A 144,179-nucleotide genomic window follows, 5' to 3' on the forward strand; every position below is an offset into this window, starting at 1 on the left:
CAAACCCTGTCCTTGATAGGGCAGTGACAGTCATTGAGCAGAAGGGAAGTTCCACCTCATACCCAATGCCAGCTCTAGCCCTTCCATCTCCAACTCCATTCCATACCAAGGTGATAGCCACCAGCACAACCTAAGGAAAGACAGGACTTTGGTCCATAGCAAATCCAGCCCTCCCACCAAAGACACTGGGCACAAGCAGTATGTATAGGGATGCTCCCACATAAGAACACCCCTTCAAGACCACAATTGGTAAGTGTTTCACCTAAATTCATAGAGACAGAGAAAGTTAAGCAAAATGAAAAAGCAAAGGAGCTTGTCTCAACTGAAAGAAAACTCTGGAAAAAATAAACAATGAAACAGAAATAATTTACCAGATAAAGAATTCAAAACATTTGTAATAAAAATGTTAACTGAATTAGGGAAAATAATTGATGTAAACAATTACCACTTCAACAAGGAACTAGTAAATATAAAAGAAACCCAATCAGAAATGAAGAATTTAATATCTGAAATAAAAACCATACTAGAAGAAATGAATAGCAGACTGATACAGAAGAATGCATAAGTCATCTGGAAGATAGAATAATGGAAATCACCCAATCAGAACAACAAAAATAAAAACAAATTAAAAAAATGAAAGCAATTTAAGAGGGCTCTAGGATAACATTAAGCATATCAACATTCACATTATAGGGGTTCCAGAAGGAGAAGAGAGAGAGAAAGTGATTGAAAATCTATTTGACGAAATTATGGCTGGAAACTTCCCAAACCTGAAGAAGGAAACAGATATTGAGGTACAGGAAGCAAGATGGTCCCAAGCAAGATGAACCCAAACAGACCCACACAACACATATCATAATTAAAATGGCAAAAGTTAAAGAGAGAATTTTAAAGGCAGCAAGAGAAAAACAAAGAGTCATGTAAAAGGGAACCCTGATAAGGCTAGCAGCTGATTTCTCTACAGAATCTTTGCAGGCCAGAAGGGAGTGGCATGATATATTTAAAGCACTGAAAGGGAAAAACCTGCAACCTAGGATACTCTACCCAGCAAGATTATCCTTTAGAATAGAAGGAGAGATAAAGGACTTCTTAGACCAGCAAAAACTAAAAGATAGTTCATCAATACTAAACCCACTCTAAAAGAAAAGTTGAAGGATTTTCTCTAAGTGGAAAAGAAGTAAAAATCTATAGGAAAGGGAAAATGCCACTAGGAAAAACAAATAAAAGTAAAGGCTAAAGATCAACCACTTAAATAATCCAGTATGAAGATTAAAAGAAAAAAATTGTAAAAGCAACTATAACTAGAATAAACAGTTAAAAGATGAGCATGAAGATATAAAATATGACATGAAAAAACACAGAATGTGTGGGATGGGAGTAAAAATGTAGATATTTTAGAATGTGTTTGAACTTAAATGACTACCAGTTTAAAACAAGCAGATATAGGTCAACGTATATGAAACCTGTGGTAACCACAAATCAAAAACCTGCAATATATACACAAAAATTAAAAAGAAAAGAACATAGGCAGTTTCTTCCCTTTCATTTATTTGTCCTTTTAATTTTGCCTAATATGTCCTTTGCTATAGGTAAAATGTTGAGTTTTTTCCTTTACTGCTAAACTTTATTTTTAGAGCAGCTTTAGGTTCACAGCAAAATTGAGTGAAAGGTACAGAGTTCCCATATACCCCTGTCCCGACACATGTACAACATCTTGCACCATTATCAACATCTTGCCCCAGAATGGTACATTTGTTACAATCTATGAACCTACCTTGACACATCTTTATCACCCAAAGTCCACAGTTTACATTAGGGTTCACCCTTGGTATTGAACCTTCTGTGGGTTTTGACAAAAGTATAATGACATGTGTCCACCATTGTAGTATCATAAAGAATAATTTCACTGCCTTAAAAATCTTCTGTGCTCTGCCTATTCATCCCTCTCTCCCCCTTAACCCCTGGCAACCACTAATATTTTTAATGTTTTCATAGTTTTGCCTTGCTCAGAATGCCATATAGTTGGAATCATACAGTATGTAGCCTTCTCAAATTGTATTCCTTCACTTAGTAACATGTTCTTAATTTTCCCACGTGTTTTTCCATGGCTTGAGAGTTCATTTCTTTTTTATCTATCTATCTAGTGAATAATATTCTGGGTCAGTCCATCAAAAAGATATAACAAGTGTAAATATTTACATGCCCAACATCACAGTACCTAAATATATAAAGCAAAAACTAACAGAGCTAAAAGGAGAAATAAAAAGTAATATGATAGTTGGGGACCTTAATACCCAACTCTCAACAATGGATAGATCATCCAGACAAACAATAAGGAAGCAGCACATTTGACAGGTCAAAATACACATTCACAGTTCCTTGAGGATAAGGTCTGTATCGTTGTTCCCTCTGGCACAACAACCTGCACCAGGAGGTTAGGTTGTTATCTTCACAGCTGCTGCCAATCTGGAGTGAGGGATGACAAGCACACAATTTAAAATGCCACAGTCCTCTCACTGTAATGCAGCATCTTCTCCATTAAGCTTTCCCTTGGTTGGTATGAGTTTTTTACTAGATTCCAGAGATCCCAGAAAGTTGATTCTGAAAGTTTGATAGCTTATTAGTTGCTTTTGTGGAGGGACGGAACCCTGGAATTACCTACTCCACCATTTTTGGTGACCTCCATTTTTTAAAAAAATAAATTTTTAAGGATGGCAATTCCACTTCCAAGCTCTTAATATGCCTGAGCTAAAAACAGATGTCCATTCATTACCTTTAATGCACAAATTGTGTCATCATTGGCCAGTGGAATCCCCTTCAAACTGGCTTGTTTTCCTTTTGACAGACCCCCAGTAATTTTTGATAGCTTCCTCGCTTTTTGCTACAAGATATCTCAGGCTCATCTTGTACATTTACTGACTCAGACCTGGATATTTGTTGCTATTGAGTTGTCATTGCTTCTAGACTTTTCACTGGATAGAGTTAGGAAAAACATACAGAGTGAAGTAAGTCAGAAAGAGAAAAACAAATACCGTATGCTAATACATATTATATGGAATCTGAAAAAAAATGGTTTTGAAGAAACTATGGGCAGGACAGGAATAAAGATGCAGACGTAGAGAATGGACTTGAGGACATGGGGAGGGGGAAGGGTAAGCTGGGATGAAGTGACAAAGTGGCATGGACATATATACACTACCAAATGTAAAACAGATAGCTAGTGGGAAGCAGCCACATACCACAGCTTTGTGACCACCTAGAGGGGTGGGATAAGGAGGGTGGGAGGGAGACGCAAGAGGGAGGAGATATGGGGACATAAGTATATATATAGCTGATTCACTTTGTTATACAGCAGAAACTAACACACCACTGTAAAGCAATTATACCCCAATAAAGATGTTTAAAAAAACAAAAAATGAGTCCTTAATGGTATTTCCAATTCAAATTTAATAGTACAGGGTTTTACCTAATTTCTTTATTTTGTACTTATATCTTTTTTCTCTTACCCTGGTAATCTTGGTTTATAACTACATTAACATCATACTTATTTACTTTATTCTAAATAAGCCATTAATAAATTAAAATAACAATGCCAATATTATGATTAACAATAAGACTACTGAAAGCAGTTCAAGATTTCTTTTTCTTTTTTTTTGCCACACCATGTGGCTTGTGGGATCTTAGCTCCCCACCAGGGATCGAACCCGTGCCTCCTGCAGTGGGAGCTGGAGAATTCCCATCTTTGTGGTTCATTTTGTTCTTACACCATATATAGCTAGGGATGTACAGCCAAAATACTGTCTTTTAAAGTCACTTGACATTATTCTCTTCTTTGTGTGATTATGCCACCAACTTGATAGACAGTGAGGTTCATTTGTTTCAGTTTGTTTTCAGTTTTTAAGGGTTGATTTTTATTTTCCTTTTGATTTAATTTTATTTTTTAATTATGCTTCCAACATCAAAACTAGATAACAAGGTACATTCAGAGAAGCTTAGCTTCTATTCCTGTCACTGCACTCTTCCCTCCTTCTCCCAGTTTGGTTTCTTGTTGAAAAATATAAGCAAATACGTATAGGTATTTCTACCCTTTTTGTACACAAAAGACGGCATACTATAGAAACTATTCTCTACCTTGCTTTTTACCACTTAGTATGTTCTGGAGATCCTTCTATGTCAATACATGAAGATTATCTTCATCCCTTTTTGTAACTGTATATTATTCCATTTCGTGGATGTACTGGGTTTCTTTCAGTCTTTTGATATTACAGACAGTGTCACAATGAATACATTGGACATATGCTATTTTTGAATTTTTTTCCAATATGCCTTTGGAATAGTTTCTGGAAAGTGAGATTGCTTATGTATGCACATCTAATTTTACTAGATTGAGACAAATTCCTCTCCATAGGGGCTATACCATTTTCCATTCCCATCACCAGTGTGTGAGAGTTCAGGCCTCTTTATATCTCTCCACAGGGCCAGTGTGGATCAAATTGGTAACTCTGGCCTTCATGGCACAGGAGAGGCTTCACCTCCCTCACCACTCATCCCACAGATACATAAGAGAGCTTGCATCCTATTATTTTCTCTATTACATACCCTGTGCTAAAAACAAATGGGTTGCCTGACAGTAATGAGGAACAAAGTAACGTTGCAAGCCTTGGCTTGTTATGCGCCAGGTCACAAGCTGCCTGAGGCTGAAGTAGGTTCGGAAACATGTTAAACAGCCCTGACAGCCTGATTGCAAATAGTCCTCATTGTCCGCCGTCTATACCAATCATATGATCTTGCCTGTGACCCTGTGACTGAAGGGCATAGACCAGTACACACAAGGCAGAATGAGACATTAGATGTGCATCTTTATACTTCCCCGAAGTACTTGTTTTCTGTTCACTATTGTCAAATTTGAAATAAACCCATTGGAGGCATCCAAAAGACAAACATGTTATTGTTATTGTTGTTGATATTTCTTTCATCTGAGGCACTGTCTTCACTCCCGTTCACTGCTTCGCCAAGTGTCTCCTTGGAGCTCTTGCCATCTTATGGCAGGTCAGCAGGCTTAAGAACTGAAATATTGACTTTTCAGAAGTGTGAAGAAAGTGTTTTCTAAACTATAACAGGCTGAGGCTCCACCCCCCACCAGCTTTGGCAATACTGTGAGGTAGAAAATGTTCATTACCGAGGTTTTCTTTTCTAGACCTCCCCTTATTCTTGTGTCCCCAGCCCTTCTTCAAGGTGCCCTCTCTCTGGCCTCAATTACTCAGAACGCTGGTGGCCTCTGCACCTATCAATGGCCTCTTGTGACCATATGCCATCACACTCCTCTCCTGGAGAGTTTGTCCTCTGACTGTGAAAAGAAAGGCTCTGTCTTTGGCTAAAAGAAGTTCAGGCACCAGGGAGGGTGGCAATGGCAGAATGAAGGGAGGATACAAACTTGAGAGTGAGACCTTTTCCTGAAATCATGTCATGCAAACATCGTCTATTCAGCCGCTTCAGGGACCCTGAATTAGCAAGCTGAGAGAGGAACCGAAAGCACTTTCTGATATAATGGCAAATTTTCACAGTATCCTATCACTTATTTCTATCCATGGTACATGCTGGGTACTGCAGCTCATTAAAGCTTTTCCCCAGAGCTGACTTGATGTTTCAGTGGTAGTCTAAACGTTGTGATCTGAAGGGTTCTGGGAAGACTCCGGGGCCAAAAAGATGTTTTCCACTAGACTTTTACTCTTCTGGAAATTTTCACTTGTATGTGAAAATATGTATTTTAAATTATAAAAGCAAAACATGGTTACACTTAAATATGGCAGACTGAACATATGAATTTGGTTTTGCTCCTTCACCAAGGCCCATTTAAATGACAGTGAAAGAAAACCTCCAAGACTTGCAAAATAATAACAAAAGGATTAGTATCCAGAATATGTGTGTTTAATATGTAAAAAATGACAATGAAGGGATTTTTTAAAAAGGCATAACCCACAAGACTAATTTATTTTAAATTATAAAAGCAAAACATGGTTACACTTAAATATGGCAGATTGAACATATGAATTTGGTTTTGCTCCTTCACCAAGGCCCATTTAAATGACAGTGAAAGAAAACCTCCAAGACTTGCAAAATAATAACAAAAGGATTAGTATCCAGAATATGTGTGTTTAATATGTAAAAAATGACAATGAAGGGATTTTTTAAAAAGGCATAACCCACAAGACTAATTTATTTTAAATTATAAAAGCAAAACATGGTTACACTTAAATATGGCAGATTGAACATATGAATTTGGTTTTGCTCCTTCACCAAGGCCCATTTAAATGACAGTGAAAGAAAACCTCCAAGACTTGCAAAATAATAACAAAAGGATTAGTATCCAGAATATGTGTGTTTAATATGTAAAAAATGACAATGAAGGGATTTTTTTAAAAGGCATAACCCACAAGACTGAAGGGAATAGGAAAGAAGATAGCATAGATAGTATTTTTTTTTTGCGGTACGCGGGCATCTCACTGTTGTGGCCTCTCGTGTTGTGGAGCACAGGCTCAGCGGCCATGGCTCACGGGCCCAGCTGCTCCGCGGCATGTGGGATCTTCCCGGACTGCATCGGCAGGCGGGCTCTCAACCACTGCGCCACCAGGGAAGCCCTGTAGATAGTATTTTGAAAGCTGGAAAACAATGGTGAAATGGATAATTTACTCAGCAGATCTGACAAAGCTGAACCTTATAACAATAGCAAGAAAAAAGACCAATTTGCACTGCCCCCCAAAAGGAATCAGGAAAAAGCAAATCCCTGGAATCCTTCCTTCATTCCATGCATATAGCAACTGTCCTTTTTCCTGACAAAGGATTGAAGATTTATTTTCTGGAAAATGTAAAACAGAGAATGTCTGGACAGGAAGGATACTAGATACAATTGAGGACAAAGGTATCCAACCAGAAACAGAGAGATTAAGTGAATGTTTACATACTGAATGCTGATACTTTAGCCCTCTTCCTCACTCAGTTTCCAGAAAGCTGGTGGCCAGTTATGTATCCTCCAGATAGGAGACTGGAAGACTCTTCTCTGGAGAATCAGAAGAGCCTAAGAATAAAGACCTAAATATATTGATGCCAAGTGTTCCCCAATGAAATGGCCTAACTACCTTATCCTACAGTGTCACAATTGTAGTGTCACCAACTACAGTCTTTGAACTTCCAATTAGCTTTTTAGCTTCCCATTGTTAATTATAGTCAGATGGCCAAAGGTCAGTACACATCTGAACAAAATCTCTAATATGAAAGATAGTAGCCCACGTAAACATAGCAAAAGTGGATAATGTAAAGTTTTACAGTCTCTTTCCTCTACCCCAAAGCAGAGCTTGAGGTAAAGGCTTGCCAGCAGGTGATTTATTTTGGGAAGTAATCCCAGGAAACAAGAATGAGAGACCTGGGATAGTAAAAAAGGGAAGGAAGGAAAGGATGCATTATCAAGTAGTCACTGCTGTTGGCAACTGGTGTTCTATCTTGCTAGTACCTTCTGAGGAGCTATGTTGAACCTATCTCAGAATTTTCCTCCTGAGTTATGAAAAGGGAGAGCATTAATCCACTGGCTCCCATCCTTCATTGGTCAAGGATGTCAACTACCATGCACTTCTGGGTTATGTAGACTGCAGTGCAGAGCTGATTTCCCCAAGCATAACTTTGTAGGTCAGAAGAGCTCTAGGGCGTGAAGCAATTCTTGGTGCAGCTAAAGTGAGGCACTGTCAGATTACTCCTGCAAAAGACTGGTTGCCACAGCAATGGCTAGGCTAAACTGTGGGCTGAAAGAATGTGAAGCAATGTACACCAGGTGTCTGCTACATAGGGAGAATAAAAGATTTTTTTAAAAAAAGAACTATTGTTAGTATCCCTAGAGTTAAGAGAAACCATTAGTAAGAATGGGTTGCACTTTTTTACAAGGAAAAATCAGAATAACAAAGAGCTCTTTGGAAATAAAAATATGACAGTAGGAAAAATTCAATAGGAAAGTTGAAGATAAAGTTGAAGGAATCTCCCAGAAAGGAGAGCAAAAAGACAAAGATTGAAATAGGAGAAAGAATATTTGAAAATTAGAGGACCTGTCCAGCACGTCCAATATCAGAAGAGGAGGCATTCTATTTAGAGAGAAGAGAAAATGAAGGGAATAAAATGTTTAATATAGTCCAGAAATTTCCCCCAAACTGAAGGTCATGAGTTTCCAGGTTGAAATATCCTTGACTGATGAAAATGGACCCACACCAAAACACAGCTTCATAAAATTTCTCAACGTTGGGTTAAAAAGAAGACTTTACAAGCTCCCAGAGATAAAAACAGGTCACATATAATGGATCAGGAATCACAATGGCTTTGGATTTTTCAATATCAACATTGGAAACTAGGAGATGAGCAAAAATGCCTTCAAAATTCTGAAGAATAATTATTTTTAACCTAGAGTTCTGTACCCAGCCAAGCTGTCAATCAAGTGTGAGGATAGAACAAATACAATTTCTGATAAGCAAGGTCTCAAAAATTTACCCCTCATACACCTCTTGAAACCAAGAAAGAAATCTCTTTAAACCTCTTTCTTTAAAAAAATTTTTTTATTGAAGTAGAGTTGATTTACAATGTTGTGCCAATCTCTCCTGTACAGTAAAGTGACTCAGTTATACACATGTATACATTTTTTATATTCTTTTCCATTATGGTTTATTACAGGATATTCAGTATAGTTCCCTGTTTGAAACCGCTTTAAGCCAAGAAAGCAGAAGGACTTGGGTTAGTGGGGAGATGATCCAGCACAAGAAAGAGGCAAAAGGGAAGCTCCAGAAGAGGGTGAAGGTAGGTTCCAGGATGACAGCTGCACACAAAGAAGGAATAGAGGTCAACTAGCTTATACAGGTCAGAAGACTTCAGGAGAGATATCTTCAAGATACCTGATACACCAAAACACATGGAGAGGAGCTGGAGGTAACTGATCAAGAGTTTAAAGTTGAATTCTTGCTAAGTACATAGAAAATTATTTAAAGAAAAAACAAAATAATTATGAGCTCCAGGAAACACAAAACGTTGTGCAAGTAAGGAAAAGTATTTGTGACTTCGTGGCTGTGAATAAAGTTTCCTTGGTCACCATCCTGTAAACATTGAATAGTGGTCTAACCAAAATTATGATATGCCTATATTGGAAAAATGTAGGGATAAAAAGGGTCTTTGGGTGAATTGGGAGGGCAGGGTGAGTGTAGGTAATGCCAATAGACAATGTCAAAAACTTAAAATTCAAGAAGTAGCAATAAAATAATGTTATTTAGAGAACCAAGGTAAATACCAAAAGAATCAGCTAAAAGAGTTGAAAACTCTTGCCTCTGGAGAGTGGGAAATTATGGGGAAGGGAAAAGGGCACTGTTTTTCATAACAAAACTTGTAGAACTTTTAAACTCTGTAAACTATGATAATGCATAACTTTGATAAAAAATTTAAAAATTAAAATATAAAAGCAGTGATGCACATTATAAAAACGTAGAAAATTCAGAAAATCAAAAAAAATCACAAAGAAACTCATTACTTATCAATTGCCACATTTAATATTTTGCTATATTTCCTTTCAGGCTTTTTACATGCCAGATTATACAGTGTTGTGATTATTCTGATATCTTGGTTTTTCTCTCCATTAACTTCAAATCATACACATTTTCCTGTTACATTCATTTAAATAGTTGTGTAGTGTTCCACTGTGTAGATATGCTATAATTGATTTGACTATTCTGTTATTGAGCATTTAGCTTATTTCCTTTTTGTTGACCACTACAGATAATGCTGCAATGAACATCTTTATTCATAAGCTTTTTCTGTACTTCAAATTATGTCCCTAATATATTTTGAAGAATGGTAATCTTATGGACTATATTGTGCGTCCCCAAAATTCATATGTTGAAGCGCTAACCCCTAATGAGGCTGTATTGGAGATAAGGCATATAAGTAGGTGATAAAGGTTGAGGTCATAAGGAAGGGGCCTTAATATGATAAGGCTGGTGTCCCAGTCTCCCTGTCTCCCTCCCATTCTCCTTCTCTTTGTCTCTCCCTCTTTCCCTCTCTCCATGTACACAGAGGAAATGCCATGTGAGGACACAGCGAGACGATCGCTATCTACAAGCCAGGAAGAGAGCTCTCACTAGAAACCAACTTGATGGTGACCTTGATCTTGGACTTCCAGCCTCCAGGACTGTGAGAAAATTAATTTCTGTTGTTTAAGCCACGCGCTCTGTGCTATTTTGTTAAGGTAGCATGAACAAACTAATACACATAGTTACTTTGTATTTTAAAGCACCCATATGAAAATATCAATGTCCCTGGGGAAGGCTCACACAAGGGGCTGTTGTCAGTCATTCCCTCCCGCCCTTGTACTAGTCATTCATGCTGCTTTCTCCTTTACAATGAGGTGAAATACTGGCACCTGGAGGTGGGACTTAGCTGCAGCTAATGAAAGATTGGCAGAGCTTCTGAAAGTCAAAGAGATTCAGTAGTACTGACTTAATGAATGTCAAAACAAGAGTTAAGAATTATTTAGATTTGTAGCAATGTTTTCTTTTTGCTTAATGAGTTGTATACGTTGTTTATCAATATGAACGAACATTACTGGTCTTCTTCCTCTTCAAAGTATTTACTAAATCCACCCTTCCTACCTCCACTGCTCCAACCCTAGACCAAGCCTCTCTGGTCACATCCACCTCTCCCCTGATCTGTTCTTTGCACAACTACCAGAGTATACATATAAAAAATGAAAACCAGATCACATCTCTTCCCTGCTCAAAACAGCTTTCTATCACATTTAAAATAAAATCCAAACTCCTCGCCATGTTATATTGTATGTGTGCAATGTTTTATATTGCCTATAATTTACTTCAAAACACTTCAGTATCAGCTGTGTAATATACCTTGTTTTTTCTAAGATGCATATTTTCCCACTTTTCATCACCTCTGAAATTGGGATGAATTTTACCATTAATGGTACAGCATAGTTTAATTAAGAGCAATTTTTCTTTCTTGGTGCGTAAGAGAATGATGGGTTTTACAACCTATGGTCATCTTGGATTCATAGAATCAATTATTTAATGAAACGGTGTGTTGTCTAAAAAATAATCTTTTGAAATATTGGTCTAGGGTGGGGACAGTGGAGGTAGGAAGAAGGGTGGGGTGGGTTTTGTATATATTTTGAAGTGGAGAAAGAACAGGCAATGATTATTCATATTGATAAACAATTTAGTCAACTCATTGTAAATTAGTTTTAATCCACACTCTGGGAGTGGTTAGTTAACATTTGAATTATCCTAATCAGGAATATAGACTCAGGAGTGGTTGGTTAGCATTTGAAAGATCCTACTCAGGTGTCCTTACCCCAAAGGTAGTTACACGCCCCACCCCCATGTTCACATTTCCCTATCTGAACCTGTGCTAAAGCAGGAGTTCTTACACTTTCTTTGTGCCATGGGCCCCTTTGGCCAACTGGTGAACCCGATTCAGAGTCATTTTTTTAATGCACAACAAGATAAAACACATAAGATTACAATTAAAACCAATTGTGTTGAAATGCAATTATCAAAATATTAAAGATACAGGGTGGGGTGGGGTGGGAGGAATTGGGAGACTGGGATTGACATATATACATTACTGATACTATGTATAAAATAGACAACTGATGGGAACGTACTGTATAGCACAGGGAGCTCTACCTAATGCCCTGCACTATGGTAACCTAAATGGGAGGGAAGTCCAAAAGGGAGGGGATATCCGTACGTGTATGGCTGATTCATTTTGTTGTGCAGTGGAGGCTAACACAACATTGTAAAGCAACCATACTCCAATGAAAATTAATAATAATAAAAAAGAAATAGGAAAAAAATATTAAAGATACAATTTTGACATATTAATATATATATATTTCTTTACTATCCCAGCAAATAACAAGATCTAGCAGCAGGTCTAATAATCACCATAATTTTGAAATAGTAATGAATTTAATGATCTTTTAAGATATTGGCAATAGCTATAATGTGATATGAAAATATGTTTGATATGTGCTGGTGACAAAGTCACTGGTACTACTAATAAGACTGTGGTTTGTTGACTACATTCAGTAACAACAAAAAAAAATAAAGGCATAATTTTTTCCCATCAAGGTCCCAGAACCCCCTGGATTCTATCCCCAGGACCCAAGGTTAGGAAACCTTGCACCACAGACTCCACTTATCAGCATAAAAGATGTAAGAAATATATTTCATTGGTGAAATGAATTGCTTTCAAAATACGTGAAGTGGCTAGAAATATTGTCCAGGTGCTTCCATCCTTGCATGATCAGAATATAAAAATCTGGCAAGCAAACCCAACAGCTCAGTACTCTTTGGAGTGGCATTCTAGGCCTCAGACTCTGTGTGGTTCTGTATCCCACTACATGATAGCCAGCCTGCCAGATGGTCCCCAGTGATTCTTTCCTTGTGTAGTTACTCCCTTCCCACACTGAATAGGGAAGAATGTAACCACTGTAACGTAACTGGTAGAATATTATGGAAATGACCTAATGTGACTCCCAAGGCTGGGTCAGAAAAGACATTACAGCTTCTGTCTTGCTCTGTCTTGGATCATTGCTCTGAGCTTGCACGTTATGAGAAATGGAGGGCCATGTGTTGAGGAACTGAGATCTGCCAACAACTAACACTAGCTTGCTAGGCATATGAGTGAACCACCTTGGAAGAAGATCCCCGGGCCCATTCAAGCCTTTAGATGACTGCAACCCTAGCCAACATCTTGACTGCAACCTCACGAGAGACTCCCAGCCAGAAGCAGCCAACAAAGCTGATCCTGGATTCCTGACACACAGAAACTATATGATATAATCAATGTTTGTTGTTAAGGCACTAATTTTGGGGTTAATTTGTAGCACAGCAATAGATAACTAATATATATCACTTAATGGAAGATTTTCCTGCTCCACCCAGAAGATAGGTTGATCCCGTTACCATATTATTAGGCCATCTGTTTCAGGTAAATCTTTCATGCAAGCAGCTTGCTGGAGTTCCTAAAGGTCAGACAGAGAGTATGTATTGATACTTCACCCAATTTACAAGAAGAGGCTATGTGACTGTTTTGACCCCTGATTGCTAATAACTGCATGTGTCAGAATTTAGTCTGACAGTTACCTTCACTGTAATGTTCTACCTAGTAAGGAGGTTGTGGGAGAGGCGACCTATAGCCCTCACTTACCTCTAATCTTTAGAGGCTCCCTAAATCTACCAAAAACAATGGGTTTAGGTCTATTTGCATCACATTTGCAAAGGCCTGCAAGACCCTAGATAATCTGACTTTTACCTACCTCTCTGAACTCATTTCTTACCCCATCCTCTCACTTGTCTCTAGAAACACTGGCTGTATTCATTTGTTAGGGCTGCCATAACAAATTACCACACACTGAGTGGCTTCAACAGAAAGAAGTTTGTTGTCTCACACTTCCGGAGGCTAGAAGTCCCAGTTCAAGATGTTGACAGGGACTTTTCCTTCTCAGAGCTGTGAAGAATCTGTTCCATGCCTGTCCGCTAGCTTCTGATGGTTTGCTAGCAATCTTGGGTATTCCTTGGCTTATAGAACCATCACCCTGATCTCTGCTTTCATCTTCACATGGTGTTCTCCCTGTGTGCATGTATGTGTTCAAATTTCCTCCCTTTATAATGACACTAGTCATATTAAAAGCCCACCCTACTCCAGTATGACTTCATCTTAATGAATTACATCCAAATAAGGTTGCTTTCTAGGGTACTGGGGGTTCTGCATACAATTTTTTTTTTTGGCCACGCCACAGGGCTTGTGGGATCTTAGTTCCCTGACCAGGGATTGAACCTGGGCCCTCGGCAGTGAAAGTGCTGAGTCCTAACCACTGGACCGCCAGGGAATTCCCCTGCATATGAATTTTAGAGGAGACACAATTCAACCCATAACACTGGGCTTCTTGCTGTTCCTCTAGCACACCAAGCTCATTTCCACCTCAGGTCCTTTATATGTATTAGTTCTCCCTCTAGAACGCCAAAGAAGCATGACTGTTCCCTTCTCAGAATACAAGTGTCATATGTCAACTACTCAAAGAAGTCTTCCCTGATCATCCTATCTAAAATAGCCCCTCCACCACACACATCATGGTCTATTCCCTTCCCTGTTTCAATTTTCTTCATAGCACTCCTCATTACCTGAAGTATATTTCTTTTTATTTGTTTTTAATCTGTCTCTCCCACCAAAATATAAGTTCCATAAGGACAGGGAGCTTGTATATCTTATTTACTGCCGTATCATCAGCTCCTAACACAGTGCCTGTTAGAGAGTAAGTATTTAATAAATGTTTGTTGAGTGAACGTTGAATGAGCAAATGCTTACTTTGTTGATTCCCTGATTTAGTCTCTGGAAAGCCCAGTAGAATCAAGTTTTCCCTGAGAAAATGGAACTTACCCCAAACTCCTCAAGATATTCATTTTCCCCCTTGGAAATGAACTAATTTATAATCCAATTATAAAACAGTAAAATAATATTCCTCGTCTCCCCCAAAGTTACCTGTTTTTCCTCTCTTTATACTACCAGGAAGCCACCTGAGGGTAGCAAAAAATCAGAGTGAAGAGAGGTCAGTTCCAAGGCAGAGGCACATTTTCAATCTTTCCTCAAAGCTTGTCTGCCACCTGCTCTGTCTCCAGCCTGGCTAGTTTTTTTCCCTTCTGGTAGGCGCACATTAACGGGCCTAGCTGGACTACCTATTAGGAAAAATAGGGGATCCCTTTTCATTGAATCAGCTTGCTCAGAAAAGGCCAAGGACCTAAGCTGAGTTCCAATTGAGATTTCTAAATGTAAGAGCCTTAAGTTGGAGCAATGACTATATTTTGTTCTTTTTTTTTTTTTAAGAGCAGTCCGCTTTGAGATCTAACCTGCCACCTACCTCCCAGCTCTCAGGTGCTAAGATAAAGTGGTAGCTAAACAAAGTCTCTAGGCGTTTTATGATTTTTGTTTGTTTTCATATTTCCTTAACAATCAAAAGAAGGGCTCCAACCCGGAATCTTGATGTTTATTTCACCTAAACTGAGGCTTTTCCTGTAATAAAAAAAAAGGAGGATTGTGTGTGGTTTGCGATCCGGGAAGATTCAAGCAAGGGGGGAAGGAAGGAAGTTTAGTTTCTAAACCATTTCTTAAAGGACAAATCTTTGTTAAATAAAGGAATCTAATTAAACCATTTTGTGAGATCAATTCCCAACTTTTTTTCCATTTAATCTTTCTCCCAACCTGCTTAAGTGTTTGAGCCCTTGTGAGTTGCAGACTCTGTAAGAGCAACACTTCTCAAATTTAATGTGCACATGAATCACCTGGTGATCCTGTTAAATGAAAATTCTGATTCAGTAGGTATGGAGAGGGCATTATAGGCGGATCAAGTGGGTCTTCTGGCATTCACTTTGGCTTCAGTCCACCTCCAAACACCCAATGCACCCCTGTTTTCCAAAGTCCTCTGCTACAGTACCCCATTCTAACTACTCCTTATTGCCAGATGCCCCAGGAATCTGTTATAGGTCCCCTTCTCTCTGGATCCTGCCTTCTGTGAAAATATGAGTTACAGGTCATAGTGGGTTGTTTTGTCACTTCCCTCTCTCTCCTTAGAGCAGAGGCCTCATCCCCCACCCCCACCCCTCCATCAGTACAAGATAACAATGGAATTTAATTATAGCCTCTGGGAGCATAGCTTTTTAATTCCAATGGTAAGAATTTCCTACCCTATGACAGACTAATGAAAAGGCTGTTTTTTAGTGGGGTGGGGAAGAGGAATGTCATTTTGAATTTCTCAAAAAATTATACAACATAGGAGACTGCCTGCCTGACTTACTTATACTTTCTCCTCTACCTCTCATCTGCCTTGGTCTCATTAAAGGCAACATTTTCTTATTTTAGAAGTGGAACCATGAATCTGTCATATTTCCATCCATTTCATATTTATGTACAAAGAGTTGCAATTCCATAGCAAGACAAGCAACAGAGATCTGAGTGAAGGTTTCCCTGTTGATGACAGTACATTATTTGGTGTGTACAGAAGGTAAAAGGATCCTGATACTATTTGACCAATATTTCACCCAATAATTTTTCTATAATTTCCTCATTTAGGTAGAATTGAAACTAGTTAGGTAAAACTACTTATTTAAGCTTTCAACCCACAGCACAAAATACTTTATAGGGCAGCCTATTCTCATGCTCATTTTTTAACGTCTTTATTGGAGTATAATTGCTTTACAATGGTGTGTTAGTTTCTGCTTTATTACAAAGTGAATCAGTTATACATATATTGCCTCCTCCCATGGACACACCAAAATTACAATTATTTACAGAGAAATTATTGATTAGAAGAACAAAAGACTAGCAGAAAAGATCTTCTACAATTAAAGATATAGAGAAGGAACCATAATGAGATGGGACAAAAGATGAAACATCAAGAAAAAGAAAGAGAAGAAAAAATGAAAGAAACAAGTTCATACTATCACCTTTCCAAGAGGGGCTGAAGCCAGGTTGAAATTTTGATTTCCAAAACTTAGTCTTTTGGTGTAAGGTGGCCAAACAAGGATGCAGACGTCTTTCCCACCATGTCAAAACTCCTGAAACCAATCTCCACATCCTCTGTAACCACACAATAAAGACTTGGGAAATCACACCAGAAAGAAAGGAAGGAAGGAAGGCCAGAAACTAGACTAGGCACCTCTCAAAGAAGAAAACTCACTCAAATGGCCAACAGTTGAATTAAAAGATGCTCAACTGGGAGTTCCCTGGTGGCCTAGTGGTTAGGATTCCAGGCTTTCAATGCCATGGCCCGGGTTCAATCCCTGCTCTGGGAACTGAGATCCCGCAAACTGTGGGAACTACATGTGCCAACATGTATGAATCTCAGAGACACAATGTTGAGTGAAAGAAGCAAATCACAGAAGCATATATACATACAAACAGTTAGATTCCATTTACTTAGAGGTTCAACAACAGGAAAAACTAAACAATATGTTGTTTAGGAATGCATTTAGTTAGTAAAACTGTAGAGAAAAACAGGGCAATGATTACTCCAAATTTCAGGATAGTAGTTACATCTGATGGGGGAGAGACTGGGGAAGAAGGGAAATCGTGATCACAGAGGGACACAGAGAGGACTTTAAGATACTGGAAGTAAATATTCAATTTTTTAAACCTGGCTACTGAGTACATAGTTATTCATTCCTTAAAATTATTTTTTAAATTACATATATATGTTTTATATATTCTTCTGTGTATATTTCACCATTTTAGAAAAGGAAAAATATCAGTGCTCAGAACTGAACACACAACTCTAGCTAATCCATCATACTAGAATACAATCACCTCTCTCGTTTGGAATACTTTGCCTCTGTTTTTTTTGAACCGAGGTGTTCATTTGTACCTGCTAAATTTTCTTTTATTTTATGTGGCCATTCTTTTCACTTGTCCTTCCAACCAGTCAAGCGCTCCCCAGAGCCAGATCATCTTCCAGGAGAACTGGTAAACAAAGTTTCTGAGCTAGCCAGGCTGAGGTCCAAATTGCAGCAGGCAGCTGCAGCAGCTCTTCTGAAAGCCCACCTTAAAGCAGCTTCCTTAACATGCGTGTGTTCTGCCCTGCTTTTCCTGAGATCATCTGTTTATAGCCTCAGCCTAAAATCTTCCTTATGAGAAACCTTAGCGAATGTCTTATCAAGGAAGACAATGCCCCACATTAAATCATGTTGATAAGTTGATGGGAGAGAACATTCTCACCCAAGAAGATTGTTATTTCCTGAAGGGATAAAACCCCACCAGGGAAAACACCTGTGGTACTTATAGGTAGGGCTGGTCTACCAAAGCTGATAACATAGTTCTGACCAGAGGAGGAAGGCAGAGTGCATGTATTCATTCCTGAAAGCTTTGTGGGTAGGTGTGCATCTTTCACATATTAAAGATTCACAGTCCCTGAGCTGGACAGAGGTGCCAATCCTGAAGAATCTCTCCAGAATCCAAGTTGCTGAATCTTCGCTGCTGCCTACAGAGGCTCCAAACCACCACTTGACAATGGGAAACTGGGTGGTTAACCATTGGTTCTCAGTTTTGTTTCTGGTAAGTGATGTTTCACTTTCTAATAATTACTCTTAGAGTAAGGAGACATTATGTTTTTTAATATTTGTGAAGTTACTTGAAAGGGAAAGATTCCATGCCAATATTGAGCTCATCAAGGCCAGTTATCAGCTGAAAGGTCCAACTCTAGGATTACATATATGTTTTATATACTTTTCTGTGTATGATATATTTCAGCATTTTAGAAAAGGAAAAAAGTCCAACTCCAGAAATTGATTGGTAAAGAGACAAAAATATAAACCACAAGTATATGGAATTTCAATCTGTTTTCATTTTTTGTCTTCTCTTTTTCTCTTCCATTTCACCTCTAACTAGTGCCATGGAGCATTCATTTCTCTCCATTCTTCTTATATTGCTCACATTAAGAAATAATAAAATTGAATGTTTGAGATATAAGTGATCTTAGAGATTATGGTCCAGTGCTGTCCACTAGAAATATAATGTAACGTCACATATGTAATTTAAAAATTGTCTAATACCTAGACAATTGAAAAAGGTAAGAAATAGGTGAAATTAATTTCCAGTAATATATCTTGTTTAACCCAATATATCAAAAGTTATCCTTTCAACCTGTAATCAATATGAAAATATTAATGAGATAATTTATATTCTTTTATTTTTACTAAGTCTTTGAAATCCGATGTGTATTTAATACTTACAGCACATCTCAATTAAAACTAGGCATATTTCATGTGCTTAGTAGCCGCATGTGCTTAGTGGCTACAGCTTTGTGTAGTGCAGAACCAAACCAACTCTTTGACTTTATAAGGGAAAATAAGACCTAGACGTCACACAGTGAATTGATTGCAGAGCCATCACTCAAAGCTAGCTCCCCAGGGTTCAAGCCAGAATGCCTTTACCACACCACATATGCACAATCCCCTTCTAATGCACTCTCTAACTGAACTCTAGTTTCAGTTCTGCTATTAATTGAGTGACCTTGATCAAATTATTTGTCCTCTCTAGCCTTCAGGTCACCTGTGTGTGTGGGGGGGATTGATGAAAACTAGATTAGATATAAGTGTGTTTCTAAGTCTAAAATCCTCTGCATTTTTTATCCCTCTCTTAGGTTTTGCTTGGAGAGTTCATCACCCCTGGTGGTGATGATGATGTAACTAGCTTTGATTTTTCACCTTGCACCAATCCCACTGGCAGGCTCAGACTTCTTGTTATCTCTGACATACACTCCTTTGAACTATTATTTTAATGAAAAATAAATTACCCCCAAAATATTTTTACTCTTCCTGCCAGGTCTTCTACTCTTTCTTTTCCATTCATAGTGGAGGAAATTATTGTCAAGGTGGGGAATGGAATTCCTTACTCTCAGATGTCACTGTATTTCATCATTCATCTTACCTACAATTGATGATGGGCTGTCACAGAGGTCTTTGCCTCTGTGTCCCTCTCAGATTCTGAAATATTTCTGCTCCCTCTAAATAAGCTTCTCTCCTTTGTCTTCTGAACTCTTGAAGTATCTGTGGCTTTCACCTCTCTTTTTCCATTAAGGTCAAATGATCTCTGGAAGACACACAACTCTGGAAAGGGTGTGTGGGCAAAGAATGCAGGAAGAAATTGATTGGTAAGCCAGTCTGGTGATGACACAGGCAGAATTTATTGAGCTTCTACTATGCACCAAGCACTGTATTAATCACTTCACATGTAAGCCTCACAGCATTGCTGTGGGGTAGATATAGTTATTGTCCGCATTTTATAGGTGAAGAAATTGAGGTTCAGAAAAGTTAAATCACAGATCTAAGATTACAGAGCTAGAAAGTGGTGGAGCTAGAATTTGAGCCCAAGGAGTTTGACTCCAATATCACACTTCGAATCACTATGTTATGATGCCAGAGGTGTGTGAGTGGTCCAGATCTAGGGAATCTGAATAGGCCATGTTCTAGGCTAAAGGCCCTCTACCTGTGGGGCTGAGATGGTTCTGGACCATCCTGGGGCCATGGATATATATCAGAGGCATCCCAGTGCCCTAGAGTCCTGATCAATTACAGACTAGCACCTTCAAGCTTGGGCTAAAGCCCACCTGGTTGTTCTCCAAGGAGAGGGACGGTAGGTTCCAAATTTCCCTCTTTGCCAATGTAGAGACAGATCTTGGGACAGACCAAAGAAGTCTTAAGAGCTCAAATGAGTCCAAAGCAATGATAGGTTAATTTGAAAAAAGAATCACAATCCAGAAACAGGAAAGTGCATGTCAGGAAAGTGTATTAAAGAGGCAGGCCCATCTGGAATGGTTTAGTCCCTTCAGATGGGTATTGTCACAGATGTTAAATTTATTTTCTATTTCTTTAGAAATCCATTTATTCACGTATTGCCTTCTTATAGGTGCAATAGTTGGAACGCTCCAATCCAGAAGTTGGCAAATGTTTTCTGTAAAGAGCTAGGTAGTACATATTTTAGGCTTTGCAGTCCATATGTTCTCTGTCACAACTACTCAACACTTCCATTGAATCACAAAAGCAGTTATAAACAATACAGAAATAAGTAGGTGTGGCTAAGTTCCAATACCACTGTATTTATAGATACTGAAATTTCATATAATTTTCACGTCATGAAATATATTCTTCTTTTGATTTTTTCCAACCATTTAAAAATGTGAAAACAACAAAATATAAAAACCATTCTTAGCTTGTAGGCTGTACAAAACGGGTGGTGAGATAGATTTGGTCTATGAGCCTTGATGTGCTGACCCTGGTCATTAGCATCTGATGCATGTCTTGAAGTCCTAACTGACTCAGAGTAAGTTGACTCATTTAAAATGAAAACAGATATGGGAATTCCCTGGCGGTCCAGTGGTTAGGACTCTGCACTTCCACTGCAGGGGACAGGGGTTCTATCCCTGGTCGGGGAACTAAGATCCCACATGTTGTGTGGCACACCCACCACTCCCAAAATGAAAACAGATAAACACAAAATAGCCAAATGGTAACACTATTTTCTACCCCTTATCTACTCTTTCCTGTACCCAAATTTCACTTTATCCCTTGCTTAATTTTTCTTCCTCTAGGCTGCTTGGTTGGGGCTGAATGTTTTCCTGTTTGTGCATGCCTTCCTGTCATTTGAGAAGGTAACAAGTACTACTACACAAGACAAATCCTGGGGGTGAGTATCACAGTTGTGATGTGGGGAATCTCTGTTTTTTCTTATCTCTGACGCTGGCTTCTTTGAGACCCAATGCCCTCATTTCGCCTAGAGTTAGAGTTGCCAGAAAAAAAATACAGGATGCCCAGGTAAATTTGAATTCCAGAAAAGTAACAAATATTTTTTTGGGGGGTATAAGTTATTCTACATATTGCATGAGACAGGGGCATATTAGAAAATTATTCACTTTTTAAAAATCTGAAGTTCAAATTTAGCTAGGCATCTGTATTTTTGTTCATTAAATCTGACAGACCTATCCAGGGCACACTCCCCAGAATCAATAATGAAAATACACAGTAAAGAAATATTGAGCAATTTTCAAACTGGTTTCCACAGAAATTCAGGTATCCCTACAGGGTGTGAGGGGAAGGCTAACTGGGCAGTGTCTCTACTTCAACCAAAGCAGCCTTCATCTGTCTTATGGATTCCTGCTTATGATTTTAAGAAAGAGTTTGGTTGAAAACAAATAAATGAACAAGTTGAAAACCACCACTGTGGACTGATCTCACAGAAAAATACCTCTCAAACAAGAGGGATACTTGGGGTGGGGGGTTTTGTGAAGTGGGTGGTGTTGCCAAATTCAAGGCCTGTATAAAAGGTGGGGTCAGGTCAGAGTAACAGGTTGGAGAAGGCTGGGGAAGGAGCAGATCAAGGACAGAAGAGGAAGGGTGGGGGTGGGTATGGCACGTTGGTGTATGGAGGTTCCTTAAAAACTAAAAATAGAGCTACCATACGACCCAGCAATCCCACTACTGGGCATATACCCTGAGAAAACCATAATTCAAAAAGACTCATGTACCACAATGTTCATTGCAGCTCTATTTACAGTAGCCAGGACATGGAAGCAACCTAGGTGTCCATCGACAGATGAATGGATAAAGAAGATGTGGCACATATACAATGGAATATTACCCAGCCATAAAAAAGAATGAAATAATGCCATTTGCAGCAACGTGGATGGACCTACAGATTATCATACTAAGTGAAGTAAGTCAGAAAAAGAAAGACAAATACCATATGCTAACACATATATATGGAATCTAAAAAGAATGGTTCTGAAGAACCTAGGGGCAGGACAAGAATAAAGACGCAGCTGTAGAGAATTGACTTGAGGACATGGGGAGGGGGAAGGGTAAGCTGGGACAAAGTGAGAGAGTGGCATGGACATATATACACTACCAAACGTAAAATAGATAGCTAGTGGGAAGCAGCCCCATAGCACAGGGAGATCAGCTGGGTGCTTTGTGGCCACCTAGAGGGGTGGGATAGGGAGGGTGGGAGGGAGACGCAAGAGGGAGGGGATATGGGGATATATGTATATGTATAGCTGATTCACTTTGTTATAAAGCAGAAACTAACACAATATTGTAAAGCAATTATACTCTAATAAAGATGTGTTAAAAAAAAAAAGAATTCATCCCATACAGATAGCCTCCACAGAATATGTAGCTGTGAAATTGTAGTCCTATGTTCTTCAATTCACTTGTCAATTTTAGCTTTAAGGAACCTCTGTGACCCAAATAAGCAAGCAGTGGGAACCAATGTGGAAATGCAGGATATTTGAGATGAGCAGAGAAAATTTACTCAGAAATAGAACAGGCCGTCTCTACCAAAAACAGTTGGAGTGTGACTCAGCAGAGGGAGAAAACACAGGTCATGTGGAAGAGTCAGAAATGGAAAACAGTAGGGCAGCTCATGTTCATTGCACTGCCTGGCATTGTAAGCCATTATGGATGGTAGGCAGATCTTGACCTGGCTTATTAAACCAGTGTCACGTTGTCCCGGGTTTAGGTTGTATGGAAGAATAGTTTTTGTGCCGAAAAGATAATTAGAAAAAGGCCGAGAAATTGTTAACTCTATCTCATATTCTTTTAGCAAGTCATTGACAGGCGTACATGTAAGGCTGACCAGTCAGCTGAAGTGAACAAAAATTTCCTGGCTGCTGCCACCACCTTCACTGCTGCTGTGAAATTGTCACGCTCCACTGCCTGCAATCCCAAGGAGCTGACTCAGAGACCAGTTGTACAGCTGAGGAGAGAAGTCGGAGTTAGCTACCACAGACAGAGTTGAATATATTCTGTCTAGCCTATACTAATCAAGCCTATTTCTGGGCTCAATACTTCTTTGAAGCACTGATTCCTTGTCTCCTTTTCTAGCAGCTTCTACTGTTGGATCAGATTGATCTTGATGTATGCTGCCTGGCCACCCAAGGAAATCAGTTTGAAATTTTGTTCTTAGAAGTTCTCCCTTCTCAAATCTCTACCTAAGTTTAAAATTTTTGCTCTGAGGGGTTCATTCGTTTTGCCCGTTTTATTCAATTATTAAAGAGATCTTAAATATAAATGGTTAATTTTTTATTGTTTTTATTACATGATTATTACATGCATATAATTGCAACATTAGAAAATATAGAAAAGAGGAAAAATAGTTACCATCTGTAATTATAACTCAAAATATCTAAGCTTTATTTAAAGTGCAAATAAAATATATATGATCTTCAAGATTGTTTTACAAGTGACAAACTAAAATCATAATTGAGTGTATTAAGCTAAAAACCTTGTAAAGTATTATATTCACATAATTTAGTTGTTAACATTAAATCTTGTTCTCTTTCATATTGATAAATATATAGTCAAACATGTCCAAACCACTGTCATGAGGATTTCTCAATTCAATGTTAAGTTCAGCAAATTTTCTGTCATTTGTAAACAGAGATTTTGGACTGATTGTCCAGGTCTCAGGCAAGTGGACTGGGCCCATGCTCACCTGCAAGATGAGGAGATGAAGCAGATATTGGTTTCTTCTCTCCTCTGTTCTAGTTGGCATTGGCCTGGGCCCAAGCCTCTGCTTGCAGCTTGCATTTTAACAGCATGCTGATCCTGCTTCCCGTGTGTCAAAATGTGCTGTCCTTCCTGAGAGGCACCTGCTCACTGAGTCCCAGCCAACTGTAGGTCAACTTTCACATTAAAGACAAGAGACTCTTGACATCTCAGTAGGACAGCTCAACACCAAGCCCCTAGGAATGGAAGCCAGAGGTCTCCTTTGGTAACCAAGGGGGTGAGCAAGAGTGGGTGTGTATTGGCACACTCTATGTAAGACGTGTTGGTTATGGGTTAGCGAATTTCATAAAGCTGCCTGGATACACCCTATCTTGATCATTTTACATTTGTTGTTTTGTAGGCGCACCCTGGGAAAGCAACTGGATCACAACCTCACCTTCCACAAGCTGGTGGCATATATAATCTGCCTACTGGGTAACTGGGGCAAACGATGAAACTGCAGGCTCCTGGACATTCACAATCTAGTTTCATTCATCCACGCATATAAACATTCAAAATATATTTATTGAACACGTGGCATTATTTGCCAGGCACTCTTCTAAACCTGCTTTCATGGAATTTACATTCTATTCCTTTGGGGACAGAGTGAGTATAAAAAAGATCTTGATTCTCTCTGTAATCATTATTGGGCACCTTCTGTGGACTCACCATTCTGCTTGGCACTATATATAGGATCCTCCTCTTCTAGTGGGGCATGCCTGCCATGATGTTTCTGAGACAACTCTCACATTCCTTTCCATCTTTTCATTTAGCTATTCACATCACCACACACCTGTTTAACTTTGAACGATATAGCAGAAGCCGACAGGCCACAGATGGATCCCTTGCTTCCATTCTCTCCAACCTATCTCATCAGGAGAAAGATTCTTGGCTAAATCCCATCCAGTCCTCAAACACGGTGAGTTGACTCAAGGGCAAAGCATCTGGAATCTGGTCATGAGCAGGAAAGGCATGGTGTCCCTGTTGGGCATTGTGTCAGGCTGAAATTTCTACTTTCATAGACAATGGAGTATGTGACATTCACCCACATTGCTGGTGTCACTGGAGTGATCATCACAATAGCTCTAGTTCTCATGGTGACTTTAGCTATGGAATTTATCCACAAGAGTTATTCTGAGGTCTTCTGGTATACACACCATATTTTTATCATGTACTTCATTGGCTTAGGGATTCATGGCCTTGGGTAAGGTCCTCAAACTCCCATTTTCATGCCCCAGTTCCTGACCTTGTGTAATTCTTTGCCACATATTGTATTTTTGTCTGTCTCAGTGGACTTGTCCGGGATCAAACAGAAAAGAACATGGATGAGAATCATCCTCACAAGTGTGCAGAGTTTTCTGAGAAGTGGAACGATCCTGACTCCCACTGCAAGGCTCCCCAATTTGAAGGGCTCCCTGCTGAGGTAAGACCAGGACAAGGATAGTAGATTCTTGTTAGGAGCTGTTATTGTTATTATTGTTATTATTACTCTTCTTATGATAACCATTATTAGCTCAGCCTGGTGCTGGCTCCTATGGAGGACATATGCTATACGTTATTCATCTTCTGACTGAAGGCTTGTACCCTTTGACCAGCATCTCCCCATTTCCCCCACCTTCCAGCCCCTTACTACTTTCTGTTTCTGAGTTCAACTTTTTTTCTTTTTTTTAAAATTGAAGTATAATTGACTTACAATATTATATTAGTTTCAAGTGTACAACAGAGTGATTTGGTATTTTTATACATTACAACATGATCACCATAATACGTTACCATCCGTCACCATACAAAGTTATTAAAATATTATTGACTATATTCCCCATTCTGTACATTACACCCCTTTGACTTATTTTATAACTGAAAGTTTGTACCTTTTAATCTCTCTCACCTATTTCACTCATTGCCCCCCTCCATCTCCCCTCTGACACCACCAGTCTCTTCTCTGTATCTACGAGTCTCTTTCTGTTTTGTTATGTTTATTCATTTGTTTTGTTTTTTAGATTCCACGTGTAAGTGAAATCATAAGGTATTTGTCTTTCTCTGACTTATTGCACTTTGCATAATACCCTCAGGATCTGTCCATGTTGTTACAGATGGCAAGATTCATTCTATTTTATGGCTGAGTAATATTCTATTATGTATGTACATATATATAATATTCCATTTTATATATATATATATATATATATATATGTCACATTTTCTTTATCCATTCATCTATCAATGGATACTTGGTTGCTTCCATATCTTGGTTATTGTAAATAATGATGCAATGGACATAGGGATGCATATATCTTTTCAAATTAGTGTTTTTGTTTACTTTGGAAAAATACAGTTGACCCTTGAACAACTCAGGGGTTAGGAGTGACAATCCTGGAAAGACAAAAATCTGTGTATAACTTTACAGCTGGCCTTTGTATCCACGTTTTGGCATCAGCAGACTCAATGAGCCACAGATCTTGTAGTACTATAGTATGTATTTATTGAAAAAAATCTGAATATAAATGGACATGTGCAGTTCAAACTCATGTTGTTCAAGGGTCAGCTGTACCCAGAAGTGGAATTGCTAGCTCCTATGATAGTTCTATTTTTAATTTTTTGAGGAACTGCCATACTGTTTTACATAATGGCTGCACCAATTTACACTCCCTCCAACAGTACACAAGGATTCCCCTTTCTCCACATTCTCACCAACACTTAATTGTTGTCTTTTTTATAATAGCCATTCTGAAAAGTGTAAGGTGATATCTCATTTTGGTTTTGATTTGCATTTCTCTGATGATTTAGTGATATTGTGCATCATTTCATGTGTCTGTTGGCCATCTGTATGTCATATTTTTTTGAAAAATGTCTATTCAGGTCCTCTGCCCATTTTTTAATTGAGTTGTTTGTTTGATGTTGAGTTATATGAGTTCTTTGTATATTTTGGATATTAACCCTTTATTGGATATATCATTTGCAAATATCTTTTCCCATTCAGTAGGCTGTCTTTTCGTTTTGTTGATAGTTCCCTTCACTGTGCAAAAGCTTCTTATTTGATATAGTCCTATTAGTTTATTTTTGCTTTTGTTTCCCTTGCCTGAGGAGACATATCAAAAAAATATTGCTAAGACTGATGTCAAAGAGCATACTGCCTGTTTTCTACTAGGAATTTTACGGTCTCAGGTCTTACATTGAAGTCTTTAATTCATTTCGAGTTTATTTTTATTTATAGTGTAAGAGAATAGTCCAATTTGATTCTTTTCCCTGTAGCTGTCTGGTTTTCCCAACACCATTTATTAGAAAGGCTATCTTTTCCCCATTGTATGATCTTGCCTCCTCTGTCATAGATTAATTGACCATCTAAGTTTGGGTTTATTTCTGGGCTCTCTATTCTGCTCCATTCACCTATGTGTCTGTTTTCATGCCAGTATCATACTTTTTTGATTACTGTAGCTTTATAGTGTAGTTTGAAACCTGGGAGCTCTAGCTTTGTTCTTGTTTCTCAAGACTGTTTTGGTTGTCCAGGGTCTTTTGTGTTTCCATACATATTTTAGAATTACTTGTTCTAGTTCTGCAAAAAATGCCGTTAGTATTTTGGTGTAGGGATTGCATTGAATCTGTAGATTGCCTTGGGTAGTATGGTCTTTTTAGCAATAATAATTCTTCCAATCCATAAGCACGGTATATCTTCCCATGTATTGTGTCCTCTTGAATTTCTTTCATCAATGTCTTATAGTTTTCTGAGTATAGGTTTTTATACCTCTTTGTTTAGATTTATTCCTAGGTGTTTTATTCTTTTTGATTCCATTGTAAATGGGATTGTTTCTTCATTTCTCTCTCTGATAGTTCATTTTTAGTGTATGGAAACACAACAGATTTCTGTATATTAATTTCATACCCTGAAACTTTACTCAATTAATTTATTAGTTCTAATATTTTTTTGGTGGTGTCTTTAGAGTTTTCTCTATATATTATTATGTCATCTACAAACAGTGACAGCTTTACTTCTTTCTTTCCAATTTGGATACCTTTTATTTATTTCTCTTGTCTGCTGTGGCTAACAATTCCAATACTATGTTGAATAAAAGTGACGAGAGTGGGCATCCTCATCTTGTTCCCAATCTTAGAGAAAATACTTTAAGGCTTTCACCAGTGAGTATGATGCTGGCTGTAGATTTGTCATATATGGCATTTATTTTGTTGAGGCATGTTCCTTCTATACACATTTTGTTAAGAGTTTTTATCATAAATGGATGTTGAATTTTATCAAAAGCTCTTTTGCATCTATTGAGATAATCATACAATTTTTATTCTTCAGTTTGTTAATGTGGTGTATCACATTGATTGATTTGCGGGTATTGAACCATTCTTGCATCCCTAGGATGAGTCCCACTTAACCATGGTGTATGATCCTTTTAATGTGTTGTTGGATTCTGTTTGCTAGTATTTTGTTGAAGATTTTTGCATCTATGTTTATCAGTGATATTGGCTTGTAACTTTCTTTTTTTGTGGTGCCTGGTTTTGGTATTAGGGTGATGCTGGCCTTACAGAATGCATTCAGAATTGTTCCTTCTTCTGTGATTTTTTGGAATAATTTGAGAAGGTAGGTGCTAACTCTTCTTCAGGTGTTTAGTAGAATTCACCTATGAAGCCATCTGGTCCTAGACTTTTGTTTGTTTGGAGGTTTTTTTTTTTTTACTACTGATTCAATTTCATTACTGGTAATCAGTCTGTTCATATTTTCTATTTCTTCCTGATTCAGTCCTGGGAGATTGTATGTTTCTAGGAATTTATCCATTTCTTCTAGATTGTCCATTTTATTAGCATATAATAATTTTTTGTAGTAATCTCTTATGATCTTTTATATTTCTATGGTATCAGTTGTAACTTTTCTTCTTTCATTTCTGATTTCATTTACTTAGGCCCACTCTTTTTTTCTTGATGAGTGTGGTTAAAGGTTTATCAGTTTTGTTTATCTGTTCAAAGAACCAGCTCTCAGTTTCATTGATTTTTCTTCAGTCTCTATTTCATTTGTTTCCACTCTGATCTTTACTGGTGCTAGGCTCTTTTAGCTTTTGCATGACTGTAAAACTCTTTATCTCTTCTTCAAATCTGAATGATAGCCTTGTCAGGTAGAGTATTCTTGGTTGTAGGTTTTTTCTTTTCATCACTTTGAATATATAGTGCCACTTCCTTCTGGCCTGCAAAGTTTTTGCTGAAAAGTTAGCTGCTAGTCTTATGGAAGTTCCCTTGTACATAACTAGTTCCTTTTCTCTTGCTGCTTTTAAGATTCTCTCTTTATCTTTAATTTTTCCATGTTAATTATAATGTGTCTTGGTGTGGATGTCTTTGAGTTCATCTTGTTTGGGACTCTCTGTGCCTCCTGGACCTGGATGTCTGCTTCCTTCCCCAGGTTAGGGAAGTTTTCAGCTATTATTTCTTCAGATAAGTTCTCTGCCCCTTTCTCTCTCTCTACTTCTCTGAGACCCCTATATTGCAAATGTTAGCATGCTTGAAGTGGTCCCAGAAGTCTCTTAAGCTTTCCTCTTTTTTTTATTCTTATAGGCTTTTTAATATACATACATATTCAGACATATGTATCTAGTTTTTTGTTGTTTTTAATAATGGAACAATTCTGTAGTACTTGTTTGATTCCTGATTTTCAAGAAAACCATATATCTTGAGCATCTTTTCAGGTCAATATAGACATATCATTTTTTTTCTCCTCATTTAAAAATTTTTTTTTTCTGTTTAGCTTCAGTGATTTCCATTACTCTGTCTTCCAGTGTGCTGATCTGTTCCTCTGTATCATCTAATCTACTGTTGATTCCTTCTGGTGTATTTTTTATTTCAGTTATTTTATTTTATTTCTTTGGTTCTACTTTATATTTTCTAACTCTTTGCTAAAACTTCTCAGTGTTCATTTTTTATTTTCCTGAGTGTGTTGAGCATCTTTGTGATCATTACCTTGAACTCTTTATCAGGTAGATTACTTATCTCCACTTTGCCTAGTTCTTCTGGGGTTTTGTCTTGTTCATTTGTCTGGAAGATATTCCTTTGTCTCCCCATTTTGCTTAATTGTCTGTTTATTTCTATGTATTAGATAGGTCAGTTACATTTCCCGATCTTGGAGAAGTGGCCTTATGTAGGAGACATCCTATGGGGCCCAGTAGCACACTCCCCTCTGATCACCAGAGCTATATGCTGTATGGGTGCTGCCTATGTGAGCTGCATGGGCTCTTCTGTTGTGATGAGGCTGACTACTATGGGCATACTGGTAAGCATGACTGGCCTCTGGCCACATTGGCTGCCAGGCCCTGCCTCTTGTAGTGGCTGCCAACCTGCTGGGTGACTGGGTCCCTATGTGGCTGCCTTCATAGTCTGGGGGTCCTAGGGCTGGTGCCAGCTTGCTGTTGGGTGGGACCATGTCCCAGTGTGACTGTCTTTGCAGCTGGGGGAGCTCCAATGCCAGCCCACTGGTGGGTGGGTAAGCTCCCAGCACTAATAGGCTAGAGGGAGGACTCCAAAATGGCACTTGCCAACACCAGTGTTCTAGTGGTAGAACGAGCTCCCCCAAATGGTTGCCACCAGTATCTATATCCCAGAGGTTGGGCTCCAATGACCTCCTGCCTCTCCAGGAGGCTCTCCAAGATCAGCAGGTGGTCTGACCCGGGCTCCTTTCAAACAACTGTTTCTGCCCTGGGTCCTTTAAGAGTGGAGACTCTATTTCTCACAGCCCTCTGGGCCTCCCAAAAGTAAGCCCCAGTGGCCTTCAAAGTCAAAATTTCAGGGGCTTGTGCAAAACCCCAGGCTGGGGAGCCCAATGTGGGCCTCAGACCCTTCCCTCCTTCAGGAGAACCTCTGCAATTGTAATCATCCTCCCGTTTGTGGGTCACCCACCTGGGGGCATGGGTCTTGACTATAACACAACTCCACCCCTCCTAGCCATCTCGTTTTGGTTATTTCTTTATATTTTTAGCTGTGGAAAATCTTTTCTGCTGGTCTTTAGGTCATTCTCATAGATAGTTGCTCTGTAAATATTTGTAATGTTTGTTTGCATGTGGGAGGAGGCAAGCTCAGGGTTTCACTACTCCACCATCTTGGCCACAGCCCGCTGCCTTGTGATTTCATAAAATACCAACAAGAAGCCTCTGAAGGAAGGTCTGCTCCTCAACTCCTGGATGGGGAACCTGAGGCTTGGGGAGCCCTATTTTGCCATATGTCATTGACAGAGGCCACACGGGAAGCCCCCTCAATTTATTTTTTAAACCATTCTTGAAGTTGACTTTCTTTGGTATTGTAAGAACATGCCTGGAAATTATTGTTAGATAGTGGATGATCAATAAACTGGATTCCAGGGAACTTAAGGTGTGCCTCAAAGTAAGTACCATGGATATTATGCTTTACCTTTACTTGTTCATAAAATATGTTAGATTGAGGAAGAAATGGAAGGGAAAGGTTGACTTGTGGTGTCTTAAAGTGCTCTGAGGATGATTAAAGCCTTTAAATCATATGCAGAATTAAGAGCAATAGCTCTGTCCTCATGTAGAAAGAGAAAAATGTTTTTTGAAAATCCCCTGTGACTTCCTTGGTGGTGCAATGGTTAAGAATCCGCCTGCCAATGCAGGGGACATGGGTTCAAGCCTTGGTCCGGGAAGATCCCACGTGCCGCAGAGCAATTAAGCCCATGCACCACAACTACTGAGCCCACGTGCCACAACTACTGATGCCCACGTGCCTAGAGCCTGTGTTCTGCAACAAGAGAAGCCACCACAATGAAAAGCCCGCGCACCACAACTAAGAGTAGCCCCAACTTGCTGCAACTAGAGAAAGCCCACGCACAGCAATGAAGACCCAACACAGCCAAAAATTAATTTTTAAAAAAAGAAAGAAAGAAAGAAAATCCCCTAAAGTTGACATTTCAAATCAGTTGGGAAAAAAGATACATTATTCAATACTTTTCTTTACAATAATAGGATAGACATCTAGGAAAAAAAGCTGTCTCTTTATTCCACACTTTACAGTAAAATATGGTCAAGGATGCATGGATCAAGGATTTAAATGTTGAAAAAAATGAAAGAAATCATAAAAGCACCCTAAGACCACATGGGATTTTTTTTTCTAATACTGGAGTTTTAGTAAAAATATTCTAAATAATGTTTTTAAAAAGCTCGAAGCCAGAAAAGGAAGGAAAATACATATTTTTATTCAAATTTATTTATTCTCTCCCTGTCTCTCTCCATCCATCCATCCATATATATTTTTTTTATGGCAAAAAAATCCATCATAAATAAAGACAGGTAACAAATTACTGAGTAGGAAAAGTATTTACAGTTCACAGACCATGAATTAATTTCCTAATATACAAATATAGAAATCAATAAGAAAAAGCCTAGCAACCTGATTAAAAAAAAAGATGTAGAAGATATGAACAGAGTGATCACAGTAGTAAACCTAACAGATTAGCAAAGATCAAAGAGTTTGCTCATGTGCTGTGTTGGTAATGCTCTCAAGCATTGCTGATGAGCATCTAAAATATGCTTGCAAATGTGTTAAATTACATGTATTAGGTTATTCATTGTAACATTGCTTGGTAGAACAAAAGATTGGAAATAAGTGCTCATCAATAGGGGACTAGTTAAATTACGGGACTTTCCTACAATGGCATACTCTGTAACCATTGAAAATAAAAAGGTAGCTTTCTAGATATGAATATGGACCAGTCTCTAAGATGTTAAATGAAAAAAAGTCAGGGCAGTATGTATGCTCTGCTACCATTTGTACTTAATGTAATATTATCATTTAAATGCATATTCTCCAAAAGGATTCACAAAATAATAATATTGACTGCCTTGGGGAGCTGAGGGGAGCAGTGGAAGGGAGATTTACTTTTTATTGTATACCCTTTTGTACTTTTGAATTTTGTGACATGTACGTGTATTACCTATTTTAAAAATAATTTTAAAAGGACATACCTGATATATGTTAATAGCACATTTCATTTCTAAAGTCAGTGGAACTTGTAGGCTATGACCAGACACCTTTTATATTATTTGACCAGTAAGAGGTCCTTAAAGACAAGAAGTTATAACGCTTGACGAGTCCCTTACTAGCTAAGGCAGTTAATTCCCTGTCTTACCTTGCACATCAGCTTCTATCCCTTTCCCATCTATTACCTGAGATAAAGGTATAGTTGGCCTATTTGGAGGTATACTGAGAACTCAGGGGTTGCTTTGAATAGTCATGTAATACCACAAGGGAGAGAATACCGGTTTTGCCATCTGTTTGAATGTATTGGTTTGTTTCTTCCATAAACACACACAAAAATACTCTCTCCACATTCTCCCCATTTAAAAATTATAAAAATAATACATGCTGGGGCTTCCCTGGTGGCGCAGTGGTTGAGAGTCCGCCTGCCGATGCAGGGGACACGGTTTTGTGCCCCGGTCCGGGAGGATCCCACGTGCCGTGGAGCGGCTGGGCCCGTGAGCCATGGCTGCTGAGCCTGTGCGTCCAGATCCTGTGCTCTGCAACGGGAGAGGCCACGGCAGTGAGAGGCCCGCATACCGCAGAAAATAAATAAATAAATAATAATAATAATAAATAAAAAATAAAAATAATACATGCTTATTGTAGAAAGTTTGGAAAACACAGAAAAATATTTAGAAGAAAATTAAAATTTCACAGAATTTTATCACCTAGAAGTAATAACTTTTTTCCTTTAGTCTATATCATGGATCTTTTCCTATATTATCAAGTATTCTACTGAAACTTTTTTTTTTTTGCTGCACCACACAGCGTGAGAGAACTTCAATCCTGACCAGTGATTGAACCCATGCCCCCTGCATCGGGAGTGTGGAGTCCTAACCACTGGACCACCATGGAAGTCCCTGAAGAATTTGTTTTAAAAATGCCATATGTTATACCATTTTTGTCATTTTTTCCTACATGATCATTTTTAATGACCTTGAGGGTATTATGCTAAATGAAATAAGTCAGACAGAAAAAGGCAAATACTGTATGATCTCACTTATATATGGACTCTAAAAAAAAAATAGCTCATAGATACAGAGAACAGATTGGCGGTTACCAGAAGCAGGGGTTGGGGTATAGGCGAAATGGGTGAAGGTAGTGAAAAGGTACAAACTGCCAGTTATAAAATGTCCTGAGGATCTAATGTACAGCATGGTGACTATAATTAATAATACTCTACTGCATATTTGAAAGGTGCCAAGAAAGTAGATCTTAAAATTTCTCACCACAAGAAAAAAAATTTTTTGTAACCATGCATGGTGAGAAAGGTTAACTAGAATTATTGTGGTGATCATTTTGCAATATATACAAATATTGAATCATTATGTTGTGCACATGAAACTAATATGTTATATGTTATATCTCAATACAAAAAAATAAATAAAAATTAAGAAAAGACAGTTTGGTATTAGCCAAAAAAGGTCTGTATGATATGCCACTTTTTTCTTTTTAAATAAATTTATTTATTTATTCATGGCTGCATTGGGTCTTTGTTGCTGCACGCGGGCTTTCTCTAGTGGCGGCGAGCAGCAGCTACTTTTCGTTGCGGTGCGCGGTCTTCTCACTGCTGTGGCTTCTCTCGCTGCAGAGCACGGGCTCTAGGCACGTGGGCTTCAGTAGTTGTGGCACAAGGGGTCAGTAGTTGTGGCTCGCGGGCTCTAGAGCGCAGGCTAAGTAGTTGTGGCGCACGGGCTTAATTGTTCCACGGCATGTGGGATCGTCCCAGACCAGGGCTCGAACCCGTGTCCCCTGCATTGGTAGGTGGATTCTTAGCCACTGTGCCACCAGAGGAGTCCGATATGCCATTTTTGTCATTTTTTCTTAGTAAATAAGTGGTCATGACTATACTCATATACTTTGTGCACACTTTAATTATTATTTTATGCTCCATTTCCTAGAAGTAAAATTCCTGTGTCAAAGAGAAGGAATGCTTTCAAGGCTGTTGAGATGTTTTGCCAAATTGCTCTCTGGGAAGATGCTACTTATTTGTACTTCCCCCAGGTGCACATGTGAATGTGTCTATTTCCCTGCATCCCACTTAATGGTGGGAATTATTGTTTGAAACTGCTTTCCAATTTGAGACGCTAAAATACTATTTTGTTTTAATATTCATTTTCTCTGATTACTTTCAAAGCTAACATTTTTTTCCCACATTGGTGATTAGCCACTTTTCTTTTAAAATTTACTTTTGGCCACACCCCACAGCATGTGGAACTTCCCCGACCAGGGATCAAACCTGTGCCCCCTGCACTGGAAGCATGGAGTCCAAACCACTGGACCACCAGGGAAGTCCTAGCCACTTCTTAAATATATTTTTTTCATGTCTTCTGAATTCAGCTGGGGATTTTTTCCAAATAAGAAGTAGCATCAAATTGTATTATACCCACTCTCCGATTTACTGTCCCCGTCTCTGCCCCTTTCCTCCCCAGAGATACCCAAGAAAGTATCTTGCCTGAAACAGCATAAGAAACCTCATTCCACACAGTTCCAATGTATTGTGATTGAGCAGTTGGGCAAAAAAGAACATGACTTAGCACTGCTAGGAAATACATTTTTAGTAGCTCCTGTGCATATAGAAGCAAACTGCTGCCTTTGAGAAGATCTCAGGGATAGAGAGACTGCTTTTTAAAAAAAGTAGACAAGATAAAAAATGTTTTACTATGTTAGATGTTTTGAGCACCTGAAAAAAGAGGTGATGGATAAATACCAAGTATGTATTACTGTTACCAGTAGTGTCAGCCACACACTTTCCCTTTTTGTTTTGTTTTGTTTTTCGTCATCTGCTGCTATTTCACATCTACCTTCTCTGTTGGTTTTTCACATTGGACAAGTTGTCCTGGAAGATGGTCTTAGATTCTTAAAATTAAACTTTAAATATTATTTAAGAATATATATAATTACCGTGTATTTTATTTCTGTGCTTTTCTCTTGCTTCCTGGTGAGACCTGTAAAATTTCAGGAAATGATCTGCTTTATGAGTAACAGATTAGCAAACAAAACCGTTGTGGATTACTCCTTTCCATTTCCTTCTTCAAACTTTGGCGAAATTAGCAGCTTAGTAATGATACACGTCAGAGAACTCAGTAAATATTTATTGAATGAAGGAATGAACTGCTACACAAACAAATCCTAGAGAAGAGATTAATGTGTAACCTCACTTTTTATTGTCTCTGTGTGCAGTCTTGGAAGTGGATCCTTATACCAGTCATTATTTACATCTTTGAAAGGATCCTCTGATTTTATCGCTCCCAGCAGAAGGTTGTGATTACCAAGGTAAAGAATATGCACTTTCTTCTTGCTCTGCTAAGAGTTGTGTTCTTCCTGATTATAGAAATAAATTGCCACATTGTCACCTTGACAGGAAAAAAAAAGAATTTGAGGGCAATATATTTGAGTTCCTCCAGAGCTGGACAGAGCTGGAAAGAGAGGTTTGGCAGAAATCATCAGCTTGGGTCTATGTCAGAAGCTGCAAATAGGCATTCTGCGCCATATCTGGCCCACAGACATATTTTGTTTGGCACACGCCCTGATTGTTTAGAAAGTCAAATTGGTTGCTAACATTTAGAAATCTGGATGGAGGCTTTCACATTGAAAAAGTGGCATTTCTTGTTGCTTTTCCAACCTACCCAGTTACAGCACAGGGAATTACATTCAATATCTTGCAATAACCTATAATGGAATATAATCTGAAAATAATAACTGAATCACTATGCTGTACACCTGAAACTAACACAGTATTGTAAATCAACCATCCTTCAGTTTTTTAAAGTGGCATTTCTGGTTTCTCTTGAAGAATCAGGCAACCTGACAATGCTGAGTCTTGGCTCCGTAGTATGACCATTGTCTGGACTTGGTAACTGCTGCCCCCTTTAGAAAAGACTTGTGTTCGCAATTTACGGCCATCACCAGCTCTCCAGCTTTACTTATTTACCTTATCTGCCTGCTCCTGTCGCCATTTGAATTTGCCTCCTTTGGCCTCTGTGCTTTATTCATAGGATGGGTCATGTACCCATCCAAAGTTTTGGAATTGCAGATGCACAAAAATGGCTTCAGCATGGAAGTGGGACAGTATATTTTTGTTAGTTGCCCCTCAATCTCTTACCTGGAGTGGCATCCCTTTACCCTGACCTCTGCTCCAGAAGAAGACTTATTTTCCATTCATATCTGAGCAGTGGGGGACTGGACAGAAAATCTCATAAGGGCTTTTGAACAACAGAATTCACCAGTTCCCAGGTAGGTCCTTAAGAGCAGCAGAGACCCAGACCAGAAAGCAGACAAGCAGAAAAGAGAAAGCAATTCCGCATTGAAACTTAAGTCTGGTACAATGGAGTATGATTAAAATAAACAGGTAGCAATCAGCTGTGGAACAGCTCTGCCTCTGGGAGGATTTTTGAGGTTGTGGGTGGAGGTGAGACTTCACTTCCCCTTTGTTTTTTGCCTTCTGCCAGGACCAAGGTGGATGGTCCCTTTGGCACTGTCAGTGAGGATGTCTTCCAGTATGAAGTGGCTGTGTTGGTCGGAGCAGGAATTGGGGTCACCCCCTTTGCTTCCATCTTGAAATCCATCTGGTACAAATTCTGGAATGCAAATCACAACCTCAAAACACAAACGGTATGCGCCCGAATACCACTTTTCATCTGGTCTGGGCCTGATAGGTCCATTGCTTTCATGGGCTAAGCTCTTTACAACTGGTAAGAGAGTAACCCCTCCCTGGAGTTATGCGAGTGAGTGATCACTTCTCCCTGCCAAGGCATCTGCTTCTACAGACTTACCATAAGAACTGGGTCTTCATTTTCAATTGGAGTTTAAAATCACTTTGAACTAAAGCTGACGTTGGAGTTCTCTTTGCATAAGGGAAGTTGTTAGGACTCTGGACATTAATGCCACCTGAGGTCTGCTGTACTGTAGAGGTGATTTTTTCAGGTCACTCTTAGACTGGATCAACAAATATAGTGTATACGTACATAATCATGTCACCATAGTGCACATTGTAAAGGGCACTTAATAAGGCTATATTCTCTTTTGCTGATTCCAGATCTATTTCTACTGGATCTACAGGGAGACAGGTGCGTTTGCTTGGTTCAGTGACCTATTGGTTTCCCTGGAACAGGAGATGGAGGAATTAGGCAAAGTGGGTTTCCTAAACTACCGTCTCTTCCTCACCAGATGGGACGGCAACTTTGTGAGTTCAAACAACAGTCTAATTCCCAAGATGCAAGATGAATGTCAGACGAAACATAATATATGCTGATTAGAAATAATCATTTCTTATGATTTCCTACCTGTTCTCACCTTCACACCCAAGTTTAAAAGTGGCTGAAGGAAGAGGCAGCTATCAGGACCTGCTTTTTCTAACTTCCTATTTCTCTGACTCCAGGCTGGTCATGCAGCATTAAGCTTTGACAAGGCCACTGATATCCTGACAGGTCTGAAACAGAAAACCTCCTTTGGGAGACCTATGTGGGACAATGAGTTTTCTACAATAGCTACCACCCACCCCAAGTAAGTGTATTCTCCTCTAGTTACAGAATTGATTTTGCAGAACTGATTCATTTTGCAGATTTAGGTTTAAGACAAGTATTACAGCATGTTGAACACTCTTGGGAAAGATCTCTGGGGCCAAAACTATTTGCACCAATCTTAGATTCTTGCTTAAAAGTGAGGAAATTTCCTGTGGCGTTTCAGCGAAATAAGGGTCTTGATCTTGTAATTGACGAGAAGACATTTGTTGTCCCCACATGCATTCAAACAGTGAGGCAAAGAGACTCAGTTCTGGTTGTCTTACCAAACAAAATAGAGAACGGGAACAATTCAAATGCACTGTTTTGGGCCAAAGCAATTCTGAGGAAAAAGAACAAAGCTGGAGGCATAGCCCTCCCAGACTTTAGATAATACTACAAAGCTGCGGTAATCAAAACAGCTTGGTACTGGGACAAAAGCAGATATATAGATCAGTGGAACAGAATAGAGAGCCCAGAAATAAACCCACACACTTACAGCCAATTAATCTTCAATAAAGTAGGCAAGAATATACAGTGGAGATAAGACAGTCTTTTCAGCAAGTGGTGTTGGGAAAGCTGGACAGCCTCATGTAAATCAATAAAATTAGAACACTCCCTTACACTATACACAAAAATAAACTCAAAATGGCTTAAAGACTTAAATATAAGACATGACACCATAAAACTAGAAGGGAACCTAGGCAAAACATTCTCAGACATAAACTGTAGTAATATTTTCTTAGATCAGTCTCCCAAGGCAAAAGAAATAAAAGCAAAAATAAACAAATGGGACCTAATCAAACTTAAAAGCTTTTGCACAGTAAAGGAAACCATAAACAAAATGAAAAGACAACCTACAGACTGGGAGAAAATATTTTCAAGCAATGCAGCTGACAAGGGCTTACTTTTCAAAATATACAGACAGCTCATACCACTCAATATCAAAAAAGAAAAACACAACCCTATCAAAAAATGGGCAGAAGACCTAAACAGACATTTCTCCAGAGAAGACATACAGGTGGCCACCAGGCACATGAAAAGATGCTCAACATCGCTAATTGTTAGAGAAATGCATATCAAAACTACAATGTGAAGTTTCACCTCACACCAGTCAGAATGGCCATCATCAAAAAGTCTACAAGTAGTACATGCTGGAGAGGGTGTGGAGTAAAGGGAACCCTCCTACAGTGTTGGTGGGAATGTAAATTGGTGCAGCCACTATGGAAAACAGTATGGAGGTTTCTTTAAAAAACTAAAAATAGGGCTTCCCTGGTGGCGCAGTGGTTGAGAGTCCGCCTGCTGATGCAGGGGACACGGGTTCGTGCCCCGGTCCGGGAAGATCCCACATGCCGCGGAGTGGCTGGGCCCCTGAGCCATGGCCGCTGAGCCTGCGCTTCCGGAGCCTGTGCTCCGCAACGGGAGAGGCCACAACAGTGAGAGGCCTGCGTACCACAAAAAAAAAAAACAAACCCTAAAAATAGAGTTACCATATGATCCAGCAATCCCACTCCTGGGCACATATCCAGAGGAAACTCTAATTCGAAAAGATACATGCACCCCAATGTTCATAGCAGCATTATTTACATGGAAGCAACCTAAATGTCCATTGACAGATGAATAGATAAAGAGGATGTGATACACACACACACACACACACACACACACACAATGGAATACTACTCAGGGACTTCCCTGGTGGTCCAGTGGTTAAGAATCCACCTTCCAATGCAGGGGACGTGGGTTCAATCCCTGGTTGGGAAACTGGGATCCCACATGCCGTGGGGCAACTAAGCCCGTGTGCTGCAACTACTGAGCACACGGGCCACAACTAGAGACAAGCCTGAGTACGGCAATGAGGAGCCCCCACGCGCCGCAGTGGAGGATCCCGCAAGCCGCAACGAAGATCCTGCATGCCGCAACCAAGACCTGACACAGCCAAAAAATAAATAATAAAATAAGTAAAAAATAATAAATTTCTTTCAAAAAAAAAGGAATATTACTCAGATAATGCCATTTGCAGCAACATGGATGGACCTAGAGATTATCATACCAAGTGAAGTAAGTCAGACAAAGACAACTATTATATAATATCACTTATATGTGGAATCTAAAAAAATGGTACAAATGAACTTATTTACAAAACAGAAACGGAGTCACAGACATAGAAAACAAACTTATGGTTACCAAAGGGGAAAGGGGAGGGGGAGGGATAAATTGGGAGTATTGAATTAACAGACACACACCACTGTATATAAAACAGATAACAAGGATTGTACCATATACCACAGGGAAGTAATAACCTATAATGGAAAAGAATCTGAAGCTGTACACCTGAAACTAACACAATATTGTAAAAGTCAACTACAATTAAATTTTAAAAAATGCATTGTTTTGGGCCTTAATGACCTCTACTTAAAGTAACAAGGGTTTGGAGTGTATTAACTAGTTAACTGATGACCTGACCTCAGTTTTCTGAGGGGTCCTGAGACATGCTAGAGCATGAAAATCAGCCATAAAATCAGCCATTCCAATGGGAAGATTAAGCTGATCGTATTAGATAAATCCTTGGAACAAGTTGGCAGGTGAAGATCAGTTCAATTCCACAAACATTATTGGTTACCTTCTATAGGGTACAGCACACACTATTCTAAAAGATTTGGAGGTTGAAAGAAAAATAGGATATGGTTCTTGCCTTCAAGGAGCACACATTTTAACAAGAGATGCATATAATCGACTCAAGCAGAATGATGCACTCCATGAAGCAGGTACATGGACACGGAGGAAAAGTCTATGCCCACATGGGGTGATCAGGAAAGGCTTCAGGAAGGCAGTGGAGAGAACACTTAGTGACTCAGATTCAGATGATCCTGGGTCCTACTGCTAGTTCTGACACTTTCTAGTTCTGGGACCTTGAGCTACAAAGCCCTCTGATCTTCAGATTCCTCATATGTAAAATGGGGGTTTATATTAGTAAGCGCCTGCTCTACTCACTTGCAGGATTGTCGTGAATAATAAGCAAGACAATATATTAAAAATGTTCTGTAAACTGTAAAACAGCATATAAACAAAAGAGATTATGTTAATTATTGTGTCGGGTTGATGATAGTTGAAGTTGTATTAAGGAATGCATACATTGTGTGGGAAGGGAGAAAGATGAGCCAGGGAAGAAGTAGGAGAATGTGTAGAAGCAGTATCACAGAAGCCAAGGGAGGAAATATTAGAGGAGTATTGTCAACAGGGTTGGAGGAGTGGCAGGGTCCAGGAAATACTTATTTAGTTTAAGGATGATCTAAGCATATCTATAGACAGATCAGGAGACAGTAGATAGGAATAAAATAAACATACAAAAGGGGAGACAGGGCTAGGATGGCCATAATAAAAGGGCAATAACAAGAGTTGGCGAGGAAATGGGGAAACTGTAGGCAGGTTCCTCCCACGTTGCTTATGGGAATGTGAAACAGTGCAGCACTTTAGGAAAACTCTGGCATTTCCTCAAAATGTTAAACATAGAATCACCACATGACCCAGCAATTTCACTCCTAAGTACATACCCAAGAGAAATGAAAACATATGTCCACACAAAAACTTGTATGTGAATGTATGTAAAATAGCCAAAAAGTGGTAACAACCCAAGTGTCCACCAACAGATGAATGGATAAACAAAATGTGGTATATTCACACAAAGGAATATTATTCAGCTGTAAAAAGGAATGAAGTATATTACATGCTACAACATGAAGGAACCTTGAAAACAGTATGCTAAGTGCAAGAAACCAGACACAAAAGGCCACATATTGTATGATTCCATTTATATGAAATGTTCAGAATAGGCAAATCTAGAGACAGAAAGTATACTTGATTGTCTAGGGCAGGGAGTGGGGGCGGTTGGGAGGAAATGGGGAGTGACTGCTAATGTGTATGGGCTTTCTTTTTGGGAAGATGGAAATGTTCTCGGATTAGATAGTGGTGATGGTTGCACAACTTTGCGGTTATACTAAAAAGCACTACCTGCACACTCTAAAAGGGTGAATGTTAAGTCATGTGAATTATGTCTCAAGTAAAAAAGAGAGGAGAGGAAGGTATGAGGGAAGGAAGGACAGGGTGAGACCCAGAGCCTAGTTAGAAAGATTATCCTTGGCAATAAGAACCAACACCTCTTCAGTGTGAGAAAACACTGGATGGATTTAATGGCAGCTAACATATGCACTTGCTATATGCCAGGCATTTTTCTAATTGCTTTACATATGTTATTTTTGTTTAAACCTTCAAACAACCCTGTGAGGTGGATACTATCCCATTTTACAGGGGGGAATATTGAAACACAGAGAGGTTAAGAAACTTGCCTAAAGTCACACAGCTGGGACAAATGTCAGAACAGGGATTGGAACCTAGACAGCCTGGCTTCAGAGTCTAGTACTTCATTAGTGCACTGCACTCCATCTCCTGAGTGTCTGTGCTCAATAGAGTAGGCAAGGCTGAGTGCTGAGAGGGTTAAGAGTTGGGAGCATATTTGGGGCTTGCAAGTGGAAAAGGTGAGAAGACGAACATGAAGAACATGAAAAAGTCAATAACTGAATTTTTATGTAAGGTTGTTGGGAGTAGTAGAGGCCTAGCAGAGGCAGAAACTATTCCCTCAAACATTGTCAGCAGCCTTTGCTGCATTCTAACTCTGGCTACCATTCTATTCTTGCAGGTCGGCGGTGGGAGTCTTCCTATGTGGTCCTCAGACTTTGGCAAAGAGCCTGTGCAAATGCTGTCATCAGTACTCCAGCCTGGATCCTAGGAAGGTTCAATTCTACTTCAACAATGAAAATTTCTGAATTATAAGAATAAGGATGGTAATCTGCATTTAGCCTCTGTATCTTCAACAATTTACTTGGCCTGGTCAGGTTTGGGCAACCACTTAAGGACAATAACATGTTTCTTTCAAGCCTTGACTCTCTGGTATTCTTTTTTGATTGGACTCAACTTCGTCATCACTGAGCTTCATGGACCTAAGAACTTCAGAAGTCACAATAATTGCAAAGCCCATGGATCCTTTCTCGGGAAAACAACTGTAAATCCTTCTGGAATGCCATGATTGAAGCAAGGCTTGATAGGAGACGTGGTTGACAGTTACACAATTTAACTCCAGGTGATTTTGTTGATTCCAAGTGTTACTGTCTCCTGGACTCTGGGTCACATTCTCCTCTCCCTCCCACCCACAAAGAAGATTTCTAAGTAGGGTGATTTTTTAAATAAAAATTTATTAAAGAATTAATGACAAAACATAATAATAAGCATAAATAGTAAAACAACGAACATAGAATTACCAAGAACCCAATACCTATATAACACTATGTACATTCTTACTGTTAAACATGGTCTTATCCAGTGTGAACAGCAATTTATGCTTTACTTATTTTTGCTTGTCAAAAAATGAAGGATTTTCTTCTTTGCTTAATGAATAAATCTTTTGTTACTTTACCTAGGCTCTCCATTTGGGAAAGAAAATCTTGGAAGTATGCTAATCATAATTGAAATTGTATTATAATTGAAAGTCAGTTATGTTGTCATTAGCTTGCATTGTTCTGTTGGAAATAATTGTGAAAACTTGAACTCCATCTTAGGATGATTATTTAGTCAACAAGGATTCTTTATTGCCATTTTTATCAAGGGGTTTTATTAATGTCTAGTCTTAAAAAAAAGATAATTTAAAATTTTGACAACACATTTTTTGGCTCATACGTAACTATTCATTAAGGAATCATTCACCTAATGACATCAGCAAAATGCCTTTTCTTTCTCCTATTGAAATGCTTTTTATTTCTTCCATTCACCTGGCTCTGGGATGTCAGTAGTCACTGTGAAACAGAAGAAGGAAAGATCGGGGCCCTTAAAAGAGGAAAAATAATCCACATTTCTTTGTGCCCAAAGACAATTCAAGTCACTGGATTTACAAGAATGTTTTTACTGAATCAACATTATAGCACCTATTTATCTACCATTAAGTGAGCAAAAATGAATAAATGATTGTTTCTAATTATCCAGAAACCTACATGACTTGAAAGATTAGTAAAACCAATCTTTTCAGTCACTAGTTTGAACAAAATAAAGGTAGGTCATGAACTCATGGTAGCTAATTGTGTTTCATTTATTAACTGGACATCAGGAAAAAATACTAATGGATGTTTCCATGGGAATAGATTGGGATACCCCTGCTGTTACCAATTTCCCGGATTTCAGCTAATTTAAATTTAATAAGGCTTTAGGAACATGCACAATGGAACCTTGATGATATGGTTCCTACTAGACAACTGTTGACCAAATTATAATTTGATCTTCAGTGAGTTTGATTTGGAATCTTAGTGTTCTTGAAACTTATAATGAGTTCCTAAGGAGAAAGGCTGTACTCTTGGTCTTAATGTCTAAATATATTGACACTTCAAGATATGACTGCTGCTAAAATCAACATATCAAGGCCTAGAATGTTCATGGAAGTAGGCAGAAAAGGTAATGATAATAAATCCTACACATAATCAACATCTAAGCCTGAACTGGGGATGAGCAAGATACCTAGAAAGCTCCTCAGCAGTTTTGAGCAAGTTTTTCTTCCTAGGTTGTAATATCAAGTATCTTATTCAGCAAATTTTTGTTGCAGTAAATGTTTACATATCAGAGTAGAAAATCCCTCAATTTTAATGTCTCTCATAAAGTTGATTATCTTTGCATTCTTTTGCTTCACAGGTAAGCAATATGCTATTACATTCTCTAAGCCTATGGCAGGCTTTTAATTCACTTGACCATAATCCTAACCCAGAGGCTAGGACTCTGTGAACATAAATAGGCTCAGGAGTAGTTCCAGTGGAACTTTACTAATTATTAAGGCACCTCTTAACCTCTTGAGGTTGGCCTGATGGAGAGAAATCATGTTTCTCCTTAATGCCACTATGAGAGAGAATACTAGGCTGGAAGAGCAATAGGTTAGAGCCAGTGGCACTGATTATGTTCACACCTATTTGAAAGGAAGCAGGCAGGGGCAGGCCTAATGGGCAATCTGACAGCTTATGCTCTACATTTGGTCCTCTTAAAATAAATGAGAAAAATGTAAAAGTTTTAGAGTTTCTATGTTTTAGTTTCCCAGAATAAATTTGGTCACTGGGTAGGGCTGTAGGTTAGTAATTATTTAGAAGGCAGGATGAAATGTATTTTGTTTGTTTGATTTCTGTTCAGTGTTTATTTCACCTTGAACATGTGAAAAATTAGTGGCTTTCTTAACTTTTAAGGTTGACTACCCAGACTTAAGAGTTTTAAAACAGACAAGAAAATGTCAACAGTCTCTTGTGTTGTTGACGACACACTCAAACCAGTGATCATACATCATCTTTGTCGTAACTCTGAACTATGCATGTGAATAGACTTGGTACTGACCAAAAAATACATTTTGATATTTGGATTTTTCTAAACTAAATACACTGCTCTCCTAGGTAGGCTCTTTGCATTGTTGGCCTTCTGACCATTTTACAGCTCTAAGCACATGCTATTGTCTCCCAGTAGACTCAGAAGTTCTAGCAAGCTCTCAAAGGGCAAATATTATTCCTGTTGGAAGCAAACTAAGCAGAAACTAAGTTCCAGAAAACACTGTTTCTGAGAAATTCTCAAATATCATCAAGAAGAATAAATGGTTAACTTAAAAGGAAAAACAGAGCTATGGCAACATAATATTAAAGTACAATACTGCAGTAAGGGTAGAAAACACATGTAAGGTTTCACCCTTGGTGTTCAGCCTTTTAAAAGCAAAAAGGTCATGTATATCAATTTGCAGTATACTAAAATTGTGTTCAAAGTTTATTTCAAGTCACAGAAAACATACAAACTAAGACAACAGAATGAACTGATTTTTGTTCTGAGAGAAGGTGATGGGAGTCCTCCACCTGGCACCAGTTCGAGTCATTCAAGGGTTAGGATGCAGAATTCTTCTTTTTGCAACATTTCAACAAAGTTATGGAATTAATTTCCAGATCTGTTGCCAGGTAGTTTTGAAAACCTGTAAGGAAAAGTTGGGAGAAAGCCATCAGAAGTGGAGACAAAGTTCTCTTCCCCAAACATCAGGAAAAAAAATTTAAAGGTGGGGGAGGGAGGCTACACATATGAGCAAATCACCAGGGAAAGATCCCTAAGGTATCTGCCTCTTGCTTCCCCAAAGTAATCATCCCTTACAGCGGAGTTTCTCAACCTCAACACTACTGACGTTTAGGGCCAGAGAACTCCTTGTTATTGGGGGATGTCCTGTGCATTACAGGATGTTTAGCAGTATCTGGGGTCTCCACCCACTGAAGGCCAGTAGCACACCATACCCCCTAAAGCTGTGATAACCAAAAACGTCTCCAGACATTTCCAAATGTCGTGTAGGGGGCAAAACTGCCTCTGGTTGAGAACCACTGACCTGATGGTAGTGGTACATAAGCCTGTCAGTGACAGCAGAGCTGGATCACAATGAGCAAGGTATAGGACGGAGGAAGAGACAACATCTCGGCTACAGTATGCACAAATACCAGCAAATACACATTAAAACCTTCCCTGCATAGAACTACATACACAGAACTACGTGTGCGTACACACACACACACATTAATGCAGGTTTAGTAAAAATGGTAAAAGGTGAATAAGGTCTGTAGTCTAGTTAACGGTAAGGTACCAAAGTCAATTTCTTCCTTTTGCACTATAAACCAAAAAGGTATGTGTACAACAGCTTCCCAGGATGTTATCATTGCAGGAAGCTAGGGGAAGGGTACACGAGGCTCTTTGTAGTACTTTCCCAACTTCTTGTGAATTTTTAATTATTTCAAAATAAAAGTTAAAACAAAAAACCTTGCCCTGTGGTTTATGTGCAAGGCTTTAAAATGAGATATCTTACAAGCAAGAATACACAATGAAAGTACTTTCAGAAACATTTTTACCTCTACTATCCCAAAACATAATTTCCTCACATTGTAGGGAATGCCTTCTCTGGCATAAATAAATTAGAAAAAGTAGAAGAGAGGAATAATTTTTTTAATATATCTATTCCTCTGAATATAACAGGTCTGTACTTTTATAGATCTATAATAGTCTATACTTTTACTGAAGAAAATAGAATGCCTTGGGTATCTGGACTAAAAGTGCTGGTCATACTGAAAGTCTACTCCATCCATCTATGACAGCTTCCCATTAAAGTTCAGTCATTTAAAGTGTAGATATAGATATAATGCACATTTCCAGTTTGGATGTTTTAACATTACAGATATGGATTAAAATACAATATATTTAGTAAAGACTGCTAGTTAGTGTAAATGAGTTCACTGTCATATGATAATACATGGATGGGAATTATAATAAAGATGGAATAAAAAGCAGAAATTCAAAATGTGATATTCCAACTGATATTGGGACAATGTACATTTTAAACTGTTCTTAGAAAGCAGAATTGTTTATGAAATACAAGATGTTGGGGAAAAGTTTTTAAAAATGAAACGCCAATACATGTAATCAAGTTAGGTCACATGACTATGTTCCTTTTTACCTGACTGATGAGCAAGAAAAATAAGGGCAGCAGTGTACAGCAACCTCTAAAATGTACAGGGACTGATGGCGATGGTGGACATTCACTACCTTAAATTATGTGCTGTAATAGTTTAACCTCAAAGTATTCAATGTAAAATAAATACTGGAAACTGAATGCTTATACGTTTTATTGAAATGGTTTGTATTTTCTTCATTTTGATGGGGAAATATTTTATTTTATTTATGTTATTTTATTTTGGAATAAAATAACAACCGATTCTGGAGGAATATATGATCAAACCATATCAAATTATATTATATCTAGGGAATGAGATTGAGAGGGCAGAGATTTTACCCTGAACTTTCTACATTTCTATATTTGATTAATTTGGTTAAATTGATCATATGTCACTTTTGTCATTAGGAAAGAAAGGTTAAATTAGATTACAATCCATTCAATAACTGAACAAATGCCTACAGCCTTCCCCTGTCATGATAGGGACTGAGCTACTGAAGGGTGAAGGGTCTAGCCAAGAGGCGTGCAGGTCTTGGAGGGTCTTGTTGGTTAAGCTTGAAAGTATATATCCCAAATGCATGAGGAGCTTGTCTGACTCAGGCAGGGTAAGTCTGCTCACCTTTTAAGGCGCTCCAGTAGATTTCTGTATTTGTTCCTTTAAGATCAGGATACTCTGCCTCTGCTCAGGAGGCAGCATGGCGATCTGGTCTGCAGTTAGTTGAAGAACCTGCATGATCAAAGCAGCCTGTGCAGAGGAAAAAAAGGTAGTGAGTTTTAATGATGGCAGCTAAAAAAACACCACCAGCTTCTGTCCAAAAAGGAAGGACAGAGAAAGGATAGTTCACACACAAAAAACAGCAGGCCAAAAAAAAAAAATCAAACAAAACCAGAGAAAAAACCAAAACCAGCTGGTGAGAAAAGGCACAATGAAAAACACAAGTACAATGCCTAAGATCAGAAGACTCAAAACAGACACCTTCATGAACCCCAAATTCTTACAGACTAAGGTGACACCTGTGAGCCCTGGGAAGTCTACAATTTTTAATCCTGCTTTAAAAGTTTCTCCTGGGACTTCCCTGGTGGTGCAGTGGTTAAGAATCCGCCTGCCAATGCAGGGACCATGGGTTCGAGCCCTGGTCCAGGAAGATCCCACATACTGCAGAGCAACTAAGCCCATGTGCCACAACTACTGAGCCTGTGCTCTAGAGCCCGTGAGCCACAACTACTGAGCCTGCGTGCCACAACTACTGAAGCCCACGCGCCTAGAGCCCATGCTCCGCAACAAGAGAAGCCACTGCTATGAGAAGCCTGCGCACCACAACAAAGAGTAGCCCTTGCTCGCGCAACTAGAGAAAGCTCGCACACGGCAACGAAGTCCCAATGCAGCCAAAAATAAAATAAATTTTAAAAAAAAGTTTCTCCTTTTCACAAGTTTTAGCCTTTCCATCAGATATGAACTCCCTACAATGGTCAAATATAGAAACAGAAAGATATGCTCATGGGGAATCTGCTATTGTTTTTAGGGATAAGGTAAAAAAGGGAGGAAGAAAGGGATTTGGATTTCCAGGTCAATCAGGCCTGCACACAAAAAATCTACTGGTAGATGAGTTGAAATGTAAGATAAGCTGCCATTCACATACATCCATTTAAGAATTTTAGGACCAAGCCCACAGATTTTCAGGTGACAAGATCATAAAGCGTTCTAAGAGTAAAAACATCACTTCCTGAAGACCCAGGACCTCCACATGGTGACTGTGAAAAGAGGACTCCAAAAGACTCGTGCATATGGAGGCAGCTGGACAGCATTACTTACCTTCTCATGGTCCTGTGGAGTGACTTGGTTCTGGCCAGGACTAAAGCCACCAGGCTGGCCTCCACCCTGAATGCTCGCTCCTTGCATGCCCGCTGCCTGCATGACTGGGACCTATGTGCACAGAGAGAGATGAAGAGAGATTTTCGGTACTTCTCATTTAGGTAACCAGAAGCCAGTAATAACAGCAATGTGAAAAAATATCTGATTGTGGATATGAGTTAAAAAAGCAAATTAATGACTGAATATCATTTCCTACTGTTAGCATCAGCAGAAGGCAGGGTTTAGCCAGAGATCAACTAGCAAGTTGACAGATTTCTTACAACAGCTCCAGCATCATCAACAAGTATCACACAGCACAAGTGGATACCGTCAAATCAAGCAAAATTCAGCCACATAAGCACAGGGGAAACTGAGGGCATTCTAGAAACTAGCACTCAGTGGAAACAGAAACGAAAGCTGACAGATTCTAGAATAATGTATGCTGGTCCACTGGGGAAGCTACATTCACAGGGATACCACCTACCTCTAGTTCAATCAGACACAGGCCCTATCCCACAAGGCAGAGATGATCATAATGGCAGAGGCAGAAAGGAGATGGGAAGGCCTCCAGGGAAAGGACTACTATTAGCCCAACATTTGCTTTTTATAACTTTCCTCAGAGAATATGCAGCAGTTGCTTTCTGTTAAATACAGACCAAGAAACACGACTGACCTGAGTTTAACAAAGTGCAGTTATATCATGCTTACCGGTACTTAAGATCTTCGATGGGTTCAATGTTTTGGAAGACAACCAGAACCCAAGGAAAAGGCCTCAGAGCACCTAGAATAACTGTTAAAAGGTCCCTATACTGGATTTATGTTCACACTCAGGCATTTACCCAGAGCTTAGGTGGTACTCTTATTAAATACAAATTGTTAACAAACATGTTACCTGCTTCCTCAGCAGATGAGAAGCAGCAAAGCATGAAAGAAATGTGGATGAACCATTAGGAGCAGATATCATGACAGCAATGTGAAGAGCCAGGTGACAACCTGACAGTGAAGGATACCAGAAACCAAAACAGGAGATGCTATGTTTTCTATTATAGCCTATACAATAATGGGTACGTTTAATGATGACCTTGAGTAATCAAAAATGATCAAAATAATTTTTTGTATCCTGTTTAAGAAGAGAAGGAAGCATAGTATACTTCATAAATGATTTTTCATTAAAACAGTTTAAAAACTTGGTTGAATAATTCTATTATGTGGAACATTCATTTGGATGCATTAACTAATTTCCCAAAGACACCAGAGACATGAAGCATTAGTACAGCTTTGTACAGATTGCCAGAAATGATCACTTTCTGTTCTTTACCAATACTGAATCCGGAGACCAGTCTGAACCTTAATGAGCTGTTACAGATCTGAAAAATCTATGAGAGTAACCTTTTTGAAGCTTCAGTCAATACTAATTTGAGGTACTGTAATGTGATCTAACCATTTAATAATGGCCATTTAAAGTTTCCAGAAGAGCCTGTTCTAGGCTCTCAAGTAATTATACAGCTGACCACATATCCAGGTTTGCTAAGACAGTCCCAGTTTAAGCTTCTGCCCCACAGTAATTACTAACAGCACTCTCAAATGTGTCCCTGTTTGTGGACAGTAAGTTATATAATCACCCTAGTAATAATAAGCCTTTTACCAACAAGTTTCCAACTAGGTGGACTGAAGTTAATTTTAAAATTTGATTTAAAATTATGAGTGAGGGACATATTGTTAGGTTAAAAAACAAGGTGCAGAACAGTGAAAGGAGGAAAAAGTAAGAATACATATATATTCATATTTGCAAAAATAAGAATATATATTCTTATTTGCTAGAAAGATACATTATAAAAAAAGTGATTATCTATAGGAGATGGGGGTCACAAGGGAGACAGGTACGAGGAGGAAGTGAGGTTCTTACTGTATATCTTTTGTACATGAGTGAATGTATTTTATATATTTATTTATAAGTAAACATAGTAAACAATTTTTTTAAAGTTTGAAGATAAAGTTTTTATTTTCTCTACCTCAGATCTAATTGGCTTTATAGAATCTACTAATGAAAATTATAATAAACGTAATAATAGAGTAATAAGTTCAAGTACTAGCAGATAAAGGAGCAAGAAATTATTGATAAATGGTCTTCCAACCATTATTTTCGACATCTTTCTCCAAAGAATTATTGACAGAACTATATAAGGACATCATGTAGTTATTTGTTATTTATCTCCCCACTAGAATATAAGCTCCATGGGGGCAGGACTTCGTTTTGTTCACACTGCTATATCCCCAGTACCTATAGCTCTGCCTGGTATATAGTAGGTGCTCAATAAATATTTGTTGAATGACTGACTGAAAGCATAAAACCCATTTTTACTATGAGGCTACTGACCATAGAGGGTATGATAAAAATCAAAGCCCACGAACACATTTGTTTTAAAGTGAAACTTGAAAAACAATAGAAAAGTTTTTTTCTACACATACCAGAAAACAACATATTCATATTTCATATTAGAGAGGAGGGATAGACACACATATACAACGTGCAGATAACAAGACAGAGTAGCATAGTGGAAAAAATAGTGGGTTCTATTCCTTGCTCTGCCACTTTTTAGTTGTGTGAATTTGGATAAGCCACCTGAATTCTTGGGTCTCAGTTTCCAAACCTATAAAATGAGAGAACTGGGTGACTGACATGTTCCATTCCAGCTCTGACAATACAGTTCTCTCTCTTGTGCATACACACACACACAAGGGGGAGTAAGGCACAGAAGCATATGGAAGAGAGAAGAGATAAAGAAGTACATAGAGGAATGAGGAAGTCACGTTGAGGAAAAATGAAGGTGGAAGGGCTAGAGTGAAACGAAGGTGTTAGCCGAAAAACAAAACAAAACAAAGCAAACTCAGAGGGAAGATACAGATGTACTACCTCCCCACAACCAACTGGAGGGTAAAAAGGATGGAGATAAGAACACATAGACAATCACAGACCACCATTACACATAGCTGGAGAAAGCCAAATAAAGAGAAAGAAGAGATAAGAATTTAGTTGCACAGCTTTTAAGACAAGCATTAGTAAATTGCCTTTCAACTCCACTGTTCACTTTAGGCTATGTGATGAAAGTAAATTAAAATAGATTTCTGCAAACCTAAGATCAGCTAAATGACCACTAATAGCTCTTCATATGCTCTAATGCAGCGGTTCTTAGGGTTATACATTAGAATCATTTGGGGGAGATTTTTCAAATTATCCATGCCTAGATTCTACTGACGTGCTCTCTATCCCCTAAAATCAGGGATTCTGCTCTGAATGGAATTTGAAATTGTGGGACAAGGTTACACTTTTGGACTATAATCCTGGTAGTCAGAAAACCACCACCCTAAGGAACAGAGAAACTAAAGGAAGGGAGATTCTAATCTTCCCCAAAAAGCTGAGAAAACAACCCAAATCAGAAAGCAGTAATAATCAGTCTCAATAATCAATTCCCGAATAGATCAAGATTTCACATAGAAGTGACAGTTACATATACCTGTCTGGATCCCTGGGGGCCAACTGTCCCCATGTTAATTGGACTGGGACCCTGGATTCCACTAGGTATAGGGCCTCTAGGGCCTGGGACTGGGCCCCTTGTATCCATGCTTCTGGCCTCCATTCCTCTGACTTCCATTGCACGGGCCTCCATTGCACGGGCCTCCATTGCACGAGCCTCCATTGCACGGGCCTCCATCGCACGGGCTTCCAATCCTCTAGCATCTAATCCTCTTGCCTCCATGGCTCGTGCCTCCATCCCTCGTGCATCTATGCCTCGGGGATCTCTTCCACCTATAAAAAGTTGCAAGAAAACCATTGGGTAGCTACCCACCTTTACTGCAATAATAACCAACAATCAAATAAACATTCTGTATCCCAGATTGGAGCCTAAGACAGCATGTTCATCATGAGCCCACAACTACCAGTCAGCCCTGTGACGTGGTTTCCCCTCACCTCTGCCATCCAATGGTGGACCCCTCTGATCTAGCATGGGTCCTCTTGGCTCTGCCATTAGCGGTCTGGGCTCAGCTAATGGCCCTCCTCGCATCTCATGTGGGGGTGGGCCACGGCTGTCATGGCCAGGGACATGGTGCATGGGCGGACCCTGATGAGGTGGTCCCAGGTAACCTCTAGAGATGGAGAAAAAAATGTTATATTTTAAAACAGAACAAAACAATAAGGAAAAAGTGTCAACCAGAAGATCAGTAAAATTAGATAAAGAGCTGATGCAAACATCAGTCTACAAATGCTAAGAGAATATCACAAAACAGGTCAAAGAAAAGCTATCGAGATGTAAATCCATGTATTCTAGAATTTCGTATTTGGTCAGGGCACTCAAATTAAGGAGGAATGAATGGATATCCATTATATATAATGAATACGCAGTAGGGTGCTTAAGAACATGGGTTACTGTATGGGTTCAAATCTAGGCTCTATCATTTATTAGCTGTGTGATCTTGGGCACATTTGCTTAACTTCTCTAAGCCTTAGTTTCTTCATCTGTAACACGGGACTGATATTAGTATCAATCTCACAGGGCTGTTGTGTGGATTTAGTGAGATGATCTCAGTAAAGTACTCAGAGCAGATTGAGAGGCATAATCCCCACTAATACCAATTATTATTATTATTGCTATTATTAGTATTACTACTAACAATAAGCAATATAATTTTTTCCTGTTTAGATATGTGTGCTAGAATTTCCAATTTCTGAGGATGGAGTAGCAATGGTTAGTTCAAAATGACACACTCAACTACATAGTTCTGCCCAGGAAGTGCTTCATCTTGGACAGTGGCCATGAATATTTATTTGTCTTTTGAAGTAAGCAAACAGGCACAACTGGTATGAAAAGACTTTGTTCTCAAAGCAAGGGGAAATTCTGATTCCTTCAATCTTTTCCTTCTGTGTCAGTGCTTACCTAGGCTCTACCTCTCCAGTTACAGAAAGTAAAGTGCCTCCACGTGGGTCATTTGGAGCGTCTCCCAACAGACCTCGAGGAGTTGGGACGTTGGCAGGCAAGGGCCCACGCTGCATAGCTGCTCTGGGGTCTTGCATCGGCACTGACAGGGAAACAAACGGGGAGGTACTGCTGTGAAGGACATGTAAGGCAAGAAGAAATGACTCTATATGCCACTGACAACATAGTTCAGACCCCTTAGAGTGGGTGAAACCTCACCACAAACAGACTTCTCTTGCAGCTCAAGAACAGAAGCAGGGTATAGGCAGAATTTGTTCCATGTCAGAGGTATGGATGGAATTATGTAAAGAACAAACTGGGGAGCAACCTGCCAAGGCCTAGCACTGCAACCTGAAGAAACTTAGGCTCCTGGTTTTGCTTATAATCAATCTTAGTTCAAGGACCAGAGTCACAAAAGAGAGGTAGGGCCTTGGCATATGTGAACACTGCCATGGCTCTGCAAGAACATGCTGTCTCCTTACAGACTGCTATTCCATCCAAGCCTCCTGACACCAGTAGGGAGGGAGTACAGCCTCAGACAGTTGTCCGTATCATCCATGTTCTCTGCCCTGTGTGAAGAGGTCAATCTTAGGCTTGTGGCCCCAAAAGGAAAAAAATGAAAAAACAAAAAACCCAAAACACTACCCTTTTGGGTTCCGAATGTGAGGATGACTGCCAAGCAGCCCTTTACCTCTCAACGTCCCACCCTGAACACCACAAGCAAAAGGAAACCCGCAGATACAATGGGTACCTTGGACTCGCTCAATTGATGCAGGCCCGGTGGGTCCCACGGGCGAGTGCTGTAGGGTTCCTAGGTGAGCAGTAAGTTCAAAAGGAGAAAGAACAGACACTTAAAATAGCTTGCACACACACGCAGAGGCACACAGACAGTGGAGATTTACACATATAAGTTAAAGAGCCAAGAGTTCATTAGCTTGCCCTGGGCTACAAAATCTTCCTAAACTATATGAGATTCTTTAGGATCTGAAACTGTTCTGCTTTGATGAGATTGCTTCCTAAGGTAAAACCTGTGGGCCACTGATTTTATTTGGGCAGGAATAACCAGCCACTTTCAATCTACACCTCTCCTACTGGGATTCCCCTTAAATCTTATGATACTATGAAAAAGAGAAACAAAATATAAAAAGGATGCTTCTGAAACTCCAGTTAGGCAAAGAAGGTAAATGTATTTTCATAAGCAAAAAATGAAAGAAATTGCACTGAATCTGGAAGGCAAGATTTATTCTGGAAAAGCCCATTAACAGAAGTGGCACAGTATTATTTTTGTCATAATTTAAAGCACAAAAATTTCTGCTATCAAATGGGGAAATGCAGTGAATGAACTTTAGACAAAGAAAGAGAATATTACTCCTCAAGAAGTACTCTGCCTCTGTAAGTTTTTGATAAACAAACATCATGACATCAGCAAATAAAGACTAATAAGACGACAAGGGTGCCAACACTAAACAAAGGTGGCAGAAGGCAAGAAGAAGTCTCTTCTTAAACATCTCATTGTCTCTTTTCAACATTACAAATGTGTAAAAGAAGCATGGATTGCAGGAAAAGAATGACAAACTGGGTACAAATGAAAGATTCTTGCTTTCTCTGCTGGGTACTAAAGGAAAAGTATAAAAGAAAAGTCTCATTTTGTCTCTTCATGAAGACATCCTTGATATACCTTCAAAACTCAAGTCATTTCCCTTTGTTAACTTTTGACCAGAAAGGTGAAAATAACTGTATCAAGGAAGATGTCTTGTGGAAGTGTGTATTAAACAAAGTTTGATTTATTGATGGCTGGGGGAGAGGTAGAGGTATGACTGAAACTTCTAATTCCTTCTCACTACTGCAAAAATACTTTGGGGCACATACACGATCTACTGATAGCAGCTGAGGGGGGTGGGGCACAATAGCATAAAAGCATGGTCTGCTCAGACAAGGTGTCTGGACAAAGAGCTTGTTCCATTGTCAATTGCCTGACAAGATTATTAGCTCTGTCACTTTAGCAACCAATATCAGTATACAAACCATAAACAAGGAGTACAGTGCATAGGCCTGTATCTTAGTATTTTGCTTAAAAAAAAAAGGGTTTTGGGGAATTCCCTGGCAGTCCAGTGGTTAGGACTCAGCACTTTCATTGCCATGGCACAGGTTCAATCCCTGGTTGGGGAACTAAGATCCTGCAAGCCACATGGTGTGGCCAAAAAAAACCAATTAAAAAAATTTTTTTAATGGGTTTTACTTATAGACCATATGCTAATAAGAAGTAACTTAAGCTTCCCTACACTTGTCCAAAGCAGTTCTTTCTCATCACAAGGACACAATGAATAAGAACAGAAGACACTGGAAGGAAACAGAAGCAGTGTGATTGACAGAAAGAGGATAGATTTCAGAGTCAGAGACTTTGGAATCTTAGCTCTGCCACTTATTAGCTGGAAAAGAAGACGAATGCACCAAGCCCAGGCCACGTTACTCAGATACCAGTATTTACTTACCATGTCCCCTTGAGGAAGTAACTCAGAACTCTGAGCTTCCAGCTCTTCACCTGAAAACTGAGGTGCTGCCACCTAACTCACAAGGTTGTTTATGAAAATTAAAGTGCATGGCCTATAGGATGCGCTCAGTTTTATTGTTAGTTCCTTCTGTTTTCTCACTCTCTCTCTTCCTGATGTTGGTTTCAACCGAATCACTGCATTTTCTTTTCTTCAAACTCCAGTAACATAGAGAAATAACGTGGACATTTTGGAGTGCCTGCCACTGTGGTATCCAGTGTTACTGCCACAGTATAACATTCACTTACCAAGCAGGCTTCACAGACCTTTGACCCCCTCCCAGTTTTCTCTGGGGTTTAAATTTAGTCTTACACATACCCAGTCACATATTACATGGTCATAATTAAAATTCCTTACTCAGATCTCCATAGAGGGAGTGAGAACATGTAAGTAGAGGCATTAAACTATCAGGAAAAGGCGACATAAATTAAATAGAAACAAAGGATCAATTTGCTTCATCATCAATTCTTGTAGAGCTGGGCTCTGAATCACTAGATAGAAGTCGAGACAGTGCTGCCCAACAGAATTTTCTGCAATGATGGAAGTGTTCTATATCTGCAATATCCAGTATGGTATTCACTAGCCACATGCAGCTACTGAGCACTCAGAATGTGGCTACTGTGAATGAGGAACTGAGTTTTACATTTTACCTAATTTCAATTTAATTAATTTAATATTTGAATAGCCACATGTGGTTAGTGGCTGCCATATCAGATAGTGCAGATATAGAACATTTCCATGTCTAGTCCACATTAATCAGACATTAATATTTATTTACCTTGTCCCCGCTCCATGGACACTGGTCCACTTCCTGGCATTCCAACCTGGGCCTGCATTCCTCCTAGAAGATAAAGGGCAGGAAAGAAAAACAAATTGGGACAGTGGGGAAAAAATTTGGACAGTGGCTGAGTTAACAAATTTCCTCTTTCTGCCCCACAAGCAGAAACCTATACAGGAAGATCATAAGTACCACTAAACAATGCAGTTATCCAGAAGATGGAGTTTGTTACTGTACTTTAGCCGTTGGTGACAGAAAAGTGAGTTAAAGAAGAATTCGTAATCTCACTGGTTACCAAAACTTTGGCAGGGGGCTTCCCTGGTGGCGCAGTGGTTGAGAGTCCGCCTGCCGATGCAGAGGACACGGGTTCGTGCCCCGGTCCGGGAAGATCCCACATGTCGCGGAGCGGCTGGGCCCGTGAGCCATGGCTGCTGAGCCTGCGTGTCCGGAGCCTGTGCTCCGCAATGGGAGAGGCCACAACAGTGAGAGGCCCGCGTACCACAAAAACAAACAAACAAAAAAAAAACAAACAAAAAAACTTTGGCAGCGAGTTCTGTAATACAGAACGATGGCACTTATCCATGTACCTCCTCCCACAGGAGGCACTACTGTTCCCAGCGTACTTTGTAAATGGGGGGGGTATACTGTTGCAGTTGTGACAAAGATTTGTGGGGGCACGCCTGGCATTTTATGAGAAGCCAACAGGGATACTACATGTCCTGCAACGTATGAGACAATTCTGCAAAATCAAGGATTACCCTGTCTTGCAAAACTTTCAAACGTCTTGCTAAACATTCACACAAATGAAAACCTTTTTATAGTCATCTAAACTTAAAACTTGTCTGTTTTATTTGTAAACAAAGCGCTTCTTTGTCCAGTTTTTACACACACACACACACATTGAATTTTCCAGAAATGCAATTATTGAGTAAATTATGGGTATTGTATCTTGTTTTGTTAAGAACTTTACCAAGAGTTTTCATTTTCACCGTTCAGAAAATCACATCATCAATGTCAACAGTCCTTGTGGTATCTGAATTGCCAAAACAACATACCTGGGTCTCTCTTTTACTTTTATAGTATTGGTGCAAGCATCTGACTGCTATTTATTGTTTTCAAGTGTAGCTGTGCTTGAATACTTGCATATTTATAATATTCTTTTACTATAAATTAATTTCCTTTTACTTCTCCTTTATATTATAGTTACGGTAACTATACTGATTTTTTGGAAGCCATGTTAAGTATGCTATGTCACCCGTGCATTTCATTTCAGGATAGTAAAGGGTCACTGCAAGATATGTTACAAAAAGGAGCCACTGGGTCTAATAGTGTTGAGAATGACAGGTCTGCTCTAACCAGCAGGGCTATGATTGCTATACAAAGACTAAACATGTACCATAAGTCCTTGTCTGGTCCTTCCCACGTAGCAATAATTCTGTTTTCCTCAAAGGAACAATATATGCTGCGAGTGGGGAGAAAAGACAAGCTGAACTGTTTGCAGTTCATTAATACTCACCTAAAATATCCAAGTACAATACATGTCACATTCTCTTATCCCATTTAACATGCCAGGCACCAAAGAGCCATGAATTAAGAACCTGAGTCTGTGCTAGCCCTACCAATGCTACTAAGTAATTGTCATTTTGAACAACTGATTTGATCAAATTAACATACCCTCAGGCTTCCTCATCTGTAAAGTGAACTAGTTTATTTAAACAGTGTTTTCTCAGAATGTGGTCCCCAGACCAGCAGCGTCAGCATCACCAGAGACTTGTCAGAACTGCAAAGCTTAGAGCCCTACCTCAGACCTGCTGAAATGCAAACTCTGGGTGTGGAGACCAGCAATTTGTGTTTTCATAAGCCCTTCAGGTGATGCTAATGCACACTAACATTTGAGGTCTAAATGATTTCAAAGCTCTCTTCTAGCCATAACATTCTATGATTTATTCAGACCACTCATCAAAACAATACAAAAATTTAGGATCTGAGGAAAGCAATGGCAGAAGGCAATATGGGTAATTTATCATACTACACTATCACATAATGGCACTTTTATCTATATGGACTAGCTTCCCAGAAGTGGAATTGGTGGGTCAAAGTGTATATGAATTTTTAATATGAGACTACTTTCTTAAAAGGCTTAAAAAGTTCACATTTCCACCAGCAATGTATACTACCACTCTCCCCACCAATATTAAGTGTCATCTCTGAAACTTTTGCTAGTAGGACGGGTTTAAGTAAAGTGAAATCACGTTATTTAATTTGAAATCCCCTGAATATAAATGAATGTTTTTATTGCCATTTGGATTTGCTCTTCTATGATGTGCTCTTCTACGAAGTACCTACTCATTTTCTTTGCCTACTTTTCTACTAGTTTGTCCCCTCTTCTCATCAACTGCCAAAGAGCTTCGTACAGGGTATCTCAAAAATTGTAGTGAAGTTTTAAGTTTCAATAACTTCAGAACTATAAATGCTACAAATGCATAAAAAATATCACTTGAAAATTCAATTATTTAAGTTTCTTTTACACTTACTTTAAACTTTTGTATTTATTAATTCCCTCTTCTTGGTACCTTGGGTTTTTTAAAAATTATTTTTCTAATACTTTAGAACTAGCAGAGTTCCTTTATTCTTTAATAAGGCACTTAAGGGTATTCATTTTCGTTTAAGTACTGCTTTCACTATTTCCTGCACTTTTTTGTATGAAGTGTACTACTTTTTGTTGTCTTTTAGATAATTTATAAATTTCTTTTTATTTTCTCTTTAATTCAAGGGTTACCAAGAATATGTTCCTTAACTTTACAAGTAAAGGTTTTTTCCAGTCACCTTTTAATTATTTATTTCTAACTTTATTGGCTTATAATCAGAGAATGCAGCCTGTAAAATCTCTACATTTTAAAATTTGTTTTTATTTTATGGCTAAGTACATGGTCATTTTTTTAATGGGGGGAGTATATTTTCCAATCAAAAGATATAAGGCTCCCTCTCTATATTAAATCAAGCTTATTGATTCCATTATTTTATTTCTCAACATCCTTACTTATTTTTTGTCTACAGATTTTTTTGTCAAAGTGTGGTCTACAAATGACAATGATACACACTGTATGTTAACAGTTCGTGATTGTTAACTACAGAAATGGAGAGTAGACACTTTTATAGCAACTTGACATTGCTGTGACATCCAAGTGCATGACATGTACTTGTCTCACTGAACAGGGTATAGACCAGTTTGGGTGTTTTCCAACTCATGTAATGAGCTGCATATGTCATGGGTTGCACACTTGTTATGTGTAGTAGGACCACATTACAACTTGTGATATTTTAAGGTAAGCTAGGTACCTATAACACAAAAAAATGTATAAAACACAGAATCTATTTCTTTCAATAAAAGATAATTTAAGTTTAATGGTAACTCTATAGGATAAGTGAAAATCGTGAGTTTGCTGAAATTTATTTGAAAATCCCTTCTCCCATTCCCTGTCAACTTAGCTCTTTAGACTGGTTTCTCTATAAACCAGAACAATTTAAGGCCAAATTATTGCCCATTAGTTGTGTTGTAGTCAATCTAACCCAGATTAGATAAATTAACAAGAAGTGAGTTTGTTGTGCAAAAAACTTTAAATGCTGATACACATCATATGTTCATACTGGTGTTTTATATGAGGAATCACCTATTTCACCCATAACTTTTTAAGTTATGATTGTTAAATGACGAAAAGCTACAAGCGTAATATTAATTCCTATATACACAATTTTAGTGAACATACTAGTTTTTAGAATTCTTTTTTCCTTTTGTTGTTTGGTCTAATTATATTTCATGAAATCCAATGTTATGTTTGTTACATATAATAACAAATGCAACCAGGCATTTTGCTTCTCTTTTTTTTCCCGCATGTACTTTTTAACCTAATCTGACAGTCTGGCTTTTAGTGGGAGAATTCAGTCCATTCACATTTAGCAGAATAATGACTATATGAGATTTTATTCCTTCTACCTTAACTCTATGTTTATTATTACTTACTTCACAATGTAATTTCCTTTTCTCTATATTCGCTGGCTTGGTGTAGTTTCCATTCATTCTATTTTTCCCCTCATTAACTTGGAATTTTACTGTACTTTTCCAATTTACTGTTCTTTCCTCTGCTCTCATGATCAGACATATAGGATGTGTATATAAGAAATCAACTACTTCTTCCACCTAGGATATATACTGCCTAGCTATACATTAATTTAATATCAAGATCTTGTTGCCACATAATAATTTGGCTACACTATGCCATTTGCTATAACAAAACTCTAGCAAAATACTAAAATGGTGAAAATTCTAAATGAAAACGTACCTCCAGGAGCTAAGGAACCAGGCCCAGGTCCTGTTACAGTGGCTGGTATCTGCCCTGGTGCTGCAACTCCAGCCTGTAGAGAAGCTTGCATCAGAGGAGGTGCGCCATTGACATGCATTCCACTCTGACCAAGAGAAAAACCAGAGTATGTATATGCCTCTGTGAAGACTCAACACACAAAGTCTATGACCTTAAAGAACTCTTCAAATTGACACCCCCAAATAGTCTACCAAATACCCTTTTCTGACAGCACGTCTCATGCAGCATTAGATTTATAACACACTTTGAACAGAAGCTGCAATACATGCAATGAGCCTTGTTACACAGAACACAATTACGACAGACCGTATTATAAAAGCAGAGGTTGACAAGTCTTATCTGTGTGGTGAGGCCATATATAGCACCTATTTGTTGACTTAGAGACGAGGGCCTGGCAGTAAAAGTTTTAAAAAAAAAAGTGCCTTGAATGCAGGAAGAAATGAGGACTTTAAAAAAAAAAAACAGAACTGCTGTTAGTCTACATTTTTAAGATGAAAAATTTTCTTTGACCAATCTTTTCTCATTGCTGTCCTCAGAAATAATTCTACTTGGGAGGGGGATGTAAAATTTTTCTAATGCTACATTAAAGCTCCGGAGGAAAAGGGAATGTTATGTTTTCATTTGTGTATTCCCAAAAGAACTCAGAAGCCCCTTGGAATAGAAAAATAAAAACTAAGATATATATAAATATTTAAAAAATCACATATATTCTCAGAGAACACAAACAAAACTCTAGAATAGAAAAGAGGACACTGTATAGTGAGGTGGTTAAGAGAAAACAGGTTATGATGTCAGACAGAACCAGATTCAGATCCTGGATTTGCCACTTAGATTGTTATTTTTGGAGCAGTTAACCTCTCTGGACCTTAATTTATTTCATTTCTATTTCTGAAAAAGTATTTATTGAATCAGAGCAGGGGATAGTAAACTATGACCCATGGGCCAAATCTGGCTCACTGCTTGGTTTCATAAATAGTTTCATTGGAACACAATCATGCACATTTGTTTATGTACTGTCTGTGGTTCATTTCACACTCCAATGGCAGAGCTGAGTAGTTAAGACAAATTCCACGACCTGCAAAGCCAAAAAATATTTACTATTTGGCCATTTAGAAGATGTTTGTTGACCCTCACCATAACTTTTGTATGAGCCATCCAAATTGTTTACCTCTGCCCATCTAACAGGTGAAAAATGATAGCTTATTGTACTTCATTCACATTTATCTTATTCTGAGGCTGAATACTTTTCATACATTTAATATATATTTGTATTTCCATTCTTATGAACTGTTCATGTCCATTGCATAGTTTTCTACTGGGTTATTGGTAATTTTCTTACTAATTTATAGGAGGTGTTTTTTAATATGAAAAATTTCAGACATATAAGTTGTATAGAGAATAAAATAACCACACAGCTTAGGAAACAAATCACATACATAATTGAAATCTCCTGTGTGGTCTTCCCCATTGCATCCTGTATCCCCTTCTTAGACAACCACTTAAGAATTCTTATAGATGTTTTGAAATTTTATGTAAACCATTACATACTAAACACATTCTTTGCAACTCACTCAACATGTTCTCGGGATATGTACAGACACATACATCCTGTATTTTGGAAATATTTCCACATTCACTTATTTTCACTTCTGTATGGCATTATGTTTTTGAGTTACCTGTGTTGATACCATGTATCCTAGTTCATCCTAACTGCTATATGAAACTACATTTTTGAAAGTCATTCACGGTGACACATGTAGTTTATTTAACTGTTGTAGAGTATTTCATTGGATAAATATACCACATTTGCTCCATTCTTCCATTGCTGTACATTTAGGATGTTTCCAATTTTTCACTATTAAAATGTGGCAATAAACATTCTTGAATATGACTAATGGCCCTTAGGTAATCAGCCTGCTGTCCATCACGTGTGTGGCAAATACTTTTTCCCAATTTGTCATTTGTGTTTGGTGTTTATTTCTTTTTCTCTGTTCAGAAGTTTTTCAGTTTTCAAATGTACCAATTTTTCATGGCTTCAGGGTTTTGTGTCACACTTGGAAAATAAACTTTACTTTTTTCATCAGTGAGAATGGAGATAAGAAGAGTGCCGACCTCATACAACCGCTCTAAGTATTAAATGAGACAATGTATATGGAATAACAAAGTGCCAACCACAGTGCCACACATGCACATATACACAAAATCAGCTTATAAAAAAAGGGCATAAAGGAAGGATCTCTGTTTTACAAACTTGGCACTAAATCTGTATTCATTCAGATGTCATGTACTCTGCAACCCTGTTAACTGCTTTTATGCCTGGAAACTGAAATTATCATCTCTGGCTGCTCACCATTCTTCTTCCAATATATCCTCCTAAAATGAAAATGACATTTTCAAGGCAGTTCAAAAATGTTAAGGGATAAAGTCCTACCAAAGACTGGGCCTGAGGGGCCTGAGGATTTTGCTGGTTCATCGACACATTGGATCCTGAGCCAGGTCCGGCGCTGTGGACTGTCTGAGGGTTGCCTGCAATCAGTGTTGGGATATTTGTCTGGCGATGCAGAATTTTCTAAAAAGTGAAAAGACAAATCTATGAGCTGTCTGTTTCTACCCCACTCAAGGTTTACCCTAGTATTTCCATAAAAGAACCAGAAGCACTCACCAAGGCAATTTCTGGATCCACAATTCTCATCACTACCTGGGCTTGTAGCAAAGCATAAGCCAGTTGAGGGTTCTGAAGCAACATGTTCCGTGCTTCCTGAGGACTATTCTGGACACAGAGCTGTGATGATGAAAACAGATTCATCATCAGGTTCAAAACTTATTACTCAGAAATTGACAGTGATTTAGAGCTATTCCCATCTGAGAAATGTAATATTCAAGAGGCTTTTAAAGCTATTATCAGTTTTTACATAGCACACAAAATCTTGGTCATGGCAGGCAAGAGAAGGAAGAGGCATTTCAAATACCATAATACCACCATTTAGGAAAAAAGCCACATTTTAACATCTACATTTGATATCTATGGGCCACAAAAACCCTGCCAGATTGTGTAGATGTGTTTGTGTACAAAAAATGGAAAGCTCTTTGTATGAAATATACAACACACTGTGCACATATGGAATACTGAAGGTGCAAGAAATGTTGGTCAACAGGTACACTTTCTATTTGAGCTCAGGAAATCATTTCCATTAACTCAATGTTAATTTCCATTAACATCAATGACTTCTTGAAGAGTTGATATGCTATGATTTTCCATAACCTAATGCCTCCTCTTACCTTCATTTGTTTCATCAGCTCAAACATCTGCTCTGGTGGAAGACTGGCAACTGCTTTGCTAATGGACTCAGGGGCATCCTCAGGACTGATGGTCTCTCCATAAGGTGACTCAATGACAGGGGCACCAGTGCCAAGGCCTGATTGGGAAGAAAGTACAAAAACATTAAGGAGGCAAATTAAAGAGCTAAATCATTTCAAGTATCTACTTTCCAGGGTTGCTGTAAGGACCTGTTGATAACTTTAAATTTTCTGGAGCTTAGAAATAAGTGACTTGCAGGACTTCCCTGGTGGTGCAGTGGTTAAGAATCCGCCTGCCAATGCAGGAGACACGGGTTCAATCCCTGGTCTGGGAAGATCCCACATGCCACAGAGCAGCTAAGCCCGTGTGCCACAACTACTGAGCCCACGTGCCACAACTACTGAAGCCCATGTGCCCCTGAAGCCTGTGCTCCACAACAAGAGAAGCCACCACAATTAGAAGCCTGTGCACTGGAACGAAGAGTAGCCCCCGCTCAATGCAACTGGAGAAAGCCCATGCGCAGCAACGAAGACCCAACGTGACTAAAAATAAATAAATAAATAAATATTTTTTTAAAAAGAAAAGAAATAAGTGACTTGCAAGTCTTTTATTTCTGTGGAGGAAAGTGACAAAGTATATTTTCTACTCTCAAAGGAAAGCTGAGACCAGGATTGTATAGGTGAACAATGTTAACATAAATTAGGGACTAGGGATATCCATTTCCTTTCACAAGTCATTTCAGAAGCAAAAGTTTCAAATAGAAAAAAATTCTAATTTCAAAATGGAATTTCTGGATCTATTACCTCATGAAAAAAGCCATGAGAATGCCTCGGTATCCCCATCAGTTACACATCTGGCAACATAATTACAGGAGTGGCAAACACTAATGACAGACATAGTTAACATAACTTATGGTGTGGTAAACCTGTAATTCATCTACAACTGGAAATCAACTCCTTGGCAATGGAAGGACTTAAGTCAACTTTACCTTATTTCTCAAAGATACACACTTCCCTAATACAGGTACCTCAGGTGGGTCAGGTAAAGAAGCTGTGTGGCTGACAACCATTTCAGCAGATGCTAAAACATATCATTAAGTGGAAAATCTTCATTGTTACATCTTTACTAACTCATGTTGCACACAGCTTGGGTTTATACTCACTCTTCAGCTCTTCTTTGTTCTTTTCGCTGGCAGCATTGTCCACTCGAAGTGCTCTCCCACTGAATTCGCGCCCATTTAGGTTTCGCATGGCACTAAGTGCTGTCTCCTGGTCTTGGTATTCACAGAAGCCATAACCTTTTGGCTTTCCTGTCTCCCTATCATATACCAACCTGGAGAGCAGAACCAAGTGTCAGGCACAAATGTTACATACACACAGGGTTCCCACTAACATTGCCATGTTCTAATTTGATCTACCGTAAGACAAATAACCTTATCGCTCTGTCTCACTGAAATACTTTTTACACATCTTTTTAAGTGAAAAAAATGTATCTTTTAGTAAAAATGAATGTGAGTTGTATGATATGTGAATTACATCTCAATAAAGCTGTTACAAACAAACAAGAAGAATGCATGTGAAAACTCACCAGTAAAAGGCTTGCCATTATTACTAAGGGTCAAATTTGTGGTGATTTTAAAGAAACTTCCACCAAGTGGTAAAAGGGGATCTCACCTGAAACTAACAACAGGTCCAACCTCAGAAAAGATGTCCTTTAATTGCTCTTCAGTAGCCTCATATGGAATGTTCCCCACTAAGGAAGAAAATAGATAACATATCAAAACTCTGAGTTTGTAACCTAGATCTTTAGTGAGAAAGTATCTACATATATCACTGAAAACGTAACAACTTAGCACAGGGAGATCAGCTAGGTGGTTTGTGACCACCTATAGGGGTGGGATAGGGAGGATGGGAGGGAGGGAGACGTAAGAGGGAAGAGATATGGGAACATATGTATATGTATAACTGATTCACTTTGTTATAAAGCAGAAACTAACACGCCATTGTAAAGCAATTATACTCCAATAAAGATGTTAAAAAAAAAAAGAAAATGTAACAACTGGTTCAAACACAGTGTTCCTCCAATCCTGGTTCCACCGTACTCCCTTAGACAAGATTTCAATCCTGTCTGCTGACTTTATTTACAAGAGAAATAAACCAGTTAGACTAAACACAAAAGGTGTAGGCACTCCTAAGTATCAGTTCTCAGACTTAACTGACATGTGTTAGATTTTCCTTAACTATGGTGAAAATAAATACTTAGGCATTAGTATTTACCTGCAGGTGTTTAAGTCTTATCAATAACTACTAAAAATGTCAATATTATAATTTTTAAAGCCGGCTCATATGTCCGTATTTCTATATATACACGCACTCAAAGGAGAATGACCATGAATGTACTGGAGGATGTTTAAAAATTGTTGTAAATCAACTATACTTCCGTAAAAAAAAATATATATATATATATATATATATTCTGCACTGTTTTGTCATGTTCCTTTCAAAAGATGCTTTAAAATCACCACACATACTTTAAAATAAACAACTTATTTTGGCTGAAAAGATTACTCAGAATAGACTCCACCCTCTTTAAAATTTCTTCGATGAGGTCGTAGTCGTTCATTCATTCATTTATTTACAATCCACCTTAAGACGCCGGGTAGTCGCTACCACTAACGACGAACTAAAATGTAACGGGGAAGAAGCAGAGGATGAAAGCCCTTATGAGAGGGCGGGAAGTGGACACAAGGATCTATACCCTCAGCACACAACCTGTATTCTGGGACTGGGGGTGAGAAGTAGTACGGGACAGTTGCCATGAGCCCTCGCTTCTGGATAATAATTGAAGCTCATGAAAAGAGAAACGCATATAAGCTGAACGCTGGTGTAACTTCCTCAGCCACATCGTGAAAAGGCTGCGAAACCTCGGGGGAAGGGGAGCATCACTTTGCCCACGAGTCCACCAGGCTGGCCGCCTGGGATAGGCAGGTCGAACTGCAAGCCCCGCGGCGATCTGTGAGGTGCAGGGGGGCATTCCTTGCCGATCCCTGTCTTTTTCTGTCCCTCCCCGATGCTTGGCTCCACCGAATTCCTCTCACCGAACACCGAACGTAGAGAACGATCCACCGCAGGGTCTCTCACAGTCAAACCCGCCATCGCTCTCTTCCAACGGCTTCCGGTGCGCCAGAGCACACTTCCGTACGGCGCGTGAGCCCAGCGCCGAACACGCTTCCGTACGGCGCGTGAGCCGGAAACTCCTGGGCCAGAGGGACGCAGGGTCCCTCCCCCCGCGTTATGCCGTCAGCAGCCGGCACGCGTTACGTCCGCGAGAGTGCTACTCCCCCAGCTTCCCCGGCCCTGGACTCCCGCCTGAGAATAACTTGGTTCTGAGCTGGAGCTTGGCTGATTTGAAGGCTTTTAGTATGTAGAATTCCTTATTACTCATTTTTTTCTTGGGCTAACGCAAGTAATTGTCGACCACAATAATGAGGCGGCGGCGGCTTTACCATGGAAACAGGGAAGTCCTATGGTAAACAACCCTGGCATTTTCATTTTAGTTCCGCCCTGTTACGGGAGGGAAACGACTTGGCCACGCCCCAGCGGCGTGCGTTTTATTCTTTTGCAAAAGCTGTGAACCTTCAGGGGACATGAGGAAAGACAGTCGCGGCAGCCTAGAGAATGAGGGGCGCTCAACGTCAAGGCGCCCACATAGCTGAGGAGATGGGGAGGTAAACGCAGAAGAGACCCCTACCTGCTCTCGTGCAGCCTCTGGGCTCCAAGTGTTTCGTGGTGGTGAGGGGGCGGGGCGGCGGAGGACGTTGGCAGGCAGGGTATCTGAAAACTTCGGAACGGAAAATGTCTTTGACTAGTTGTACGCCGGAAGCAGCTAAGATGATTTTAACTCGGGTTGCTTTGGCTCCAGAGGCTGCATGTTTAAGTGCTGTATCTACTGCCTACCAGTATAACTCAGAATTTTTAATGGCGTAAGTTTTTTTTTTAAAACCGTTTTTGGAAAAGAACTTAGAGCATAGGGCCTGGTGATGGTGGATCACTGTCTCATAATAATGAACCACCGAAGAATAGGTTGAGGCGCTTAGCCAGGGCTTGTTCTGCCATCAGCCATTTGTGGAGAATGGATTGTTGGTTCTATCACTTCATCAACCACCCCTACTGGTTATAAAAGAAGACATGTGTACAAGGGGTATTTCCTAAGCTTTTGTTTTTTATATTTGTGTTTCAGTTATAGACCATGTGCCTGTGACCCCATGCCTCATTGCTGTTGTCCATGAGGGTCTTTTCCCTTCATTGCTACGCTCCCAGAGTGACACATTTCTTTTGCCTCCAGGTTGTAGCAAAATGAAGACAGAAGGTGTTGTCTGATGCTGTTGTAGGTATTATGACTGAACCTCAGTTAACACAAGGAAATAGGTGCTGTATGAAGAGGTAGGGGAAAAACTAGGAAAGATGCATTTCTACACAAATGGGACTAAGTGTTATTTGGGGGCTTTGAGCAGAAGAGAAAGGGTATGTAGTAGAGAATCAAAGAATTCGGGAAACCACAGGCAAGATTTGTGGGGCATTGGCAGAAAGTTTTGTGGTAAAGTCCTGAGTTCTTATCCAATTTTGTTAATGGCACTAAGAATATTGGATAAGGTACCAGTGAAGCAAACAAAGACATTCAATATTGTGAGGGCACAGAGACTTGGGTTATTTATCCTGGCCATGAAAGGTCATACTTCCAAGGCTGGAGTAAGTGTTGCTTATGTTTGGTCCACATTTAAATTTCCTCAGACAGTCATGGAATGAAATCTCCCTTTGGAAGGCAGAAACCTATGGATAGACAACATTTCACAAAAAAGATTCCAAATAGAACTGTAGCATTACCCAAGTTAGGAGGAATCCTCAGTGGTGCCTGCAAGACATAAGGTAACTTGGGGCCCTCAGAAAGCACGTGAATGTTGACACAGATCCTGGTCAGTATCTGGCTATAGGTACCAATTGGCTAGCTTTCCAGAAAGAAACATCATTCCTAGGTTTTGCACTACTGCATTATTAACAGTGGTTCTGCACCAATATTTATACTTTCTGAGAATGTTTGAGGGTTCAGGTTTGAGGCTACTCTACAGATAATTGTCTAACCCATCAAAGCTGGTTATTCTGGTCTTTCAGCTTTAGCATTTTCATTTATATTTCTTATGTAACTACTTCTCAGTTCATGCTCAGTGAATATATTTCCTGTATTCCTTTCCCAGAATCCTGTTCCTTCAAAGGAGGTTCAGGATTGTTCACCTGCTCAAAGTCTGCCTCATTAAATATGTTGCTTGGTAGCAGGCCAGGGAGTTGGGTGGTCAGTTGAATTGGAGGATTTCCTTTGTTCTTGGCAGTGGCATGCTGACCTCTTGTTACTGAATGAGGACTGTTTCCAAACCAAGCATTGGGAAAAACAGTAAGAGGGGAAGAAGTCTTTTGAGTTTTTTCTCTAGGAACCACCAGGCTTGTCTGAAACTTTTGTCTGTTTGGGGGCTTGTTCTGTTTCAGAACCAGAACTCTGGGAGACCATTGCCTTGGCACATGGAATTCAGGGCCTAGCAAGATGAAGGTGGATAGCACTGGATAGCACTTAAACTCCAACAGTATGCTGCTAGGTGAGCATGGCTCGGTTGAGCATGTGGATAATGGCATCAGGCTGGGGTAAACAGGGTGGTGATTAAAAAGAGCTAATATTTGTGAAGGGCCATATAGATTACAAAGCTTTTTTACATAGATCTCACTTGATTCTCACAAAACCTGGGAGATGGTTTTAGTGTGCTATCTTTTTGTGGTAAAATATACATAACAAAATTTACAGTTTTAACCTCTTTTTTTTTTTTTTGCGGTACATGGGCCTCTCACTGTTGTGGCCTCTCCTGTTGCGGAGCACAGGCTCCGGACGCGCAGGCCCAGTGGCCATGGCTCACGGGCCCAGCCACTCTGCGGCACGTGGGATCTTCCCGGACCGGGGCACGAACCCGTGTCCCCTGCATTGGCAGGCGGACTCTCAACCACTGTGCCACCAGGGAAGCCCAGTTTTAACCATTTTTAAGTGCATAGTTCGGTGGCATTAAGAATATTCACATGGTGCAACTATCATCATTCTCCATCTCCAGAACTTTCGTATTTTCACAAACTGAAACTCCATACCCATCAAACACTAATTCCCCATTCTCTCCTCCCCCCAGCCCCTGGCAACCACCATTCTACTTTGTCTCTATGAATTTGACTACGCTACATACCTCATACAAGTGGAATCATAACACTGTTTTTCTTTTTGTGATTTATTTCAGTTAGCATAATGTCTTCAAGGTTCATTTATGTTGTAGCATGTATCAGAATTTCCTTCCTTTTTAAGGCTGAATAATATTCCATTGTGTGTATATACCACATTTTGTTTATCCATTCATGCATTGATGAATACTTGGATTGTTTCCACCTTTTGACTATTGTGAATAATGCTGCTATGAACATGGGTGTACAAATATCTGTTTGAGTCCCTGCTTTTAATTCTTTTGGATATATACTCAGAAGTGGAATTGCTAGATCTTGTGGTAATTCTATGTTTAATTTTTTGAGAAACCATCATACTGTTTTCCACAGTGGCTGCACCATTTTACATTCCCACCAGGAATGCACAGGGGTTCCCATTTCATCCTCACCAACATTTGTTATTTTCTGGTTTGTTTGTTTTTTTGATAATAGCCACCCTAAAAAGTATGAAGTGGTATTACATTGTGGTTTTGATTTGCATTTCTGTACTATATTGGAAAAACCTACTGTTCTCCTCTCCTGTGTGTCTCCTTTACTTTCACATAGAACACTTTACTTTTGACACTTCTGGTCACCAAATGTGTGGTGGGGGATTTTCCTCACAGCAAGCAATTCTCTGCGACACCAGCTGGGTGTCGTACAGTTTAACTCAATTCTGACACTGTCTACCTGGAGATAGCATCAGATTCACAGGTTAAGGGCTCAGTCCCACAAGACTGCTTTCCACCCCCACTTATGCCAGTCACAAGCCCAGGTTATCACCTGTGTTTTTGACCAATTGGCTATAAATCAGAGGTTCCAGCGACTTCCTCCTTGGGTTCAGTTAATTTGCTAGAGTGGCTCATAGAACTCGGGAGAACAGTTACTTTTATCAGTTTACTAAAGGATATGACAAAGGATACAGTTGAACAGCCATTTGAAGAGATATATAGGGTGAGTTCTTCAAGGGTCCCAAGTGCAGGAGCTTCTGTCTCTGAAGAGTTGGGGGTGCATCATTTTCCTGGTATGTGGATGTGTTCATCCACCTGGAAGCTCTTTGAACCCCCTACTTTGGGGATTTTTATGAAGGCTTTGTCACATAGGCATGATCAATTATTACTCCATTTCCAGCTTCTCTCCCCTCTCTGGAGGAGGGGGAGGGGGCAGAGCCAAAAATTCCAAGCTTCTGATCATGGCTTGGTTATTCTGGTGACCAGCCCCCATCCAGGAGCTCACCCAGAGTTGCCTCATTAGAACAAAAAATGCTGCTAGTGCTCTTATCATTTAGGAATTTATGAGGCTTTTAGGAGTCCTGTGTAAGGGATGGGGTCAAAGACCAAATATTAGAACAAGAGATGCTCCTAGTGCTCTTAGGAAAAGGTTTTAGGAGCTCTGTGCCAGGAACCGGGGACATAACCAAATATATATATTTTCTGTTATCTAACACCTAAGGATTAATGAGGTTGAATGTCTTTTCATGTGCTTATTGGCCATTTGTAGATCTTCTTTGGAGAAATATCTATTTAAGTCCTTCTCCCATTTTTTAATCTGGTTGTTTGGTTTTTTTTGTTGTCGTTGTAGGAGTTTTAAAAAATATATTCTGGATCCTAATCCCATATCTGATATATGATTTCCAAATATTTTTCCCATTCTGTGGGTTGTCTTTTTACTGTGTTGGTAATGTCCTTTGGATACACAAAAGTTTTAAATTTTGATGAAGTTCAACTTATCTATTTTTTTATTTGTTACCTGTGCATTTGGTATCATTTCCAAGAAATCTTTGCCAAAACCAGTGTCATAAAACTTTTCTCCTATGTTTTCTTCTGAGAGTTTTATAGGTTTAGCTCTTACATTTAGATCTTTGGTCCAGTTTGAGTTAATTTTTGTATATGGTTTAAGGTAAAGGTCCAACTTTATCCTTTAGCATGTGGATATCCAATATTCCCAGCGCCATTTGTTCAAAAGACTGCCCTTTCCCCATTGAATGGTCTTGCCACCCTTGTTGAAAATCATTTGACCATTGACCATATATGTGAGCATTTATTTCTGGACTCCCTATTCTATTCCATTGATCTATAAGTCTGTCTTATGCCAGTGCCACACTGTTTTGATTATCGTACAATAGATTTGTAGTAAGTTTTGAAATCAGGAAGTGTGAGACCTCCAACTTTGTTCTTTTTCAAGATTGTTTTAACTTCAAAATCCCTTGGGATTCCATGTGACTTCTAGGCTAGATTTTTTTAAAAATTTCTTCCAAAATGTCATTGGGATTTTAATAGGGATTGCTTTGAATTTGTAGATTGCTTTTGGTGGTATTGACATCATAACAACATTGCATCTTCCAACTCATGAACATGGATGTCTTTCTATTTATTTGTGTGTTCCTTAATTTCTTTCAGTAACCTTTTGTAATTTTCAGCATAAAAGTCACCTTCTTGGTTAAGTTTAATCCTGAGTATTTTATTGTTTTACATATATATATATATATTTGACATATAACATTATATTATTTTCAGGTGTACAACATAATGATTCAATATTTGTATATATTGCAAAATGATCACCACAGTAAGTCTAGTTAACAGTCATCACCACACATAATTACAACTTTCTTGTCTTGTGATGAGAACTTTTAATATCTACTCTCTTAGCAACTTTCAGGTACACAATGCAGTATTACTAACTATATTCACCATGCTTTACATTACATCCCAGGTCATATTTATTTTATAACTGGAAGTTTGTATCTTTTGACCACCTTCACCCTCTGGCAACCACCAGTCTGTTCTAACTATGAGGTGTCTTTTTTTTTTTTTTTGGATTCCACATGTAAGAGAGCTCATATGGTATTTCTCTGACTTATGTCACGTAGCATAGTGCCCTCAAGGTCCATCCGTGTTGTCACAAATGGCAAGATTTACTTCTTTTTAATGGCTGAATAATGTTCCATTGTATATGTATACTACATTTTCTTTATCCATTCATCCATCCATGGACACTTAGGTTGCTTCCATATCTTGGCTATTGTAAATAATGCTGCAATGAATATTGGGGTGCATATATTTTTTCAAGTTAGTGTTTTTGTTTCCTTCAGATAAATACCCAAAAGTGGAATTGCTGGATCATGTAGTAGTTCTATTTTTAATTTTTTGAGGAAACTCCATACTGGCTTTCCATAGTGGAAAAGCCACTTTCCATAGTGGCTGTACCAATTTACATTTCCATCAACAGTGCACAACAGTTCCCTTTTCTCCACACCCTCACCAACACTTGTTATGTCTTGTCTTTTTGATAATAGCCATTCCGACAGATGTGAGGTGATATCTCATTGTGGTTTTTGATTTGCATTTCCCAGAAGACTAGTTGTGTTGAGCACCTTTTCATGTATGTTGACCACGTGTATGTCTTCTTTGGAAAAAAGTCCATTCAGATCCTCTGCCCATTTTTTAATCGGATTGTTTGCTTTTTTCCCTTTTGAGTGTTATGAGTTCTTTATATATTTTGGATATTAACCCCTTATCAGATACATGATCTGCAGATGTTTTCTCCCATGTGGTAGGTTACCTTTTCATTTTGTTGATGATTTCCTTTGCTGTACAGAAGCTTTTTGGTTTGATGTAGTCCCACTTGTTTATTTTTGGTTTTGTTCCTTTACTTACTCTTTTTGATGCTATTATAAATGGAATTGTTTTCTTAATTTCTTATACAGCTTGTTCATTCTTAGTGTATAGAAATGCAACTGGCTTTTGTATGTTATTTTTTACACCTTAAATATATATATTTTTTAATTAAAAATGTGTAAAAACATTACTACAGAAACATTACCTAAGTTCAGAAATGAACTGAGTTATTATTTGTAAGTGGGCCCTTCAATATGATTTTAATATTTGGGAAAATATAAATATATTTTAGTAATTCTGATGAAATTTAGAATTCCATTACTTTGGGGTTTTTTTTAAAAATTTTTATTGGGGTATAATTGATTTACAATGTTGTGTTAGTTTCAGGTGTACAGCAAAGTGAATCTGTTATACAAATACATATATCCACGCTTTTTTAGATTCTTTTCCCATATAGACCATTACAGAGTGTTGAGTAGAGATCCCTGTGCTGTACAGTAGATGCTCATTAGTTACCTTTTTTATATATATATATATATATATATATACACACACACATATATATATATATATAGTGTGTATGTGTCAATCCCAATCTTCCAATTTATCTCTTCTCCCCCCTTACCCCCCAGTAACCATAAGTTTATTTTCTACATCTGTAACTCTGTTTTGGTTTTGTATATAAGTTCATTTGTAGGCTTTTTAAATTTTAATTAATTTATTTTTTTAACATTTTTATTGGAGTATAATTGTGTAGGCTTTTTTTAGATTCCACATATAAGCGATATCATATGATATTTGTCTCTCTCTGTCTGAGTTACTTCACTCAGTATGAGAATCTCTAGGTCCATCCATGTTGCTGCAAGTGGCATTATTTTGTTCATTTTTATGGCTGAGTAATATTCCACTGTGTATATATATATATATATATATATATATATATATATACCATATCTTCTTTACCCATTCCTCTTTTGATGGACATTTAGGTTGCTTCCATGTCCTGACTATTGTGAGTAGTGCTGCAATGAATATTGCGGTGCAAGTAACTTTTCAAATTATGGTTTTCTCTGGATATATGCCCAGGAGTGGGATTGCTGGATCAAATGATAGCTCTGTTTTTAGTTTCTTAAGGAACCTATACTGTTGTCCATAGTGGATGTACCAGTTTGCATTCCCACCAACAGTGTAGGAGGGTTCCCTTTTCTCCACACCCTCTTCAGCATTTATTGTTTGTAGGTTTTTTGATGATGGCCATTTTGACCGGTGTGAAGTAATACCTCATTGTAGCTTTGATTTGCATTTCTCTAATAATTAGTGATGTTGAGCATCTTTTCATGTGCTTTTTAACCATCTGTATGTCTTCTTTGGGGAAATGTCTGTTTAGATCCTCTGCCCATTTTTTGATTGGATTGTTTGTTTTTTTGATATTGAGCTTCATGAGTTGTTTGTATATTTTGGAGACTAAAACCTTGTCGGTTGCTTCGTTTGCAAACATTTTCTCCCATTCTGAGGGTTTTCTTTTTGTTTTGTTTATGGTTTCATTTGTGTGCAAAAACTTTTAAGTTTAATTAGGTCCCATTTGTTTACTTTTGTTATTTTGCAGCAAACTCTGCAAGTTTGCTGAGTTCATTTATTAGTTCTAATGAGTTTTTTCAGGGGGAGGAATATTTAGGCTGTTCTCCATGTGAGATCATGTCATCTGCAAACAGGTAATTTTAGTTCTTCCTTTCCAATTTGGATGCCTTTTATTTAATTTTCTTACCTAATTTCTATGGCTAAAACTTCCTTTTCGATGTTGAATATTATTCATCTGAGAGTGTCTTAATTTCTCTCTCATTTCTGAAGGACAGTTTTGCCAGATACAGAATTCTCAGTTGACATTTATTCTTTCAGCCCTATAAATATATTATCTCACTTCTTTTGGTCTCTGAGGTTTCCACTGATAAATTTGCTGATCATCTTATTGAGGATCCCTTGCACATAAGAGTAGCTTTTTCATGGTCCTTTCAAGATTCTCACTATAGCTGTTGACAGTTTGATTATAATGTATCTTGGCGTAGGCCTCTTTCAGTTTATCTTACTTAGAGTTCATTGAGATTCTTGGACTTGTGAATCCATGTTTCTCCTCAAATTTGAGAAGTTTTCAGCCATTATTTCTTCAAATAACCTCTCTGCTCTTTTCTTTCTTTCAACCTCTGGGACTCATAATGCATATGTTGCTTGATTATGTCCCATTAGTCTTTTAATCTCTGTCCACTTCATTCTTTTTTGCTCCTCAGACTTGATAATTTCAAATGATAACTTCAGCTTCACTGATTGTTTCTCTTGTTTCAGTCTATTGTTGAACCCCTCTAGTGAATATTTTAGTTGTTACTATATTTTCAGCTCTAGAATTTCTTTTTTGTTCCTTTTTATAATTTTTGTTTCTTTTTTGGTATTCTCATTTAAAAAATATATTCCTTTCCTCATTCCTTTGGTTCTTTGTGTTTTCCTTTAGTTCTCTGAACATATTTAAGATAATTGTTTTAGTCTTTGTTTGGTACTTCTAGTGCCTGTGCTTTTTCAGGGACAATTTCTGCCACTTTATTTTCTTCCTTTGAATGTGGCATATTTTCCTATTTCTTTGTATGCTTTGTGATTTTTTAAATTGAAAATTGGGTATTTGAAAAAAACAGCCTTGCAGGTAGGCTGTGTGCTGGGGAAGACATTTACTAATTAGCAAGGCTTGCTCTGGGCCTTGGGATCAGCCTCTTGTCAAGGCTTAAAGTCTTCTTGGACCTTTTCTAGGCGTACATCTTGCCTAGGCCACTGTGTGTGCTTTTTCAATTCCCTAAAATACACATCTGTTTTTAAGTGTCTTACTTTCCAAAAGACTCTCACCTCTGCTTCTTCTGGGGGCCATTGATGTTCTGTTGTGCTCCTCTACCTCTAATCTCTTGCCCCGGATGTTGCAAGACTATAGTCCCTCTGCAGCTTTCTTGAGCGGTGTCCACTATTTCCTGTCTTTTCCTAGCCTGAGATCCGAGCTATACCGCTTTTCTCTTTCTGAACTCTAAGAGACCAGTACCTTAGGCAGCCCCTAGACAGATTAGAACATTGCAAAAAAGGTCTGCCTTCCTCTTCTTTCCAGTTAGAGGGAGGGAATTGACAGCCAGGCCACTGCATCTCCCAGACTGTGCTTCCCTGCACTACAGGGGAAGGAGAGGTGGGGTACAAGTAAGTAAAAATACCACGAAATTTCCTTCCATTTCCTGTGTGGCTTTTTCTTGATTAAGCTTTCGCTTGGTTGCTATAGACTGTTTTCCAGATCTCCTGTAAAGTTATTTTTTGCTAATTTCTAGTTGGTTTTTTAAAAATGTTAATGTGGGTGGGGGTAGGAGAGCCTGGCGTTTCCTAGTTTACCAACTTACAGATATCACTGAAATAAACAGTAGTCTATCTGTTTTATAAACAGAGATACCAGTGTTTAGATAGTGACTTATACAAGGTTCACAATTAATGAGGACAAAAGCTGGGCTTTGATTCTATTTCTTTTTCCAGGTTTTGTGATTTTTTTAAAAATAAACTTTGAGTCTGTCATGCAGAGTGAAGTAAGTCAGAAAGAGAAAGACAAATAACCGTATGCTAACACATATATATGGAATCTAAGGAAAAAAATGTCATGAAGAACCTAGGGGTAAGACAGGAATAAAGACACAGACCTACTAGAGAATGGACTTGAGGATATGGGGAGGGGGAAGGGTAAGCTGTAACAAAGTGAGAGAGTGGCATGGACATATATACACTACCAAACGTAAAATAGCTAGCTAGTGGAAAGCAGCCGCATAGCACAGGGAGATCAGCTCGGTGCTTTGTGACCACCTAGAGGGGTGGGATAGGGAGGGTGGGAGGGAGGGAGACACAAGAGGGAAGAGATACGGGAACATATGTATAACTGATTCACTTTGTTATAAAGCAGAAACTAACACACCATTGTAAAGCAATTATACTCCAATAAAGATGTAAAGAAATAAATAAATAAACTTTGTATTTTAGGATAGTTTTAGATTTACCAGAAAGTTCCAGAAATAGTACAGAGAGTTCCCATATCCACCCACTCCCTGCCCTGCACACAGTTACCCCTTTTATCAACGTGTTACATTAGTATGGTACATTTGCTACAATCAGTGAACCCATACTGATGAACTAAAGTCCATACTGTTTTTCGGATCTCCTTAGTTTTTACTTAATGTATTTTTCTGTTCTAGGATCCAGTCCAGGACACTACGTTAGATTGTTCTCATGTCTCCTTTGGCTCCTGTTGATTGTGGCAGTTTCTCAGAATTTCTTTGTTTTGATGACCTTGACAGTATTGAGGGGTACTATTCAGGTATTTTGTAGACTGTGCCTCAATTGGGATTTGTCTGATTTTTTTCCTCATGATGAGAATGGGGTTATGGGTGTTTGGGAGAAAGACCACAAAGGTAAAATACCATTCTCATATATCAAGGCTTTGATGAGCTGACCAGCCTTTACCAGCTTTTTCCTCCATATAGTTATTTTCCCCACTTTCTATACTCTGTTCTTCGGAAGTTAGTCACTAAGTCCAGCCCACTTTCAAGAAGGGTTGGGGAAGATTAAGCTCCACTTCCTGGAGGGTGAGAATCTACATAAATTATTTAGCATTCTTCTATAAGGAAGAATTATTTATTTTGTTTCTCAAATTGTTCCAGCTTTGTTCATTAGAAACTCTTTCACATTGGACCCTATATCCCTTTGGCATGTCCCCATTGTTTTGTTCTTTGAGCACTTCCTTACTTTCTGGCACTACAGGTTGCTCATTTTGTATATTCCCTGCCACAGCCATGGGAGAACCAACCATTTCTCCAAGGAGACCTGGTTCCTTTTATTAAATCAGAATGTCTTCCAGAATATGAAAGATCTAGATGACTGTAATAGAACCAGTGGAAACCCATTTGTAGGGGTATGTGTGTGTAGGAGGTGGTTAACAGGAGCAAAAGAAAAAGGGAAATCTGGAAGGGTCATAATCCAATTCTCTTGAATCATAGTTTACTATCCATTTGGAGGCAATTTAAGAGCACAAACTAAGAGATACCTTGGGTTCAGATGCCAGCTCTGTCACTTTCTAGCTGTGTGTCTGTGAACCTCAGTTTCCTCATCTGTAATGTGGATATAATAACCTCATGAGGTTGTTGGGATGATGATGAAGTGATTTATTTATTTATGTATTTATGTACTTACCACACTCTGCGGCATGTGGGATTTTAGTTCCCCGACCAGGGATCGAACCTGCGCCCCCTGCAGTGGAAGCACAGAATCTTAACCACTGGACCGCCAGGGAAGTCCTGATGATTAAGTGATTTAGAACACAAGCTTTTGCACAGTGCCTTGCACATGGTAAGCATTCACATCTTAGCTATTATTCTTAGTTTCAGTTCTTGTCTGAACTAGCTACTGTAATGTCACGAACAACTGTGAGCTCTCACTTTTTAAATTTGATGCCTTTGTTATTCAGCTTCCTTCCTGTTATATTTCTTTCCCTAGGAATGATTTTCGTGGGACCCAGTGCATCTTCTCATTTGAGATATCACCGAGAAGCTGTGAGTGATGTCATTGCCCTGTACTGGAGAAGCACTGGTGTGTGTGGGGTCTCTATGCAGGTGATGATTCTAGGGACCATGGGCTTGAAGTAGCAGCCTATTCCCCAGACCCCTATTCAGGTCCAGTCCACTCTTGAAACTCCTGAATCAGTGTTTTTCTTCAAGGCCATGAGAAAATTGTGTTGTTCAAATATGGTATATTCGTATTAAAGTGCAGTGAACTCCAAATCTGTTTTTATTAATAGAATAAAAATTCTTTATCACCTTCCCGGCAAATTTAATGTCCCCTTGTCAGGTTAGCTCTTTAAAATGTAAGAAGAACTTGTCTTCCTTTTGATAATGTGATTCTCCTCCTAAAGGCTCTTCCTGTTTCACTGTGGATGAAGTCTAAAGTCCTCCTCCTGAATGTCAGCACCCCCTATTAGATTGCCACATTTTTTATACCCATGAACCTTCTCCCATGACTCCCATGCCTGACATGTTTTCCCATAATTTCCTTCACTAGACTGTCATTCAAATAACTTTTTAAACTCTGCCCAGAGTAATGTAAAGAGTGCTAATACCTCCCTATCTACTGTCTTTTGAACACTGCTGTTCAGTTATTACCTAGAGTGCACTGGCCTTTGGTATGTGTATGGTATAAATACTCAAAATATTCAACATTTGGTTGTGTTTCTATGTATCTTCTAAATATTTGTATTAATGTTGTCTTCTCCCTAAAGAACATGTATGTAAGTACCCCAGTCAATATAGTACTAAGTATCTGCTTATTGATAATGAGGAGGAAGATAAAGATAGGTCTAGAGTATAGTCATTGACAAATTTGAATAAGGGGACTTCTTACATCTGAGGTAGTCAGTGTTTCTGCCTTCTTAAGTCCCTTGGCTGTGATTATAGGAAATTCACTTCCAACTCAGTCCACAGCTGGGTGTTCCTTCAAGAAGATTGCTATTTCTGAGTCTTAGAGCTTGGAACCTATATTTATGGTTGGCCACTTGGGACCAATAATCTCAACCAGTGTCTAATCTTCCTGTAGGGATTGACTATTTTACATTACCATTCCTAGTTTATGCTGATGCTGCCTTCATCCATGCCTGTGATTGGAATCCTCATGCTGTACCTGCTCTGAGAAAAAAATCTAGAGATAAATGGAGTAGCAGATCTGTGCCAAATATACTTTGAAGATAACGGGAAGGTGAGTGCAGGGGAAATATATCTTTTGAGTGACTTTCCACATATACTACCAGGCAGTGACTTTCAGAAAATATCCAAAGTAAGACCAACTGTGTTGTTTACCTTCATCATCTCACCATACAAAGTGTACTGTTCTTATATTGAATGATTTCACTCATAGAATTTGAGTGATACATGTAGATAGTTAGTTGCATGTAATTGGGTAAAGGAGACTATTGGTAAGCAGCCAAGGTCTGGAACTAGTACAGAAAGATAAAATGGTTGAAGTAAAACTATGGGACTTAAGATTTTTAATGCTGTTTAAAAGATGTGGATTGCCTGCTCTAAAAGAAATTAGAGAGGAAAATGATGGGAGAAATGTTAAGTTGGAGTGAAAACTCATGAAAAATGAGTCTTCCTTATTTCCTACAAAATAAAGTGGAGAAGCATTTGTTTCTTTGTTTTTCTTCTTTTCAAAATACACAAGTGGAAAAGAGAATTTGGAAAATCGTCATAGTCATTTTCCCTCTTGCTGTGCTATGGCTATGTCCTATTTGAAAGTACTGCTGTTGTTCCTCATTTCATTTTCTTTACACCTCTTGTAGCTGAAACTGTTGCACATTGCTGACAGGGTAGTTCTTGGGCTGGTCCTTAGCTCTGAAGAAGGCTGGTTCATTGCCTGCCAAATGTTACACCAGGACACTGGAGGCATTTTGCATGTCCACCGAAATGTGGAACCTTGCCTGCAGAAGAATCTAGCTTCCTGGAAGCAGGGACATAGAAGAGAAGCAGCACTGTTAGTATCCTCAGCAAATTATCAATGACAAGTGGAAATATAAAGCTACTAGGGTATCTGTGAGGGAAATGCTGGTGGTAGTCACCGAACTACAGTGGCAAAGGTGGGCTCAACCTGTAGAAACTCACATTGCCATTCTCTACCAACAAGAGCACAGTAAACTGTGTAAGACACAGATCTTGCATATTCAGCTAGTAAAATCCTGTGGTGCCCATGTGGATCACAGAGTTCTGGATATGAACTGCCACCCCTGTCCTCTAATTGACTAGAGGAGGTGAATCCAGGGGCACAAGGGTTCCATCTGTGAGTAGGCTTCCATAGTTGATTCCTTTAATTTATTAGTTCAACTCAAGTTGTAATCCCCTTGTCTCCTAGTGATATGTTTTAATTTTTTTAAGAAAAAACAGCTTTATTGAACTATAGTTCACACTTAAAGTATACAATTCAGTGGTTTTTAGTATACTCACAGAGTTCTGGAACCATCACCACAGTCAATTTTAGAATATTTTTGTCACCTCAAAAGAAACCCTATAACCTTTAGCTATAAGCACCCCAATCCCCTATTCCCTCTAGCCCTGGGCAACCACTAATGTATATTTTGTCTCTGTTTGCCTATTCTGGACATTTCATATAAATAGAATATATGGTCCTTTGTGACTGGCTCCTTTTACTTAGCATAATGTTTTAAGGTTCGTTCATGTAGTAGCACATATTAGTACTTCATCCCATATGTATGTGAGAGAGTGTGTGTGTGTGCACATGCATGCACACACATAACAGCTATATTGAGACATTATTCATATAACATACAATTCACACATTTAAAGTGAACAATGGTATTTAGTATAATCACAGAGGTATGCAAATATCAGTCATTTTAGATAAATTTAGAACACCTGTTTTCAGTTCTTTTGGGGAATGTACCTAGGAGTGGAATTGCTAGGTCATATGGTAATTCTGTGTTTAACTTTTTGAGAAAGTGCCAAGCTTTCCAGAGTGGCTGTACCATTTTATAATCCCACAAGCAATGTACAAAGTTTCCATTTCCTCCACATCCTTATCAACACTTGTTACTTTGTTTTTTTGCTTATGACCAGCCTAGTGGGTGTGAAGTGGTATCTCCTTGTGGTTTAGTTCTGCATTTCTCTAATAATGCTGTTGAACATTTTTTCATTTGCTTGCTGGCCATTTGTATAACTTCTTTGGAAAATGTCTATTCAAGTCTTTTGTCCACTTTTTAATAGGGCTGTCAATATGTTGTTGAATTGTAAGAGCTCTTTATATATTCAAGATATTAGAACCTTATTAGATGCCTGATTTGCATATATTTCCTTCCATTCTTTGGGGTTTTTTTTAAGACTTAATTTTTTTGTGTGTGTGGAGCAGTTTGTAGGTTCATAGAAAATTCAAGAGAAAGGTACAGAGATTTCCCTTGTACCTCCTACCTCTATACATACATAGCCTCCCCCATTTTTAACATACCCCACCAGAGTGGTACTTTTATTACAACTGATGAATCTGTATCAACACATCGTAATTACCCAAAGTTCATAGTTTATCTTAGTGTTCACTCTTGATGCTGTACATTCTGTGGGTTTGGGCAAATGTATAATGACTTACGTCAGTCATTGTAATATCATACAGAATATTTCCACTGCCTTAAAAAATCCTGTGTACTCAGTACCACCACTCACCCCACAACCCCTGGATACCACTGATCTTTTTTTTTTACTGTTTCTACAGTTTTGCCTTTTCCAGAATGTTATATAGTTGGAATGATACAGTATGTAGCCTTTTCACTTTGTGTTCTTTGAGTAATAAGCATTTATAAGGTTCTTCTATGTCTTTTCATGGCTTGATAGCTCATTTCTTTTTAGCACTGAGTAATATTCCATTGTCTAGATATACCACAGTTTATTTATCCATTTACCTACTGAAGGACATCTTGTTTGCTTTCAAAAGTTTTGGCAATTGTGAATGAAGCTACTGTACATACTTGTGCACACATTTTCATGTGGACATAAGTTTTCACTTCCTGTAGGTAAATATCAAGGAATGTGATTGCTGGATTGTATTGGAAGAATATGTTTAGTTTTGTAAGAAACCACCAAGGTGTCTTTCAAAGTGGCTGTACGAGTTTATATTTCTACTAGCAATGAATGAGAGTTCTGCTCTTCAACATCTTTGCCACTATTTAGTGTTGTCAGTGTTCTGGATTTTGGGCATTTTAATAGGTGTATAGTGATATCTCCTTGTTATTTAATTTGCAATTCCCTGATGACATATGGTGTGGAGCTTCTTTTCATATGCTTATTTGCCATCTTCTTCAGTGAGGTGTCTGTTAAGGTGTAAGGCCCATTTTTTTTTTTTTTTGTGGTACGTGGGTCTCTCACTATTGTGGCCTCTCCCGTTGCGGAGCACAGGCTCTGGACGCGCAGGCTCAGCGGCCATGGTTCACGGGCCCAGCCGCTCTGCGGCATGTGGGATCTTCCCGGACCGGGGCACGAACCCGTGTCCCTTGCATCAGCAGCTGGACTCTTAACCACTGCGCAACCAGGGAAGCCCAGGCCCATTTTTTAATCGAGGTACTTGTTCTCTTATTGTTTTTATTTTAATCCTTCATTCTTTAATAATTAGATAGAGCTCAGTTACAAAAGCATTGGCTCTTTGAACATGATTTTTTATTAAGGTATTGTTGATTTACAATATATATAAGTTTCAGGTGTACAACACAGTGATTCACAACTTTTAAAGGTTATACATTTATAGTTATTATAAAATATTGACTATATTCCCTGTGCTGTGCAATATATCCTTGTAGCTTATTTATTTTATACATAGTAGTTTGTAACTTTTAATCCCGTACCCCTATATTTCCCCTTCCCACTTCCCTCTCCCCACTGGTAACCACTAGTTTGTTCTCTATATCTGTGAGTCTGCTCCTTTTTTTTGTTATATTCACTAGTTTGTTTTATGTTTTAGATTCCACATACAAATGATATCATACAGTATTTGTCTTTGATTTATTTCACTTAGAATAATGTATTCCAAGTCCATCCATTTTGTTGTAATTGGCAAAATTTCATTCTTTTTTATAGCCAAGTTGTATTCCATGGTATATATATACCACATCTTCATTTTCCATTCGTCTGTTGAAAGACATTTAGGTTGCTTTCACATCTTGGCTATTGTAAATAATGCTGCTATGAATATTGTGGTGCATGTATCTTTTCGAATTAATGTTTTTGTTTTTGTTGGATATATGCCCAGGAGTGGAATTGCTGGATCATATGGTAGTTCTATTTTTAGTTTTTTGAGGAACCTCCCTACTGTTTTCCACAGTGGCTGCATCAGTATACATTCTCACCAACAAAAGGGGTTCCCTTTTCTCCACATCTTCTTCAACATTTCTTACTTGTGGGTTTTTTTTTATGATAGCCACCTGACAGGCATGAGGTGATATCTAATGGTTTTGATTTGCCTTTCTCTGATGATTAACAATGTTGAGCATCTTTACATGTGCCTGTTGACCATCTATATGTCTTCTTTGGAAAAATGTCTATTCAGGTGTTCTGCCCACTTTTTTTTTTTTGCGGTACGCCGGCCTCTCACTGTTGTGGCCTCTCCCATTGCGGAGCACAGGCTCCGGACGCACAGGCTCAGCAGCCATGGCTCACGGGCCCAGCCACTCCGCGGCATGTGGGATCTTCCCAGACCGGGGCACGAACCCGTGTCCCCTGCATCGGCAGGCGGACTTTCAACCACTGCGCCACCAGGGAAGCCCTTTGCCCACTTTTTAATTGAGTTGTTTGTTTTTTTGATGTTGAGTTGTATGAGCTGTTCATACATTTTGGATATTAATCCCTTATCGGTCATATCATTTGCAAATATTTTGTCTAATTCAGTAGGTTGTCTTTTTGTTTTGCTGATGGTTTCCTTTGCTGTGAAAAAGCTTTTAAATTTAATTAGGTCCCATTTATTTATTTTTGCTTTTGTTTCCTTTACCTTAAGAGGTAGATCCAAAAAAATATTGCTGCAGTTTATGTCACAGTGTTCTGCCTATGTTTTCTTTTAGGAGTTTTATGGTTTCTGGTCTTACATTTAGGTCTTTAATCTATTTTGAGTTTATTTTTGTATATGGTGTAAGAAAATATTCTAATTTCCTTCTTTTACATGTAGCTGTCCAGTTTTCCCAACACTACTTTCCCAACACTACTTTTCTCCATTGTATATTCTTGCCTCCTTTGTCGTAGATTAGTTGACCATAAATGTGTGGGTTTATTTCTGGGCTTTCTATCCTGTTCCATTGATCTATTATGTCTGTTTTTGTGACAGTACCATGCTGTTTTGATTACTTTATCTTTGTACTATAGCCTGAAGCCAGAGAGCATGGTACCTCCAGCTCTGTTTTTGTTTCTCAAGGTTGTTTTGGCTATTCGAGGTCTTTTGTGTATCCATACACATTTTAGAATTATTTGTTCTAGTTCTGTGAAAAATGCCATTGGCATTTTGATAAGGATTGCATTGAATCTGTAGATTGCCTTGGGTAGTATGGTCATTTTAATAATATTGATTCTTCAAATCCATGAACACGGTGTAGCTTTCCATCTGTTTGTGTTGTTTTCAGTTTCTTTCATCAGTGTCTTACAGTTTTCTGGGTACAGGTCTTTTACCTCCTTAGGTAGGTTTATTCCTAGGTATTTTATTCTTTTTGATGTGATAGTAAATAGGATTGTTTCCTTAATTTCTCTTTCTGATACTTCATTGTTAGTGTTCAGAAATGCAACAGATTTCTGTATGTTAATTTTGTATCCTGCACCTTTACTGAATTCATTGATGAGCTCTAGTTTTTTGGTGGTGTCTTTAGGATTTTTTTCTATATAGTATTGTGTCATCTGCAAACAGTGACAGTTTTACTTCTTTTCCAATTTGGATTCCTTTTCTTCATCTGATTGTTGTGGCTAGGGCTTCAATACTCTGCCCATTTTTCAATTGGATTTTTTTGGCTGTTGAGTTGTATGAGATCTTTATACTTTTTGGATATTAGCCCCTTATCAGATATATGATTTGTAAATATTTTCTCCCATTTTGTAAGTTGCCTTTTCATTTTGGTGATGGTTTCCTTTACTGTGCAGAAGCTTTTTTTTTTTTTTTTTTTTTGCAGTACGCGGGCCTCTCACTGTTGTGGCCTCTCCCGTTGCGGAGCACAGGCTCCGGACGCACAGGCTCAGCGGCCATGGCTCACGGGCCCAGCTGCTCCATGGCATGTGGGATCTTCCCGGACCGGGGCACGAACCCGTGTCCCCTGCATCGGCAGGCGGACTCTCAACCCCTGCGCCACCAGGGAAGCCCCGGAAGCTTTTTGGTTTGATGTAGTCCCACTTGTTATTTTTGCTTTTGTTGCTTTTGCTTTTGGTGTCAAATCCAAAAAATTCTTACCAATATCAATATCAAGGAGATTACTGCCTATTTTTTCTTCTAGGAGTTCTTTTTAATGATTTCAGGTTTATGTTCACGTTTTTAAGTCATTTTGAGTTAATTTTTGTGTATGGTGTAAGGTAGTTGTCAAGTTTTATTCTTTTGCATGTGACTGTCCAGTTTTCCCAGTACCATTTATTGAAGAGACTGCCCTTTCTGAATTGTATATCTTAGCTCCTTTGTCATAAATTGACCATATATGCATGGATTTGTTTCTGGGCTCTCTACTGTGTTCCATTGATCTATGTGTCTGTTTTTATGCCAATACCATACTGTTTTGATTACTATGACTTTGTAATATAGTTTGAAATCAGGAAGTGTGATGCCTCCAGCTTTGTTCTTCTTTCTCAAGATTGCTTTGACTACTTGGGGTATTTTGTGGTTCCAAAGAAATTTTAAGATTATTTGTTGTGTTTCTTTGGAAAGTGCCATTGGAATTTTGATAGGGATTGCACTGAATCTGTAGATTGCTTTGGGTGGTTTGGACGTTTTAACAACATTAATTCTTCTAGTCCATGAACATGGAATGTCTTTACATTTAGTTGTTCTTCTTTCATAAATGTCTTCTAATTTTCAGTGTACAGGTCTTTCACCTCCTTGGTTAAATTTATTCTTAAGAATTTTTTTTGATGCGGTCATAAAAGGGATTGTTTTCTTATTTTCTCTTTATGGTAGTTCATTATTAATGTATAGAAATGCAACATTTTCTGATTTTGTATCCTGCAACTTTACTGAATTTGTTCATTAGTTCTAAGAATTTATTGATGGAGTCTTTAGGGTTTTCCATATATAATATGTCATCTGCAAATAGCAACAGTTTTACTATTTCATTTCTGATTGGAATGCCTTTTATTTCTTTTTCTTGCCTAATTGCTGTGGCTAGGACTTCCAGATACTATGTTGAATAAAAGTGATGAGAGTGGGCATCCTGGTCTTGTTCCTAATCTTAGAGAAAGGTTTCAGTTTTTCTCCATTGAATGTGGTGTTAGCTTGGAGTTTTCATATATGGTCTCTATTATGTTAAGGTATGTTCCCTCTATGTACACTTTGTTGAGATTTTTTAAAATCATAAATGGATGTTGAATTTTTTTATGTGCTTTTTCTGCATCTGTTGAGATGTTCATATGATTTTTACCCTTCATTTTGTTAATGTGGTATATCACATTGATTAATTTGCAGATGTTGAACCATCCTTGTTTCCCTGGAATAAATTCCCCTTGATCATGGTCTGTGATTCTTTTATAGGGTTGATTTCATTTTGCTAATATTTTGTTGAGGATTTTCGCATCTGTGTTCATCAGGGATATTGGCCTGTCATTTTCTTTTTGTGGTGTCCTTGCCTGGTTTTGTTATGAGGATAATACTGGCCTCGTAAAATGAGTTTGAAAGTGTTTCCTTCTTTTCTGTTTTTCTTTGGAAGAGTTTGGAAGGATTGGTGTAAATTTTACTTTAAATGTTTGGTACCATTCACCAGTGAAGCCATCTGGTCCTGGACTTTTGTTTGTTGGAAGGTTTTTGAATCTGATTTAATCTCCTTACCTTGTAATCAGTCTATTCAGTTTTTCTGTTTCTTCGTGATTCAGTTGTCGTAGGTTGTATCTAGGAATTTATCCATTTCTTCTGGGTTGTCCAGTTTATTGGCATAGTTGTTCATAGTTGTCTCTTATGATCCTTTTTATTTCATAAATTTTAAATTGAATGATGAAATCTCACACCGTTCCACTCTGTCCCACCTGGAATCCCCAATCATTGACATAGTCTGCTCCTGACACACAACCACAGACCTCTCTTCATCTCATCATGTGGGCATTATATTACCTCACATCATCACAGGAAGAAGGGTGAGTACAGTACAATAAGATACTTTGAGAGAGAGAGAGAAAAAGCACATTCATATAATTTTTACTACAGTATATTGTTAGAATTGTTCCATTTTATTATGAGTTATTGTTGTTAATGTCTTATTATGTCTAATTTATGAATTAAATTTTATCATAGGTATGTATACATAGGAAAAAACATAGTGTATATATATATATATATATATATATATATATGCTTCTATACTGTGCAGTTTCAGACATCCACTGGGGATCTTGGAACATATCCTCCATGGGTAAGGGGGGACTACTGTATAGCTATCCTTGCTTGCTTTTGGTTTCCATTTGAATGGAATATCTTATTCCAGGCCTTCTCTTTAATCGATATATGTCCTTAAAGTTGAAGTCAGTCTCTTGCAGGCATCATATAGTTGGGTCTTGGTTTGCTTGTTTTTTTAATTTGTGCAGCCACTCTTGGTCTTCTGATTGGAGAGTTTAGTTTACATTTAGAGTAATTATTGACATGTATGGTCTTATCACATTGTTAATTGGTTTCTGGCTATTTGTAGTTCATTTATTCCTTTCTTCCTCTCTTTATCTCTTCTTTTGTGGTTTGATGACTTTCTATTTTTAATTTTTTTATTGAGTTGTATTTGACATATAACACTGTAAGTTTAACGTGTACATTATATTGATTTGATACATTTATTTTGCAGTATGATTGCCATTGTACCATTAACACCTCTATTGCATCACATAGTTATCATTTCTTCTAATATTGGGAACAATTAAGATTAGTTCCTGGACTTCCCTGGTGGTGCAGTCCTTGAGAGTCCGCCTGCCGATGCAGGGGACACAGGTTCGTGCCCCAGTCCTGGAGGATCCCATATGCTGCGGAGCGGCTGGGCCCGTGAGCCATGGCCACTGAGCCTGAGCGTCCAGAGCCTGTGTTCCGTGGCGGGAGAGGCCACAGCAGTGAGAGGCCCGTGTGCTGCAAAAAAAAAAAAAAAAAAAAAAAGATTAGTTCCTTAGCAAATTTAATGTTTGATACAGTTTTGTTGTCTATAATCACTGTACTGTGTATAGGTCTCTAGGAATTATTTATCTATTTGAAAGTATTTACTCTTAAGTGACATCTCTCCCATTCTCCCATCCCCCAACGCCTGGTAAAGACCATTTTATTTTCTGCTACTATGAGTTTGGGTTTTTTAGATTCCACATATAAGAGATATCATAGATTATTTGTCTTTCTCTGTTTGACTTATCTCACTTAGCATGATGTCCTTAAGGTCCATCCATGTTGTTGCAAAGAGCAGAATTTCCTTTTTTCATGGCTGAGTAGTATTCCATTGCATCTATACATATCACATCTTCTTTATCCTTTCATCCATTAATGGAAAGTCAGTTTGTTTCCATATCTTGGCTATTGTAAATAATGATGCAGTAAGCATAGGAGTTCATATATCTCTTGTTAACCAGCTTTCATTCCTTTGGATATATACTGAGAAGTGGAATTGCTGGATAATATGTTAGTTCTAATTTTAATTTTCTGAGGAATCTCCATACTTTTCTCCATAGTGGCTGAACCAGCTTACAAATCCCACCAGCATTGCACAAGGGTTCCCTTTTCTCCACGTCCTTGCCAACACTTGTTATCTCTTGTCTTCTTGATGACTTCTAGTCTTACAGGTGTGAGGCGATATCTCATTGTAGCTTTGATTTACTTTTCTCTGATGCTTAGTGATGTTGAGCACCTTTTCATGTGGCTGTTGTCCATTTTTTTTTGAAAAAATGTCTTTTTTGAAAAAATGTCTGTTTAGTTCTCATGCCCATTTATGGATTTTTTTAATCATTGAGTTGTATGTATTATATAAGTTCTTTATATTTTTTTGATATTACTCCCTTATCTGATACATGGTTTGCAAATATTTTTTCCCATTCTGTAAGTTGCCTTTTCATTTTTGTTGATCGTTTCTTTTGCTGTGCAGAAGCTTTTTAGTTTAATGTAGTCCCACTTGTTGATTTTAACTTTTGTTGCTTGTGCTTTTGGTGCCACATCAAAAAAAGCATTGCCAAGACCAATGTCAGGGAGCTTCTTCCCTGTGTTTTCTTCTAGGGCGCTTATGGTTTTAGGTCTTATGTTTAAGTCTTTGATCCATTTCAAGTTAATTTTTGTAAGTGGCGTAAGATAGGGGTCCAATTTCATTTTTCAGCATGTGGTTATCCAGTTTTCCTGACAGCATTTGTTGAAGGGACTATCCTTTCCCTACTGGATGTTTCTGGCTTCCTTATCAAATATTAGTTGACTGTATATGCAAGGGTTTAATTATGAGCTCTCTATTCTGTTCCACTGGTCTATGTGTCTATTTTTATTCCAGTACCATGCAGTTTAACAAAAGAGCAAAGACAGCACAATGGACCAAAAATAGTTTTTTCAACAAATGGTGTTGAAATCACTGAGCATCCATATGCAAAAAAAAAAAAAAAAAGAATCTAGATGCAGACTTTATACCCTTCACAAAAACAACTCAAAATAGATTAGAGACCTAAATGTAAAAAAGTGTAAAACTTTGAGAATATAACATCGGAGAAAATCTAGATGACTTTGGGTTTGGCAGTGTTTTTTTTTTTAATACATCTTTATTGGAGTATAATTGCTTTACAATGGTGTGTTAGTTTCTGCTTTATAACAAAGTGAATCAGTTATACATATACATATGTTACCATATCTCTTCCCTCTTGCGTCTCCCTCCCTTCCACCCACCCTATCCCACCCCTCCAGGCGGTCACAAACCACTGAGCTGATCTCCCTGTGCTATGTGGCTGCTTCCCACTAGCTATCTACCTTACGTTTGGTAGTGTATATATGTCCATGCCTCTCTCTCTCGCTTTGTCACAGCTTACCCTTCCCCCTCCCCATATCCTCAAGTCCATTCTCTAGTAAGTCTGTGTCTTTATTCCTGTCTTACCCCTAGGTTCTTCATGACATTTTTTTCCTTAAATTCCATATATATGTGTTAGCATACGGTATTTGTCTTTCTCTTTCTGACTGACTTCACTCTGTATGACAGACTCTAGGTCTATCCACCTCATTACAAATAGCTCAATTTCGTTTCTTTTTATGGCTGAGTAATATTCCAGTGTATATATGTGCCACATCTTCTTTATCCATTCATCCGATGATGGATACTTAGGTTGTTTCCATCTCCAGGCTATTGTAAATAGAGCTGCAATGAACATTTTGGTACGTGACTATTTTTGAATTATGGTTTTCTCAGGGTAGATGCCCAGTAGTGGGATTGCTGGGTCATATGGTAGTTCTATTTGTAGTTTTTTAAGGAACCTCCATACTGTTCTCCATAGTGGCTGTACCAATTCACATTCCCACCAGCAGTGCAAGAGTGTTTCCTTTTCTCCACACCCTCTCCAGCATTTATTGTTTGTAGATTTTTTGATGATGGCCATTCTGACTGGTGTGAGATGATATCTCATTGTAGTTTTGATTTGCATTTCTCTAATGATTAATGATGTTGAGCATTCTTTCATGTGTTTGTTGGCAATCTGTATATCTTCTTTGGAGAAATGTCTGTTTAGGTCTTTTGCCCATTTTTGGATTGGGTTGTTTGTTTTTTTGTTATTGAGCTGCATGAGCATTTTGTTATTGTTTTGTTATTGAGCTGCATGGCATTTTGGAGATTATTGGCAGTGGTTTTTTAGATGCAACACCAAAGGCCCAGTCCATGAAAAAATGGATTGATAAACTGAACTTAATTAAACTTAAAATTTTCTGCTGTACAAAAGACTGTCAAGAAAATGAAAAGACAGACCACTGCCTGGGAGATAATATTTGTAGAAGACATACCTAATAAAGGGACTGTTATTAAAATATGCAAAGAGCTCTTAAAACTCAACAATAAGAAAATACCACAGTTAAAACATGGCCAAGAAGCCCTAGCAGATCCCTACCAGAGAAGATATATAGGTAGAAATTAAGCATATGAAAAAGTATTCCACATCATATATCATAAGGGAAATGAAAACTGAAACAAAAATGAGATACCACTATATACCTATTAGAATGACCAAAATCCAGGACACTGACAACACCAAATGCTAGCAGGGATGTGGAGGAACAAAAACTCTCATTCATTGCTGGTGGGAATGCAAAGTGGTACAGCCACTTTAGAAGGCAATTTGGCAGTTTCTTACAAAAGTAAACATACTCTTACCATATGATCCAGCAATCATGCTCCTTGGTATTTATCTAAAGGAGTTGAAAGCTTATGTCCACACAAAAACTTGCACTTGGATGTTTATATCAGCTTTATTCTTTTTTTCAAAGCAAACAACTTTTTATTGAAGGGTAGTTGATTTACAATGTAGTATTAGGTGTTCAGCAAAGTGATTCATATATATGCAAACACACATACATATGTATTCTTTTCAGTTTCCTTCCCATTATAGGTTATTAAAAGATACTGATTTTAGTTCCCTGTGCCATACAGTAGATCCTTGTTGTTTATCTATTTTATATATAGTAGTGTTAATCTGCTAATCCCAAACTCCTAATTTGTCCCTCCCCCATCCTTTCCCACTTGGTAACCTTAAGTTTCTTTCTATGTCCAAGAGTCTATTTCTGTTTTGTAAATAAGTTCATTTGTATATATTTTTTAAGATTCCACATATAAGTGATATCATATGATATTTGCCTTTCTCTGTCTGACTTCACTTAACATGTTAATCTCTAGGTCCATCCATGTTGCTACAAATGGCATTATTTTATTCTCTTTTATGGCTGAGTAATATACTATCGTGCGTGTGTGTGTGTGATATATATATATATATATATATATATATATATATACACCACACACACACACACATATAGATACATACATACACACCATATCTTCTTTATCCATTCATCTGTCGATGGACGTTTAGGTCGCTTCCATGTCTTGGCTGTATATCAGGTTTATTCTTAATTGCCCAAACTTGGAAACAACAAAGATGTCCTTCTGTAGGAGAATGGATAAATAAAATGTGGTACATCCAGACAATGGAATCTCACTAAATATTCCTAAAATGTGCTAAAAAAAAAAAAAGAGCTATCAAGCCATGAAAAGTCGTGGAGGAAACTTAAATGTGTATTACTATGTGAATGAAGTCCATCTGAAAAGGTCACATACTATATGATTCCAATTTTGTGACATTCTGGAAAAGGCAAAACTATGAAAACAGTAAAAAGATCAGTTGTTATCAGGGATTATGGAGGAAGAGGGGTGAATGGGCAGAGTACAGAGGATTTTTAGTGCATTGAAACAACTCTGTATGATTCCATAATGGTAGATACATGACATTATACATTTGTCTAAACCCATGGAATGTACATTAAAATTGAACTCTAATGTAAACTATGGACTCTGGATGATAATGATTTGTCCATGTAGGTTCATCAGTTGTAACAGATGTACCACTCTCATGGAGGATGTTTTTATTTGGGAAGGCTATTCATGTGCGGGAGCAAGGGGTATATAGGAAGTCTCTGTATCTTCTACTCAATTTTACTTGAACCTAAAACTGCTTTGAAAAATAAAGTCTATTAAAAAGTATAAGACATACTTGAAAGAAGTTAGGTAATATCTACATCAATGAATGACATCCCATGTACATAGATTGGAATATTTAAGATTTTTAAGATGGCTGTGCTCCCCAAATTCATCTATAGATTCAATGGAATTCCTATAAAAATCCCATCTGTTTTATGGCATAAACTGGAAAGCAAATGTTAAATTCATATGGAAATACAAAGAACCCAGAATAACCAACAATCTTGAAAAAGAACAAAGTTGGAGAATTCACACTTTCCAATTTCAAAATTCACTGTAAAACTACAGTAATCAAGATAGTATGGTACTGCAGTATTTATATAAGGATAGACATACACATCAATGGAATTCAATGAGAGTCCAGAAAAATAACCCTTAACATTTATGATCTATTGAAATTCATCAGTAGTGCCAAGACAATTCAGTGGGGAAGGAACAGTCTTTCTAACTAATGGTGCTGGAGTTACTGTATATCCACATGCAAAAGAATGAATTGGGATCCTTACATCAGGCAATGCACAAATGTTAACTCACAGTGGATCATAGACCTTAATATAAGGGATGAAAAGTATAAAGAAGTCTTCATGACTGGATTACACAATGGTTTCCTACACATGACACCAAAAGCATAAATGACAAAAGAATAGAATACATAAATTGGACTTCTCAAAATTAAAAACTTTTGGGATTCAAAGGACACTATGAATAAGGTGAAAAGACAACCCACAAAATAGGAGAAAATATATTTAAATCATATATCTGATGAGGGATTTATATCAAAAATAAAATTCTTGGGCTTCCCTGGTGGCGCCGTGGTTGAGAGTCCGCCTGCCGATGCAGGGGACATGGGTTCGTGCCCCGGTCCGGGAATATCCCACATGCCACAGAGTGGCTGGGCCCGTGAGCCATGGCCGCTGAGCCTGCGCTTCTGGAGCCTGTGCTCCGCAACGGGAGAGGCCACAGCAGTGAGAGGCCCGCGTACCACAAAATTAAAATAAAATAAAATAAAAATAAAATTCTTGCAACTCAATAATTAAAAGACAGTCCATTTGAAAATGGGCAAAGATTGAATATTCGCCAAAGGAGATTTGCAAATGACCAATAAGGATATGGAAAGATGGTCAATATAAACAGTCCCTAAATAAATGCAAATCAAAACCACATTGAGAGGGCTTGCCTGGTGGCACAGTGGTTGGGAGTCCGCCTGTCAACAAAGGGGACTCAGGTTCAAGCCCTGGTCTAGGAAGATCCCACATGCTGCGGAGCAGCCGGGCCTGGTCACCACAACTACTGAAGCCTGCGTGTCTAGAGCTCGTGCTCCACAACAAGAGAAGCCACCGCACTGTGAAGCCTGCACACTGCAAGGAAGAGTAGCCCCCGCTCGCCACAACTAAAGAAAGCCTGTGTGCAGCAACAAAGACACAACACAGCTAAAATAAATAAATAAATAAAAATTTAAAAAAATACATTGAGGGATTGATCAAGATGGCGGAGCAGGAGAACATGGAACTCGCCTCCCCACACAAACACATCAAAAATACATTTACATGTGGAACAGTTCTCACTGAAAACTAGAAACTGCCAGAAAGACTCATGCGCAACCAGGGCTGTAAGAAAGATCCACACATAATCAGGTAGGAAGGGAAGAGAAGTGATCAGGTCAGAACCAGTGTCCCTGGGAGGGGACTCAGAGGAAAAGGGAGACTCCATGGGTGGAGATTCACCCTGGGAAGTGAGTTGGTCAAGTCACAGATTGGATGCCCCAGTCCTGGGGTCCTGCGCAGGGGAGATGATCACCCTTGACTGATTGGGACCATTGGAACTAACAGGAAGGCTAGGGAAGCCTGGACTCCACTCCTGAGGCATGCATATGTGCTGGCTTGCCCCTGAGGCAGGGCGGAGAGGCCAGAGTAAGGACTCTTCAAGTGGCTGCCAGTTCCCTGCTACTGCCTCAGCAAGTGTCCCAGCCTGAGCCATGTGAATGCTCCAGCCCCTGCTTACTCCACATTGCGGCACAGGACTGGATTTAGGGCTGCCGTGGTCTGGGAGAAAGCTCAGAAGGATGCAGAAGTGACTCAGTCCCAGGGCAACGTTTGGGTGGGACGGCAGTGGCCATTGTTGGCGCTTACTCAAGCAGCACATCAGAAGCAGCCCAGAACTCTGACAGTGACCAGTCCACCACAGCTCACCCCCAGATACATGCTGAGAGTCCAAATGGGACCCCCTGCCCTGTGGTGTGGCTCCACAATAGGGCAGGGGTGGCAAAGGCTAGGGGGAGTGATTGGCTGTTGGCAAAGGCTGGGGGGGTGCTTGGCTGTGAGGGACAAAGGGGACTTGGACCCAATACTCCATGTGAGCAGAGTGAGGGAAACAATGTGGATACCTGCACAGGTAGTGCATCAGAGACAGCTTGGACCATTGTTTGTGGTGAAACTGAAAGCACTAGGGGGACCCCCTTGCTTCAGCACTCCTCCTCCTCTGGGTCAAGGGTCCCAATGCTGGGAGAGGGGAAAGCACACACTTAAGGGAACAGAGCCAGCTTGGGCCTGACCCTCAGGACTTCTGCTCCAGCAACTTGGGAGCAGACCCTGTCCCTGATAGGGCAGTGATGGCCACTGAGCAGAGGGGAAACCCTACCTCACACCTGGCTCCAGCACTAGCACCTCCATCTCCAGCCCCACCTCCTACCAAGGCGATAGCTGCCAGCACACTCTGAGGAAAGACGTGACTTGCATCCACGTCAAATCCAGCTCTCCCACCAAAGGCACTAGGCACACGTAGCCTGCATAAGGATGCTCCCATGTAAGGACACCCCTTTAAGACCACAATAGGTAACTGTTTCACCTAAACTCATAGAGGCAGAGAAAGTTAAGCAAAAGGAAAAGGCAGAGAAAACCCTGAAAAAGCAAATAATGAAAAACAATTTACCAGATAAAGAATTTATAGCAATTGTAGTAAGAATGTTAATTGAATTAGGAGAAAGGTGAACACAGAATTTTAACAAGGAACTAGAATATATAAAAAAGACCCAATCAGAAATGAGGAATTCAATAACAAAAAACACCCTAGAAGGAATGAATAGCAGACTAAATGAAGCAGAAGAGCACATAAGTGATCTGGAAGTTAGAATAATGGAAATCATCCAAGAAGAAAGTCAAACAGAAAAACAAGTTAAAAAAACAGTTTAAGAGATCTTTTGAGATAACATTAAGCATACAAACACATTATTGGGGTCCCGGAAGGAGAAGAGAGAGGAAGGGGATCGAAAATGTATTTGAGGAAATTATCACTAAAAACTTCCCAAACCTGAAGACAGAAAATAGATATTGAGGTATAGCAAGCACGGAGGGTCCCATACAAGATGAACCCAAACAGATCCCACACCAAGACATACCACAATTAAAATGGCAAAAGAGGGGCTTCCCTGGTGGCACAGTGGTTGAGAGTCTGCCTGCCAATGCAGGGGACACGGGTTTGAGCCCTGGTCTGGGAAGATCCCACATGCCGCGGAGCAACTAGGCCCGTAAGCCACAACTACTGAGCCTGCGCATCTGGAGCTTGTGCTCCGCAGCAAGAGAGGCCGCGACAGTGAGAGGCCCACGCACTGCGATGAAGAGTGGCCCCCACTTGCCGCAACTAGGGAAAGCCCTCGCACAGAAATGAAGACCCAACACGGCCAAAAATAAATAAATAAAATAAAATGGCAAAAGAATTTTAAAGGTAGCAAGAGAAAAAGAGTCATATACAAGGGAATCCCCATAAAGCTATCAGTTAATATCTCTGCAGAAACTTTGCAGGCCAGAAGGAAGTGGCATGATATATTCAAAGTGCTGAGGGAAAAACCCTGCAACCTAGGATGCTCTACTCAGCAAGCTCATTGTTTAGAATAGAAGGAGAACTTCTCAAACAAGTGAAAGCTAAAAGAATTCAGCAATACTAAACATACCCTAAAAGAAATGTTGAAGGGTCTTCTCTAAATGGAAAAGAAGAATCTATAAGAAAAGGAAAATCCCACTAGGGAAAGCAAATATATAGTAACAATTGAAGATCATTTAAAGAAGCCAGCATGTAGATTAGAAGACAAAAAGTTGTAAAAGCAACTATAACTGCAATAAACAGTAAAGGGAGAAGCATGAAGATATAAAATATGACATCAAAAACAATGTGGGGGAGGGGAGTAAAAAATGTAGATCTTTTAGAATGTGTTTGAACTTAAATGACTACCAGTTTAAAAGAAGTATATGTAGTAGTATTCAATATATATGTACCCCATGGTAACCACAAATTAAAAACCTACGATAGATACACAAAAACTAAAAAGGAACACATACCACTGAAGAGAATTATCAAAATAATGAATGTAGACACAGAACTTACACCCTTCACAAAAATTAACTCAAAATGGGTAATAGACCTAAATAATTTGGTTCTGTTGTTTCTGGAATTGGCTTTCTAATGTGATCAGATTTAAAGACACTGATGACTCTATTTCCAGTAGTAAAGAGAACATTAATAGTCCATGATGGGAACTGTTTATAGAGATACACAAAATATATACTCCTAATCAACCACTTATAAGAAGCAAGAGGCTAAGTGACTCAGTGAATGATACTTTTCAACGTTTTTTGAAGATTAATGAATTAAATGATGTGGTTGGTTGCTTCTAATGTTGCTGGACAAAGTGGTGTAAGAAAAGGATAAGCTCAGGGATTTGAATACCTAGCTCGAGTGTCATGTAAATGACCTAAGAGCTTCTCTGTGTGCCTTGAATAAGAGTCTTATTTCCTGTAGAAGCAGAGCTAAAATTGCTGAGAGTCAAACACAGCACTTCACCTTGTAATTGGCTGAGTTACAACACAAATTTAACTCAGCCTTGCAGAGTGTCTACTGTTAAAGAGAAGGCATTGATTACGAAATAACGGGATCCTGCAAACTGGGATGGAAATGTGTGGGAAGACGCTGATGAAGCTGGAGACATTGAGCCCCTAAATACTGATAAATCTTCTTTGCCAGTGGAAGAGGTCTCCCCACCCCCAGTGGAAGCGGCCTCCCCATCTTCAGTGGAATCGACCTCCTTACCCCTAGCTGAGTTGATATCCTCAGCCCCAGGAAAAGTGTCTTTCCCAACTATAGAAGAAGTGGCCTCCTTACCCCTACCGGCAGCAGCATCTCCACTCCCAGTTTCCCCTCCTACAGTGGTATGGTCCTCTCCACCTGTCTATGGGGATTAACATAGCATTGCTTGAGGAAATGGTAATTGCCTCCCTTTAGGCAGTTGCCATACAAGATCATGGTGAGACCCCTCAGGGTCCACTCCCATCACCCTTCTCTGCTTCTAGACCTATAACTATACTCAGGTCCCAGCAGGCCTCTAAAGATGAGGTACAAAGTGTGATCCATGAGGGAGTGCACTACACTACAAATGAACTAATTGAGTTTTCTAATTTATATAAGCAGAAATCTGGGGAAATTGTACGAATGTATACTAAGAATGTAGGGTAATGGTGGAAGGAACATTAAGTTGGATCAGGCCGAATTTACTGATATGGGCTCATGTTGGTTTGCAACCTTGGGAGTCCCTGGGTGAAATTTGAAACTGGCCCCCATACTTGGAGTACAAGGAGAGACCCAAGAAAGAGACCACTCCAGATTGGTAGGTGGCAGTTTTAATAAGCAAGGGAACTTACATATGAGGTTTATCTTGGGTAGTCACAAGACAAGTGGATCTCTGCACCCACCAGCCAGCATCTTAAGTTTAGTCACGTGCACAGTCCAGATTGTCTCAACAATACGTTACTCTCTCAAGGCTGCATCCTTGAAACAGCTCATAGTGTGGGAATGGTGGGCAGAATGTACATTCCAAGGACAGGGGAATGGGTAAGCAGCCATCGATTGCCCAGGTCCAGCTTGCAGGTCAACTGGAGGTCAAGTCCTCTCAATAACCTCCTCTAATACTCCATCCCTGGTGACCAGCTCTTACAATCTTATACATCCCCCTCTTCTGCAGTGTCTCTAAGTAATCAGCAAAGAGTTTTAATACCATGGATGTGGCTCAATTTGTAGCTCTCTGGCTACATTGGAGGTAGATGCCTCAGCAACAGTATAAGCACATGCAAGAGAAAACACAGATAAAGATAATGATTCTCAATATAAGTAACAATTTTTTTCCCACCAAGAACCCCATGATCCAAAACATTGATTTACTAAGTCCCCTAGTGAGATTGGATTACTCAGGGCATTCACTTGTGTCCTCATGTGATTTAATAAAGATGATACATTAGTAGACTCATCAGGTATGAACATAGAACATTCTGTTTGGGTAATGGCATAGGTGCCTCCTTGTGAGGCAGTAATACTGTCCAAGTCCATCCTATTTTAGAGGATGGTTTTTCTCTTTAGATATTTGTCAGTGTTCAGTAAAGAAGGGCTTTGCTGGCTATCGTTTAAGTCTTGTTTGGTGAATCTAGTAAGGGATTCTACGTGTGCTATAATGTTCTCTAGGCTAATGTTAGGAATAAAGACAATGGCCAAATGACCCTGGCAGTGGAAACTGTGCCCACCCAGTGACTGGACACCACAGGACAGGGACAGCAGAAGCCTAAGGTTGGAAAGACAGATATTTAGCGGGAACTTGTATGGGGAAGTCTTCTCATATAGGAATAACACTTGTTGTCTGATATGTAGATGTTAACATGACTGCAGCTTTAGGAATCTGACCTGGTTGTGCATACCGTACACGTTGCCAGGGGAGGCAGCACTGTCAGGCATGAGGAGCTAGACAGCGGGTGGGATATGCTGACCAGGACTTCCACCTTCTCCCCTCTTTCAATGGTGCATGTTCCATTCTAGGTATGTTGTGCTTCAGTAGGTCTGACTTGCAGTAGGACGGTGGGATCCCAGTGGAGATTGAGTAGTTCTCCTTCATCCAGAGGTGCAAAGTAACTCACCCATCCTGGTGGGATGATTGGGATTTGCAACATTGCAAATTTCAGTAGATAACACTTTCCCTAGGCGTGATGGGGCTTGGTGTTCTCAAGGGGGCGTGTTGATCTATGATGAGAGTCGAACAATAGTTGTCTTCCACGACTTCCATACCTTTTTATACCTTCACGGTGTTGGGTGTATTAACCAGTCTGGCATATGGGGAAACAGGTCCTACTGTTTGATCTTTCAAATGTAATAAAGCCTGGGACCATATTTTAGTCCATTAAGCCAAGGTCATTTTACCTGTTAGTAATTTAATCTGCTGTTTAATATTCCATTTTTCCTTTCTACCAACACTGCTGCTTGTGGGCTATAGGGAAGATGGAACCTCCACTGAATGTCATGTACTTTTGCCAGTTTTGCATACCATGACATTTGAAATGTGAACCCCCAGTTACTGTCTATTCTATGAAGGTATCTGTACATGGTACTCAGCTGCTCTAGTCTCCTAATGGTGGCAGCCTAGTTTGCATGGCAACAATGGAAAGCTTGGGTTAGGCCAGATGCAGTGTCCACACAAACCAAAGTGTATTTAGCATCTTCAGTGAGATAGAGGAGGCTAATATAATCAATGTGCCAATGCCTCACCAATTGGGAACTCTCGTGGATGGCCCCAGACTCCTTTGGCAGTTGCCTTGGCTGTTGTTTAGAACAAACAGGACATGTTGCTGCATTAGCCAAGTCACTGTATTCCAAGGGCAATCTGGCATCCTTGGTAATACACCATCACACCTGAGTGCTACAGTGGCCACTCTTTATATGCACCCAGTCTGCTGTGGAAGACAGTGAGGACTGCCTCAGTCTCTTGCAGATGAACTTAAATGTCTTTCTACATATCCTGACTCCATGAGGGCTTATTTGTGATTATTCATCCCTTGGTTTCCCATTATCCAAGACATAAGGTTAAACCCTTTGGAACAGCCCAACTGTCAGTACAAAGGGCTAATAGCCAGGGCTCATGAGTGATCACCAGCTACATTGTTGAGTTCAGCACGTAGGCTGCTATGGTTCATTCTTGTTTCCATCCAGATGGTGTCAGTTTGGGCTGAATAGCTACTGAAATGCATGTGGGCGGGTTGCCCTGACTAGATCCATCTGTACACCAGGCATTAATGGGAATTTCTTCTATTACCTCTCTACAGGACCCAGGGGCCGCCATAGGAATAAGGGCAGAGGCATTTGAAGGATCTACATGTTCCACAGGCCTCGTAGCACCTGCATTTCCAGAGACAGTGGGCTGATGGACAGGGTGCTCCTCTGCTGCATACAGGCGTGCAACTTAGTCAAAATAGGAGTTTGAGCAATAACAGAGGTGAGTTGATAGAACATATTCTCAACCCAACTCTTCATGGGAAGGGAAGTTCTTAATATGCTGTTCATTAAAGCTGTCTGATCATATCTGATTCTATGCACATTTTAAAATATGACATTCCAATCAAAGCCTTGGTAATATAACCAAGTTTCCAATTGTGTCCTGTTTCAATGAAAACAGATTCTTATTGAACTTATGCAAATAAGTATGTTGCCATAAAATAAGATTACTCACCAAGAGTTTCTGAATCCTGGAGGGATCAGGTAGGGAGAAAAAGATAAACGTTTCATCTTTGTTTACAAAGGTATATGTTAGCAAATTGCTAATAACTTGAGAAAAAGAGATAAAGATTATCTTAAATACGGAAAAACAAAGCATAAAAGTACCAACAATGTTTCAAACAAAAACGCATAAAAATTATAATCATCCTCATCAGTTCATTTAGTCTAATATAATTAGTTCTTGTTGATCTTGATCTTTGGTTAGCAGTTTTATATATTCATTCTTTTTTTCCTTAGAGTTCTGTGAATTCTTATTCAGTTCAGTGGTATAATCTTCTTTATCAGAAGCCTGTATATGTCAGTCTTTTCCATGAATCTCCTTGAATATGAAGCACTTTTGCAGGAATACTTTTGCAAAAGCATCAGAGTAAAAAAATAACTGTCTGTAAATGACAAAAGACTTTAAAATGGCCATGGTTAAAGATCTGATGAGAGTTCATTGTAATGCAGTTGACAAGGGAATTTGGTTATTTCTGTAACATCATTTTTAAAATAACTAGAATTATTGTTGATGGAGGTCATTGAGAGGACGTGACCACTGGTTGACCCATGGCTGGACCTGGGCAATCAGAGGCTACTCACCTCTTCCCCTGTCCTTGGAATGTACATTCTATTCACTGTTCCAACACTAGGAGCCATTTTCAAGGATGCAGCCTTGAAAGAGCAATGTGTTGTTGAGGCCATCTGGACTGTGTATGTGACTGAACCTAGTTAATGCCTCTATATAAACTTTTAAGATTCTGGTGGACTGGTGCAGAGATTTACTCATCTTTCAGCTGCCCAAGACAAGCCTTGTAATATAAGTTTTGTTGCTTATTAGAACTGCTACCTACCAATTTGGAATGCTCTATCTCTTTCTTCAGTGTCTCCTTGCCCTCTGTGTATGGGGGCCAGTTTTTGAACCAACAGTTGATGAGCCGGCCAGGAGACCTGAGAAATGGGTCTTGGTAAAGAGGCATCTGTGGGGGAAAAGAGGTATCTTGAGTTGGTCACGACTTCTCTGTGGCCAGGGGTGGACCATATGTTAGATGCTTGTGGATCACTGCTTGAGTACAGGGACCTCCTGAAAATGCTGGCTGGTTTGACACGCTTGTTTAGAAACTACACATAGTGCACTGTGGCAAACAAAGAAAACAAATGGCTTCTGCAGTGGGCTGGTCTCTACTGTGGTCAATAGAGTAATTTAACATATCAAATTTAACACATCAATAAGTCTAATTAGCTTAATCTCTCTCTCTCTCTCTCTCTCTCTCTCTCTCTTTTTATTTTTGGCTGCATTGGGTCTTTGTTGCTGCACGCGGGCGTCCTCTAGTTGCGGAGATCAGGGGCTGCTCTTTGTTGCAGTGCGCAGGCTTCTCATTGCGGTGGCTTCTCTTGTTGCAGAACAAAGGCTCTAGGCACGTGGGCTTCAGTAGTTGTGGCTCATGCGCTCTAGAGCGCAGGCTCAGTAGTTGTGGCGCACGGGCTTAGTTGCTCTGCAGCATGTGGGATCTTCCCGGACCAGGGCTCAAACCCGTGTCCCCTGCATTGGCAGACGGATTCTTAACCACTGTGCCACCAGGGAAGTCCCTAATATCTTTTATCAGGAGAGAGGACAAATCTTTCAGATGTTCCAGGGACCCTCTGGAAAATCCCAAAGTTAGTTTGAAGTCAAAAAGACTTCATTTAGAATTTGATTTTGGGGAAGTTTGTCAAAAATATCAAAAAAGGTTTTAAAAGACTTGCTTAAATAGGTCACTGTGAAATAATATTTAGTTATCTATTTAGCCAAAGTGTCAGTTAAGGACTTTGAAGGCAAAATCAGAAAGTTACATAGTCATAAAAAATCTTAGCTCTTTTAACAGAGAAGACTCAGTTTTCTTAAGTAATGAAAGAACTGATAAAGACAACATGAAGCGCAGAAAATTATTTTGATAAAACACAGAATCTTTGTTTTCTAGGTAGATTACTTAAAGGTAAAGAAAAACTTTTCATAATCTTATCAAGAACAAACCAATAGTTCAAGGAAAGTTCTTCTCAAAGATGAAAGAAAATTAAATTTTAGTTTTACCTAAGTACACTATTGATATTAAAGCTTTTTTTCTTCACCAATTAAATAGAGCTCTTTTATAAATTAATTTTGGCAATACCATTCGGATGTAGAAATATATCATATATAACAGGTAAAAATAGACATACAAAAGCATACAGACAGACACAAACAGAGACCATATAACTTTCATTTCAAAATTTTAGCCATGAATCAGGTACAGCAATACAAAACTCACTAGTTTATAAATAATAGTTGAATCCAAATGTAACTGGCAGACAGAACAAGTTAAGATTAGCCACTCAAATGGATAAAGCTTTTTACTAATATTTGTGGAGAAGACTTAAGATTTGTATTTGCCCTTGATCAATAATCATATAGAGGCTGTGGACTGATTTTGGGCAAGGGAGCTTCTACAGCAGTATGTGTTTTAAAAAGCCTCTTCTGCCGCCTTTTTCCCCCCTCCAGTCTCGAGCAATCCTGGGCAGTGTTTTAGTTAGCCCCTGGGGTATTTACATTTCAAAGACATTATAAGACTTACAACTTCAATGGGAAGAGAAAGAATGCAAGTTTTTCTCTTAGGAGTTTTGGGGTATATTTATTATCAGAAATCTGGGTAATTACTATTTAAATTTTTCATTTGTATTAGGGGTCAGATGGTGTACAGCTACGTCTTGTTTCATTGTCAATAACCACAACACTCTCCCCTTTGTTCTCCTCACTTTCCCAGGGATTCCACGTCTTAGTGTCTCAGCCTTTGTCTCACACCTTAATCTGCAGCAGCTTGTGCCCTCCTAGCTTTTCAAAACGGGCATGCTATTGTCTTCAACTTATTATCCTGCTCTGCCCCAAAGCTAGCAGAGCAGTGAACAATCACACATCCTTCTCTACCCTCCGCTCTTCTTCCAGCTGTCTAACTTGAGCTTCAGCTTCTAGTTGGGCATCAGTGGCCAGATGAAGTGCCAACAATAGAGACCAACCCACAGTTGCAGCCATTTGTTTCCTTTCTTCGCTGCAGTGCACTGTGTGTAGTTCCTCAAACAAACACATTAAACCAGCCAGCATTTTTGGGATGTCCCTGTAGTCATGCAGCAGTCCACAGACATCTAACTATGTACCACCCCTGCCCACAAAGAGGTCAATGGCCAACTCAGGATTTCCCCTATCGATGCCTCTTTCCCAAGACCCATTTCTTCCGTCTTCTGGCTGGCTTGCCAATTGTTGGTTTGCAATTCTTGGTTTGCAATTCTTGGGAGTTCCCTGGGTGATATTCAAAACTAGCCCCCATTTAACAGAATGCAAGGAGAGACCAAAGAAAGAGGCAGAGCACTCCAGATTGGTAGATTGTGGTTTTAATAAACAAAGGAACCTATATATGAGGCTTGTCTTGGGTGGTCGCAAGATGAGTAGTTCTCCGCATCAACCTCCCTTAATGGAGGTCAGTCACATACACAGTCCAGATAGTCTCAGCAAGACATGAACAGAACATACATCCCAAGGTCAGCAGAGGTGGGTAAGGAGCCTCTGATTTCCTGGGCCAGGTCATGGGTCAACCAGTGCTCACATCCTCTCAGTTACCTCCTCTATCAGCTCACTAAGCAGAGATCCTGCATTTAATGTAGCTGAGGAAGTTAGAAAGGCCTCTAACTGTTTGGTTGGTTATCTGACTGAAACATGGACAAAAAATTTCCCACGGTTGAATTGGAAATGCCTGACCTCCTTTGGTTTAATGTAGAGGAAGGGGTTCAGAGATTTAGAAAGATTGGAATGTTAGAGTGGATTTGTCATTTAAGACCTACTCATCCATACTGGGGGTGTCTAGAACAGGGGTCCCCAACCTCCAGGCCTTGGACCAGTATCTGTCCGCAGCCCATTAGGAACCAGGCCACACAGCAGGAGGTGAGCGGCAGGCGGGCAAGCAGAGCTTTCTTTATCTGCGGCTCTCCATCGGTCACATAACCGCCTGAACCATCCCCCCCCCAACCCCATCCGTGGAAAAATTGTCTTCCACAAAACCGGTCCCTGGTGCCAGAAAGGTTGGGGACCGCTGGTCTAGAAGACATACCTTTCACCAATACTTTGACAAATAATTTGGTGAGTGGAGTCCTAGCATCCTTGAAGATCTCCATGATTGCTCATCTCTGTAAGTGAGACGTTACCGTGGGAACTGCAGCCACTCAATGGAAAAACCTAAATGCAGTAGGAGTAATTTGATCCTGGCGTGGCAGGGGCCAAGTGGCAGCATTCAATCACCAAAGGGAAGGTGAGTGTGATTACCATAATGGACAGCAGAGACAAAGCAGCAGTCAGAATAGTCTGATTCATGCAGACTTATGGTGCTGGCTAGTTAGTGTTCTAAAAAGTGAAATAAATAGGAAGCCTACTAGATTTTCACTTGATCTGTATAAGCAGAAAAGTTCTAGATCAAGTGAACAAAAATCTAACTCAAATCATAAAAACAGAGAGTCACAGCCCCTTGATCAATTCCAAGACTTAAGACAGTTTGTAGACTTAGAACCCCTTGAATGAAGGGGGGGTTGGGTCCTCTTGAAGAAGGATCCCAGTACACTAGTGAAAATTTATACTGTTAATATTTCTCCCAAAGGGACCTGCAGCCTTTTACCAGAGTAACTGTACATTGAGAAAAAGGAAATAATCAGACCTTTCAGGGACTACTGGCCACTGGATCTGAACTAGAACTGATTCTAGGAGACCTGAAGCACCACTGTGGCCCTACAGTCAGAGTAGGGGCTTATTAAGGTCAGGTAATCAATGGAGTTTTAGCTTAGGTGTACCTCACAGTGAGTGTAGCTCCCCAAATCCATCCTGTGGTTATTTCCTTCATTCCAGAATGCATAATTGGAATAGATATATATAGCAGCTGGAAGAATCCCCACATTGGTTCCCTGATCTGTTGAGTGTGGGCTGTTATGGTGGGAAAGGCCAAATGGAAGCCATTGGAACTTCCTCTACCTACAAAAGTAATAATAAAAAATAATACCACATTCCTGGAGGGATTTCAGAGATTAGTGCTACCATCAAGGACTTGGAAGATGCAGGGGTGGTGATTTCCACCACATCCCCCTTAAACTCTATTTGACCAATGTAGAAGACAGATGGATCTTGGAGAATGACAGTGGATTATCACAAGCTTAACCAGGTAGTAATTCCAATTGCAGGTGCTGTACCAAATGTGGTTTCATTGCTTGAGCAAATTAACACATGATCTGGTACCTGGTATGCAGCTGTTGATCTGGCAAATAATCTTTTTCTCCATACCTGTCCATAAGGCCCACCAGAAGCAATTTGCTTTCAGCTGGAAAGGCCAGCAATATACCTTCACTGTCCTACATCGGAAGTATATCAACTCTCCAGTTCTGTCTTAACTTACTTCACAGAAATCTTGATTGCCTTTCCCTTTCACGAGGTATCACAATGATCCATTACATTGATGACATTATTCTGATTGGACCTAGTGAGTGAGAAGTAGCAACTAATCTAGACTTATTGGTGAAACAGTTGCATGTCAGAGGGTGGGAAATAAACCCAACTAAAATTCAGAGGCCTTCTACCTCAGTGAAATTTCTAGGGATCCAGTGGTATGGGGCATGTCGAGACATCTCTTCTAAGCTGAAGGATAGGTTGTTGTATTTGGCCCCTCCTACAACCAAGAAAGAAGCACGATGCTTAACTGGTCTCTTTGGATTTGGTGGCAACATATTCTTCATTTGGGTGTGTTATTCTAGCCCATTTACTGAGTGACCTGAAAAGTTGATAGTTTTGAGTAAGATCCAGAACAAGAGAAGGCTCTGAAACAGGTTTGGGCTTTTGTGCAAGCTGTTATGCCACTTGGGCTACATGATCCAGCAGATCCAGTGGTGTTGGAAGTGGCAGTGTCAGATCGAGTTAGTGTTCGGAGCCTTTGGCAAGCCCCTGTGGGATGAATTACAGCATAGACCCTTAGGATTTTGGAGCAATGCCCTGCCCTCATCTGTAGATAACTACTCTCCTTTTGCGAATCAGTTCTTGGCTTCCACCTGGGCCTTAGAGACTAAACACTTGACCATGGGCAACAAAGTTACCATCAAACCTGAGCTGCCCCTCATGAACTGGGTGTTATCTGACCCACCAAGCCATAAAGTTGGGCATGCACAGCAACACTCCATCAGCAAATGAAAGTAGTATATATATGATCAAGCCTGGGTAGGCCCTAAATGCACAGGTAAATTACCTGAAGAAGTGGCCCAAATGCCTATGGTCCCCACTCCTGCTACACTGCCTTCTCTTTCCCAGCCTGTACTTGTGGCCTCATTGGGAGTTCCTACAATCAGCTGACAGAGAAAGAAAAGACTTGGGCCTGGTTTACAGATGGTTTTACAAGATATGCAGGCACCATCTGGAAGTGGGCAGCTGCAGCATTACAGCGCCTCTCTGGGACATCCCTGAAGGACAGTGGTGAAGGGGAGTCCTCTTGGTGGGCAGAACTTCAGGCAGTGCACCTGGTTGTTCACTTTGCTTGGAAGGAAAAATGACCAGATGTGTGATTATATACCAATTCATGGGCTGTGGCCAACGGTTTGGATGGATGGTCTGGGACTTGGAAGGAACATGATTTAAAAATTGGTGACAAAGAAATTTAGGGAAGAGGTATGTAGATAGACTTCTCTTAATGGGAAAAAGACGTGAAAATATTTGTGTCCCATGTGAATGCTCACCAAAAGGTGACCTCAGAAGAGGAAGATTTTAATAATCAAGTGGATAGGATGACCCATTCTGTCGGTACCATTCAGCCTCTTTTGCTAGCCACCCCTGTCATTGCCCAATGGGTTCATGAACAAAGTGGCCATGGTGGCAGGGATGGTGGTTATACCTGGGCTCGGCAACATGGACTTCCATTCACCAAGGCTGACCTGGCTACAGCCACTGCTGAGTGCCCAATCTGCCAGCAGTGGAAACCAACACTGAGCCTCTGATATGGCACCATTCCCTAGCATGATCAGCTAGCTAGCTGGTGGCAGGTTGATTGCATTGGACAGCTCCCATCATGGAAGGGGCAGTGTTTGTCCTTATTGGAATAGACACTTACTCTGGATATGGATTTGCCTTCCCTGCATGCAATGCTTTTTCCAAAACTACCATCTGTGGACTTAATAGAATGTCTTATCCCCTGTCATGATATTTCACAGAGCATTGCTTCTGATCAAGAACAATCCTTTGCAATAAAAGAAGTGTGACAGTGGGCCCAAGCTCATGGAATTCACTGGTCTTACCATGTCTCCCACCATCCTAAAGCAGCTTGCTTAATAGAACAGTGGCATGACCTTTTGAAGATTTAGTTACAGCACCAGCTAGGTGGCAGTACCTTGCAGGGCTGGGGCAAGTTTCTCCAGAAAGCTGTATATGCACTTAATTAGTATCCACTATATGGTGCTGTTTCTCAAGTAGCCAGGATTTACAGGTCCAGGAATCAAGCAGGTGGAAATGAAAGTGCACCAGTCACTATTATCCGTAGTGACACACTAGCTTCCTGTTTTCATGACTTTATTTTCTGCTGGCCTAGAGGTCTTAGTGTCAGAGGGAGGAAAGCTTCTATCAGGAGACATGACAATGATTCCATTGAACTGGAAATTAAGACTGCCACCCTGCCACTTTGGGCTCTGAATCAACAGGCAAAAAAAAGGAGTTATGGTGTTATCTGGGGTGATTGATCCTGACTATCAAGGAGAAATTGGACTACTACTACATGGTAGAAGTGAGGAAGAGTGTGTCTGGAATACAGGAGATGCCTTAGGGCATCTCTTAGTATTACCATGCCTTGTGGTCAAAGTCAATGGAAAGCTACAACAAACGAATCCAAGCAAGACTACTAATGGGCCAGACCCTTCAGGAATGAAAGTTAGGGTTACTCTGCCAGCTAAAGAACAATGACCAGCTGAGGTGCTTGCTGAAGGCAAAGGGAATACAGGATGTGTAGTAGAAGAAGGTAATTATAAATACCAGCTACAACCACACCACCAGTTACAGAAATGAGGACTATAATTGTCATGAGTATTTCCTCCTTATTTTGTTATACATATGTTTGTTTGTGAATATATACATAAACTAAGTAAATATTTTTGTTTTATTTCCTTTCTTGTTTTTTTATCATATAAGATAAGCTGTATTGACTTTACATCAGTAATTGAGTATTGCTAATTTTACATCATAGTATTTAAGTTATAGGATATCAGGAGAAGAGTAAGCATCACTCAAGTGCCGTTCCTCCTCTTCTGGGGAAGGAATTAGTGCATTTTCAGTTGTTTGTAGGATAGCTATATCATGTCAGTTGGAACTATGACCTTGTTATTGTATTTATTTGGAGATCCAGTATGGTTTAAGGAGATATGTATGGGTACCAAGCTGACAAGGGGTGAAGTTATGGTGGTTAATTTTATGTGTCAACATGATTGGGCTAAGGGCTGTCCAGAACGCTGGTAAAACATTATTTCTGGGTATGTCTGTGAGGGTTGTTAAAAAATAAAATTCAACTGAGTAAATCAGAAGATCTAATTGTGCTTTTTCAAAGATTCATGAATCAAGCAGCATCTCATCTAGCAAACAGAAAGGAGCTCTGAGGAGCTGCACAAAATGGAAGGCTTTTATAGACAGAAGGGAACAGGAAAAGGAAGTTTCTAGCCAAGAGTGGACTGTCTCAAGCAAAATCACCTTCCTATAGGGGACAAAAATGGTCTATCGAGTGGATTACCTCACTAGTGCTGACCAGGTAATTCCAGAATGACTTGTTACAGGTCACATTCTTGGGAGAGGCTGAAATTGCAATTAGATTAGGTATTAAGTCTTGGTTTGCTGATGTGGGGCTTAGCACAAGTGACTCCATTTGAGGCCTGTTGTTTCTTTTTTAACAGGGTGTTCCCAGAAGAGATTAACATTTGAATTGGTAGATTGAGTAAAGAGGATCACCCTCACTAATGTGGTTGGACATCATCCAATCCATTGAAAGCCTGAATAGAACAACCAGGCAGGAGAAGGGCAGATTTACTCTCTTTACTTGACCTTGGACACCCATCTTCTCCTACCCTTGTACACAGGCATTCCTAGTTCTTGGGCCTTTATAGACTCAGACTGGAACTTACACCATCAGTCCCCCAAATGTCAGGCCTTTGGACTCAGGCTGAATTACACCATGACCTTTCCTGGTTCTCCAGCTAGCAGTGGCAGATCTTGGGATTTCTTGTCCTCCTTAATCACGTTGGTCAATTCCTATAAGTCTCCTCTTATTTATATCTATGTCTATATCCATGTTATTGATTCTGTTTCTCTGAAGAACCCTGTCTAATGCAATATGGAACCTAAAATAGTCAAAGTCATAGAAGCAGAGAATAGTATGGTGGTTGCCAGGGGTTAGGGTAAGGGGGAAATAGGGAGATGGGAAAAGGGTACAAAGTTTTAGTTATGCAAGATAAATAAGTCTTAGAGAACTAATCTATGGCATGAGACTATAGTTAGCAATACTGTATTGTAAACTTGAAATTTGCTAAGAGGTGTTCTCACCACACACATAAAAAAGTAATTATATTAGATGATGGATATGTTAATTAGCTTGATTGTGGTGATAATTTCACAATGTGTGTGTGTATATATATAAACATCAAATTGTATGCCTTAAATATATATAATTTTTATTTGTGAATTATACCTCATTAAAGCTGAAACAAACAAACAGAAATAAAAATGTCCAGATTGGATGGAAAGAAGTAGAAATATATATATATATTGTATTTCTTATATACACTCCCACAACAATTAGAACTAATAAATGAATTCAGAAACATTTCAGGAAACGTCAGTGTAAAAAATCAGTTATATTCTATACTCTAGCAATTAACAATCCAAAAATAAATTAATATCTTTACTTAGAATAACATCAAAAAGAATAAAATACTTAGCAATAAATTTAACCAAAGAAATGCATGTCTTGTATACTGAAAATTACAGAATATCATTGAATGAAATTAAATAAATGGAAAGACATTCCATGTTTATGGATTAGAGGGCTTAAAATTGTTAAAATGATAATACTTTCCAGAATAATCTACAAATTCAATTCAATCCCAGTCCAAATTCCAGCTGCTTTTCTTTCTCCAACATTAATAATCTAAACTTAAAATTCATATGAAAATTCAAGGGACCCAGAATAGCCAAAAAATCTTGGAAAAAGAGCAACAAAGTCGAAGGACTCACATTTCCCTATTTCATGACTTACTACAAAGCTACAGTAATTAGAGCAGTGTGATACTGGCATGAAGATAGGTATATAGATTAATGAAATAAAATTGAGAATCCAGAAATAAATCAGTACACCTATGGTCATTTGACGTTCAATAAGTGTACTAAGACAATTCAATGGAAAAAAACAGTTTTGTCAACAAATCTTGCTGGAACAACTGGACCCCTGTCTCATACCATATGTAAAAATTAACTCAAAGTGTATCAGAGACCTATATGTAAGAGCTAGAACTATAAAATTATGACAAGAAAGCATAGGTGTACATCTTCCTGTACTCAGATTAGGCCATTTAAAAAAATATATGATACTTAAAAGCAACAAAAGGAAATAGAGATAAAGTATACTTCAAAAATTTTAAAAAGTTGCTTCAAATGACACTATCAATAAAGTGAAAAATAAATTCACAAAAGGGAGAAAATATTTGCGTCATATATTTGATGAGTCTAGTATCCAGAATATATGAACTCTTACATGAGTGTAAGAGTTCTTACAACTCAAAGTAAAAAGACATGAGCCAATTTAAAAATGGACAACGGATTTGAGTAGACATTTTTCTCCAAAGAAGATAGATAAATGGCCAATAAGCACTTGAAAATTGCTCAACATCCTCAGTCATTAGAGAAATACAAATCAAAACAACAGTGAGGTTCCACTTCACACACATCAGTATGGCTATAATAAAAAAGACAGTGAGAAATGTTGATGAGGATATGAAGAAATTAGAATCCTCATACATTGCTGGTAGGGATGGAAAATGGTGTAGCCTCTGTATAAAACAAAACCTCAGAAGGTTAAGCATAGAGTTAACATAGAGGAATTCCACCTGTAGGTATATACCCAAGAGAATTGAAAACATGTGTTCACACAAAAACTTGTACATGAATGTTCGTAGCAGCATTACTGATAGTAGCCCCAAAGTGGTAACAACCTAATGTCCATCAACTGATGAATATATAAACAAAATGTGACATATCTATATAATGCAATAGTATTCAAATGTTAAAAGCAGTGAAGTATATCAGCACATGACACAACATGGATGAACCTTAACAACATTATGCTATGTGAAAGAAGCCAGTCACAAAGGACCAAATATTTTATGATTCAAAGACTGGTAGAGGGCTTCCCTGGTGGCGCAGTGGTTGGGGGTGGGGTCCACCTGCCGATGCAGGGGACTCGGGTTCGTGCCCTGGTCCGGGAGGATCCCACATGCCGCGGAGCGGCTCGGCCCGTGAGCCATGGCCGCTGAGCCTGCGCGTCCGGAGCCTGTGCTCTGCGGCGGGAGAGGCCGCAACGGTGAGAGGCCCGCGTACCGCAAAAAAAAAAAAAAAAAAAGACTGGTAGAGAAATTCATGGTGCACACTCACTAGAGCCCCTCCTCCCAGCACAGGCATTATTCGGAGAAAACTCCCAACTCCCTACATCTCCCTGGGGAGAAAAAGAGAAGAGTAGAACATATCCAATGTTCTGACTTTTGAGGGGGCTACCAAGAGACTGGTTTTTATCTTGCCTGAATCTAAGCTCTGACAAGAAAAGGATACCAGGTTGGGAGACTTAGAGAACAAGAGATCAACGTGCAGTACCACAAACAGACGCTAGATGTCGCTCCAGCACAGTGGCTTAGTATACTACCAAAGAGGCTGCAGTACCATATATTGACACCAGGTGGTGCTTGTGAGTAAAACCCGTCAAATTTCAATTAGGAGATTACACACACAAGCCCAGAGAAAATGTATCCCCCAAAAAGTTTTAGAAGGTCTCCTGAATCTCTACCTGGGTGATTGAGGAAAGTCTTCCATGTGCAAAACCAGATCACAAAGACTGGGAGAGGTGGCTGATTTTTCAAACGCCAGAGTCCTAACGGGACATGACAAGGTATACAAAGAAACAGGGAAACATGGTCCAATCAAAAGAACAAATTAAACATCCTGAAACTAACCCTAAAGAAACAGAGATATATGAGTTTCCAGACAAATATTTTTTTTTAAAACTGCCATAACGGGCTTCCCTGGTGACACAGTTGTAAAGAATCCACCTACCAATGCAGGGGAGATGGGTTCGAGCTCTGGCCAGGGAAGATCCCACATGTGACGGAGCAACTAAGCCCATGCACCACAACTACTGAGCCTGCGCTCTAGAGCCCACGAACCACAACTACTGAGCCCGCATGCTACAACTACTGAAGCCCACGTGCATAGAGCCTGTGCTCTGCAACAAGAGAAGCCACCGCAATGAGAAGCCCACGTGCCACAACGAAGAGTAGTCCCCGCTCGCCACAACTAGAGAAAGCCCATGCGCAGCAACAAAGACCCAATGCAGCCAAAAATAAATAAATAAAATAAATTTATTTTAAAAATACTGCCATAAGGATGCTCAACAAATTAAATGAGAGCATGGATAGATAGCTAAAACGAAATCAGGAAAAAATGCATGAAGTAAATAGAATAACAACAAAGAGTTAGAAATTATGAAGAAACAACAAATAAAATTGGGGAACTAAACAATACAATTACTTAACTGAAAACTTCACTAGAGATATTAAGCAGTAGATTTGACCAGTCAGAAGAAAGAATCAGTGAAATTAAAGGACTTCAAAATTACCCAGGCAAAGGAGGGGGAAGAAAAAGAAGAACGTGAACAGAGTCTGAGACGCCATTAAGTAGAACAACATATGCATTATGGGAGTCACAGAAAGAGAAGAAAAAGAAAAAAGGACAGAGAGCCTATTTGAAGAGCTAATGGCTGAAAACTTCCCCAGTCTGAGGAGGAATGGACATACAAATTCAAGAAGCTCAGAAAAACAACAGCTAGGATAAATATAAAGAGAATTACACCATGACATACCTAATTGAACTGTCAAAAATCACAAAGAGAATCTTGAAAGAAGAAAGAGAAGAGCAGCTTATGACATACAGGCCTACCTTGTTTTATTGCACTTTGTTTTATTGTGCTTCACAGATAATTGCATTTTTTACAAATTGAAGGTTTGTGGCAACCCTGCATTGAGCAAGGCTATTGCCACCATTTTCCCAACAGCATCTGCTTACTTTGTGTCCCTGTGTCACATTTTGGTAATTCTTGCAATATTTCAAACTTTTTCGTTATTATTTTATTTATTATGGTGATCTGTGATCAGTGACCTTTGATGTTACTATCGTAATTGTTTTCAGGCACCATAAACCATGCCCATATAAGATGGCAAACTTAATTGATAAATGTTGTGTGTGTTCCGATTGTTCCATTGCCCAGCTGTTCCCCAGTCTCTCTCCCTCTGCTCAGGCCTCCCTATCCCTGAAACACAACAATATTTAAATTAAGCCTAATAACCCTACAATAAGTGTTTAAGTGAAAGGAAGAGTTGCATGTCTCTCACTTTAAATCAAAAGCTAGAAATGGTTAAGCTTAATGAGGAAATCATGTTGAAAGCCAAGAGGGGCCAAAAGCTAGACCTCTTTGTGCCAAACAGTTAACCAAGTTATGAATGCAAAGGAAAAGTTCTTGAAGGAAATTAAAAGTGCTACTCCAGTGAAGGCAAAACAGACATTGATGACATAGAGAAAGTTTTAGTGATCTGGACAGAAGATCAAACCAGCCACAAAATTCCCTTAAGCCAAAATCTAATCCAGAGCAAGGCCCTAACTCTCTTTAATTCTATGAACCTGAGAGAGGTGAGGAAACTGCAGAATAAAAGTTTGAAGCTGGCAGAGGTTGGTTCATGAGGTTTAGGAAAAGAAGCTGTCTCCATAATTTAAAAATGCAAGGCAAAGCAGCAAGTGCTGGCATAGAAGCTGCAGCAAGTTATCCAGAAGATCGAGCGAAGATCATTAATGAAGGTAGCTACGATAAAAAACAGATTTTAAATGTAGACTAAACAGACTTCTATTGGAAGAAGATACCATCTAGGACTTTCATAGCTAGAGAGGAGAAGCCAATGCCTGGCTTCAAAACTTCAAAGGACAGGCTGATTCTCTTGTTAGGGACTAATGCAGCTGGTGACTTTTGGTTGAAGCCAATGCTCATTACCATTCTGAAAATCCTAGGGCCCTTAAGAATTATGTTAAATCGACTCTGACTATGCTCTATAAATGAAACAACAAAGCCTAGATGATATCACATCTGTTTACAGCATGATTTACCAAATATTTTAAGCCCATTGTTGAGACCTGTTCAGAACAAAAGATTCCTTTCAAAATATACTGCTCATTTGACTATACACCTGGTCACCCAAGAGCTCAGGTGGAGATGTACAACAAGATTCATATTTTCATTCCTGCTAATACAGCATCCATTCTACAGCCCATGGATCAAGAAGTAATTTTGGCTTTCAGATTTTATTATTTAAGAAATACATTTTGTAAGGTTATAGCTGCCACAGATAGTGATCCCTCTGATGGGCAAATCAAATTGAAAACCTTCTGGAAAGGATTTGCCATTCTAGACGCCATTATGAACATTTATGATTCATGGGAAGAGGTCAAAATATCAACATTAGCAGTCTGGACGAAGTTGATTCCAACCCTCATGGATAACTTGGAGAAGTTCAAGACTTCAGTGGAGGAAGTCCTTGCAGATGTGGTGGAAATAGCAAGAGAACTAGAGTTAGAAATGGAGCCTAGGGACTTCCCTGCTGGCACAGTGGTTAAGAATGCATCTTCCAATGCAGGGGGTGCATTTTCGATCCCTGGTCAGGGAACTAGATCCCACATGCATGCCACAACCAAGAGTTCACATGCCACAACTAAGGAGCCCACCTGCCACAACTAAGACCTGGCACAACCAAAATTTAAAAAAAAAAAAAGAAAGAAATGGAGCCTGCAGATGTGACTGAATTGCTACAGTCTCATGATAACACTTGAACAGATGAGGAGTTGCTTCTTATGGATGAGCAAAGAAAGCGGTTTCTTGAGATGGAATCTACTCCTGGTGAAGATGCTATGAGGATCATTGAATTGACAACAGTGGATTTAGAATATTACATAAAACTTAGTTGATAAAGCTGCAGCAGGGTTTGAGAGGATTGACTCCGATTTTGAAAGAAATTCCACTGTGGGTAAAATGCTGTCTAACAGCATTGCATGTTACAGAGAAATCGTTTATGAAAGGAAGAGTCCATCGATGTAGCACACTTCATTGTTGTCTTATTTTAAGAAATTGTGGCAGCCACCCCAACCTTCAGCAAGCACCACCCTGATCAGTCAGCAGCCATCAACATCAAGGCAGGATCTTCCACTGGCAAAAAGATTGAGTCGCTGAAGGCTCAGATGATGGTTAGAAATTTTTAGCAATAAAGTATTTTAAAATTAAGGTATGTACATTGTTTTCTTAGACATGATGCTATTGCACACTTAATAGACTACGGTATAGTGTAAACATAACTTTTATATGCACTGGGAAACAAATTTGTGTGAATTGCTCTCTTGTGATATTCACTTTCATGTGGTGGCCTGGAACCAAATCTGCAGTATCTCCAATGTATGCCTGTAAAAGTGAGCTGTTATTAAATTATCAGTGGATTTCTTAGAAGAGAACTTGCATGCTAGAAGGAAGTGGGATGATATATTCAGTGTGCTAGGAAAAAAAAAAAAAACCCTTCCATCTAAGAATACTATGTCCAGCAAACAGTCCTTCAAAAATGAAGGAGAAATTAAGACTTTCCCAGATAAAAGCTGAGGAAGTTTATCACCACTACACCTGCCCTACAGGAAATGCTGAAGACAGAGAATTCCCTGGCTGTCCAGTGATTAGGACTTGGCGCTTTCACTGCCGGGGCCCGGGTTCAGTCCCTCGTCAGGGAACTGAGATCCCTCAAGCCGTGTGGTGCAGCCAAAAAAAAAAAAAATGCTGAAGGCAGTCCCTTCAGGTTGAGGTGAAAAAATGATAAACAATAACACAAACCCATATGAAAGTATAAAACTCCCAGGTAAAGGTAAATATATATAGAATCTTATAGTAATGTAAATGCATAAATCATTTTTAAAACTAATATGCAATTTAAAAAACAAAAGCATAAAAAGTAATTATAAATCTCTTAATGGATGTGCAGTATAAAAAGAGATCATTTGTGTCATCAATAATGTGAAGCTGGGGGGACAGAGATTTAAGATTTAGAGTTTCTATGTATGATTGGGAATTAAGTTGTTATCAGTTTAAAATACTTTGTTATAATTTTATGATTTATGTAAATGAAATGGTAATCACAAACAAAATGTATCTATAGAATATACACAAATGGCTCATCTCATGAATCCACTGAAATAGAGTGAAATAATATTTATAGAGAGCTTTTCTCTCCTAGAAAAGAAGAAAGGTTGCCAGTTGTTGCTTCACAGAATCAAAATAATAGGAATTCAAATAATTTTCTTCTGCTCTTTTAAAATATCTTTCTATCCTGCAGATGGAATGGCCTCTGATGATGAAAAGAGAAACCATATCTCTAAAATGGTTTTGAAAATTGGCTGAAGATAAAATTGATGAAATATTCAAACTCTTGAAAACTATGAAAAACCCCACAGAGAAATCAATTATTTGAGAGGCAAATTTTTGGAAATCATTTAAGTGTTTTGAAATGAAAAGATGAGGAATAGCAAAATTAAACTATTTTACAATCATTATATAGAAATTTTATTTAAAAAATATATATTATATGTATATATCCCAAAGGATAATATTAAAATCTGAATCTTTTGTAATAAATCATACTCTGTGTGAAAAAAAAGAATATACACAAACGGAAATAAGAAGGGAATCAAAACATGTTAGTACAAAAAAAATCAAACACAAAAGAAGGAAGCAAGGGATGAAAGAATGACAAAAACTATAAGACATACAGAAAACAATGAACAAAATGGCCATAGTCAGTTTTTCACTATCAGTAATTACTTTAAATGTAAATAAATTAAACACACCAATTAAAAGACATGGATTGGCAGAATGGAGTGAAAAACAAGATCTAACAAGATGTTGTTTACAAGACACTCATGTTAGGTCTAAGGACACACATAGACTAAAAATGAAAGGATGGAAAGGATATTCCATGCAAACAGGAGCATAAAGAGAATGCAGGTGGCCATACTTAGACAAAATAATTTAAGACAAAAATTGTTAAAAGAGACAAAAAAGGACATTATATAATGATAAAAGGGTCAATTCATCAGGAGGATGTAATGATTATAAATATATATGTACCTACATTTGAGCTCCCCAATATATGAAGGAAACACTGAGAGCTGAAGAGAGAAATAGACAGTAATACAATAATAATGGAAGACTTCAATACTTCAATTTCAGTTATGGATAGAAGAACCAGAGAGAAGATCAAGGAAACGGAGGACTTGAACACCACCATAAAACAAGTGGACCTAACAGACTGTTGGGCTGCACCCCGAAGGCCTACAAAGTCTTGTAGTTACCCAGCCTCGAGACTGAAGAAACAGCCCAGAGACTGCGACAGAGACATAAACAGTTTATTGGACAAGGGGATCTTACACAAAGGGTCCTGGAGTGACAATCCACTGTGTGCAGCAGACTGCAGGCAGAACGTGGTAGCAGTCTTCACTACTCAGGGGAGAAGGAGGCTACCATTTATAGGGGGAATTGACATCAGGTTGGCTCATCGGTTACCAGGGGCTAATTAAGCCTTATAATTAAGAGGATTGGATAGTCATGTGAGTGAAGCAGGGACTGGTCAAGCAGGAGATGTACAGAGAGCAAGAGAGCAGCCATCTTGAATGGCCTAACCATACACAGACATATACAGAACATTCCATCTAACAGCAGCATAATACACATTCTTCTCAAGCACACAAGAACATTTTCATGTCAGGCCACAAAACAAATTTAAGAAGGCTGAAATCGTACAAAGTATCTTCTCTGACCACAATGGAATGAAACCAGAAATCAATAGCAGAATGAAAACAGGAAAGTCCACAAATATGTGGAAATTAAACTACTCACTCTTAAACAATCAAATAATCAAAAGAAATCACAAAAGAATTTAGAAAGTATCTGAGCAAAATGAAAACAAACCCACAAAATAACAGAACTTATGGGATTCAGAATGACATCAGCAAAATGATAGAATGGGCATTTTATACCATCTTCCCCCCCAACCCCGAACACCAATTTTTCCAATCATCCACAGATGAAAGTGCCTTTGTGGAAGTCCAGGAGTCCAGCGAGAAGTTCCAGCACACCACTGGAGCAAAAATAATCTAAATTGGACACATTGAAAAGGGTAAGAGGAAAAGCTTCACTTCACTTGCATAACCCTTTCCCTAAGGTGGAACAGCTTAGTACCGAGACCCTCTCCACCTGTGATTTCTCCCATGGAGAAAGTAAGAGTGAGTGAAAGACAAGATTCCTCAGCTGTGTGGAATGCTGCCAAAGAAGCCCACCTCTTTCTTATCCCATCCAGAATACTGAAGTGTGCTGCATGTTTGGACAGTGGGGAAGGGCTGGCAGAACAGCAGCCAGGGTTCTTGGAGGGCATCAAAAGGACACAGATCCTACTAACACTTCCACTGATTCCATCACGAAGCCCACCCACAAGCTGCTGGGGATGCCTCACTTGTGGATCTCCCCAACTGGTCCACAGTTACCCTCAATGTTCCATGCTCCTCATTCACACACACCCTCACTGTGTGGCTTGCTCCCTGCATGTACCCCCAAGGGAAACACATATGAGTTTTGCAAATGGTTAATGAACACCCACACAAATCTGTCCTGTCTCTGTGGGACTGTGAGAAAGCACACAAAATTAAACATTTGGCATTGCCATAGGGAAAGCAAATGGGAGGCTGTCACACCCAGCCTGGCTTTGTAGGATTGAGGGAAGGTATACAATCTTAATAATTACCCCTCCTCCCCCGCACCAGGGAACAAGAAGTGTGGAGTAGGCATATTTACAGAAAAGGTCTGAGAAAGTCTCAGAATCACTAGCACAGATGACAGTTAGTATTTGTCACCTGAAGACAGTCAGTAAAGACTGGAGGATGTGACTGCTTCTTCAAATAGGAAGACAGCAACATAAGCCTTCAAGGAACATGAAAAATCAAGGAAATAATGACACCACCAAAGGGATACAATAATTTTCCAGTAACTGACCCTCCATCACAATGGAGATCTGTGATTTGCCCAATAAGGAATTCAAAATAGTTGTTTTAAGGAAGCTCAATAACCCATAAGAAAACACAGAAAGACAAAAGAAACCAGGAAAAAAATATAGGAGGTAAATGATAAGTTTCACACAGAGAGAAATCATAGAAAAGAGCCAAACAAATTATGGAGCTGAAGAATACAGTGAATGAAATGAAAAATGCAATACAGAGCATTAAAAGCAGATTTGATCAAAAACAAGAATCTGTGAAGTCAAAGGCAAGTTATATGAAATTATCCACTCAGAAGAGAATGAAGAAAAAAGAATGGGAAAGCATAGGTGGAACACTCTTTCCAAAGAGAACGCTCTTTCCGAAGAGATGTAAATTGTAGCAATATTTTTTTGGATCTGTCTCTTAAAGCAAAGGAAATAAAAGCAAAAATAAACAATTAGGACCTAATTAAACTTAAAAGCTTTTGCACAGCAAAGGAAACCATCAACAAAATGAAAAGACAACCTACTGAATGGGAGAAAATATTTGCAAATAATATGACCAACAAGGGGTTAATATCCGAAATGTATAAACAGCTCATACAACGCAACATCAAAAAATCAAACAACCTGATTAAAAAATGGGCAGAATATCTGAATAGACATTTTTCCAAAAAAGACATACAGAAGGCCAACAGGCACATGAAAAGATGCCCATTATCATTAATCATGAGAGAAATGCTTCACAAAGACCACCAACATTTTTATTCAATGGGCTACCCACACACCGGGAATCAAATTGCTGGACTTGTCATACGGTCTTCAGTTGCTGTACCCCACCTTAAATGCTTACTCTGCTGATATATTCAATTTCAGCCAACTCCAGGTAACAACATCTTTGCCCCAGGGCTTCCCTTCAGTTGGATGCCCCGCCCATATTTCTGCCCTAATTGCTCAAGGAGTGATTTTGGAGTAGCCTTCAAGGCCACCTTGGTTATTCTGTGCCCAGGGACAAACAGCTCTTGGCTCACAGATACCTTTAACCACACCACTAGGACTCATATAGCAGAGATAGCCCATGAATGGGTACAAATGCCTGGGTTTCTTGTGGGAGGTTCTGATGAATACTTTACACTGGGAACTTCTGCCTTTGGATTTTATTGCGGGACCCATATCACAAGGCTCTCACCTAGTACATTATTCTCTCTCCCAGCTATGGGGTGTGGGGTGGTGGTGGTGGTGCACAGAGTGCTGGGGGCATGTGTCACCTAGTGGGGTGTTCTGCAGGTTACACACCCCATGGGGCTCGCGGATGGGGCTCCTGGTGGAGTCCATGAGCTGGCTAGTAGGATGTGTCAGTTGTTGAATTCTCTGCACTGGTTGCTGACAGCCCTCACTTTTTCTTGCTCCTAGCTGCCCCCAGATGCTTCAGATGTGCTGATCCCCCTCAGTGTTCTTGGTGGGAAGAGAAAAAGTGGGCCTCCTGGGCATAGTGCCACAGGCTGTGGAAATTGGGCACTCATTTTTCCCTTACTTTCCCTTGAGGGAAAAATCGAGGGCCAAGGAGGTCTCTCTTGGCACTGAGCTGTGCCACACTGAGGGAAGGGTGATGTGAATAAAGTGAAACTGTTCTTCTTACCCTCTTCAATGCATCTGTTCTGAGTTTTTGCTTCACCATGGTGCTGAAACTTCTCCACTGGCCTCCTAGACTCCTATAAAGGTGTTTTCATCTGTAGTTGGTTGCTAAAATTAATGTTTCTGTGGGGGGTTGATGGCTGGAACCTCCTATTCTGCTGTTTTGCTGGCATTCTTTTCTAAGCTATTTTTTTTAATGACTGTATTGTTTGTCCTGTGTGGCCAATGAAGCCTTTGTTTTGTTAGGTGGTAAGCTGGTGTTTTGACAGGGTTTCACTAAATGTCTGGAGCCTAGAAAAGAAAACAAAAGAAAAAGAAAAAAAATACTCTTCCAGTCTTTGCAAATTGGTATTGTTTTTGGGCACTCTTTCAATGCTTAGCTGGACCATTTACAACTCTTTCTTAGCCTTCGTGTCTTGCTTCCGTGGAAACTGAAGGTCACCCTGAGGTGAAATCTTAGAGTCTTCTTAGGCCCTTTTCTGAATTTGTGTCTACACTTGATCATCCTTGTGGACTTCTCAATTCCACAGTATGCACAGCAGTTTTTAAAAGCCTCATCTACCTAGCCCACCATATATCTCCTCCACATTCTTTGCTAGTCTTTTTGAAGTGTCTATTGCTTGTTCTGACTGTTCTTCCTTGCCCCGGGCTGCTGTGTCCAATACTTTTTCCATTAAATGCTTTCTATGAAAGCTACCCTATAAGCCGTACAAGGCCTGGGAATGTTCTGAGTCAAGAGAAACAAAGGCAAGCCTTTGCACCAGTCCTTGGGGAAGCCATCAGATGGACTGAAATCCACAACCATAATTCTTTGTGAATAAGGTTCATACTGCTCTCTCTGGCACTAGCAACCTGCACCAGGAGTGTGGGCTGCTGCCTTCACAGCCACCAAACTGAGGAGTGGGGAGATGGTAGGTAGGCAAAAAAAGCTGCAGTGCTCTCTGACTGCAATGCAAAAGCTCCTTTCTTCATTAAGTACTCTCCTGGTTCTTGTAAGTTTTACACTAGATTCCAGAATTTTACAAAATTGATTCTGACAGTTTTTGCCAGCTTATTAATTGTTGTTGTGGAAGGGATGGAGCCCTGGAGTTTCCTATACCACATTTTCAATAACATTGCTCAATTTATTCTTCATTCCTTTTTTTTTTTTTTTGCTGAGTAATATTCCTTTGTATGACTATACAAAAATTTATCCATTCAACAGTTGATAAAGGTTTGTGTTTTTTCCACTTTTTAGTTATTATGAATAATGGTGCTATGAACATTCATGTATGAGTTTTTGTGTGAACGTATGTTTCCAAATCTCTTATGTATATACCTAGGAGTGCAACTGCTGGGTCATCTAGTAACTCTATGTTTAACTTTTTGAGAAACTGTTGAACTGTTTTCCAAAGTGGCTGCACCATTTTATATACCCACCAGCAATGTATGAGGGTTCCAATTTCTCTATATCCTCATGGCACTTGTTATTATCTGTCTTTTTTATTGTAGATACTTCAGTGGGTATGAAGTAGTATCTTTTTGTGGTTTTGGTTGAAATTTCCCTAATGACTAATGATATTGAGCATTTATTTGTGTTTATTGACCATTTGTATAGCTTTTTGAAGAAATGCCTATTCAGATCTTTCACCTATTATTTCTTAGTTATTTGTCTTTTTAAATTTTTTTGTTTATTTTTGGCTATGTTGGGTCTTCGTTTCTGTGCGAGGGCTTTCTCTAGTTGCGGCGAGCAAGGGCCACTCTTCATCGCGGTGCGCAGGCCTCTCACTATTGCGGCCTCTCTTGTTGCGGAGCACAGGCTCCAGACGCGCAGGCTCAGTAGTTGTGGCTCATGGGCCCAGTTGCTCCGCGGCATGTGGGATCTTCCCAGACCAGGGCTCGAACCCGTGTCCCATGCATTGGCAGGAAGATTCTCAACCACTGTGCCACCAGGGAAGCCCAGTTATTTGTCTTTTTGTTGTTGAGTTGTAATAGCTCTTTATATATTCTAGATGCAAGTCTTTTATCAGAGATATGATTTGCAAATATTTTCTCCTGTTCTGTATATTTTCATTTCACTTGCTTGATATTGTCCTTTGAACCACAAATTTTTAAATTTTGATGAATTTTTATTTATCTATTGTTTTTTGTTGCTTTTTGGTGTCATATCCAAGAGACCATGACATGATCCAAGGCCATGAAGATGTATGACTATGACTTCTAAGAGCTTAAAAGTTTTAGTTCTTAACATTTAGATATTTGACCCATTTTGAATTAATTTGTATAAATGGTGTGAGGTAGGGGGGTCTGACTTCATTGTTTTGCATGTGGATATCCAATTGTACCAGCACCATTTGTTAAAAAGACTATTCTTTTTTCATTACATTTTCTTGACATCCATTGGTCTATATGTCTGTCTTTATGCTAGTACAATACATCTTGATTCTGTAGGCTTGTAATGAGTTTTAAAATCAGGAAATATGAGTCATTCAATTTTGTTCTTCTTTTCCAAGATTATTTTGGCTATTCTGAGTCCTTTGAATTTCCATATGAATTGTAAAGTCAGCTTGTCAATTTCCTCAAAGAAGGCAGCTTAGATTTTGACAGGAATTGTATTGAATTTGTAGATAACTTTGGGAAGTGTTGCCATATTAACAATGTTAAGTCTTCTGATCCATGAACGTGGGTTGTTGCATTGGTTTCCTATCGCTGGTATAACAAATTTCCACAAATTTAGTAACATAAAACAATACAAATTAATTTTCTTACAGTTCTGCAGGTCAGAAATTTGAAATGGGTTTCAAGATGTTAGATGGAGGGGGGGATACATTTTCTTGCATTTTCTATCTTCTAGAAGCTACTTCCATTGCTCATGGCTCATGGTTTATGGCCCTTCCGCCATCTTGAAAGCCAGCAATGTAGCATGTTCTAATCCCTCTCTCTAACTCTCACACTCTTGCCTTTATCTTATAAAGAAAACTTTCAATCACATTGGACCCAACCAGATATCCAGGATAACCTTTCCATCTCAAAATCCTTAAGTTAATCACATCTGCAAAGCCCCTTTTTTCATGTAAGGTAACATATTCACAGGTTTTGAGGATTAAGATGTGGACATCCTTGGGGGCCATTATTCTGCCTACTACAGATATCTTTCCATTTATTTAGATCTTCTTTAATTTCTTTTCACAATGTTTTACAGTTTTTAGAGACTAGGTTTTGTACCTCTTTTGTTAAAATTATCCCCAAATAGTTTATTCTTCTGGTTGTTTTTGTAAACAGAATTGTTTTCTTAGTTTCATTTTCAAACCATTCATTGCAGAAATATAATTGATTTTTGGATTTACAGAAATACAATTATATTTACAGAAATACAATTATATTTACAGAAATACAATTGATTTTGTATATTGCTCTTGTATCCTGAAACCTTGTTGAACTCATTTATTAGTTCTAATAGGTTTTTTTTGGTGTGTGGATTCCTTACAGTTTTTTATATACAAGATCATGCCATCTACAAATAGAGTGTTTTAGTTCTTCATTTCAAACTGTATGCCATTTGTTTCTTCATCTAGCCTAATTGCCCCAGCTAGAACCTCCAGTACAATGTTGAGTAGAAGTGGCAAGAGCAACATCCTTGTCTTGTTCCTGATTTTAGAGGGAAAGCATGCAGTCTGTCATCATTAAGTATGTTAGCTGTGGGGCTTAAATTGCTCTATAGTTCAATCCGAATAAATTTGGGCTCTTTTGTAGGGATAGTTTTGAGGCACATGTTTGAGGTCTGCTCTGATCCCTGGAAGGTTAGTCTTAGCCTTCTTTTTTCCTGCTTCTTTCTGGCAAATTTATTGGCCTACGGTTTACCTTGCTCTCATGGAGTTATCAGTCTCTTCTTAATTGCTTGCTACCAAAATGGCCACTGTTTCTAGGAGCACCCTTAGTCTTTCCACATACTTTTTCAAATTAAATCAGTTTCTTTAAGGAGTACTTTGGAACTCTCAGTTATTATGGATGGTGTCTTCCCTTGGGAAAATTATCTGAGTCATTCTTTGGGCACTGTGTGGGTGTAGTACCCTCTGGTCTTCTCAGCTTGCATTTCCTGACATGGAACCCTTACTTTTAGAGTGAGCTAGAGCAAGGGTGATTGGGGCCCCAGTGTTCTGGCAAGCCATGCTTGATGTAGAATGTCTGCCCTGTGAGTGGAAGCTGGGTAAGGAAGGGTGTCCCAACTTCTCGGCCATATTCACCAGGCATTTGACTTCTTCAGCTTGGAGTGGTAGGGAATGAGAAGTGCTGGTGGCTTGCCTCTCCCAATGAGATATGATAACCCTTGGTTTGGAGCTGAGGGGTAAGAGAGACCTGTCTTCTTGGCCACATCCTCCTGGAGGGAAGCTTCCATTAAACCCAGGCGGGTGATGGGGAAGGAGGGAATGGGTCTTGGCTAAACTGTCACAGATCCTTGCTATTCTTGCTGAGTTTTAGTAGATTTTCTTGAAGAAATGTTTCTGCATTTGCTCTGTGCCCTAGGACAATATCAAGGGACTTTAAACCATTGGCTCTTTAAATGATTTTCATCAGTTATGCTTGTTTCACTCTGGAGTGGATCTACAGTGCTCCTCACATGTCATTATGGATGTGGAAGTCCTTCATTTCTATCTTCAATAAAATGCTGCTTTGTGTGGGAAATTTTATGGTTTGGTGGATCAGGTAGCACTCAGTTCATGAAGACAAGTTTGGTTTGTATAATCCCTTTGTGTCCTATAGTCAGATATTCAGTCTCTATCAGGGCCCAGTAATAAACCAGTAGTGATTTTTCACATGAAGAATAGTTGTCAACAGAGGAGGGCATGGCCTTCCTCATGAGCCATAGTGATCTTCATGGTGATTTCTTATTGGGGCTTTGCCAGAGGTTTCATACTACTCTGCCTGCCACAGACATATTTTGAATACCATTGGATCTGTTGGGTCCTAAGACCCAAGTGGCAGATCAGCTTTCATTGCAACCAGCACCTGCTGCAAAGTCATTACTTTCTCTGAGATTCACTCAAGGTTGCAAGGTTCCTGATAAATGAGTCAGAGGGGCATAATCAAATATGGTAAATGTTACCTTCAAAATCCAAAGAGGCTCACCACACTTTGTGCCTCTGTCTTCATGGTAAATAGTACAAGTGCAGGAGCTTATATCCTATTTTATAAGGAATATTCAGAAATGCCCCATACCACTGGACCCTTAGAAACTTCACCAATGTGGCACGCCCTTGAACTTCTCCAAGGTTCATCCACTATACTCTGGCATACATATGTCTTGCTAAGGTATTTATTTATTTGCTATTTCCTATTCACTGTGTTTGCTTAGCATAATATCATCAATATAATGGACCAGTATTATGTTCTCTGGGATATCAAGATGATCAAGCATCCTCTGGTCTATGACAGTGAGCAGAAGAGTTGACATAGCCCTAGGGCAACAGTAAAGGTATACAGCTAATCTGTTGTCCTTGCCCTGTAAATGTAATCTGTTTCTGATTTTGCTTGTTGACTGAAATGAAAAAGTATACATTTTCCAGGTCAATAACTGCATACCAATAAAGATGGCTCATATGGAACCTCAGCTGCAATTGGTATCACTTGATTAAATTTGTGATAATTTACTCTAATTTTCCACAAATCATCTGACTTACAGTAGCCAAGCAGGTAAGTCAAATGGGAATTTGGTAGAAAGTGCCTTTATAGCATCTCTCAATTTTTGATATAGGTTATCTCTGCAGTTCCCCCAGGGAAACGATATTCCTTTAGGTTTAACTATCATGGTAGGGGTAAGTGTTGTTCCAGGGGCTTCCACTTGGATTTTCCTCCCATAATAGTTCTCACTCCATAGGTCAGAGGATCAATTTGGGAATTCTGTCAGTTAATATCTATTCTCATTATATATTCTGAGTCTTGGGAAACAACCATAGGATGCGTCCTTAGTCCCAATGTAAGACATGTTCAAGCCAAGACTCCATCTATCACCTAAACTCCATAGGTTCCCTATTATCAGAGGATAATAGTGGTTATTCTGGTTGTTTAGGGATCAGCATACCTTCAGAGCCAGTATCTAATAATCCCCAGAAGGTCTGAGTATTTCCTTTCCCTGAGTGCAGTTACCCTAATAAATTGCCACAAAACCTTTGGGGGAAGATTCATGATACATATCTGTGGCTGCATTGCAGGATCCCTCCTCCGTCAGGGGGCTCTGTGCCTGTGAACTGGCTTACGAATGGAAACTGGGTAAGATGCCATGAATTTTCTTTATGATGACCAAAGGAAGTTAGGTTTCTGCCCAGAAGACCTAATAATTTTTCCTACTATGTATGTAAAGCAGCACTTTAGTAGGCTAACCATATATTTCATTTTCAGGGACTCTATGAAAAATTAGCCATTGCCACAGATCTTTGTGGGTCAAAACATGGGTCAAAACACTGAGATTACCATTCTGTCCTTGTGTGTTATTGTGGTAAATGTTCTTATTTTGTGGTTAGGCTGCCACCTGACCTTTCACTTTGGGATCCCATTAGGTCCCATCTGAGATCAGGGAACCCAATTCCATCGTGGAATCTCCCATCGTCATCTTGGGCCTTCGGAGTATGGCCATTACTTAGCTTGTTAAGGATGCAGGTGCTCCCCTTACCCAATGCATATTTTTATAATTTTTTTGGGAAACAATCACAGGTGTACAGAAAATGTATAGAAAAGTGGCAAATACAAGTAACTTTTCCTGGAACCTTTAGAGGGTTAGTTGCCAAATTATTGCCCTTCCACCTCAAAATACTAAAGTATGAATTTCTCCAGATACTTAAGTGTGTATTTCTGATAAACAAGGATGTTCTCCTATATAACCACACAACAAACATCAGTATCAGGAGATTAACACTGATACATTATTACCATCTAATCCTCAGACCCCATTCAAGTTGTGCCAATTGTCCTTCAGTGCAAAGGGATTCAGGAATTGTGCATTGCATTAAACTGTAATGTACCTTTAGTTTCCTTTAGTCTGAAATGATTCTTCAGTCTTTCCTTAACTTTTATGATCTTGAAACTTTTGAAGATTACAGTTATTTTGTAGACTGTCCCTCAATTTGGATTATTCTGACATTTCCTCATAACTAGGTTCATGTTATGTATCTCTTGTGGCTTTATAATATGTCAACTGGTTAGGGCGAGCTGCATTTTCCAGAACCCCTTTTCTGTATGTTTCTTGCTGAGGTGCACCACGAAAGACATTCTCATGGGAAATTTGGAGGGTAGAAGTGAAACAACAGCCATTTTGTAGTTTACACACATTATTGCTTATCTGTTGGCTTAGCTCGTTGGTGTGGGGCACCAGCTGGGCCCGCAACTGCCCCACCTTTCCCTAGATCTCCCTTCAGCTTCTCTGGGCCAGGGGTAGGTTTAGCTTCACAATGAAGGGCCCAGCTTCTGTGGGATACACATACCACTAAAGGCAGAGACAACAAGAACTGCCTGCTAATGCTTGTGGGTTCCAACTTGTCTTTACTTTCCCCCTGCCTTCCATCTATCTTACCTTTCCAACTGCCTGACCTGTGGATTGCAAGCTCCAGCATTAGACACAAAGACAATAGCCTTGCATACACTTCTTAACTAGGTCCCACAATTGTATAAGGTCAGATTTCTGTGACAGATTCCTTGTGGTTCTGTTTCTCTCATTGAACCCTGACTGATAGAGCATCTTTAGTAGGAATATCACAGAAGTGATGCTGCATTCTTCTTATCATGTCCTACTGGGTGGTGAATAATTTCTGTTTGTCCCATTACTAATGATGTTCATTTTGATCACTTGATTAAGGTGGTATCTTCCAGGCTTCTCGATTGTAAAGTTACTAAGTTACTCTTTTTGTCTTTTGTAACTGGTAAGTATTTTGTGAGGAGATACTTAGAAACTACATAAATAACCCATTCTTCAAGCACTGCCTTCCTTCCTTAGTTTCTGGCACAAAAAGGGGTTCCAGGCTCATCTTATCATTTCCTGGTCTAGCCCTTGTAATAAGCTAATTCTCCAAGGAGCTCTGATTTCTTTTAGCAGAAAATGGTATTTAGAAAACAAGATCTGGGGCTTCCCTGGTAGCACAGTGGTTAAGAATCCGCCTGCCAATGCAGGGGACACAGGTTCGAGCCCTGGTCTGGGAAGATCCCACATGCCGCAGAGCAACTAAGCCCGTGAGCCACAACTACTGAGCCTGCGCTCTAGAGCCCACGAGCCACAACTACTGAGCCCGCGTGCCACAACCACTGAAGCCCACATGCCTAGAGCCCGTGCTTTGCAACAAGAGAAGCCACTGCAATGAGAAGCCCGCACACCACAATGAAGAGTAGCCCCGCTCGCCGCAACTAGAGAAAGCCCACACGCAGCAACAAAGACCCAATGCAGCCAAAAATTAATAAATAAAAAATAAATAAATTTTTTTAAAATAGAAAACAAGATCTGGAGTACAGGTCTTTTGCCTCCTTAGGTAGGTTTAATCCTAGGTATTTTATTCTTTTTGATGTAGTGGTAAATGGGATTGTTTCTTTTTTTTTTTCAAAAAGAATTTTTTAATTTGAAAAATTATTTGCTATACAAACTAGATAGTGGATCAATACCTCTAAAATATAAAGCACTTATAAATTCATAAGAAAACAATATCTAAGTAGAATATTAGCAATTTATAAATGTAGAAATACAGATAGTCAAGATGCAAATGAAAGTACATTTGAAAACAAAAACTATTATTCCTTGCCTGTACATTGGTAAAGAAAGGAAGATTAATAATTCCCAATATTAGTGAAGGCTTAGAGAAAGCAGCACTGAAGGGGAGTGGAAAGCAGTTTGATGGGATATATTTTTTTAATTTTATTGGAGTATAGTTGATTTACAATGTTGTGTTAGTTTCAGATGTACAGCAAAGTGATTCAGTTATAATATGCATATATTCATTCTTTTTTAGACTCTTTTCTCATATAGGTTATCACAGAATATTGAGTAGAGTTCCCTGTGCTATACAGTACATCTTTGTTGGTTATCTATCTTATATATAGTAGTGTGTGTATGTTCATCCCTGTTTCTTTAATTTCTCTTTCTGATCTTTCGTTGCTAGTGTATAGAAATGCAACAGATTCTGTTATTTTTTTTGTATCCTGAAACTTTACTGAATCCATTGATGAGCTCTAGTAGTTTTCTGGTAGCACCTTTAAGACTTTCTATGTGTAGTATCATGTCATCTGCAAACAGTGACAGTTTTACTTCTTCTTTTCCAATTTGGATTCCTTTTGTTTCTTTTTCTTCTCTGCTGTGGCTAGGACTTCCAAAACTATGTTGAATAAAAGTGGAGAGAGTGGGCATCCTTGTCTTGTTCCTGATCTTAGAGGAAGTGCTTTCAGCTTTTCACAGTTGAGTATGATGTTAGCTGTAGGTTTGTCATATATGGCCTTTGTTATCTTGAGGTATGTCCCCTATATGCCCACTTTCTGGGGAGTTTTGATCATAAATGGGCATTGAATTTTGTCAAAAGATTTTTCTGCATCTATTGAGATGATCATATGCTTTTTATTCTTCAATATGTTGATGTGGTGTGCCACACTGTTTGATTTGTGGATATTGAAAAATCCTTGCATCGCTGGGATAAATCCCACTTGATCATGGTGTATGATCCTTTTAATTGTTGGATTTGGTTTGCTAAAACTATAAGATACTGATGAAAGAAATCGAAGATGACACAAACAGATGGAAAGATATACCACATTCTTGGCCTGGAAGAATCAGTATTGTCAAAATGACTGTACTGCCCAAGGCAACCTACAGACTCAATGCAATACCTATCAAATTACCAATGGCATTTTTCACAGAACTAGAACAAAAATCTTAAAATTTGTATGGAGACACAAAAGACTTCAAATAGCCAAAGCAACCGTGAGAAAGAAAAATGGAGCTGGAGGAATCAGGCTCTCTGACTTCAGACTATACTACAAAGCTACAGTCATTAAAACAGTATGGTACTGGCACAAAAACAGAAATGTAGATCAATGGAACAGGATAGAAAGCCCAGAAATAAACCACACACCTATGGTCAATTAATCTGTGACAAAGGAGGCAAGACTATACAATGGAGGAAAGACAGTCTCTTCAATAAATGGTGCTGTGTAAACTGGATAGCTACATATAAAAAATGAAATTAGGACATTCTTTAACACCATACACAAAAATAAACTCAAAATAGATTAAAGACCTAAATGCAAGACTGGATACTATAAAACTCTTAGAGGAAAACATAGGCAGAACACTCTTTGACATAAATAGCAGCAAAAGCTTTTTCAATCCGTCTGCTAGAGTAATGGAAATAAAAACAAAACTAAACAAATGGGACATAATTAAGCTCAAAAGCTTTTGCACAGCAAAGAAAACCATAAACAAAACAAAAAAGGCAACCCACAGAATGGGAGAAAATATTTGTAAACAATGCAGCTGACAAGTATTTAATCTCCAGAATTTACAAACAGCTCATGTGCCTCAATATCAAAAAAGCAAACAACCCAATCGAAAAATGGGCGTAAGACCTAAATAGACATTTCTCTAAAGAAGACATACAGATGGCCAAGAGGCACATGAAAAGATGCTCAACATCGCTAATCATTAGAGAAAGGCAAATCGAAACTACAATGAGATATCACCTCACACCAGTCAGAATGATCATCATCAAAAAGTCTACAAACAATAAATGCTAGAGAGGGTGTGGAGAAAAGGGAACCCTCCTACACTGTTGGTGGGAATGTAAATTGGTAGAGCCACTATGGAGAACAGTATGGATGTTCCTTAAGAATCTAAAAATAGAACTACCATATGACCCAGCAATCCCACTCCTAGTCATATATCTGGAGAAAAACATGGTTTGAAAGAGTACATGCACCCCAATGTTTATTGCAGCGCTATTTACCATAGCCAAGGCATGGAAGCAACCTAAATGTCCATCGACAGGTATATGATAAAGAAGATGTGGTTCATATTTACAATGGAATATTGCTCAGCCACTAAAAAGAATGAAATAATGCCATTTGCAGCAACATGGATGGACCTGGAGAGTATCATACTAAGTGAAATAAGTCAGACAGAGAAAGACAAATATCATATGATATTGCTTATATGCAGAATCTAAACAAAAATTATACAAATGAACTTACTTTTTTATGTTGGGGGTAGGAGTTTATTAATTAATTTATTATTTATTTTTGCTGTGTTGGGTCTTTGTTTCTGTGTGAGGGCTTTCTCTAGTTGTGGCAAGCAGGGGCCACTCTTCATCGCGGTGCATGGGCCTCTCACTATCGCAGCCTCTCTTGTTGCAGAGCACAGGCTCCAGACATGCAGGCTCAGTAGTTGTGGCTCAGGGGCCCAGTTGCTCCGCAGCATGTGGGATCCTCCCAGACCAGGGCTCAAACCCGTGTTCCCTGCATTAGCAGGCAGACTCTCAACCACTGCGCCACCAGGGAAGCCCATTGAACTTATTTTTAAAACAGAAACAGACTCACAGACTTAGAGAACAAACTTATGGTTACCGGGGAAAAGGGTCGGGGGAGGGATAGACTGGGAATTTGGGATTGATATGTACACACTGCTATATTTAAAATAAATAACCAACAAGGACCTACTGTGTAGCACAGGGAGCTTTGCTCAATACTCCGTAGTAACCTAAATGGGAAAAGAATAGATACGTGTATATATATAACTGAGTCACTTTGCTATACACCTGAAACTAACCCAACATTGTTAATCAACTATAATATAAAATAAAAAATTTTTAAAAAGCCAAAAAAGAATAGAAAACAGATCTGGGTACTATGTATGATCATTGCTACCGATGTGTCATTGCTTCTAGGTCCTCTCAGCAGACAGAGTTAGGAAATATATGTAGAAGTGCACGTATGTGTATGCATGTGTATATTTATCTCTCTAGCTGTCTATCTAAATGTGTATAAATACACTTACACACATTTATATCCATATTTATTTTGTATTGAAAACCACGACTTCTCATTGATACCTCCAATTCCAGTCCAATACCACAAGGTTCATTATAGTTTTTTTTCCCTTATCAAATTGGTAACTCTCTTCTCTGACAATGCAAAAACCTGGCCTCAGTTATCCATAATAATTTGATTAGGCCTCTTGTATGTAATTAATCTGCATTTCCTCCACTACCACTTATCCTTTGGAGATGCCTTCCTAATCCCACTTTGGCTTCAACACCTGATATCAGGCCATCCCTCTGCATGGATGCTCTCCTCATCCTTCTTGGCTGCTGACACCCCATACCAGGCTATCTTTTTGTGGGGATACCCATTCCATCCCATTAAGTCTCTGATGTTGCACACTGCCCATCCCACTCCTATTCCACTGTGTGGATGTTCTGTTAACTCCACATGGGTTTTAACATTCCATGCAAGGCCATTCCTCTGCAGGGGTGCCTTCATCACCCTGCCTTGCTCAGGCTCTGACCGTTCAGTGCCAGGCTGCCCCTCTTCCCACATGGATGCTTTTTTTACACTGCTTGGGTTCTGACAGCCCACATCAGGCAGCCTCTTTCTGGAGACCTCATCTTCACTCTGTTTGGGCTCAAACACCCCTCTCTAGGCTGCTTCCTCACCTGTATGGAAACCATCCTCCTCCAATGTGGACACTTACATCCTGCAGCGGGAAGTCTCTTCCCTTCATGGACATGCTTTTCACTCTTCTTGGATCTGACACCCCATGCCAGGCCTTACCCCTTCATGTATGCCTTCTTCGTCCTGCTCAGGCTCTGACACCTTGCTTTAGCCTGCCACTTTACTTCATGGATGCACTCTTCCCCTTGCTCAGGATCTGACGTCCTGTATGGGGCTCCCTGCCATTATGGACACCTTTCTTACTCCACTTGGGCTCTGATATTGCACGCCAAATTGCATCTCTGTGTGAATGCCTTCCTCACTGCTCAGCTCTGACTTTACATGCTGACTTGTGCTCCAGTGTGGACACCCTTCTCAGCCCACTTAGGCTGAGACATCCCATGCCAGGCCACCTCTCCCCACTGATGCCTTTCTCATTCCACTTGGGCCCTGACACCCTGTCATCAGGTCACCCTCTCTGCAAGGGGCTCTGATTCCCCATGCCACGCAGCTCTCCTCACTCCGTGTGCATGCTTTCCTCACTGTCCTTGGACTCTGATGATAGTCCATGCCAGAACACCTCTCCTTGGGGGTGTCCTTCTCACCCTGCCCTAGCTATAACTCCCTATGTTGGACTGCCCTCTAGAATGAACAGTCTTCTAACCCTATTTGGGTACCAGAACCCCATGCCAGACCACCCCTCTGCATGAACTCCCTCCTTTCTTCAATTCAGCTTTGACATTCCATGCCAGACTGCCTCCACGTGTGATGCCCTCCATACCAGCATAGGTGCCCTCCATACCCTGCTTGGGCTTCATAACCCTATGCCATGCCTTCTGTCAACTGAAAAAATGCACAACCTAAAAGTCGAGAATTATGTTTTATTTAGCGGACTTTCTGAGGACTCAAGCCTGGGATGAAGAAGTAAGGGAAGAGGCAGGATACATAGGGGTTTTGCAACAAAGACCAGGTAGTCAGAACATCAAAAGGTTACTGTTAATTAAAGAAAACCAGACATCTCTAGTTAATGAATTTAGTGCTGTTTTGTGTATAGGAAAATGCAAGAGTCTGGGCTCAGTGAAATCATTCCTTTGATATGTACCTCAGCAATCTGGGGCCAGAATCCTCTTCTTTCCCATCCTCACTCCCATCAGGGCGCACCGTTGAGGGTGGCTCCAGTGGCTGAGGGCTTAATGGCCACAGCATCCTTTGTTTGCTGATATGGCAGGCAACGTTTTTTATTCACATTTCTTTACCCCACTCAGGCTCTAACACCTTGCCCTCTAGATGCCTGCTTTTCTCCCCCCCCCCCACCTAATGGCTTTTAGACTGAATTATTCAGGAATGGGAGGGAAGAGAAAGGGCATCAATACATGTTTTAATGCCTTGGTGAAGGGCGTGTCCTCTGTGTCCTCGAGGAGGTGTGGTTAGGGGTAGCTAAGCAGTTTGCAAGTAAATCTATTCTGTTATATCCATTACCCAGAACCTCTGGACTCCTTCTTCTATAGGATGTCACAGAAGTTCAGGCATTTTGACTTCAATGACTGCAGGCTGTCACTGAGTCCAGGCTTTGATTGGCCAATTTAATAGACCATTACAACACAGCTCAGTGCTTCAGCCAACACTTTAAATTTTCAATTCTGGGTGAGTACATCAGTGAATTCGACCCTATCACATCTTACTCTTCTTCTCCCTTGGTCAACACCCTTAGAACTCACTTCCATACATGCTTCCTATGCTCCTGTCAGTATAGACTGCTGAGGTCTTATGAGTCTCTTGGGGAATAGGCTCTCTCTTGGATCAAGCCTTGTACTGAGGTAGGAGATAGATGGGCCCCTGGCCTGGACAGCTGGTCTTTGTCAAGTGGAGTAGAATTGAAGCTTTGTTTCCCCCCAGACACTCCAAGGACAAAGCTAGTGGCAGAAGCTGAGCTCTGCTGAAGAGATAAGATAACCACTCCTGAGGTCAAGGAAAACTTCCCTGTCTGCACATGTGCAGGAAGGCTCCTTGGGGGTCAAAAAGAGAGGGAGTGCCACTGCATAATAAGTGTGGACATGCACCCACAGGCCTCTGGGGTGGGATCCATCTTAGCAAAAATTGAGCACGCATGTTGGGGAGGGTCCTGGGACCAGTCAGGTGTGAAAAAAGAAACAAGATAATTGGCCAAATGTAAACAAAGACCCGGAAGGACTGTCCTAGGTAAGTGATTTAAACCACCTCTTCACTGCACTCCTCCTCATTAGGGGGGATACCCATACCCTTTCTTTCTGGGTGTGTATTTCTGCCTCGTCTCTGTCTTAAATAAACAAACTGCTTCTCTGTGTGCTCTCCCATATGTTGTGCTGCATCTCTAATAATAAACTTTGTACCTGTTTTTACAGTTTTTGCGTACTTGAAACAGTTTTGCTTTCAAACAGGGGAAAGAGCCAGGGCCACTTTGCTTCTAGCCTCTAGCCCCTGGTGGTCTAGTGGCTAGGATTCCTGGTTTTCATCCAGGCTACCCAGGTTCAATTCCTGTGCAGGAAACTAAGATCTCTCTTCAGAACCACTCACTGCTGTCTCTCTGAGATCAGTACTGCTCCAATTTGTGCTGTGTTGGCAATCTAACGCCTTATGGACTTGGAGCTGACGAGAATGTGGATCCAGAGGAGGTCAAACACTAGCTTGTCAGGCAACTTCCCCAAGGGCATTTGTTGAAAGGACTGTATGCAGAGGAGGCCTTGTTCCCTGGGGGGAGGGGGTGTTGGGGGGGAGATGAGGGAGTGTTGGCTTAGTTTCTCAGCAAGTGGGGACTCTAAGAACTATAGATATTTGATGTTAATCAATTATCTTTTTCTCGCTTCCCTTTCCTTGCTTCCTTGATGAAGGGTACGGGTGGTGACAACTCTTATAATTTAGGTTCCAGATAAGAATATAACTGAATACCACCTCATGATGATATGGTGACTTATAGATTTTGTGTCTCCTCTGTGTTGGAAATGATAGTTCTTCTTTTGCATAAAGGACAGGAGTGGCTTCTGAGTGACAAAAGGGGTAGGCCATGCTGATTATTCTTTGCCCCCTACCCCCATCCAATTTCTATTCTTCATAGTCCTGCTCTGTTTTCTAGGTTTACCCCTGCGGACTGTATATTCTTGGCTCCTTTGCCTGCTGGCTTGTAGTTGGGTTTGGTAGAGGGGTAGAAATGGTAAGAGATCGGTTAGTGGGAAGAAAGGGAGGTCAGAGTATTTCTCCCCAACTCCCTTCCTGCGCTGGCACTGCACTTCTGGCAGTAGCTTCATCCCTGCACAGCTGGAGTACCTATTGGGCTCCTCCTCCTCCATGGGTCCAGCACTCACTGGGCTCTGGCAACGCTATTACTTCCTTTGACCCTCCCACTCATACTTCACTCTTCCTTGTTTCTTCCTGTAACCCTGACCACTCACTGTAAACAGTCTTTTCACAGTCTATTCATCTGAACCATCTGGAGTGAATTATTTTCCTTCCAAGGCCCTGCTGATAGTCTATTCATATATTCATCCTTTGCCTTATCTCCATGATTTTAAAGAATAATAATGCTGGTAGTGGAAAACTCCCCACTTGGGTGTTTTTCTGTACATTTTCTGGGCTGTTCTCCAGTGCTTGGAGATAGAGCACCAGGGAAATAAAAATGTATCATCTAGGAAGGTTACCTTTTTAAACAAGACATTTAAGAACATCTACGCAAGTAATACCTGGTCATGATGGAAAATTTAGGAAACCACAAAGAGAAAAGAAAAATCTCCAGTAATCCCACTCCAGAGAAATAACCACTATTAACATTTTGATGAATATCCTTTTAAACTAAGTTGTACACTTTTTTTAAAAAAATCCACAATTCCTGAAGCAGTGCCAGCTTGAATTTTTGGGCTTTCGGAATTTTCACAACTGCCCCATCTGTAGTAGGGTGTATAAAGCAGGAGCAATTGAAGAAAAGAGAAGCACGGTGGAGGAGGAAGCAGACCTGGGGTGGTTTCATAGTTCAACCCCTTTCTGGACTGTCATATTGGATGCACTGGATGAACCCCACCCACACTAAGTCCTGCTGTGCTGGGCTGGGCTTGTGTGCTCTCTGGGAGGGGCTGCCTTCTCCAGTCTCACATTTAGAGGAATCTAAGCCAGAAGCATGGGTAAATAAGCCACAGTTGCACAGCTGGCTGCTCTGCACAAAGCTCCTTTGCCATACATGGAACCCTCTGGAGCCTAAGGCAGCCTAGAGAGAAGTTAAGAGCCAATTAATTCTCCAGCGGCCCTGAAAAGGTTAATCCCAAACTGACTGCAGAACACAAATGTGTTCCCACAGGGCAGAATCTAATCTTATTGTGGGTAATAACTTCAGTCTTCGGAACTGGAGCTTATTTTCTAGATGCCAAGGTCATTTTGTTTTCCCTCAGAATCCGAAGAGCCAAAAATTCCTGCCATTTGATTCCTATGTCTCCTCAAAAGAAATGACACTATTATGTATGTATGGAACATCTTGTTCTCATCCCCTGTATTTGCTTTTCCACTGCCCAGTGTTATGCTGACCCCAAATAATCAACCCCTTTGTCATCAAGTTTATAAATTAGGCTGCTAAAGTAGACCCCAGAGTGGCGGAATCTGCCCAGGCAGAGATATATACAGAGTTGAGGCTACTCTGAGCTAGCTGATTGGTGCTGATGCACGGTTTTTTTCTTCCCCTGGGTATGTCCCATTTGATTATTTGTCTCACTGCTTCAGAGCAACAGAAGCATCAACTTTCTACCAGTTTCCTCCTCTGACAGCAGTAGCAATGGAAGGATGGAATTTTGACATCATCCTTGCTTGTTCTTTCTTTCCTGTTCTATTCTTCAAGGCCCAAGTTTCACTCTAAAAAGCTCCTGCTGTGATTTTTTTGAGACCTGAAGAAAGAGATACCGTGCAAAAAATTTGACACAGGCCAATCATAGGACTTAGAGCACAGAGGGAACCAATCTTCTTATTTAAAAAAGACCGCTTTTCACTTTAACTGCACTAATCGTGTATCTTTCTTTTGGAAATCTTGTTGCAACTTTTCAGTTCATGTGGAGGTGAGATGTAAGTTTACTAAACTTCAAATAGAATGGTATCTGGGAAGGGTGGACTCTCAGAAAACTTGTTTATTTACTCAAAATGGGTGCCAGGACTCAACAAATTTGCTGAAGCTTCCTAGTTACTGCCTGCACATGTAATTGCAGTTTATTTTCATCAGGTTTCATTCTCACATATCTTTGGCTACACATTAAAAACAGCCCCAAGATTATCAAGTTGGAGTGTAAGAAGAGCCACAAAGAGTATTTTAAGAGAAAGAAGCAGGGATTAAACCCAGATGAAGAGTTGTGCCGTCCTTCCTTGTAAGTATGAAGAGAGAAATTTTGAATTGCACTATCAGAAAGGAATGGCAGCAGCAAGGTAGGTGGAGATGTGACCTCCAAATCCTTGAAGATGAAGCTTGTGATACTAGAGTAGATATAAGCAGAGTGGGGGAGAGGCTAGTGATGCAGGTTGTGGTGTGAAA

The 144,179-nt window shown here is 39.4% G+C and overlaps 3 protein-coding genes and 1 long non-coding RNA gene across 11 annotated transcripts; 3 read left to right on the forward strand and 1 right to left on the reverse strand.

Moving 5' to 3' along the window:
- The first annotated feature begins 8,715 nt into the window (after positions 1-8,715).
- Positions 8,716-24,591, forward strand: LOC149744244 (uncharacterized). 3 transcript variants are annotated; one of them, XM_089904284.1, is made up of 6 exons: positions 8,716-8,829; positions 10,093-10,209; positions 12,162-12,245; positions 21,170-21,264; positions 22,120-22,290; positions 24,484-24,591. In XM_089904284.1, the coding sequence occupies exons 1-5, from the start codon at positions 8,779-8,781 to the stop codon at positions 22,154-22,156; spliced, it is 384 nt and encodes a 127-aa protein (XP_089760410.1). In that variant the 5' UTR covers positions 8,716-8,778; the 3' UTR covers positions 22,157-22,290; positions 24,484-24,591. The 3 variants fall into 3 exon arrangements, with proteins under 3 accessions (XP_089760410.1, XP_089760412.1, XP_089760411.1); XM_089904286.1 differs by having other exon boundaries at positions 22,132-22,290; XM_089904285.1 differs by lacking the exon at positions 24,484-24,591 and adding an exon at positions 23,179-24,159.
- NOX1 (NADPH oxidase 1) lies at positions 24,159-48,653 on the forward strand. Its single transcript, XM_089904287.1, is given in 11 exon segments — positions 24,159-24,232; positions 24,475-24,557; positions 24,896-25,041; positions 25,145-25,326; positions 25,413-25,545; positions 36,318-36,412; positions 37,137-37,370; positions 37,586-37,748; positions 38,173-38,319; positions 38,515-38,639; positions 43,332-48,653. Coding segments are annotated over 11 exon segments (1,494 nt in total). The 5' UTR covers positions 24,159-24,173; the 3' UTR covers positions 43,459-48,653.
- CSTF2 (cleavage stimulation factor subunit 2) lies at positions 43,865-69,265 on the reverse strand. 3 transcript variants are annotated; one of them, XM_022580779.3, is made up of 15 exons: positions 69,103-69,265; positions 67,679-67,757; positions 67,168-67,337; positions 65,987-66,123; positions 65,370-65,489; positions 65,139-65,276; positions 62,669-62,792; positions 59,725-59,790; positions 58,329-58,391; positions 54,963-55,104; positions 53,999-54,174; positions 53,544-53,836; positions 49,990-50,100; positions 48,796-48,921; positions 43,865-46,664 (listed from the first exon to the last, which is right to left on the reverse strand). In XM_022580779.3, the coding sequence occupies exons 1-14, from the start codon at positions 69,158-69,160 to the stop codon at positions 48,799-48,801; spliced, it is 1,800 nt and encodes a 599-aa protein (XP_022436487.1). In that variant the 5' UTR covers positions 69,161-69,265; the 3' UTR covers positions 43,865-46,664; positions 48,796-48,798. The 3 variants fall into 3 exon arrangements, with proteins under 3 accessions (XP_022436487.1, XP_022436488.1, XP_022436489.1); XM_022580780.3 differs by lacking the exon at positions 59,725-59,790 and adding an exon at positions 55,753-55,812 and having other exon boundaries at positions 69,103-69,264; XM_022580781.3 differs by lacking the exon at positions 59,725-59,790 and having other exon boundaries at positions 69,103-69,247.
- A 17-nt stretch (positions 69,266-69,282) lies between these two features.
- LOC111178245 (uncharacterized) lies at positions 69,283-117,888 on the forward strand. 4 transcript variants are annotated; one of them, XR_016391319.1, is made up of 4 exons: positions 69,283-71,649; positions 80,157-81,306; positions 81,454-82,704; positions 104,512-117,888. It is a non-coding gene; the product is annotated as an uncharacterized LOC111178245 (long non-coding RNA). The 4 variants fall into 4 exon arrangements; XR_016391321.1 differs by having other exon boundaries at positions 69,283-70,447; positions 71,543-81,306; XR_016391318.1 differs by having other exon boundaries at positions 69,283-69,732; positions 70,350-81,306.
- The last annotated feature ends 26,291 nt before the right edge of the window (positions 117,889-144,179 follow it).

Source organism: Delphinapterus leucas, chromosome X (assembly GCF_059928025.1).
Source record: "Delphinapterus leucas isolate spDelLeu-1000000601 "Yukka" chromosome X, BTC_Dleu_Yukka2, whole genome shotgun sequence".
NCBI classification, from domain to species: domain Eukaryota; kingdom Metazoa; phylum Chordata; class Mammalia; order Artiodactyla; family Monodontidae; genus Delphinapterus; species Delphinapterus leucas.

Bases quoted from the DNA above. Each gene is read 5' to 3' on its own strand.
- CSTF2 (XM_022580779.3), bottom strand. From the start codon at position 69,160: ATGGCGGGTTTGACTGTGAGAGACCCTGCGGTGGATCGTTCTCTACGT. The intron at 65,490-65,986 runs GTAAGAGGAGGC...TCATCATCACAG, and splicing joins AGCTGATGAAACAAATGAAG to CTCTGTGTCCAGAATAGTCC. The intron at 65,277-65,369 runs GTGAGTGCTTCT...TTCACTTTTTAG, and splicing joins TGGATCCAGAAATTGCCTTG to AAAATTCTGCATCGCCAGAC.
- LOC149744244 (XM_089904284.1), top strand. From the start codon at position 8,779: ATGATCCAGCACAAGAAAGAGGCAAAAGGGAAGCTCCAGAAGAGGGTG. The intron at 8,830-10,092 runs GTAGGTTCCAGG...CCATGTACACAG, and splicing joins AGCTCCAGAAGAGGGTGAAG to AGGAAATGCCATGTGAGGAC. The intron at 21,265-22,119 runs GTGAGTATCACA...TGTTCATTGCAG, and splicing joins ACACAAGACAAATCCTGGGG to CTCTATTTACAGTAGCCAGG.